The sequence below is a fragment of the Podarcis raffonei genome, chromosome 2, assembly GCF_027172205.1.
Source record: "Podarcis raffonei isolate rPodRaf1 chromosome 2, rPodRaf1.pri, whole genome shotgun sequence".
NCBI classification, from domain to species: domain Eukaryota; kingdom Metazoa; phylum Chordata; class Lepidosauria; order Squamata; family Lacertidae; genus Podarcis; species Podarcis raffonei.
This window is the reverse complement of record NC_070603.1, coordinates 110,389,953-110,494,629: the sequence shown is the minus strand read 5'-3', so window position 1 is coordinate 110,494,629 and position 104,677 is coordinate 110,389,953. Positions and strand designations below refer to the sequence as shown.

General features: G+C 45.8%; 5 protein-coding genes and 1 pseudogene across 10 annotated transcripts; 2 read left to right on the top strand and 4 right to left on the bottom strand.

Annotated features, from left to right (window-relative positions):
• Positions 1 to 4,401: 4,401 nt before the first annotated feature.
• Positions 4,402 to 16,922, bottom strand: LOC128408634 (neurofilament medium polypeptide-like). Its single transcript, XM_053378607.1, has 2 exons — positions 16,646 to 16,922; positions 4,402 to 5,811 (listed from the first exon to the last, which is right to left on the bottom strand). The coding sequence occupies exons 1-2, from the start codon at positions 16,719 to 16,721 to the stop codon at positions 4,928 to 4,930; spliced, it is 960 nt and encodes a 319-aa protein (XP_053234582.1). The 5' UTR covers positions 16,722 to 16,922; the 3' UTR covers positions 4,402 to 4,927.
• A 10,153-nt stretch (positions 16,923 to 27,075) lies between these two features.
• On the top strand, positions 27,076 to 54,994 carry LOC128408628 (inactive serine/threonine-protein kinase TEX14-like). 4 transcript variants are annotated; one of them, XM_053378589.1, is made up of 20 exons: positions 27,076 to 27,218; positions 30,373 to 30,515; positions 30,851 to 30,965; positions 32,529 to 32,694; positions 34,070 to 34,212; positions 35,240 to 35,300; positions 35,387 to 35,517; positions 38,694 to 38,810; positions 38,919 to 39,042; positions 39,121 to 39,293; positions 39,377 to 39,522; positions 41,895 to 42,085; positions 43,106 to 43,220; positions 44,422 to 44,516; positions 45,630 to 45,779; positions 48,125 to 48,332; positions 49,770 to 49,849; positions 49,958 to 50,031; positions 51,828 to 51,895; positions 54,721 to 54,994. In XM_053378589.1, exons 1-20 carry the CDS (start codon positions 27,175 to 27,177, stop codon positions 54,828 to 54,830), a joined length of 2,454 nt encoding a protein of 817 aa, XP_053234564.1. In that variant the 5' UTR covers positions 27,076 to 27,174; the 3' UTR covers positions 54,831 to 54,994. The 4 variants fall into 4 exon arrangements, with proteins under 4 accessions (XP_053234564.1, XP_053234563.1, XP_053234566.1 ...); XM_053378588.1 differs by having other exon boundaries at positions 39,374 to 39,522; XM_053378591.1 differs by having other exon boundaries at positions 27,173 to 27,244; positions 39,374 to 39,522.
• Positions 52,873 to 54,383, bottom strand: LOC128409625 (trafficking protein particle complex subunit 2-like protein; annotated as a pseudogene).
• Positions 54,995 to 57,516: 2,522 nt separating the features above from the next.
• On the bottom strand, positions 57,517 to 87,090 carry LOC128408637 (cuticle collagen 2-like). 2 transcript variants are annotated; one of them, XR_008329137.1, is made up of 2 exons: positions 86,365 to 87,090; positions 57,517 to 59,488 (listed from the first exon to the last, which is right to left on the bottom strand). XR_008329137.1 is itself a non-coding variant. In XM_053378611.1 (2 exons), exons 1-2 carry the CDS (start codon positions 65,213 to 65,215, stop codon positions 58,812 to 58,814), a joined length of 762 nt encoding a protein of 253 aa, XP_053234586.1. In that variant the 5' UTR covers positions 65,216 to 65,489; the 3' UTR covers positions 57,517 to 58,811. The 2 variants fall into 2 exon arrangements, 1 of the variants encoding a protein (XP_053234586.1); XM_053378611.1 differs by lacking the exon at positions 86,365 to 87,090 and adding an exon at positions 65,131 to 65,489.
• On the top strand, positions 86,956 to 92,115 carry LOC128408636 (nurim-like). 2 transcript variants are annotated; one of them, XM_053378609.1, is made up of 4 exons: positions 86,956 to 87,180; positions 88,273 to 88,475; positions 89,013 to 89,189; positions 90,167 to 92,115. In XM_053378609.1, exons 1-4 carry the CDS (start codon positions 87,036 to 87,038, stop codon positions 90,482 to 90,484), a joined length of 843 nt encoding a protein of 280 aa, XP_053234584.1. In that variant the 5' UTR covers positions 86,956 to 87,035; the 3' UTR covers positions 90,485 to 92,115. The 2 variants fall into 2 exon arrangements, with proteins under 2 accessions (XP_053234584.1, XP_053234585.1); XM_053378610.1 differs by lacking the exon at positions 86,956 to 87,180 and adding an exon at positions 87,255 to 87,392.
• Positions 92,116 to 92,710: 595 nt separating this feature from the next.
• LOC128408749 (gastrula zinc finger protein XlCGF57.1-like) lies at positions 92,711 to 103,554 on the bottom strand. The gene is made up of 4 exons (XM_053378770.1): positions 103,102 to 103,554; positions 100,302 to 100,464; positions 97,229 to 98,452; positions 92,711 to 92,853 (listed from the first exon to the last, which is right to left on the bottom strand). The coding sequence occupies exons 2-4, from the start codon at positions 100,399 to 100,401 to the stop codon at positions 92,711 to 92,713; spliced, it is 1,467 nt and encodes a 488-aa protein (XP_053234745.1). The 5' UTR covers positions 100,402 to 100,464; positions 103,102 to 103,554.
• Between the last annotated feature and the right edge of the window lie 1,123 nt (positions 103,555 to 104,677).

Below are 104,677 nucleotides of genomic sequence, written 5' to 3'. Positions count from 1 at the left end.
TGAAGTATTAGAGATTAATGGACTTGTGTAATCCCGCCTTGTACCTATGTTAACCAATAAGGAACTAGCCTCTTTGTTTGTATTTTAACCAATCAGCCACTAGCATACCAGTGGCCATGCTTGGTAACATTCAATAAAAAGAGAGACGCGTGGGTTTCAGGGAGACACTCTGAAACTCTCTGAGAACTCTGAAGACGCTCTCAAAAGACACCATCCACTTGTCTGTCTTTATTCCAACGTATTCCAACATCAGAGAGCATCAGTAGAGGCTTTTGTCTAGCAGGCAGAGGGCTAAAAGGGCAGTACTGAGAAAATACAACAGTATGAGTTGCAGTGGTAACTGGTACCTATTAGGACCGGTATAGTGAAAGGCAGGGAGCCCCCCCACACACACACCTTTTAACATATGTGGTGGACCTTTAAGGCAATACAAACTTATTGGGAGATAAATTTTAAAAAATAAAAAATTGTCCAGTAACACCTTTTCTTGTTGTTTAGTTGTTTAGTCGTGTCCGACTCTTCGTGACCCCATGGACCAGAGCACACCAGGCACTCCTGTCTTCCACTGCCTCTCGCAGTTTAGTCAAACTCATGCTGGTAGCTTCAAGAACACTATCCAACCATCTCATCCTCTGTCGTCCCCTTCTCCTTGTGCCCTCCATCTTTCCCAGCATCAGGGTCTTTTCCAGGGAGTCTTCTCTTCTCATGAGCTGGCCAAAGTATTGGAGCCTCAGCTTCAGGATCTGTCCTTCCAGTGAGCACTCAGGGCTGATTTCCTTAAGAATGGATAAGCTTAATCTTCGTGCAGTCCATGGGACTCTCAAGTGTCTCCTCCAGCACCATAATTCAAAAGCATCAATTCTTCGGCGATCAGCCTTCTTGGTCTCTAAATTGCTACTGGACAATTTTTTAATTTATTTTGACTGTGTCAGACCAATATGGCTACCTACTTGAATACTGGGAGATGATATATAATGAGCTTTTAAAAATGTTCAAAATACTTTTGTTAAGAAGCCAGAATCCATTTTTATTAGGAATTTTAGGTGCTGAGGTACCAAGGGAGTACAAAAGACTATTAATGTATGCGACGATGGCCAGGATGCTCTTAGCCCAAAGATGGAAGGAAGACACAACACCTACAAGAGAAGATTGGACAGCAAAATTGATGGACTATGCTGAGATGGCCAAAATGACTGGAAAAATCAGGAATCACGACGATAAAAACTTTAATAAGGATTGGGGGAAATCTGTAATATATTTGACAGAGCACTGTGAACAGTTAAAAACATTGGCAGCATTGAAATAACACTTGCAATGTGAAAATGACTATAGGAGAAAATAGAGTTTTATGGATAAATGGAGGATAACATGATATGCAGTGAAAATGGTTATTAGTGGACTCCGCAAGTAGGGAGGATGGAAGTCCGAGAATTCAGAGAATTCTATATCTTTTGATTTATTTTTTTCTGTGAATGTAAAACCAAATTGTAAAACCAATAAAAATTATTATTTTTAAAAAGACAGGGAGCCCCCAGTAGGGGGAGCCAGAGCCCAGGACAGGCAGAGTTTGATGCCCATCTTCTTCCCTGCAGAATTCTGCAAGGGCAACACTGAGACTTAAGGAGGATAAGGAAGCAGATAGGCCATGCCAGGAAGGCAGGCCAGTGGGAGGTACCGTATTTTTCGCTCTATTGGACGCACCGGACCATAGGACGCACCGGACCATAGGAGGGGGAGAATAGGGGGGAATTTTATTGTTCTCCCCCTCAAAAACAAGGTGCGTTCAAGGTGCGTTTAAGAGCAGGACAGGGAACAGCGCAAAGGCTGCGCGCAGCCTTGCCACTGTTCCCCGAGCTTGTGGGGCTGGCGGTGGGGGGAAGCGCTGCTTTCCCCCACCGCCAGCCTCAAAGATCCCTGAAGCCTTTGGAGTGCAGCTGCACCCCAAAGGCTTGAGGCTTCAGGGGCATCCTTTGTAGCCTCCGTAGGGCGGCAGGGTGCCTTCACCCCGCCGCCCTGTGGAGGCTATGCGCAGCCATCCCGAAGCTGGAACAGCGAGACGGAGGGCTGCGCAGCGCCCCGTCTCGCTGTTTTGGCTTCAGGGACAGCAGGCTGCTATCTGCAAGCCTTGGGAGCCCGGTGGGAATTCCCGCCGGGCTCCGCAGGCTTGCGGAGAGCTGCCCGAAGCCTGGGGTGCACAGCGCCACGCTTCCCGGGCTTCGGGCTGCAGGCAGCTATCCGCAAGCCTGCAGAGCCCAGCGGGAGTTCCCGCCGGGATCCGCAGGGTTGCGGATAGCTTCCTTAAGCCTGGAACGCGAGAGGGGTTGGTGCGCACTGACCCAACCTCGCTCTCCAGGCTTCAGCGAAAGCCTGCATTCGCTCCATAGGACGCACACACTTTTCCTCTTCATTTTTGGAGGGGGAAAAGTGCGTCCTATAGAGCGAAAAATATGGTACATGAAGGCAGACAGAGGTTGATGGGGGCAGGGCCCCATTCGCTCCAGTGGACCAGCCTCCATTGTCAAAATACCACCATTTATGCCACCACTAATTTAGCCAGCTAGCCCTGCTGATCATCTAATGTTTATTGGATGGATTTTCCCCCAAAATTGATTTTTGATTCTGAATTTATTGTTATTCACGTTTTATACTGTATTTTATGCTGTTTTTTGTTGCATCAAGTAAGTGTTTTAAATTTGTTGTTAGCCGCTCTGAGCCCGGTTTTCTGAATCAGGAAGGGTGGGGTATAAATAAAAAAAATTGTTGTTGTTGTTGTTGTTGTTGTGTACTTAAGTTTTTCAAGCAGGTTATGGTTTCTACACATAAGCAAAATGCATTCCACAACTAGGTGCTGCTTACGTCATATATATATATATATATGTAATGTTCTGATAATCTTAAATTTAACTGGAAGCTTTGCTCGAGAAATGGGTGTGTTTTATCATGAGGAGAAAAGGAAAACTGCAAGCACTCCCTTACTGAACCAAGATCTAGCTTCTGTGGTAACATCCACCTCCCTTACTTACCGTACTTCTTGCTGCAAGCCAATTCCTCTTGAAACTCGTCCCACTCTCTCCACACACACACACCCAACACCTCCTAAACCTTGCATAGCACTCCAGAGGCTCATCGTCTGGTACCAATAAGAACCACCTGATTCCTTAAACAATCGTTGACGTCTTCAGAGGAGACCCCTGTTAGTGGTACCCGACGGCTCAGACATTCATGGCTTGTATCCACCAAGAGCCATGTCTGTGTTCAATATTCTGTGGAATTTCCCTCCCAGTTGAAGACAGACTTGGTGAACTTCCAGCACTTGGGGAAGATTTTTTAAATTTTCATTTCAGCAGTCATTTTCCTTAAGGTGTCCCCCCCCCCCGATTTCCTGATTATATTTTAACTGATTTTATTATTATATTGCATCCCTATTGTGCACTGTTTTATACAGTAATATAAGGTATGCTAGTGACTAAAATTGTGGAAACCTTTTGGGAAAAGTGTATTTCTGAGGTTTGATGGCTCATAACACCACTTTTTTGGGAGTAATACCATACACACACACACACATATATATATCTCGATGTAATGCCATATATATATATATATATATATATATATATATATATGCATGCAAAGATAATTTAATGAAGAATTTAATGCAATAAAGTTTGTTCCATTATCTGTATTCTATCAAAAGATATAGCCAAATAACCAGAAAAAGGAAGCACAACTTCCTTAGGTTGATATGTAATAGCTTTCCTTCATTTGAATGTAGCCAATGAGGATGGGCGTTTAGAGAGCCAATCAGGTGTTATGAGCCATCAAACCTCGGAAATACACTTGTTCCAAAAGGTTTCCACAATTTTGGCCACTAGTGTATATAAAATAAATAAATAAAATAGTGAGGTCATGACCAAGGTGAGATTTGAATCTGGGACATTTCTCCCACAAACACACACACACATACCCTGCAACTTTTCTCCAATGTAAATAGGGATGTCTTCTTGTTGCTGCTGCTGTTATATTACTACTTATACCCCGCCCATCTGACTGGGTTCCTCCAGCCTCTCTATAAAGGGCTGCCTTCGGATGGCTTGGGAGTCAGATAACTCTACACCCTCCAACATTTCTCCAATGAAAATAGGGACATCCTATGGAAAAGCGGGACATTCTGGGATCAAATCAGAAACTGGGACGGCTTCTGTAAATCTGAAACTGTCCCTGGAAAACAGGGAAACCTGGAGGGTCTGCACACACACATGACAAAAGAACCTATGATGTTGTCTCTCTTATTCTCCTCGCCATTTATTTTGCCCTCTATTCTACCACAGTACCCCCAAATCCCAGTGGTGGTTGTTCTTGTCTCTTGAACCTTGACTACAGATTCAGGCTCCACACAGGTAGTAGTAACCAAACAGGTTTATTAAGCAAGGTGATATACAGCTTTTTGGCAGTGCTCTTTATACAAGCCTGCAGCAGATTCCTAGCTTAATGAAGATGGGGGGAAATCTGGAGGCTGGGCTGTACTTAAGGAAACAAAGCAGAGTTGATTCACTATGCCCAAATACAGTTAGGGATAGATAAGTCTGCCCACTAAGATAAGGCAGCGTTTCTGTTCACGCGTAGATTTGGGATGTGCGAATTGGCAGGCTCCAATTCAAATGGAAACCAAATTGAATTTCTCCTCCGATCCCTAAGTACGACACACCTTTGTGTAGCTCTTGGGTAGATGCAGTATTAAATTGCCAAATGAAAAACAGTGTGTTTTTAAAAGCATATATTGTGCTTACTTTTTATATCTTGTCAGTAATAAGAAATAGAGGTGATCTCAAGGAGAAATAGGAGGTTGGGGGAATGAGACTCCCGACCAGCCTTCCTTTTTCGTTTTCCTCATTCTCCAAAAAGGTGAGGACTGCTTGGCTGTGCCTGCTTAATAAAATCTCTCTTCTGAGTCTGGGACTTCTGGGAGAGAAGGCTGGCTTGTCTGAGGAGGTTCAGGTATGGTTGGTTGGGCAGTAGAGGCTGACACTTCTGGCAGAGATGGGGAGGAAAGGACTTCAGATCCAGTGGGCTGGGGAGAGGCGGGGGATATTTGTAGGGCTGGCTGTGGAGAAGTAGGCAGATAAGATCTCCTGCCAGCTGGCTTGGGATCCTCCAGCAGTTTCTTCAGGTCAGGAAACCAAGAAAAGAAGTCATCCGGTGAGGGAGCCTCAGAATTTTCTGGCGTGCTAGAAAACGCTTTCAGCAAGGGCCCCAAGATTTTGGGCAGGTCGGTAAACAAAAAGGAATCCTCGTCAACTGGCTTCCCTTCTTCAGCTGCCTCCTCCTCTTCAGCGGCTCTCTTGGCAACCAGCCTAATGAAGTTAAGAGCATCGTCGTCACTCGACATCATTTCCTCCACCTCTTCCTCTTCCAGCTCCTCACCAGCTCTCTTGGCAATGAGACTGATAAAGTTAAGGGCATCATCGAGGTCAGTTGGGTCTACCCCTTCCAAAATGTTGGTTTCCGCTCGCCTGTTCTCCTTTGGGGACACTTCCACGTTACTCGCTCCCTCCTCGTTGGCGTCTTCTTTCATGGTGTCTTTTGGGGACTCGGTTGCGCCTACTTTGTCAAGTGAAACGGTCCCATCGTATTCCAGGGAGTCGTCATCACGGTCGGCCTCATCATAATCCATTTTAGGCTCATTGGCATCGATCTCGTTTTCATCCAGGGCCTCCTCCTTCTCAAGGGTACCGGCCACCGATGGATTAGCCACGCTGAGGGATACAGGAGCGCTTGTTGCAGCAGTGCTTCGAAGGCTCATACATGTCACACCTGGGAAGGGACCACAAAGAGGAGAGATTGTGAAATGGTAGGCCTATAAACTGAGACACCCATGCCACATGCCCAAGCCCAATTTGTACATTACGGAGGTTTTTTAGGGACATATGAGGAAACACCATTAGCCAAAGAACAAACAAGCAGTATACTCCCAGAGATCTGCTCTGTACCACGTGATTTCTCTGAATATGCAGGTTCCTTTCCTCTTGCTTCATCTAAGGTGTTGCTCCTGTTGCTGCCTCAGGCAGCCGCCCACACACCAATGACTCCCAAGGGATTGAGAGTTTAAGTGCAGGCCTCACCCTATTTGTATGGCAAAGGACAGGTGACAATGTTTCCTTATCCATCTATCTCCATATCAGTCCTATGATCAGGTGTTGTTCCCATTTAACTCCTAAACAGACACCTGTGTTGCAATATAGACAAGCTGAACAAAATAACGCAACACGATGGCCAATAACAATGGCACTAAACACTATTTATAGACTAATACAAATGATCAGAAAATGCAACCAAAGTCTCTAAATCTTCTTCACCAACTGGAATAATTCAAAATTAAAATAAATACATAATCTGTCACCAAATATCACCGGAACAGAGTTCACGGATAACCAATCTGTTTTGTTCAATGCTTCATCAGCCAATCTTGATCAATTCTTCACCAGCCAGACTTGTAACTACAGTATCATATGACCACTGATCCAGAGCGTATTTTCTACAGTGTTTATATTTACTTACATGTAAGATTGGCTTGTTAAGAAATTGAACTGCATCCTTCTCATATTAATTCTTACAAGTCTGGCTGATGAAGAATTGATCAAGACTGGCTGAAGAAGATTTAGAGACTTTGGTTGCAATTTCTGATCATTTGTATTAGCCTATAAATAGTGTTTAGTGCCATTGTTATTGGCCATCGTGTTGTGATATTTCGTTCAGTTCCCATTTAACTGGCTGGACCACATACCAAGTCAGGCCACTGGTCCATCTCAGGTGTTCTGATATGGGGCTTTCGTGGTCCTACCTGGAGATGCTAAGGGATGAAGCTGGGACCGTCTGCATGCAAAGCAGATGTTCTACACTGAGCTATAGTCCTTCCAAAACAAAACAGACCTGCAAGTCTTACATGCCCGTTCAGTAAATCTATAGCAGAGCTGGATTTCAATTGTGCTGTCTCTAAGTCCAAGCACAGTTATACTGTGCATGAGTCTTTCTCATTGGCTGATTTCTACATCCAGGAATATTTCAGGCTGTTTAGGAAAATAAACAGGGTTAAAAAGAACTTCCCAGTATGCGAAATCAAGTTGCCATTGGCATTGTTTCCTCTGAGTAACAGCACTGCATAATCCCAGTGAAGTGGCTCTTAAGTGTTTCGCAGGTAGAAAATCAACAGGTACAGTTGCACCTCCTTGCTGGGAAAACTACATCTCCTCGATATCTGCCTAAAATGTGGATACTAAAGGCACAGGAGCGCTACTAGCAAAATCAGGCAGAAATTCAACCAGCTGAGAATTTCCCTATTACTCTCTCAGTGGTGAAGTTGAAGCTTAACCTGTTGGATTGGCCTGGCCCCAAGAGATTAAATGCACAGAAGCCCCTCCCAAAAATCAAGGTGACTTCTGACTTATCTTGAAATGGTAAATGAGTTATTTGTTCATTTAAATATTTCACGTACCACACTTTCCTAATAATACCACACCATATAAAACTACAGTACAATAATAACAAAATCATCAATAAATACTGGTTGGTAATACAAAAGACCTGACTGAACAATACCAATTGTTGTTTATTAAAGCTTTTTTATTCGTAGCTTTATAATAAAAGACAAAACCAGTGAAACAGAACAAACCAAAATCCACAACTAAGAAATAGCAGTACTGTATAAATGAGCTTCTTCACATTAAGATAAGTCTGCCATATGTCCGGGTTCTCCCAGACACGTACGGGATTTTCACTGAATTGGTAAAATGCCCGGGGAAACCCCTGACGTAGGACAAGTAGGGCAGTATACTTTTAAGAGCCATGTAAACAGAGGCAAGAATAATTTCTGCCAAACATCTACTGTCAAGGAGTTACGCAGGGCAGCAGAGCTCGCCCCGGCAAAGACGCAGTCCCCAAACCTCTTATTTATTCAGATCTTAATAGAAGGAAGCACAGCCGTCAATAATTTTAATTGTATGTCTCAAAACGATCCAGCTCTGCCCTGAAACCAATTAAATTGTTTGTCACCTTCAGCACACCTTTGCTGGAATGCAGAATTCATAGCTGAGGGATGAAAGCTGTTATTGCTTCATATAGAAGGAATGGGGGGACCTGGGGTCCTTCAGGTGTGGTTAGACTCCAACTCCCATCAGCCCTAGAGCCAGCATGGCCAATGGTTAGCGATGATGAGAGTTTACTTTTTTTGTCCACTGAAATATATATATATATATATATATATATATATATATATATATATATATATATATGTGTGTGTGTGGGATGAGGAGGGTTTGAAAGCAACAGCACCTAGAGGTTCTCTGCTCATGAACTACAAGATATGCATGAAAATAAGATGATTCAGAATGGGAGGCTTGCTTTATTATTATTTAAAGAAAACTCCCCATTTTTTTAATTCTTTAAAAAGATAATTTTGAAATGCTTATTGAATAAATTTATACCCCATCTTCCCTCGCAAAGGAGCCCAAGGCAGAAAACAGATGGTTAAGGAACCTAAATCCTGCCTTGCATTATACAACCTTCTCATCCAAGCAAAAATTAGCATATATTGAACCAGGTTGCAAGGGTTTAGGGAGCATGTGAGAATCAAGTTGCCCCAGAGACCCCTCTGCAATAACGATAGATTGATCAGCCTGCTTCAAGTCTGTGTCTGCTTCACGCGTGTTTCTTCAAAAGTCTGCTCCAATCAATTCCCACTGTAATCTCAAATTTTAAAATCTCCACAAAAATGCATTTTTAAAGATGTAATCAAAATTGTATGTTGATGCATATTTATTCGCAATACATGCATTTTTAAAAATATTTTTATCCCGAACTACCCATTTTAATGAGTTCCCATGCATTGCTTGAGCTGAGAACTGAACTGTGATATTCAGAGAACGGAAAAATCCAAAGGATAAGTACATACATTCCTATCCGTGCACGAGTTCCTGGAAGCGCAGGTCAAGTTTCTCAAGCCCCCTACCTTGAAATCACTCTCACAGAGTTCAAGCCGTACGTGCCTATTTCTTGCAAGGGTCAAGCTCTGACAACGAGAGTTCTGCAGCTCTGCAGAAACAGCCAAAATTCCACACAGTGTGGAATGACCAGCACTCTGCGATGTCATCCGAAAACGTCCCCTCCAATCCCTGGGGCCATTTTGAACTTGAAAGTACCTAAATCACTTTGGAGAGAATCTTTGTTCCAACCCCAGGCCTATACAGCGGTACCTCAGGTTAAGTACTTAATTCATTCCGGAGGTCCGTTCTTAACCTGAAACTGTTCTTAACCTGAAGCACCACTTTAGCTAATGGGGCCTCCTGCTGCCGCTGCGCCACCGGAGCATGAGTTCTGTTCTCATCCTGAAGCAAAGTTCTTAAACCAAGGTACTATTTCTGGGTTAGCGGAGTCTGTAACCTGAAGCGTATGTAACCTGAAGCGTATGTAACCCGAGGTACCACTGTATGTGAATCAAAGGTTACTCTGCTTAAACTAAGCTTTGATGTGCATCCCCCTACCTTTCAACATTGGGCCCAGGATGCCTTAAGGACAGCCCTCATTGGGCAAAAGATTCTTGCTTTGCAGGGGGTTGGACTAGATGGCCCCCGTGGTCCCTTCCAACTCTACAATTCTAGGGCTAGGTCTATGCCTTTCCTACAAATGTCCTAAAGCGATGAGTTAGATCATCATTGGGGAACACTACTGCTGGTCTTCCATGGACCAGAAGCACAACTCACGCAATAGGCCCAACTTTCTGGAACTCCTTCCCAAGAAAAATCAGACAGGCGCCGTCCCTGCTAAGTTTCCGGCCTGGCTAGGTTAAACAGACTTTGTTTCAGGAGGCCTCTGCGCTACGAGCATTGTTCTAATGTTTTCTATTTTCTGATGTTTTAAATTTTGTCTCTTTTATGTTTTTTTTGCGGGGGTTGTAAGGGATATAGCTTTCTTAAATAAATACATCAGTGGGCTGTTGTACTCTGCACACGCTTGACAAACCCTCACCGTGATCAACTCCTGGCCGGAAACCTATGTCCCCATTGTGGAAGGACGTGTGGATCCAGAATTGGCCTCCACAGTCACTTACGGACTCACTCTTAAGACCGTGTTTATGAAAGACAATCTTACTCGGCTACGAGTGATCGCCAAAGAAGAAGACACTCTCTGCAACAAGGGTTGTCATATTGTTGTTGTCGTCGTGTTCCTTTCTTAAGAAAATAATTAAATATATATATATATATATTCCTTTTGGGGGGGAAATGATGAATAAGTGGATAAATTGGTGGAGATTTCTTCTTATGCTTTGAAAGGAAGCATTTTTAACAAAATGGAGGAGAGGCAAGGCTGAGCTAGTATTCATTTGCAAGTAGGCATGCTTGTCATTTCAGGTGTTCACCCTGTGGCTGAGGGCTGTGATGTGAGCTTTCTTCTGACGTTGCAAATCAGCCAGAAATAATGACATTCAAGGCAGGCACTCCTAAATCCCCATCAACTTCAAAGGAAAGGCTGCATATACATTCTTCGCTCTTTTAGCAAAGTTGTTTTTTTTATTTGGCTGGTTTCTGTCTTAGTCTAGATAGAAATTATAACCAGTCATTTTGGCATGTGATGGCTTAGCAAAGCAGATTGATTTTTATATAAGGATTATGGGTTGTATCCAACGTTAGCCATACTCCAGGCTTGATTATTGTAACTCACTCAACGTGGGGCTGCCCTTGAGACTGACCCAGAAACTCCAGCCTCCCCATGGAGGACCGTATGATCTTCAAATAAAAACATCTTGGAGATCCCGGGCCGCAGGAGGTTAGGCTGGCCTCAACCAGAGCTAGGGCTTTTTCGGCTGTGGCCCTGATCTGGTGGAAGGCTCTGCCACAAGAGACTAGAGCCCTGTGGGACTTGACATCTTTCCGCAGGGCCTGCAAGACAGAGCTGTTCCACCAGGCCTTTGGCCAAGGCACAATCTTGTTGTGGTCCCAGAATGCTAGAATTGCCACAACACAGAACTGTGGGAAGGATGGGTGAATGCCTTGCCAACCTGTCATCTCTCATCCAGGAGGACTGTCCCTCTCGCCCACATCACTGTTTAAATTCAAATTAAGGGCTTCTGATCATAACAGCAGCAGAAGAAACTGAACCGAGTTCAGTAAAACCATGGGCCAACGCTTACTTGGAATGCGTCAGAACCAGGGAGGCAGGAGCACTTCATTCTTCAGGAATCTTGATGTGAATGAACTTGATCTGCAACTCCCAGAGTAACGTCAACATTGGAGCACAGACACGATTTGGACTTTTCCCTTCTCTGCATTTTGCAGCACAGTTCTGGGCTTTTAGAATTGTGTACTGGCTGAGAAAATGCTTTCAAAAATACAGTGGAACCTCGGTTTTCGAACATAATCCGTTCCGGAAGACCGTTCAACTTTCGAAATGTTTGAAAACCGAGGGTCAATGGGCAACTGGCAAAATCCATTGGGGAAAGAATGGAAAAACATACAGTGGAAGCCGTTCTACAGTGGTACCTCGGGTTAAGTACTTAATTCGTTCCAGAGGTCCGTTCTTAACCTGAAACTGTTCTTAACCTGAAGCACCACTTTAGCTAATGGGGCCTCCCGCTGCTGCCGCGCTGCCGGAGCACAATTTCTGTTCTCAACCTGAAGCAAACTTCTTAACCCAAGGTATTATTTCTGGGTTTGCGGAGTCTGTAACCTGAAGCGTATGTAACCTGAGGTACCACTGTACTTCTGAGGTGCGTTCGAAAATGGAAGCAATTATTTCCGGGTTTACAGCATTCAGGTTCCAAATCGTTCAGCTTCCGAGACACTAAAAAACCAAGGTTCCACTGTAGATATTTAAAATTCAATTTTTCAGACTGTAAAGGTAAAGGTAAAGGGACCCCTGACCATTAGGTCCAGTTGTGTCCAACTCTGCGGTTGCAGTGCTCATCTCGCTTTATTGGCCGAGGGAGCCAGCGTACAGCTTCCGGGTCATGTAGCCAGCATAACTAAGCCGCTTCTGGCGAACCAGAGCAGCATACGGAAACGCCGTTTACCTTCCCACTGAAGCGGTACCTATTTATCTACTTGCACTTTGACGTGCTTTCGAACTGCTAGGTTGGCAGGAGCAGGGACCGAACAACGGGAGCGCACCCCGTCACGGGGATTGGAACCGCCGACCTTCTGACCGGCAAGTCCTAGGCTCTGTGGTTTAACCCACAGCGCTACCCGCGTCCCTTCCAGACAGACTGTAGATTAATGCAAAAAGGGAAAGGGGTCCGAATGGACTAATGAATGAACACATATCCAACTAACACAGACAGGAAACAGAATGATCCGTTGATCCTTATTGCATTTTTGTGAGTTTCCCACAAGCATCTGGTTGGTCACTGTGAGAACAGGATGCTGGCCTGACCTAGCTCTTATCCTTGATCACAACATAGGCTGAATGCCAGCGTCTGCGCATCCCACAGAGTGTTGCTTGAATGGCAGCACCCATGTACCAAATTTGTAGTGCTCGTAAAGACCCATAGCGAATGGTTCTTGATGGAGGATAGCGTTTGAACATGGGTTACTAACATCTTGGCAGGCATTAAACTCGTTAAATGTCTTCAGCTTGGCCACTCTCTTTCAAACTCGCCAACTTCAAAGGGGTAATTATGGGTTAGAACTAGAGATGGATGATACCTTGGGCACACTCGAGAAGCAATCTAGTTTCACCAGTCTAACAAACTCGGCTAGTACTTCTCCTCTTTTTGGGGGACAGAAACTCTGCAGGCCCAGAGCCATGCATGATATGCCAGCTCAGACACAGGTAGATGTGGCCCCACAGCACTGGCCACATGATGCAACTTCTTTGCTGAAGCTAAGAAGGTTGGGGTTAGGACAGTGTCTGAGTAGGAGACCACTTGGGACTTCTTTATGTACCCTCCAACACAACTTTAACAAAAATCAGGATGCATGTCTTTTGGTGTGGCGCTCTTGTAGGAGCCAGCACCACCTCATCCCTATAATAATACAGTGGTACCTCGGGTTAAGAACTTAATTCGTTCTGGAGGTCCGTTCTTAACCTGAAACTGTTCTTAACCTGAAGCACCACTTTAGCTAATGGGGCTTCCTGCTGCCACAGCACCACCGCTGCACGATTTTTGTTCTCATCCTGAAGCATTTCTTAACCTGAGGTACTATTTCTGGGTTAGCAGAGTCTGTAACCTGAAGCGTCTGTAACCCGAGGTACCACTGTAATTTTATTATTTATACCCTGCCTATCTGGCTGGGTTTCCGCAGCCACTCTGGGCAGCTCCCAGCAGAACAGTAAAAACACAATAAAAAATCAGACATGAAAAACTTCCCTAAACAGGGCTGCCTTCAGATGTCTTCTAAAAGTCAGATAGTTGTTTATTTCCTTGACATCTGACGGGAGCGGGTTCCACAAGGAGGGCGCCACTACTGAAAAGGACATACCGGGATCAAATTAGAAATTGGGATGGCTTCTGTAATTCCACGAATGTCCTGAGCAAATGGGGACAGTTTGAGGGTATGGGTGCCATGGAAGAAAGATATAAATAAGCAATGGCAACCATGTTGACCAGCTGATTTGACAACAGCAGACGGGAAGCAGACAGCGGCCATGGAGGTTTGGCACCTGCACACGTCCTCCTTGGGAGAGATGCTTCCTGGTTGCTCAGCAGACTCTAGAAGGTCTGCCTGAGATCTTCTTCTGAATTCCATTCCTCACCCCCCAACATCAACCTCAGGGGAAACCTTTTCCACAGCACTTCCTAGAACTGTAGAGTTGGAAGGTACCACAAGGGTCATTTAGTCCAACTATAACCAACATTCTTTACAATCGGTATCGGCTCATCTCTAGATTCGGAGAAGTCTTGGGCAAGATGTATTAGGTGGGCCCACTTTAATATTGCCTGTTTTTGCTTTCCTGCTCCCACTGGGAACAAGAGGCTGGTGCTCAATGTCCTCATTCTTGCCACTGCTTGCATGCGAGGAGCGGGCAGGTGAAGAGGCATTGAAGAGGAGCACATCCAAGAGACTTCAGGAGTTGGTAGAAGGCCCTGTGCAGAGAAGTGGCCCTACCAAATGCCCAATAATACCGATGCTTGATGCAATCATTGTTTGCAATTCTTACAAATTTAATTCTTACGACAACCTTCTAGGTTAGGTCGGGGGAGGCTGTCCAGTGAGCATCATAATTGAACTTGGATATTAACCTCCCCTCCCTCCCTGTGCAGACGGAAGCAGCAACCCCCTGAACAGATGCAGCGACTGGCCAAAGATCACCCAGTGAGCCTCATGGCTGAGTGGAGATTTGAACCCTGGTCTTCCAGGTCTGGTGCTCTAACCACTACACCACACAACTGCATGACCTAGATCAGGGGCGGCCAACTCCCAAGAGACTGCGATCTACTCACAGAGTTAAAAACTGGCAGTGATCTACCCCCTTTTGGGGGTTCAGGTCAAAGTTGTTGAGTTTTTTCAGGGAGAAGGTAAAATGTTGAGCTTTTTTAAGGGGAGCCACAGTTGTTCAGCTTCTTTGGGGGAAGCCAGTGATCTACCAGTGATCTACCGCAGACATCCAGTCATCTACCAGTAGATCACGATCTACCTGTTGAACATGCCTGACCTAGATGAAGTCAAGTACTTCTAACCCTCACTGATTTACATCTAAAGGTTAATAAGCATCTCTCTCTCTCTCTCTCTCACACACACACACACACACACACACACATTTACATTGTTAAAATCCTTTTTCACCCATCTGGAATAGCTATGGATGAGTTACGTAAATCTATTTTACACATTTGCTTCTTTAAAATAAAACATTTCTCTGACAAACAGGTATGCTGATTGCTTACCCGGCCTCATGAAATATTGGCTACAATTCCTTCAGCATCTCTCCACACTGGGGGCCTAAGCTGTGGCTCTCAGAGGTGCTGCTGAACTACAATTCCCCTTTACCCCTGACCATTGGGCCAGGCTGGCTGGAGCTGATGGGAATTGGGAGTCCAAAAAGATTTAGGGGGCACAGTTTAGACCCACCCCCTTGTTCTAAATTTGCAGGCAGTGGGGAATGAAGAACAGCATCAGCGTTTGAATCAACTCAGCATTCCCTCCAGCATCCTAACCTGCCGGGACACAGGACCATTTTTTCCTAACATAGTTCTTAAGCATTGTCGTGTCTAGTCCTATATTTCAAACCAGCTACTAGGGTAACTCATAGACAGGCTCCATTTTTTTCCCAGCCTAATCAAAGTAAATCCTACTTCTTTCCAGAAGACAAAGCCATTGCAGGGCCTGACTTTGGTAATATGGCACTCTGAGCAAGAACAACATTTGCATCTCTGCCCCCCCCCCAAAAAAATATATTTCTTCTTTTCACAATAATTGCTTTGGGTACTGTTGCTTTTTATGGAGATTCTCAGTAGATACCCATATAAATACAGTGGTACCTCGGGTTACAGGTGCTTCAGGTTACATACACTTCAGGTTACAGACTCCGCTAACCCAGAAATAGTACCTCGAGTTAAGAACTTTGCTTCAGGATGAGAACAGAAATCGCTCATGGCGGCGTGGCGGCAGCAGGAGGCCCCATTAGCTAAAGTGGTACCTCAGGTTAAGAACCGTTTCAGGTTAAGAACGGACCTCCAGAACGAATTAAGTTCTTAACCTGAGGTACCACTGTATAGGATGATGATGATGATGATGATGATGATGATGATGATGATATACCCCCTCCGTTCAGTGCCTTGTATGGGGGAAATCTCTGCACTGCCCAAAATCCACCACTGGCCATTGTTACAGTATTGGGAGGCTGGTGGCAGGAGGAACCACGGAACTGCTCAACACTGTTTCCTTGTGACATTACTGGCTGTAGCACCATCTTTTGCGTGACTTAAAGGGCCTTTTTCTCCCCCATCCCACCCCCAACCTGGCTGGATCCCACATCATCCTGGGAAGCAAAACAGACCAGAGAAACAGCCTTTGTTGCTGGGAGCTAAAAGCAGTCAGAAAGCAGCTCTACTTTCTTCCATAATCTGTTACAGCAAAACCAAGAAAGGGTCTTAAAGGTAAAGGTAAAGGGACCCCTGACCATTAGGTCCAGTCGTGATCAACTCTGGGGTTGCGGCGCTCATCTCGCTCTATAGACCGAGGGAGCCGGCATACAGCTTCCGGGTCATGTGGCCAGCATGACTAAGCCGCTTCTGGCAAACTAGAGCAGCGCATGGAAACGCTGTTTACCTTCCCACCGGAGCGGTACCTATTTATCTACTTGCACTTTGATGTGCTTTCGAACTGCTAGGTTGGCAGGAGCAGGGACCGAGCAACGGGAGCTCACCCCGTCGCGGGGATTTGAGTCCTAGGCTCTGTGGTTTAACCCACAGCGCACCTGCGTCCTGGCAAGAAAGGGTCTTACGGCTCCTTAAAAGACTAACAACACGATCCTAACTGTGGAAATACTACTGAATCTTGGGTAAGTGGAGCTAGAATTGCAGCCCATTAGATTTCACAAGCTCCTACACACTGCAATGAATGTGCTAATGTTTAAGGAGCCACAAAACTCTTCATAGTCCTGTTTTATTATGTTCCTTCCCACCCCACCCCCTGGGACCACCCTGTCAGTCACCTACCTTGAAGAAGAAGAACCACTGCCAAGACGAAGGCAGATTTCACCCCCAGGGGCATCCTGCCCGAACTGAGCTTCATCTTTTCTGTTTTGGCAAGTTCAGGACCCCGCTTCGTAAGTCAGGACCGGCTCCGCGCAGAGAAAATTGCTCCAGACGTTCTCAAAAAGTGGGGGTGCCGCTTATATCCTTGCTAATGGGATGAAGGGCTGGGTTTCCCAGACTGCCAGGGCGTGGTGTGTTCCTATCACCTGCAAGGAAGCGCCTTCCCTGATGTTTCAACAGAGCAGACGCAATGTTTGGAGAGCATCCTCCTAAAGGGAATTTGGCAAGAGGCGACAGGAATGACGAAAGGAGCCCTGCCAATGGAATTGTTTGGGAATGGAATTATTGTAGCATGCATTGGCAAGAACGTTAAGGAGAGCTCAGCCGTGTCGAGCCCAGCCCTGGTTGGTCCAGCATCAAGTTCTCCAGGTGGCCAATCAGATGCCCATCGTAAGTCCACAAGCAGAGGCGGATTTAGGGGAGCCCAACCAGTTTGGTTGGGATGCGGGTGGCGCTGTGGGTTAAACCACAGAGCCTAGGACTTGCTGATCAGAAGGTCAGCAGTTCAAATCCCCGCGACGGGAGCTCTTGCTTGGTCCCCGCTCCTGCCAACCTAGCAGTTCGAAAGCACGTCAAAGTGCAAGTAGATAAATAGGTACTGCTTCGGCAGGAAGGTAAACGGTGTTTCCGTGCACTGCTCTGGTTCACCAGAAGCGGCTTAGTCATGCTCGCCACAAGACCCAGAAGCTGTACACCGGCTCCCTCGACCAATAAAGCAAGATGAGCGCTGCAACCCCAGAGTCGGTCACGACTGGACCTAATGGTCAGGGGTCCCTTTACCTTTACTAACCAGTTTGGTCACTGGGGTGCCACAACTATTATGTAGAATGGAAGACAAGAGGCGAGGGGGGACCCAAATTTTGCTATCGCATAGGGCGCCACTGAAATTTGAGGGGCCCCCCCCAAAAAATCCACTAGTATGACCCAGGTACAACAGTATTCTCTCCACTTGTGGTTCTCAGCAACTGGCTTGAGAGGAATACTTGAGAGGGAGAACACAGGCATCATGGCTATTGGCCATCAATAGTTTTAGCCTTCATAAATTGGCTCAACGCTTCAATCTGCAGAACCTGAAATTCTGTGAGTAACTCACAATGTCTGTTCTGCATTTGGTCATGCCTTTTGTGCGGGAGCATCTGCACTTTGGAACTCCCTGCCTAGTGACATTCATTAGGAAGGTGTCATCTTTGTATTCTTTTAGACACCAGCTGAAAAGCTTTCTATTTAGGTGGGCCCATCCAGACTATTGTGTTGTGTTGTGTTATTTTTTAAAAAGCATGCTTTATTATTGCACGTCTTACAGCATTATTTTTGTTTTTAGATATTCTTAACGGTTCCCGAAATGTTTTAAAATTGCATTTGTACTGCAGTTGTGTTTGCTGCCCTGGGCTTCATTGGCAAGAAGGGTGATATAGACATTTAACAAACAAACAAACAAACAAACAAACGAAAACAGCCCTCTTTTAAAGCGGCAGTGAATTACATAGCTTAACTATGGGTGTGGTCGTAATCCTGTTTACCGCGCACTCCCTGCATTCTCCTGGTGTGTACACCAAAATGGAAACAACTCTGACACTATTGAAGCTGTGCTGATGTGAACAGTGAGCGATGAAAACCTGTGAAACACAGTGGGGGGGAGGTGGAACCTCACTGCCCCCTAAGGCAGCAATGTGAACACAGCCTTTGTGCTCTGCATTAACAAGTGCTTTCTTTTGTCTATCTTGAATCTTCCAAAATTCAGCTTAATTGGATGACACTGAGTTCTGGTATCATCATCTTCATCATAAAACCTTTATTGGCATCACATACAAACATTCAGAATAAATAAGCCAGTGCGATCTCATCACCATTTCAACAATACAGTCATTTGCCAAAGGGAAGAAGAGGCGAGCAATCTATTTCATCTCTGTGGGTCTCCAGCAAGGGCAGGATCCTGTAGCGTACTTCAGCGACAAAAAATCAAATAGAGGAACTTAGCTACTGTCTTGTTGAGCTCCTGGTTTCTCCCCTGTAATAAGAAGCGTATAACCTCTGTCTCTGGTACATAGATGGTCTAGAAATTGTTGGCGGAGATCATCATACATTTTACATTTAAGGGCCATGTGAGCTAGAGTTTCCACCAGGTGGGCATCGCATAGGCAGATCCTATCTCCTTCTACCATACCTGCAAACCTACACCAAAGGAAGTATTATGAGAGAAGTAGAAAAAACTTTTCTCTTTCTACTTTTTCCACACCTTGTATACATTTAAACACCTCTGACATGTCTCCTCTTCCTCGCCTCTTCTGTGTAACTTTTCCTCATAAACAAGCAACTGCCACACACCTTCCAAAATCCTGCCACAAGTTACATTTCCCCTGCTCCTCCCCTTCTTCCCAAAGCTGAGATGGACAAAGTGCAGCTGCTTTCATATTGGACTTTTAAATTGCAGAGCTGTGAAATAATGTAAGGAGCTTTCATTTCCCACAGGTGGGTGACTCTTCGATGACCAACCGTGATTTCCCATTGCCTCAGCCCAGAGGATGCCAGAATAGTTGCAGCCCCAGAGTTCCCAGTTGAAAGTGTTGTCATGCTCACGGTGGACAGGCAAATTTTAATATTGGTGCTTTCCCTCCTCTGTGCAAGAAGGCATAAAGCAAGTGGCAGTATCGGGAAAAGTTTCACAAACCTAGTGTTGCCACACGTCCACAATTTCCTGGAGATATACAGAATACTGTTGTCGGCAACAGTGTCTGGGCGGAAATCACCATAGTGTCTGGGAACATGGCAGCTCATATTGGCCGTATTGTTTATAGCTCAATTTTTTTGCCTAACATACACAAATTTGCATTTTCCCCATGTATTTTTGAATGCTTCTTTGTTTTTATTTATGTTTGTATTTTATTTATTTTTATTTTATCCATCTAACCTAGTTTGCCTGATCTAAGCCACAGTTTCACTAGGGAAGAAACAAAATGGCTGCCCAAAGCATCCTCCAGGCACTCGGTGCAGTTTGCACCCTCTAATATTACTAATCAGGTGGTGAGCCCTTAGGCAGAGCTGTGTTGTTTTAATCTGTATCAGGTACCTAGCTTGCTCTTAGGCCACTTAACAAACACAACAACTTGTTGTGGTTGTGGCAGCAGCAGCAGCAGCAAAGGAAAAATAGCGCTGAGCTAATCTTTCCATGTCAGCTTCTCTCACTTTCTCATTTTTCCAGTTTTCACTTCACCATATTTCCACATTTGTTTGCTTTTGTTTGTTAGTTTGCTAGTCAACACAAAAACCTACCAGCATTTTGGAATGTAACAGCCGCGCTGGATCAAGCCAAAAGCCCACCTAATCCAGCATTATGCCCTCGCCATGCCCAAAACATTTTGTATGTTATTTTCACCAATAACTAAGAAATAGTGCCTGTGTTTGCTCCCTACCCTCCTTGCTCCCAAACCCCTTTCCTTTTGTGTCATGTGTTTTCGACTTGTCGGCCCGAGTGCAGGGACTTATAACAGTCGCTGGTAAGACGCTTTGGGAGAACTGCATCACATCCCTCAGAGAAGTGCCAATTTCAAAGGATAGCCTGGATTTCAATTTGTGTATTGTTTTGAGAAATGCAAATTAAAATAGGTTCACACACTGGCATGCCGGGGGGGGGGCGAAAATCTCCCTCATCCTTGGTAATCTAAACTTCATTGGATGCTAATATTTCTGCTCACAATGCATAATTTCATACACCTCTATCATGTTCTGCTTTGTGTACTTTTTTCCTGAACTAAAAAGCCAGCAACCTTTTGTCGTATGGGGATTGCTCCAGTTCCTTGATCATTTTTGGCGCCCTCCCCCTTTCGGTGAGGCACTTTTCCAGCTCTACCATATCCCTTCTGAGGTACAGAACTGCACACGGTGTTCCACAACTATCACAGCCACACCATTGATTTGTATGCAAAAGGTATTTGGCTATGGCAGTTTTGTTTTCCATCCCTTCCCTCTTGTGGAATTTGCTTCATTTGCATCTGCTCGTCGTGGAAGAAAGTGTTGCGTGGTCCTTTATAATATGGATTAAGTTGTGTCTTCCCTTCCTGCTCTTTGCCATGCGGGCTCACAAACCTGGTCCTTACTAGGGAAGGGCCGTAGCTAAGTATTGACGCATATGTTTTGCATGCGCAAGGACTCAGGTGGACCATCCCTGGCATTTCCCCTTCAAGGAGGCATCTCGAATCCACAAAAAACTGGTCCCAGCCACAATCATGGGCTATACAGGACTGCAGGTAAGACCAATTGCAGAAGGTAGGGGCTGGACCCTATGGATAACTATGTGCCAAATATGTTGAACTGGTGGGCCTTGGTCTGCTCCACAGCACTTTGGATCACTCCACAATGGATCGCTTCACTGCATACTTTGGATCCCTTAATGTAGATTAGTTACACCTTCACTGTGAAGTATGCACTGGAAATTGAGGTTTGTGGATTAATGGCAACAGGTTAAGCACAACAAACACACGTGCACACACACGTGACTTTTTGCTGTTAGGAAAGTGATGAGGAAATGCACTAAAAAGTACAGTATGGGGTAATGACCAGTTGAGGAGCATATAAGCTCCATGCAAACAGATAGAGGTGAAAGCTCATTATCAATAATTGTGGAGATTGCCAAAGAGGATTCAGATAATAGAACTTCCCAGAACATCTAACGAGAGGAATGCGGAAAGTACAGGAGAGTTATTATATGTTTCGGCATGCTAACAAATTATTTGAGCTTGCTTCTAACAAGCAGTCCCTTGGCTGTGTACATATTATATTTTTAAAGCACATTCAGAGTATGTCCCCCCCCCCCAAAGAATTATGGGCACTGTAGTTTAGCCCTGACAGAGTTACAATTTCCAGCAACCCTTAACCAACTACCGTGCCCAGAATTCTTTGAGGGAAAGAATGTGCTTTAAATGTATGGTGTATGCGCACAGCCCTGGTATCATAAATTAGCAGACGGGGAACATGAGGAAATATTGGAAGTAACTTTTCACCCTGAGAGTGTCCACAATAGGTGAGGAACTTCAAAGGTCCCCATGTTGGAAATGGGGTATTGAGAAAGACATTTTAGAGATCCAAAATGCTGTATAAATTGCTGTGGAATCCGATAGGTCACTCATTTGAATTAACCAGGATGCAGACCTTTGGACAAACACTATGGTAAAAAGATTAGGACACAGCTCGTAGGCAGGTTGCAGATTCTGCACGGATAATTTTAAACGCCATTTATATTTGCAACAAAACAAGGAATCCATTACCATATTATAGCCCTTGATGCCGCCAAAGCTTTTGATTATGTGGAACGAGACTCGCTGCAAGATTTATGTTAAAGCTGCCTGCTGGAGTTACGTAAACGTGTTATGACTCCAGAATCCAACAGTGATCAGCGAGCTCTGATCAGAGGTTCTGAATGTCTAATATCAGTTAACTACTACCTTAGTTGGAAAGAGAAGGCTGAACGAGAGCAGCGGGAATTTGCAAATAACTTTGAGGTCAGGGAAGGCTGGAGTCAGGATGGAATTTGAAAGGAAAGGGGGTGGCCATAGCTCAGTGATAGGATTGTGCTTTGTATGCATAAGGTTCTAGGTTTTAATTCCTCTCAACTGAGGCTGGTAGGGCCTCTACATGACAGCCTGAAGAACCATTGCTTATCAGGGTACTGGGCCCTTTGACAACCAGACTGTGGAATTCCCTCGCCTGGGAAGGGATTGTCCCCATTCTTTATTGGCATTCTGGCATGCCATGGGGAGATGGGGGGGCATTTTTGTTCCACTGTGCTATGTGTGTGCCTTTAGTTCTTATCTCCGATTTGATCTATTATGACTCAGATTTGCAGACTGTTTTCATTTTGGGAGATTGAACCAAAGGCTTCTTAGAAACAGGGGATTTCAAAAACATATGTGTGAATCCAGCAAGCATAATGGTTTCACCTACGCAAGTGCAAACAAACGTTTCTCTGTTCCTTCTCTTTCCCAGTTTGTGAGTACAGGGACTGTCCTCTCTTGCTTGTCTTTTTGCATAATGAAGCTCTTTCGACATTGCATAAGTGTACAATAGCATAACTGGCGTAACTAAAGGTGGATCCCAGGAGGCTGTCACATCCAAACTCAATCCCTGTATCCTGGAGAAAAAAAACCCTTGGCATCTTCCTAATTAGGCATATGGACAGAAGGCACCACCATGAAGATTGTTCAAGTGGATGCATATAATAATGGCCAACTTCTAGAAAAGCCACACTGGATTTTGCATTGTATATTTGCCACCACTATGAGTGTAGCAACAAAAAAAATGATATATATATATATTTATCACAGTGTTTTCACATGTTTCCAACAGTCTTTTCACATGTTTAAAACCCAGTCCTAAACACTTTTGTGAGAGTTTCATTGTACCATTGCTAGTGGCAATCTCGTAAAGGGCCTTCTCTGTGCTGGCACTTCTCCTTCTGAAGCCCTCAAAAGGTCTTAGGAAATATCCCTTCAAAAATGCACCATTGTTTGCTCTTCCTCCTCATTTGCCATAAGCACTGCATCAGTCCCTCACGTGTTGAACATGCCTCCTCAGATATCGCACATTTCATTGGGTGCCAGGATTGGACACCTATCCTTCCATCTTGTTCTGAACAAAGAAGAGGTACAGGGAGCTCTTCCCTCTGAGCAAGGATGATGGTGGCTGGAGTACGTGCCTTTATTCCCATTGCACCATGCCATACATTTTGTGTAAAGCTGTTATGTACTGAGTTGGATAGGATCCAAACTGCAGCAGTCTGATTGGTCCTAGAAAAATAGGATCCAAAAGGCAGCAGTCTGATTGGTCCTAGAACAATAGGATTCAGAATGCAGCAGTCTGATTGGTCCTAGAACAATGCAGCAGTATGATTGGTTGGCAGGAACCACCCAATCATGGTCCAGATAGAAGGGAATCCACAACCTGATTGGCTTACAGTAGAATTCCGGAATTAGCCAATCATGTGCAGCCCATTGTGTAAATAATGTATATAAAGCAGATACTTTGAGGGGACTGGCATTCATTCCTCCTCACCACTATGAGCTGAATAAAGAGCATGAAATCACTTCGCGACTCTGAGTATATTTCAAAAGCTATGCCCCTCAAGCAGCCATCTTGTTTTATAGCATGCTCCTATGGCCAGTATTTTGTTACTGACACTAAAAACTGCTTTGGTGGTCATTTCCTCTCCTCATAAATCCTGGGAACTGGAAAGTTGGGGGGAAGCAATCTTAGCCATATTTCCAGGACATAAAAACGCCAAAAACGCGATTTTTTGATTTCCAGTTGTTTAACCATGATTTTCCCCCTCTTCAGATTTACATCACAGCAGAGAGTGTGGTGACTCATAGGCTAAAAGCAGTCAAAAGATGCTAAAGTAACTGACTCTGCTGGTTAAACTGGTTATGGGAAAAGTGGAGAAAAGCCAAGCAATGGGATTATAATCCACCCCCGCAGCCAGGTATCACGTTGTATGTTGATAGTCACCTGTGCCTTTGGGGATAGTAAAGTAATATATTTTTAGAAGCACCCAAGATTCATAAAGTGGCATGTAGGCTTTCGAGTTATATCAGGATGACAATGTGCTAAAAAGCTTTCTTCCCACACTGTGGGTCTATGACAGGGGTCAGCAACCTTTTTCAGCCGTGGGCCAGTCCACTGTCCCTCAGACCATGTGGGGGGCCAGACTATAACCCAGAGATGCATTTTAAATAAAAGCACACATTCTACTCATGTAAAAACACGCTGATTCCTGGACCGTCCCCGGGCCAGATTGAGAAGGCAATTGGGCCACATCCGGCCCCCAGGCTTTAGGTTGCCTACCCCTGGTCTATGATTTCATCCTGGTATAGAAGACTCCTATTTTTATCTAGATAGATGGTTGATTTTTTAAAAAATCACAGCTTCCATTCCTCAGTCACATGGGTTTTCTGAACCCTCCTAAACTTTGTGAAACTTGAACAGCAAGCAGCATGGTATACCTGTGAGCAGTTGGGAGGCCTCACCATCCTGAACATTTCTAGGCTCAGTGGTTTAGACCACAGCGCCACCCGCATCCCGTCCCAATTATAGGAGCCTCATTAAAATAAATTAAATTGAAAGGATTATAGATGTCAATGGCAGCCATAGCCATAGGAGCCTTTTACTTGGGAGATAATAATCGAGATCCTAATCAGAAGCTGGGAACAACATTCAAGAATTTCAACTCTGACCAATCCTATTCTTACCCACTTTGCTACATTTCCTTTACACAGATGGCAGCTCTTTTAAGGGAAGGCAGAGATTATTAGGTAGCCTCTGTGCCGTGTACGAGTGCAGTGCCCACAAACTGGACCTGCCTTTCATACTTGGCTCTACGCAAGTATTCTGCTCTGGTCAGACCTCACCTGGAGTACTGTGTCCAGTTCTGGGCACCACAGTTCAAGAAGGACACTGACAAACTGGAACGTATCCAGAGGAGGGCAATCAAAATGGTCAAAGGCCTGGAAACGATGCCTTATGAGGAACGGCTAAGGGAGCTGGGCATGTTTAGCCTGGAGAAGAGGAGGTTAAGGGGTGATATGATAGCCATGTTCAAATATATAAAAGGATGTCATATAGAGGAGGGAGAAAGGTTGTTTTCTGCTGCTCCAGAGAAGCGGACACGGAGCAATGGATCCAAACTACAAGAAAGAAGATTCCACCTAAACATTAGGAAGAACTTCCTGGCAGTAAGAGCTGTTCGACAGTGGAATTTGCTGCCAAGGAGTGTGGTGGAGTCTCCTTCTTTGGAGGTCTTTAAGCAGAGGCTTGACAACCATATGTCAGGAGTGCTCTGATGGTGTTTCCTGCTTGGCAGGGGGTTGGACTCGATGGCCCTTGTGGTCTCTTCCAACTCTATGATTCTATGATTCAATGGACAGGAGTGATCAGGATTGATCACTTAATCCTCTGTATTTACTTATGCATCTAACTAGATTTCTCTTCTAACATGCTGGCTGGCACAACTACACACAGAAAACATTGCTCCAAATGTAGGGCGAGCACAAGGTTGTTTTGCCAACCAGATTCCAGAGATATTCTAAACTGGGCTTTGGGGCGTTGAGGCAAATGTAAACAAACATATTGCCATGTGCCACCCCAATCTCCAAGCGATGTGAGATACCAGAGGTTCCAGGCTAGGGTTCAGTTTCCTTGGAATGAGGGATGGCAGACATGTCTTTATGATGTATGGTTTACTTACACATAAATGCAACCTGAGCCTAACATACTCTCAGCATTAACACGCCAAAAACATCTTGCTTCTCCCATCGTTAGTGCCTTGGAATCACACAGAAATACTAACTGTACTTAGGGCCATTAACTTACCAAGAATCTTGCCTGGCTAGTTCAACAGTGGCAGGGACGAACTTTGGTAATCTTTGGTAATATAGCAAGGACAAAATTGCTTCCCCTTCCCCTTGATCTTGCTCAATTATTCTCAATTTTGCACCCCCTCCGCTTACTGCCCTGTGTGGGGCAACCATCCACACCACCTTAAATCCGGTGCTGACAGTGGGATCCACCATTAGATTTTAACCCTTTCTGGACTCAAGACCCCAGGAGTTAGAAGAGACATAAGCATCAATGTCCGGCCCGTGTGGAAAGCTAACTGCCCAGGTAGGAGATGTGATCGACATTTTCCAACATTACACCATTGAGCTGTATTTGTGACACTGCAGAGAGGTTGTTTTGTGCTTGTTGGTGCAGCACTTTGGTTTTTTGGATGTTGAGCGATAGGCCAAGCTTTTCGTAAGCTTCTGCGAAGCTATTTAGGATGGTTTGGAGGTCAACCTCTGAGCGTGCACACACTACGTTGTCATCAGCATACCGAAGCTCTATGATGGAAGTTACGGTAACCTTACTCTTTGCTTTCAGCCTGCTCAGATTAAAGAGCTTTCCATCTGTTCGATAAATGATTTTTACTCCGGTGGGGAGTTTCCCTTCAACCAAGTGTAGGATCATGGCAATGAGCATAATGAATGGAGTTGGGGATAACACAACCCTGTTTAGCAACTGATCCCGCTGTAAATGGATCCACTCTGCTCACCCCGAAAAGGGGAAAGGGCTAGAAAAGGTATCCTAAACATAGTCTGCTCAGGAATCATACAGACCCACACTGTCAACCTCCCCACCCCCTAAATCACAACACTGTATTTCATTTCTTCTGTGCGTTTGCGTGTGCCCATCACGTCTGAAGGCACCTTAGGAGGGGGCGTTGCAACATCGAGGGAGCGTTATAACGGGAGAAGTGTTTCATCACAAACGTGTTCTATATGGAGCGTTCTGACATCCAAGCGTTCTCTGCAACTCGGAGACAGCGTTGCTCTCCGCAGAGGCGCGCACACGCCACGTCTCTCTCTGCACGACTCTCATCTCCATCCTTCCTCCATCCCGCCACCATGAATTTGAAGCACCTGCCTGGAAATTCCTATCTTCAGCAAAGGTCTAGATTGGCTGCTTGTCTTACAGGTTGCAAATCCCCCCTCCCCCAAAGGCATCCTTTGAATCCCACCACCAGGAGCGAGTCAAGCGCAAGTCCCTTTTGAGTGGCATCTGGGAAACTTCAGCGTGTTGCAACCTGTTGCAACCGGGCGGGAGACGGGGCTGCGGACTATTTCCCAGTGCTTTCCCAGTGGAAATCCCCGCGTTGCCCTTTTAACATGCTCCGAGGTGGTCAGCGACCGTCCAAGCGCCTCGGCTTTCTGCGACCGACTAACTGGAGCAGCGCGGCCTTAAGAGGCGCTGTTTGGCTCCTAGCGTGCCTCTGTCTGCGCCTGCGCTGCCCAGTCCGTGTTTTTGTGAATTCCTGCTCTCCTCACTTGGCGGTTTCCTCCCAAGCACCGCGGCCGTTAAAAATAACAAACCGCGCGTCCGCACATTACGCATCCTCGCCAGCCAATCCGGAGAGAGAGCGGCTTTTAAGGCCGCCGTCTCCTAGGCGGCGCTTGAGTCGTTCTCAGCCTATTCTGAGTCTCTTGTCTCTTTCGCACCCCCGCGCGCGCACAATTTAACTTTGAGCCCTAGGGGTGGAAAAGGCATTTATTTTTAACCGCATCAGCTCAGTATTAAAGCTTTATTATTTTCTTCCCCGCCCCTTGTAGGGGATGCTTGAGTCAGAATAATTGAAACAAGGGCTGAACTTGCACGTTTATTCAAAATTACCATTTTAGTGGTTTTATTGCAGTGAAGAGTTGGCATGGATGTTTTTCTCTACGTGCTGAGTTGTTTTGGAAGTTCACAACTTCCCTGTAATTTTGACATAAATGGTTCATAATTAGAACCAAGGTGCACCCACCCCTGCCTGGGATTTAGGAATTAGGAATTAAGAATCAACGAAAGGACCTCTGAACATAGGCAGAGTGCGCTCCCCATATCCATGAGCATTTGCAGCTGGGATTTCCAGGTAGGCTTGAATTTGCATTAGAAATATAAGGCTGGATGCATTTGCACTCGTTCCCTGGGTCTGTGAAGAAAGCAAGGAGACCTATTTATACAACAGTTGCTCATGCAGTTGGCTGCTGAACCTGATGGAACCAGTCGACACATCCAGGGGCGCAATTGAGCCATAGAATTGTAGAGTTGGAAAGGGACCATGAGGGTCATCTAGCCTAACCCCCTGCAATGCAGGGATTGTTTTAACATTGCAGCATTTAATTTAGCAGGAGAAGGCACTTCCAGACTCACTCTTCCGCAAATGGGGTTCAGCGCGTAACAGCAAATTCTGGTTGCTCAAATAAAGTTTGTTTGGAAGCCTTACGCATCAAACCCTCTTCCCCTCCCAAACTGGACTTCTTGCAATAAGGGAAGTGATGGGGATACGCATTGGGAAAGTGTGGGGTGAAAGCTGCCTGATGTTGGTGCCATGTAATCTTCCTGCAAACCGAATGAATGGTCAATAAATAGCTGGTGAACAAATGGTTTCATTGTGAGCAGACCTCTCGCAGAAAGAAAACCTTACAGAATTCCCTTCTGATTCTGCCTGCCAGCTGCTCTCTCCTATAGATGTTCCTGTCCTGTCTCCACATTTGGTAGCAACACTGGGTCCATTTACCTGAGAGTAAGGCCCCTTTAACCCAATGGGGCTTGCACGGAGCAATGGATACAAACTACAAGAAAGAAGATTCCACCTAAACATTAGGAAGAACTTCCTGACAGTAAGAGCTGTTCGACAGTGGAATTTGCTGCCAAGGAGTGTGGTGGAGTCTCCTTCTTTGGAGGTCTTTAAGCAGAGGCTTGACAACCATATGTCAGGAGTGCTCTGATGGTGTTTCCTGCTTGGCAGGGGGTTGGACTCGATGGCCCTTGTGGTCTCTTCCAACTCTATGATTCTATGATTCTATGATTTTGGTAAGATATGTATTGTATTGTACTGCTTGTCCAGTATAAGAAAATAATTTTGCCCTTTGCATCCAAGTGGTAGTTCAAAAAACTAAAATCCTGTCTCTGATCCTTTCTTTATTGAGATCTCCTATACCTCTCCCCAATCTCTTCACAGGTGGCCAAGCCAGGTTCAGTTTCAATTCCACTTTCTCTGGAAATCCACATACAAAAGAATACCAGATATTCCTTATTTTGAAGGAATGCAGTTTGTTCCAAAAGATCTCAGAGAATTATGTACGCCCCTTATTTCAGAATGTTGCTGTTACCTTCGCACACTGCAGCACAGAATTTGCAGTTCCAAATGGCACTTCTCTGGATTGTTAGGAGCCAAAAATCCAACCTCATATTATTTGACTTGTATGCATAATAATAATAATAATAATTCATTTATACCCAGCCCATCTGGCTGGGTTACCCCAGCCACTCTGGGCGGCTCCCAACAGAATATTAAAAACACGATAAAACTTAGAACAAACAATAGCCTCATTTACTATTCCTTTCATCAGAGCCTGACGAAACAATGGGAAGGGAGGCATTTTAATAATTTGAGGTGTGAGGATGCTTGTATGTGCAATCTTTAGCACATTTACCACACTTGTTCAATTGAAATCAATGAGACATGCCTCTGTGAAAACATGTTCAGGATTGTCCTGTAAAAAGATTAAGCCCTACCCACAACCGTTGGCCAGAACAGAAAAGCTTACTAAATACACACACTGAAAAATATTTTTGGGGCTTCGGGGTTTAATAACTTGATAACATGAATTGATTACATACCCTTATAAATTAAAAAGATCGGCACAATTGGTGTAGCATGGTTTAAATTCTGATAAAAAGCAAATAATGAAAAAACTAGTCTTGAACTTTTGGTTGCAGAACATCAGCTAAATATTGCAGCACGAATACAGTGCTGCAATATTTAGCTGATGTTCTGCAACCAAAAGTTCGAGACTAGTTGTTTCTAAAGTGGCATAATGGCTTGCTAATGTTGCAAAAACAAAACAGGCTTCTTCACACTTTTTCTTTTGGCATTTGCAAATACAATTGCTGAATCATTTAAAGATAGTGCTTGATCTACTAATATTTCTTTAATCCAGTGATAGTCATAATAGTTTTTCCAAGCACACCTGAGAATTGAGTTCTTTTTCAATTATGGCTTCCTACCTTTACTTCTCTCTTAGCTCTTTTTAAACCATGAACACTTTGTCTCTCTCTAGTGTGATGCCACAGTCCCCAGTGCTTCCACCAAGCTGTCCCGTGAGCCTAGGCTACATTACAGACCCTGAATCTCTGGAGGGGCAATTACTCAGGCATGCTATTGAGGGCAAAGTCAAGAAAGCCAAGATACTGCTGAAGAGAGGTAAAGCCAATCTGTTTCAAACTCCGTGCAGGTACGGTAATTTCCCTCTGGTAAACAGTCCTGACAGAATATGAGGACTGCATGGGTCTGCTTGGGTTACAAAATGAGGGGAAGTCAGATATGCTTCTGTATGGGTATGCTACTTAGGGCATGGGACAAGACTTGGTTTTGCTATTTGAAATTGAAACAGTGCATTCTGGTACCATAGACTCATAGAATGGTAGAGGGACTACTAGGGTTGTCTGGTCCAATCCCCCACAATGCAGGTAGTATTTATCTCTTCTACATAACCTCTTGCCGTTATTCACGAACAGTGTTTGTGTCTCCTTCTTCAGGTGTGGATGTGGACTGCCACAATGCATCTGGGCAGACAAGTTTGTATCTTGCTGCCCTACTGAGACACGTCCCGGTAGTCCGGCTATTTCTGCACTTCGGCGCCAACCCCAACCAGTGAGTGATAACAACAACAACAACAACTTTTATTTATACCCCGCCCTCCCCAGCCAAGGCTGGGCTCAGAGCGGCTTACAAGCAATAATAAAAACAAGTTGAATGATTACAACTTAAAAACAAAATTAAAATACAACATTAAAATATTGAAACACTAAAATATTAAAATGTAGCCTCATCGCAGGAGGAGAAAGGAAAAGAAAAAAGAAAGAGGGGGAGGGAATCAAATTGGCTCCAAGCCAAAGGCCAGGCGGAACAACTCTGTCTTACAGGCCCTGCAGAAAGAAATCAGATCCTGCAGGGCCCTGGTCTCATGAGGCAGAGCGTTCCACCAGGCCGGAGCCAGTGTTGAAAAGGCCCTGGCTCTGGTTGAAGCCAATTTAACTTCCTTAGGGCCCAGGACCACTAGGGTGTTGCTATTTATGGACCTTGAGGCTCTCCGTGGGGCATACCAGGAGAGGCGGTCCTGTAGGTACGAGGGTCCTAGGCCGTGAAGAGCTTTAAAGGTCAAAAGCAGTACCTTTAATCTGACCCTGTACTCCACCAGGAGCCAGTGCAGCTGGAAAAGCACTGAGTGAATATGCTCCCATGGCAGAGACCCCGTGAGGAGCCTCGCTGCAGCATTCTGCACCTGCTGGAGTTTCTGGGACAGCTTCAAGGGCAGCCCCGCGTAGAGCGACTTACAGTAGTCAAGCCTGGAGGTAACCGTCGCATGGATCACTGTGGCCAGGTCAGGGCGGGAAAGGTAAGGGACCAACTGCTTGATGCGGCGAAGATGGAAAAATATCGCCTTGGCTGTTGCTGTAACCTGCGCCTCCATGGAAAGGGAGGCGTCAAGGATTACACCCTAACTCTTAATGGAGGGCAATGGCACTAATTGGGCCCCCACAAGAGAAGGGAGTTGGTCCCTCATCCCCATGCCATCCCGATAACAAAATTCTTAGAGACAGTGTCTGGAAAACTAGCTATTCTTGAGAAGGCCTGTCTCCATTTGAGTCCGGTCCCTCTTAAAACATAAAACTTTCTGTCTTTTCTCAACATATATTTCCCCTCAGGCTTAGGTATATGTATGTTTATTTAGGAGAGATGGCAAAAGTTTCCTTCACAGTGTTTTTTGGGGGGTGTTGCTCACCGCTAAGGAGCACCTCTTTTTCCCCTGCAGCCATTAGCTAACATTTTGTGCTGACACCCATAGCAGTGTTTCCAAATATATGATACCAGCGCCTCATATTTACCCCAAAGAGTGTTGGCTACCATTGGCTGTATAAACCTTAAGTTTCAGATTGGTAAACATTGATGCCTCTTATGGGGAAAAGACCTTAAAACATTTTATTGTCAGGCTCTGAATCAATTCTTCTCTAAAGGGCTTGTCTTTCAAAGCATAAATCATGTTATTTGGTTAACAGGGAATACAACTGAGTAACCCCCATCTGAGCAGAGATGTGTGCATTAACTCTTTCAGCTAAAATGGCATTTCTGATTACAAAAACTGGCAGAACTTTACTTGTCCCCTGTTCTTTGCACCCTAACACCTCTTTCTCCTTCTCTCCCCTCACCCCAAAGCCGTTGTTATGATGGTAGCACCCCAGTCCATGCAGCTGCTATCTCAGGCCACCAGAAACTTCTGGGCCACATCCTGAAAGCCGGAGGTGACCTAAGATTCCACGATCAAAAGGGGCAGACCCCTAAAGACTGGGCCCAGCTAGCTGGGAGTGAGCAGAATGCCGAGGTATTTACAACTTGACGTTGGCATGTCTTAGAGCAGTCATGGAAATAAACCATAAAGGTTACGTGGGGGGGGGGGAATTGCTTCCTTGTTGGAGGCTGGCGAAGCAGGGCTGGAGAGGGCTGCCCCTCCTCTGACAGCCCTCTTTAGTATCTATGCAAGGTTGAAAGTAAGGACCAAAATTTTGCTCCCCCTTTCCTCCAGCAGCCCACCCATTAGCCTTCATGCAGGGGGCTTTTGAAGTTTGTTGTGGAATGTTCTCCACAGTGAGGTTTGGCTGTTGCCTTCACTAACATCCTTTCGGTGCCAGGTGAAAACTTACCTTTTTGACAGATTGGGGATGATTTTGATGTCTTTTTTCGATGGTGTGGTTCTACTGCTGTTTCGTTGGGTTTGCTTTATAGGCTATTGTGTGGCTTTTATTGTAACACATTGCGTTTTCCTCTGATTCTGTGGCACGCTTTATGCTTTTAAGGAGTTGCAAGTCGCTTGGAGACTCTTTATGCGCCAAGCACCATAATAATAATGATAATAGACTCGAGGTCAGGGCACAACCCATGACAACACAAATCTGCATAATATTTGCACTTGCTCATTCATATAGAGAGGTGCCCTTGGGCAATTAGGATTGTGGGTTTAAAACAAAAGGTTGAGCTAAGGGCATCCTGGTGTGAGAATCCCAGGGCGTGGATCCCCTGGGCCGCCCCATAACCCTGCTGTTGCCAGTGTGCGATTTCTTGTTGTCTATGGCTACCAGGCAGCTGCACAGAACCATAGAATTGTAGAGTTGGAAGGGACCCCAAGTGTCAGGGACTGTGCTGAGGAGGTCTACAGTGAGGAGGCATGGTGGGAGCCACCTCCTCCCCCCGACCCTGAATCTTCCCAGAAGCAGGAGGACAGTATAGATTTAGAACAGTGGTTTGCAAAGGGGCGTAGTGCAGAAGGCAGAAGCTGGGAAATACTGGATGGGGAACAGCTAGGAGAAAAAACACTGGAAGAGAGAGAGGGTTAACAGATTCACTCTCTCTGGAAAGCATCCATCCGTTCTCCCCAAGGTCAAGGAGAGCTGAGAAAGTGGCAGAACAGAAAGCACAGAGGGTACGAGCTCAGGTTACAAGATTTAGGAGTGACATAGATTAATAGGGACGGAAGGGGAGTAAGCCTTAGTTGGGAGCACCACCATTCTAGGAGAGATGCATTCTGTTGTCTCTTGCTGTGGTTATTAAAGATTCTAACTGGTAAGAAGCCTCCTTTTCTTTTCTTTTGTTCTACTTATCTATGGCCAAGGGGGGAGGAAGCCAAATCTCTGAAGCCTGACACCTATTCCCACCCCCCGCAATGCAGAAATCTCTAGCGCCTCTCTTTCCGTTACCTCAAGGTCCTGGATTTCATCCAGCGGTGCTTTGGCCAGATGTCTATGCTGGTGCAGCACGGGGACCTGTTGATGTATTCCAAAGCTCTAGCAGCATCACCACGCAGCCTGCGCTCCTCGCTCTCCTCACTCTTATCTGCCACTTCCTGGTAAGGGTCCACCTGCTGCCTGTCTTCTCTAACGCTTCAGGAGCCTTAGCCTAGTCTCTGTTTGGACCCAGCCCTCCACTGAGACAGACAACTGAATGGTGGTAGTGATAATGATGATAAAACATCTTGGCATGAGCAGTTTGGGGAATTACAGTAATTGTCCCCATTGAACATGTGGGGTTGGGATACAGACTTTGTCGAGTTCCATTCACACTTGAGGAAGGAGAAAGCGGTTAGGGAGGTGATTTTCACTGACTCCTTCTGCCTCAAGGCCCCCTGAAAAGCTGCTCCAGCAAGTTTTTCCTGAACAGTGTCGGGTGGTGCTTAGAGCCGAAGGGGGAACCTGTAGAATTCTCCTCCTTCCTCTAAGGGGATAAAAATCCATTAAAATGTCACACATTAAAAACTTCCCTAAACAGCGCTGCCTTCAGATGTCTTCTAGTTCTTTATTTCCTTGACAAGATGGGAGGGCGTTTGACAGGGCAGGCGCCACTACCGAGAAAGCCCTCTGCCTGGTTCCCTTTTTGTTGTTGTTGCAACACTTGGTGAAACAATATTTATAGTATTGCTTTCTTCTACTGAAACTGTGGGGATGGGTTTAAAGAGGCAGGAGAGGATATATTAATTGCAATCTATCCCTCCAGGCCCCCACGTGTGTGGGTTGAACAGAGTTTTAAAATCCCACCCTGGGCAACAACAAAAATTAAAAGCATAGGAATTAGACCGTAAAGCCTTGTTTGAGCAAGTCCGGCGATGAAGTAGGCAGGATTCTGCCTGCTCACCCCACTTAACAGAGAATCGAGCAACAAGTTGTAAAGCAAGTTGAAAAATAAGACTTAAAATCATGCAGTAGTTCACAGCAACAGTAGCGGTAGAACGTTTGCAGGCAAAATACGGTCTTTTGTGCTTCGACTGCATTTCCGGACCACTTATTCTCCCATAGAAATCACTGGGGTTGCCTAACGCCTGTTCTCCCGATACTTAAATGTGTTTCACAAGGCTTTGTTTTCAACCCCTCCTGTTGCAGGCATTTGGATGGCTCCAATAGGTTGGGAAGCAGCAAGGAGACAGCTATTGGATACAGGCAAGTAAGTAAACTTCTCTGGAAGGGTGTGGTTCAGTGTAGTAGAGAGGCCATAGTTTCTAGGCTCATAACTCCTCCCTTCTCTTTCAGCTGTGCCCAGGCAAGTGCCAGCAGCCTGGGATTGCTGCCTTCACGTTCATTGCAGACGACAGCGAGCTGCTCCGAGGTCACGGAGAACCAGACTGGAGCTACCAGAACGGACCGCACACACTCATGAAGAAGTAAAGCTATCAGCATTATCTATTAGCCCTGTCTGTTCTCACCTCCCATCTAGGATAAAAAAAACAATAGCGACAATAGGTTCTCTTCTTGCAAGACCCAGTTCTAGGGAGACACCTGATCGCAGGGAAGCAGACTGATCACAGTGAAATGAATCGGGGAGGGACACAGCTCAGTAGTACAGGATGTGCTTGGCACCAGAAGGCCCCATGTTCAGGTAGGGCTGGGCGGGACTCCTGTCTGAAACCGTGGAGAGCCGCTGCCAATCTGTGCGGTTCATGCTCTGGTTATCTCGCGCTTGGACTACTGCAATGCGTTCTATGTGAAGGTGACCCGGAAACTTCAACTAACCCAGAATGTGGCAGCTAGACTGGTGACTGGGAGTGGCCACCAAGACCACATAACGCCGGTCTTGAAAGACCTACATTGGCTCCCAGTACGTTTCCAAGCACAATTCAAAGTGTTGGTGTTGACCTTTAAAGCCCTAAATGGCCTCGGTCCAATATACCTGAAGGAGCATCTGCACCCCCATCGTTCTGCCTGGACACTGAGGTCCAGCGGCGAGGGCCTTCTGGCGGTTCCCTTACTGCGAGAAGCCAAGTTACAGGGAACCAGGCAGAGGGCCTTCTCGGTGGTGGCACCCGCCCTGTGGAACACCCTCCCACGAGATGTCAAAGAGAGCAACAACTACCAGACTTTTAGAAGACATCTAAAGGCAGCCCTGTTTAGGGAAGCTTTTAATGTTTGATGTATTACTGTATTTTAATATTTAGTTGAAAGCCGCCCAGAGTGGCTGGGGAAGCCTAGCCAGATGGGCGGGGTATAAATAATAAATTATTATATTATTATTATTATATGTGTAGACAGTACTGAGCTGGGTGGACCAAAGGCATAAGGCAGCATCCTATATCTCTGTGGTCTCGTATAACCCGGCACCCTAAGACTTGTAGTGTACCTTAATCCTCAAGCAGAGACCTTGTAAGATATTGGTTAATAACGTACTTATTATGCAGTCACATAACCTCTGCTCACCTGGAGCTCCAGGGGAGCGGTGTTTGCCGTGCCATGTGGCCCCAGCCCTGTCCGGGGGGGGCGCTTTCTTCCCATGCAGCTGCGGGGTGACGCTTGGCGCCCCCTCCTCCAGCTGCAATTTTATTTATTTATTTATTTATTTATACACACATACATACATACCCCGCCCATCTGGCTGGGTTTCCCCAGCCACTCTAGGCAGCTCCCAACAGAATATTTAAAATGCAATGAAACATCAAACATTAAAAACTTCCCTAAAAAGGGCTACTTTCAGATGTCTTCTAAAAGTCAGATACAGTTGTACCTTGTTTTGTGACCGGGATCCGTTCCAGAGCCCTGGTTGCTAGCCGAAAAGGACGCAGGGCAAAGTGCCGCGTCTATGCACGCATGCGGAGTGGTTTGTGCTTCTGCGCATGCGCAAGCAGCAAACCCGGAAGTAACCTGTTCCGGTACTTCCGGGTTTGCTGCAGACATTCGCCAGAATGCGGAGGTATTACTGTAGTTGTTTATATCCTTGACATCTGATGGGAGGGTGTTCCACAGGGCGGGCGCCACCACTGAGAAGGCCCTCTGCCTGGTCCCCTGTAACCTCACTTCTCACCAGAAGGCCCTCGGTGGTGGGACCTTGTTGGTGGCGGGAAGGCCAGTTTCAACAGGCCAATCAGGTCACGGGTGGAGGGGGCTGAACCAGGTCTGCCCCTGCTGCATTTAAGAGGGCGTCCTCCGGTAGCCCACCCTCTTGGGCGATCGCTGCGGTCATGCATTTTCCTTTCACCAGCTACGTACATTTCAATTTTCTGATGTCCTGTTTTCCTTTCTCCATCCTCAAAAATACATTCACCCAATTTATTCATTCAAACATTTCCTATCAGTGCCCTGCTGCTAACAGGTTTTTAAATTAATCTGTTTTTATCCAAGGAGTTCACAGCGGCGTGGGTTTTTAACATTCCATAGTGCTGTAAAATATGGCTGGGCTGTAGTTTCGCCATCCCGCATCTGCAGACGTCATACCTATCACTTGTAGGAATCCATACATTTTCCCCCTCCCTCACATGTTCCTTTCATCCATTGCCACATAACCCCCAGCAATCTTCTCCTGAATTTTTCCTTTCATTCATTTGCTCCATCCTCACAAGCCCAGACACAAGTCCTCCTATGCCTCTCATTAATCCAACATGCTACACATTCTACTGAACCATAAAGAAGTCCTCATTCATTGATAAGGGGAAAGGCTTGTTGTGAAGACCAGTGCCAAGAGGTGAAATTGGGCAGATCGTATTAGAATTTGGTAGCTGATCTTTGTCGAACAAAAGCCACAGAGTAAGAAGTTACATTTCCCGAAGAGAAGAAGAAGAGTTTGGATTTGGTATCCCGCTTTATCACTACTCGAAGGAGTCTCAAAGCGGCTAACATGCTCCTTTCCCTTCCTCCCCCACAACAAACATTCTGTGAGGTGAGTGAGGCTGAGAGGAGTGTGACTAGCCCAAGGTCACCCAGCAGCTGCATGTGGAGGAGCAGGGAAGCGAACCCAGTTCCCCAGATTACGAGACTACTGCTCTTAACCACTACACCACACTGGCTCTCAGTGTGACATACACATGAGTAATAAGTCAGTCTTTGGACTAATTGGCATTTTACGTGCCCCCTACAAGCTTTCAAGTTACACAGAAGTTTAAAATAAGCCATGGAAGAACAGGATATAACGCTTGGGGAAATTTGCTGCCAGAGTGGGATGTGTAGGTTAAGAAACATGTTGGTTTGAACACATGAGCGGTGGTGGAGATTTGGAGGAGCTGTAGGCCTAGTGAACCAAAGAAATATGACGTGTGTTAGTTATAACTTCTCATTTCGCAGAAGAGAGTAGCCCTGGTTCTGACACACTGAGCCAGTGTGGTGTAGTGGTTAAGAGCGGTAGACTCGTAATCTGGGGAACCGGGTTCGCTTCCCCACTCCTCCACATGCAGCTGCTGGGTGACCTTGGGCCAGTCACACTTCTCTGAAGTCTCTCAGCCTCACAGAGTGTTTGTTGTGGGGGAGGAAGGGAAAGGAGAATGTTAGCCTCTTTGAGACTCCTTAAAGGGAGTGAAAGGCGGGATATCAAATCGAAAAAAACTCTTCTTCTGACACTTTTTTGCCTTGCTTCCAGCTTGCTGTGGAATGGGCAGTTTGTCACGGTGCGAAGCTTAAAGCCCGAGGCCCATCCCCAGTGCAGTAAAATGCGTGGTGCCCTGGACTTGCTCCTCGCTGAACAAAAATACTGCAGGTAATTCCAGCTGGCGGGCTTCAGGACTCAGATCATGGAGGGATAAGCCCTGTTGTTACGTGGGCACTCACTGCCGTTTGTTCAGCATGGCTTCCGTGTTTCCTTCAGCCAGCTCCACCACCCCCACCTTCTGCTTCTCTTGGCCGTGAGCCCATCTCTGGACCTGCAAAACCTCCAGCTTGTCTTTGAGAGGGTGGGCATGTGTTCCCTCTACTACGCCTTGCACTGTGAGGTAAGTGAGAGGGTCGGGGAAGCTTGGCTCCTTTCCTCGCTTCCGAAGCTTATCCCTCTCCCTCTTCCCCCACTGCAGAAGGCTAGCTCCCCAGCTCCCTCGGCGACACTGCGTTTGCTTCTGCAAGTCTCCGAAGCGCTCTTGTTCCTGCACTCTCGGGGTTATATTCACCGGGCTGTGACCTCCCATGCAGTTCAGCTGGTGAGACCTGGACTTGCCAAGCTCAGCAACCTCGAGCACATGCAGCAGAGGTTGGTTGGCGCAAGTGCGGTCTTTGGGAGACCCCAGTAGGATTACTCGGGACATTTGACTGGTTTCAGTTCTGTTTCAGCAGGGCGGAGAAAAACAGGTTAGCCCAGCCTATTCCTCCAGCCCCTGCTCTCTACAACTGGCTGCCCTTGGAAGTCATCAGAGAGCGCCCAGCTTCCGTGAACTCTGACCTCTTCAGCTTCTGTACGGTGATCCAGGAGATCTTTACAGGTTGGTTTCTGGCCAGGGTGGGAAGTGGCAGGCAAGACTGGCATGTCTCAAGAAGCCCATCAGCTGACCATAAGTTCTCAGGGAAATTCCAGTTGCCAGAAAGGTTTGCCTTGGCCTATAACTGTATTAGCAGAAGAGAAGCAAGCAAGCACTTTAAAATGGCGCCACAGTCGTACCTTGGTTTTCGAACAGCTGAGTTCTCAAATGTTTTGGCTCCCGAACGCCACAAACCCGGAAGTGAGTGTTCCAGTTTGCGAACTAATTTTGGAAGCCAAACGTCCGACAGGGCTTCCGATTGGCTGCAGGAGCTTCCTGCAGCCAATCAGAAGCCGTGCTCTGGTTTCCGAACGTTTTGGAAGTCAAACGGACTTCCGGAATGGATTCCGTTCGACTTCCGAGGTACAACTGTATTTTTAGAATTAACATTTTTAGGTTTCAGCGTCAAGCTCCAAGACCTGCATTATTTGAATATATTTTTTCCCCTTAAGCGTGCAAAGCTAATCTACAAGGATGGCTTGAGGGTAGGAAGAATAAGTTTACAGAGAATTCCATCTTTTAGAGGATCTGAGAGGTGATTTGGCAATAGACCGTTGGTGAGAAGGAGAATTGGGTAAGGGGCTCTTTTAACAGAGGGAGGTATCTAATACATAGCATAGGTTGACCATATGCAATTACTTAAAATACTAATGCAAAGGTGCAGAAATGGGCTACTAGATGGTGAAAGAACTGGAGCTCCTTCCACATGAGGAATGGCTGAAATGTCTGGCATTCTTTGGCTTAGAAGAAAGGGAGCTGGGGGTATATGAGGCATGGTGTGGGCAGTGGTGCTAGATTGCTCTTTTTCTTCCATTCTCATAAAACTAGAACTGGGGGAAATTGGTTGAACGAAGGAAGGAAGGAAGGAATTTATATACCACCCTATACCCGGAGGTCTCAGGGCAAGTTCACAGAACAAAATCAAAATATAAAACCACAAAATATATAATCAAAATAAAAACAACAACCCAAAAACCCTCCCCCCCCCAAAAAACCCCCCACATTTTAAAGGGGCGTTTTAAGTTGATTAACAGTAGATTCAGCACAGACAAAAGGAAGTATAAACAGGGTACAATTAACTTTTGGAATTTGATGCCGCACAATGTGAGCTTGGAGGGCTTCAAAATGGGATTGGATGGAATTGTGTGGGTTTTAATTGTGGAAGTTAAGCAGGTCCTCTTGGGTTCTGAGTTGTTGTTCTTCTGGATCCCAGTTCCTTGTTCCCTTGTCCTCTCAGCTGACTTCTCACCTGGTTTGCCTCCCTTGGAAACTGAATGCTGGGCCGGACACACCCTTGTTCTGATCCAGAAGGGCTCTCACTTAGGTTCTTACTTCCTTCTCCCCATGAAGGAACCTCCCTTCAGCTCTGAGGCAACTGTTTTGGTTACAGATTTAATATGATTGCTGTGGGCTGAGGGGATTAAGTTGTTGTTCACTTCCCTCAGCCAACGCAACTCAGTCACCCCAATCCAAAATCCAGTAGTGCCTGCTCCCTGACCTCTGGGAAAGAGGGAAGTATGGAAGCATAGACTAATAGTATCATAGAGCCATTTGGGATCCCTAGGATAATCTAGTCCAGCTCCTGCAAAGCGGGAATATGTAGCTGTCCCACATGAGGATCGAACCTACAACCTTGGTGTTATCAGTAAAGGGATGCAGGTGGCACTGTGGTCTAAACCACTGAGCCTGTTGGGCATGCCGATCGGGGTGACCACGACAGGGTGAGTTCCCGTGGCTCTGTCCCAGCTTCTGCCAACCTAGCAGTTCAAAAGCACGCCAGTGCAAGTAGATAAATAGGTACCATTGCAGCGGGAAGGTAAACAGCGTTTCTGTGCGCTCTTTCTGTCACAGTGTCCTGTTGCACCAGAAGCAATTTAGTCATGCTGGCCACATGACCCGGAAAGCTGTCTGTGGACAAACACTGGCTCCCTCGGCCTGAAAGCGAGATGAGCGCCGCAACCCCATAGTCACCTTTGACTGGACTTAACCGTCCAGGGGTCCTTTACCTTTATATATATCAGCACCATGCAGTAACCTACCTATGGCAGGAGCTAGTTTGGAGAAGAAGTGTGGGGGGGTGCCATTTCAAACATCCCTGCCCAATATTTTTCGTGGCAGTCCTTTTTTTTTTTTTTGTAAAATAAATAAATAAATGAAGTACTCATAGCTTGATAAAAAATATATACTGCGGGGACCAGCACAGAACAGTTGAAATGGGGTGCCAAAAATGAGGCAAGTGCCATCACAAAGAAAGTGCTGACTCTTCTAGACTTATAGTGGGTCTGCCTAACTTTGTGTTTTATGACCCTGCAAGTCAAGCAACCTGTATTTTTCAGGGGAAGTTCCTTGGGGTGGTTTGGATGGCCTCGCTGTGAAGGAGAAGATGGAGGCAGGGCAGTCTCTCTCGGCTGATGCCCGTGTGCCCCAGCCTCTCTATGAGGTGGTCAAAGGTGGCACAGCCTTGAAGGAACGCGATCGGAAGGGTACTTTCCCCGACTTACGCTATGTTTTGCGGGCAGCCCAGCAGGTGAGGAGTTAATGGGTGTTTCTTTAGTTTGCCTCCATGTTGTTGTTTAAATTATAATAACCAGATTTATTTATTTTTTCAGTTTGGAAAGAGATTGACAAGTGTGAGACGGACAAATTTGTTTTAAATGGTTTTTTATTGTCATTTTTGATGCTCTAACCCGCCCCGGGGCATTAAGGTGAAGGGCAGGCAACAAATAAACCATTATTAACAATAAATAAGTAAATAAATAAAATTAACAATGGGGAGATATTTAAAAAACCCGTCAACAAAATGAGATGAATGGCAGGTGAAAGCTTGCTGTCATATAAACTCCCCGCAAACAAATTATTATTATTATTTTATTTATTGAATTTATATGCCGTCCTATACCCAGGGGTCTCAGGGCGGTTCACAGAATAAAATAAAGATATAAAACCGCAAAATACATAATAAAAAATAAAAACAACAACCCCATAGCTCCCCCCCAAAAAAATATTTTTTTAAGGGCATAAGTTATAAATCAGATCAGCCCAAGGCCTGGTTAAAAAGGAACGTTTTTGCCTGGTGCCTAAAGCTGTGTAATGAAGGCACCAGGCAAACTTCCCTGGGGAGGGCATTCCACAGACGGGGAGCCACTGCAGAGAAGGCCCTGTTCTCATGTTGCCACCCTCCGGACCTCTCAAGGAGGAGGCACATGAAGGAGGGCCTCAGAAGATGATCTCAGGGTCCGGGTAGGTTCATATGGAAAGAGGCGGTCCTTGAGGTATTGCCCAATAGCTGCTTAATAAAGACCATATGTAAGCTTTGTCCAGGTAACTTGGGGTGAGTGCTGGATAAGCCAGTCTTCTGAAGGAGCCTATCTTCTCTATCTTACCTGAAGGAAAACATGAGACAAGCATGAGTTGAGCTCAGGTTTCACCTGGCTTACTGAACATTCAGCACCTCGACCTTTCTCTGGGAATAAGCAAGCTGCCTCCATAGCCCTTCTTGTAATTATCGTGATCAGAAGCATACTGTGTGTCGTTTTTCTCTTCCTAGGATGCCTCAGGGGGCATCCCTCTCGTTTCATCAGCAGCATCGACTCCCAAGAAGCTCTGTCTGTGGGCAGGGCAGGCTGAGTCAGACGAATCATCACTTCCAATAATTCCTGAAGGTCAGTTTGATCCCAAACAGTAGGAACCGGCCAGGGTGCGCAATGGGGCATTGCTTCATGGGTTCAGGAAAAAGGACATGGGGAGGAGGAAGTCAATGTAGCACTGAATCAAAGTCCTTTAGTGGTGTCCTAGTTGCACTAGTGGAATGGACTTGTGCAAGAGAAGGTTCTGGAAGCCAGCATGGTTCTTGTGGCTGGGTGTGCAACAGGTTGCTGTGGCCTTGATCTTGTTCTCGATCTTGATCTTGTTGTACGAGCTTCCACTAGTGCAACCATTGCACTGGATTTCATATTGTGCTACCATTCTTGCCCTTATGCTGTGTGGGCAGAGAACAGTGAACCTAGGCCCAAAATCCTGAGGACAAGTGACCAGAATGGATTTGAAAATTCAGGTACTCTCTTGGTTAGTGCTTTTTTTCCCTTAAAAAACATTTAGAGGTACTCTCATTTTGACTCAGGGAAATCACCATTTCATAGTTCAAAACGGGGGAAATAAATACAGTAACTGGACAACAGTACAAAGAACATGCGTTACCTCATATTACACAGCTGACAGCTCACGGTAACTTCCATGTTGGCATGAGGTTGTGTGTGTAACATCTTCCCGACTTTCATCAGTAAAACACCACACATCCACTTTCCACAGTGCTTCACACATGAAACGCTCGCTTTTGTCTGAGACACAGGAAACACCGTGACAGGAAATGAGGCCGCCATTGGAGGTGGTAACAACGAAACTGACCAGTCACCGCACTAGATTCCAACTCCTACTTCACACATTAAACGCTCGATTCCATCTGACACACAGGAAACACTGACAGGAAATGAGGCCGTCATTGGGGGTAGCAATGGAACTGACTATTCATAGAGAATAAACTATTTTTTTTAATAAACAAAACAGTTTCTTCTCCTGTTAGATTCACAAAATGTTTAGGGGTACACTTACCCCTGCATCCCCCCAGAACAAAGCACTGCTCTTGGCTACGAATCTGATGCTTTGTTAGGCAAGACGTTCTCTCTCATAGGTTTGCGTGAGGCGGGAATTGCAAATTTTGTAGACTTAAGAAGCGTGTGGGTAATAATGACTAATAAAAATAACAACTGAATAAAGAAGAAGGGGGGGGAATGGAGGCTTGGGAAGGAGCTAAAAATGCTCGTAGTTCTATATGCTCTCGTCTTTGTCTATATTCTTGTCCTCTAGAGCCGCCATACTTTGAGGTGGAAACTCTCAGCCGGAGTGCAGAACAAAGCACTCCCAATGCCCAGCCTGAAAGTGAGACAACCAGACATGCACAGGTAACAGATGACCAAGGCAGAATAATGGTGCTGCATTCTTGAAGCTTCAGGAACTTTTTCCTTTCTTCTCCTGTAGAGGACCATATTCTGGCACAAGCTGCTCCCACCATGTGATTCCATAGGTTGGGCTGTCATAGCATAGGCTAAGAGGGACCCTGACCCAAAGGCGGAGCTAGCTGCTCCAGCACCTGGAGTGGTCCGAGGGGGTGGGGCTAGCCGCCCGCGGGGGTGCACCAGCAGAGCATCCCAGGGGGTGCAGTGGCGGGCGTCCTGGGGGGAGGTGCCAGTGGTGGGGAGAGTCCCAGGGGGGCGCCGCCCACAGCAATGTCACCCCCCCCTCAGGGATGACACCCTGGGTGGGCCGCCCCCACCTTTCTCCACCTCTGCTCTGACCTCTAACCTCCACCGTTAGTTTGCGTTCATAGTGGATAAATCTGATAGGGTCGCCATATTTCAAAAAGTGAAAATCTGGACACAAAAGTTGTTGGACTTCCCCCCCCACACACACACACTTTTTTGCCGATTTTCGGAAATTCCGCCCAGTCACTATTTCCGCATGTATGGCAGCTCCAATTCTGACAAAGCAGGAGTGGAAATTGCCAGTGCTCGCTTACTTGTCTCACGTCTGGAACAGGAGTCAGTCCAATGAATATGGTCAACATTCACTGCTGCCGCTTTCAGTCCCCGCAAGAAGTGTAATTGATTGCATAAGTTTGCATTGGCTTCCCTTTGCCCTGAAATGAACAGGATGGAATAATATAATGATAATACAGTTTGTGCAATTAATTACACAAATTACGTAAGCTACGTAATTTCGTCACAGCGGACAGCAAGGCGAATAACGTCGGTTTTGGCAGAAGATGAACTGCAGCAGAATGGCAACAGGGCTGCGTGTGCTGAGTATGGGGTGGGATGGAAAATGATGCCTCCTGGAAGCCTTAAGTCTACTTTTCTCAACTACATCATGTCCAATTATTGAAGAGGAGGGACTCTTCCCACTAACAGGGCCTCTGGTAAAGTTTATTTGCATAGCGCCGCCTAAGAAACAAGGGGAGGAATAATGCACGCCTGGTTAGACTCCACCCCTGTGGGTTCAATGTTGCTTTCTTGCAGAAGGAAAATGATCAGCAGGGAAATATCCCTTGCAAATCCTCTCTGGGAGAGCACAAGAGATCAAACTCTGAGAGCACCTGTGAACCAGCGAGCAGCGGTGAAGAGGACACAGCCGAGTCAGATAACAGGAGCCTGGTTTCTGCAGATGTGGTGAGATTCTGTTGTGCTTCACTTAAGCTCCGTCAGCCCTGATCTGCAGGCCCCTGAAACCAGATCACAGGAAACGCTGGCTGCTAAATCCAATATATCCTCATGTTGTTTTAACCAACTTCCCACAGGTGTGACACCCCACACACAAAGAAAACCCCAACCAGTTGTCCTTTCACTTTCCCATTATTGTCGTTTAGTCGGGTCTGACTCTTCGTGACCCCATGGACCAGAGCACGCCAGGCATTCCTGTCTTCCACTGCCTCCCGCAGTTTGGTAGTTTTGAGAACACTATCCAACCATCTCGTCCTCTGTCGTCCCCTTCTTCTTGTGCCCTCCTTCTTTCCCAACATCAGGGTCTTTTCCATTATTAGGACTCTCTTAATAGGCAACTCAGCTCACTAGTGATTATAAGACTCCCTAACCTCTAGTTAGGGAGAGACATCACCTTTCAGAGACATCACCTTGCCAACAAAGGTCCGTATTGTTAAAGCTATGGTTTTCCCCGTAGTGATTTATGGAAGTGAGAGCTGGACCATAAAGAAGGCTGGTCGCTGAAGAATAGATGCTTTTGAATTATGGTGCTGGAGGAGACTCTTGAGAGTCCCATGGACTGCAAGAAGATCAAATGCATCCATTCTTAAGGAAATTAGCCCTGAGTGCTCACTGGAAGAACAGATCCTGAAGCTGAGGCTCCAATACTTTGGCCACCTCATGAGAGACTCCCTGGAAAAGACCCTGATGTTGAGAAAGATGGAGGGCACAAGGAGAAGGGGACGACAGAGGACGAGATGGTTGGATAGTGTTCTCGAAGCTACCAGCATGAGTCTGACCAAACTGCAGGAGGCAGTGGAAGACAGGAGTGCCTGGCGTGCTCTGGTCCATTGGGTCAGGAAGAGTTGGACATGACTAAACGACTAAACAACAACAAACCTCTAGTATTTGCCCTGTTATGCATATCTCTTGTTTCCCACCCCAGAGCTATGTCTTGTCCTCTTCTGTTTCTGTGCTTTTCCCATCTGTTCCTAACCATTTCCGCACTTCCAACCCTCATCCCTTCCAACCTGCACCCATAGAGGCCTATATATTTGCAACCATGCTGGAATGATTCATGTTTGATATGCAATTGACACGTGATCGCCTTCTCCTTTTGGAAGACAGAGGCAGAACAGGGGCAGGGCGGAAATTGCAGGCCGTGCTTATTAGCACTCCACTGACACGCAAGGGGGGCGAGAACAGAAACCCCACACGAAATGGGGTTATACACCTGGTATAAGACTCAATGCTGCCACTTCATTCTTATAAAAAGGCTTTTTTCCACTGATGAAAGGAGTTTTCACTGAGTGTTTATAGAACTGCATCGTTGAAACCGTAGTTTTGAAGAAATAACTTTGTATTTGGATGGTGCATCTATAAGTCTCAGCCAGATCTTATTAGAAGTGACCTTCCCTCCAAGGTGAACGAAGGGGGAATGGTTCTTCGAAAATCGTACCTGCCAGCTCCAGCTTTATGTGAACATAATTACATTTTTTGCCTGATTGTGAATGCCTTTCTAGGTGACTAAAACGTTTTTTAGTCTACTGAGTTCATTGATTAAAGTTCCCTTAATGAGATCAAGATCTTGCTCAAAGCTCCCTCATTCTTGGCCTGCACCCCTCAGTTAGCTCTCTCGCACCCAGGGCTTTTTTCCCCCCTCAGCCGCAACTCAGTTCCAGCATCTCTCAGGTGGCCGCCATGGCCCCCAGTGGGGAGTCTTATTCACAGTGAGTTCCGGCACCTCTTTTTCTAGAAAAATAGCACTGTTGTTGTTGTTGTTGTTGCTTAGTTGTTTAGTCGTGTCCGACTCTTCGTGACCCCATGGACCAGAGCACGCCAGGCACTCCTGTCTTCCACCGCCTCCCACAGTTTGGTCAGACTCATGCTGGTAGCTTCAAGAACACTATCCAACCATCTCGTCCTCTGTCGTCCCCTTCTCCTTGTGCCCTCCATCTTTCCCCACATCAGGGTCTTTTCCAGGGAGTCTTCTCTTCTCATGAGGTGGCCAAAGTATTGGAGCCTCAGCTTCAGGATCTGTCCTTCCAGTGAGCACTCAGGGCTGATTTCCTTAAGAATGGATACGTTTGATCTTCTTGCAGTCCATGGGACTCTCAAGAGTCTCCTCCAACACCATAATTCAAAAGCATCAATTCTTCAGCGATCAGCCTTCTTTATGGTCCAGCTCTCACTTCCATACATCACTACTGGGAAAACCATAGCTTTAACTATACGGACCTTTCCTCTCATCCTAGCATATCCTTCTCCCTGCTTCCCAAAATTTGCTCTCCTCACAGTTCTGTTATCTCCTTTAGGGAGATTCCGTTGACAAGCAGGAGTCGGCGTTTGTGAGCAGTCTGCAGGATTCGGCCTGTCTCTTGGCAGAGGCCCAGGCCTCGTTGGAGAATCTTGAGAAACGCTTTGCTTCGGGCATCCACATGCTAGAATCGTTAGTCGGCCAGCAGGGGGCACCGGGCCGAAGCTGCCACAGCGATGGAGCCTTACCTAAGCAAGTAGCACTGGGTGAGCTTGAATCGTGGAATCGTACAGTTGGAAAAGACCCTGAGGATCATCTAGTCCAACCCCCTGCAGTGGATTCCTCCAGCTGTAGATCCTTAACCTTAAAACATTTGAGATGGGCTGTCCAAATTATATTTTGTGGTTTAAAAGGGTCAGGTTTCAGCAAACTAAACAAAGCATGGAAATATTTACTGTTAAGGTTACAATCTAAGTAGGAATTATTGAGGGACGAGGCAAAATCCAAATCATTTTGAGGGTCTTTTACACAATCAAGTGGTGTATAATTTTTGTGAAATAAATTATTTGCATAGATAGATGGTTAGATAAATAAAAGCTATCTATCTATCTATCTATCTATCTATCTATCCATTTATCTATAATATAGAAATGTCTATACCCCACAGTGGCAAATTGGAAGTAATATAGAGTTGAACTGATACACTCTAACAAACTGAACCTCTCTATGGTTTTAGAGAGAGGTCTTTCCTAACAGGGCCACATGAGATATCTTAGCAAGGGATTTTGTGAACTGTCTGGAAAGCTTTTTCGTGCATACAGAGTATGCATCGTACCTTTAAACTACAGCGTATCTGCCACAAAATCTCGATCCAATGGAATTAGCCTTTTGTTTATTGAGCTGTGCCATCAATTTACAAAACATTGCTGTTTCCCAGCCTCAGTTTTGAACCTGCTAGGTCAGGGGGTCAGCAAAATTTTTCAGCAGGGGGCCTGGTCCACTGTCCCTCAGACCTTGTGGGGGGCCAGACTATATTTTTGGGGGAAATGATGAACCAATTCCTATGCCTCACAAATAACCCAGAGATGCATTTTAAATAAAAGGACACATTAAAGCTAAAGGGACCCCTGACCATTAGGTCCAGTCGTGGCCGACTCTGGGATTGCGGCGCTCATCTCACTTTATTGGCCGAGGGAGTCGGCGTACAACTTCCAGGTCATGTGGCCAGCATAACTAAGCCGCTTCTGGCGAACCAGAGCAGCACACGGAAATGCTGTTTACCTTCCCGCCAGAGTGATACCTATTTATCTACTTGCACTTTGACGTGCTTTCGAACTGCTAGGTTGGCAGGAGCAGGGACCGAGCAATGGAAGCTCACCCCGTCATGGAGATTTGAACCGCCGACCTTCTGATCAGCAAGCCCTAGGCTCTGTGGTTTAACCCACAGCGCCACCTGCAGCCCTAAAGGATACATTACACTCATGTAAAAACACACTGATTCCCAGACCATCTGCAGGCCGGATTTAGAAGGCGATTGAGCCGGATCCAGCTCCTGGGCTTTAGTTTGCCTACCCATGGGCTAGATTCCATATCCAAGCAGTCAAATGATGTTGCTCATGGCCTACATTATGCCATACCGAATTCTTGCCTCCCTGTCCCCATTTACATTCTTAAGATTAATGTGCACCTGTCTCCACCTGCAGAAAAGTGTAAGGATCACACTCAAAACCGCTCCCTGCAGACCCTCATTGATTTGTCAGCCAAGGCTAGGAAAAAGAAACAGGTAGAATTTTATTTTATTTTATTTTGTAAGGAGAAAGCTGCCAGCTCCCTGTGTCATTCCCTTATGGAATCCTAACCATTCCCTAATGGTTATAATTTTCCTCCGCAGCGAAATCCTGTCTCTGCAGAGATTTGCCATAGGAAAGAGAGCACCCCTGAAGGGCCACCTTGCTGCTTGCAAACGTACGTGGATTGAACATTTTCACACAGGATTGAGCTTTCAGCGCATGTTACCTGATAGATCTGATAAGCAATGTGCCTTCTTATTTCAGAGGCATTTTCACAACTTCCCTAAAGTCCGTGGCTCAGTTGATCTTCCAGTTGGTATGTTCTTGCTGGATTTCGATCCTATGCAAGTGAATCTCAGTGGATTCAATGGGACTTTCTCCCAAGGAAGAAGGCACAGGGTTGCTGCACCCTTTAGGGGCGTGAAATATACTTGGAGTCGAGAGTGGATTTCATGCTCTTTATTCAGCTCATAGTAGTGAGGAGGAAAGGAAGTTCCCCCAGAATGTCTGCCTTATATACATTATTTACACAATGGGCCCCACGTGATTGGCTAATTCCGGGATTCTCCTGTAGGCCAATCAGGTTGCGGATTCCCTTCCACCTGGAGCTGGATTGGGTGGCTCCTGTGGACCAATCAGACTGCTGCATTCTGGATCCTATTCAACTCTGTACATAACAGGGCAGTATCTTGCTAAACTCAGTTCTGCCACTGCAAGAACTTCTGGCTGCACAACAGAACTTCCCCTCCCTCTCCTCTTTCCACGATCAGTTCCAGAGGATTTAGGATTTAATGTTCAAATCTTTATCCCATAAACATTCCCCCCCTCCCCCCGCGTTTAAAATTTTAGGAGGTCTTGGCTTTGCGCTGAACTCTCAGCAGTATAGGGACAAATGTGTTTCTTTTCGTTTTAATATTTTAAATCAGGGGTGAGGAACCTGGGGCCCTCCAAATCTCGTTGGGCCACAGTGCCCCCATCTTTCCTGGTCACTGGCCTGATGGCTGGGGCTGACGTGGGTTGGAATCCAACATCATCTAGAGGACCACAGTTTCTCCAGGCCCTGTTTCAAATCAAATTAAGAGACAGACAAGTGGCTTCGTCAGACCCAGGTCTTCTCAAGTAGATGGGGTCAGGGTGGCAAAGACACAGGCTCTCACAGGGGAAAGAGCAGCAAGTGTCAGAGTAAGTCCCTCTTTGACAGCAGACAAAGAGAGACAAGGGGGAGGGAATGATAAATTACTGAGTGAAGGGGAAGAAGCAGTTGGCCACAGGAATATGAACTTTGTACACACCGAGACGCAGGGAGAAAGAACACAGAGGCTAAGCTCAGAGAGGGATACAGGGAGTGCCATCTCTCAAATCTTGTAGGATCACGAGATTTTCACGCCGAGAAGCGTGAAATTAACAGGAAAAGAAAGTGGGGCTTTTCCTGTTGGGGGAGAAGGGGGCGGAGCTTAGTTCCGGCATCGCTTATGTCGGAGGAAGACTGAATTAGCTGAGCTGTGATTGGGGCTCTGTGATTTACCAATAAATCAGAAATAATTAACTACTGGAGCCGTCTCATGGGGGGGACGACCCCTGCCTGACAGCAGGATATCCTGGTTACTCACAAGCAAGGCTGACCTGGAATGCTTTATAGGAAGCAGGGTGTGTTATCACATGGCCGGCCCTGTTTTGTAGGGACAGGAAGTTGCACCACCTTGATGCTAGCACTAAAACCCAGGGGTATTCTCCCCCCGCACCATTGCCTAGAAAGATTTTGCAGCATTAAAATAAAAAATAAAAGCGCTACAAGGCCCAACAGTATTGCTTCCTCCTACTTACATGTGTTGGTAATTACTCTTCGGAACTCATTAAACCAGGCATGTACATTCTGGAAGTTACTTCTGCCTTACGTTTCTCTCATTTCTAAAAAAATCAAAACACCACATGGAACTGTGTTTCAAATACATCTTGCACATCCCTCCACAGGTTGGACCTCCTTCAGGAAATCATCCAGGAGCTGCAAGGGAAAGGCGATTCTCCCACTGTGAGCCAAAGTAGGTGGAGCAGTCTGTGTACATACGTACTTTTAAAGCACATTTATAGCGCCGGCTCCCCCCAAACTTCAGTTTGCCCCTCGCAACTACAGTTCCCAGCATCCTTAACCAACCACAGTTCACATGTACTTTCAATGTATGGCGTGTATGACTGAAGGACGAAGCACATATATATCCACTGTTCTAAATATGTGGCAGAGTAGTGAAATAAGTTATTTGTTTATGTATCGAAACAGTTGTACAGTGGTACCTCAGGTTAAGTATTTAATTCATTCCGGAGGTCTGTTCTTAACCTGAAACTGTTCTTAACCTGAAGCACCACTTTAGCTAATGGGGCCTCCCACTGCCACCGGAGCACGATTTCTGTTCTCATCCTGAAGCAAAGTTCTTAAACCAAGGTACTATTTCTGGGTTAGCGGAGTCTGTAACCTGAAGCGTATGTAACCCAAGGTCCCACTATATATATATATATATATATATATATATATATATATATATAAAACACCTCTTTGCTATCTTGCACCTTCATTCACGCTTGCAACACCACATCATACTCCAAGCTGGCCGGTTGCCTTTATGTTCATTTTTTAAAGCACCACTTTTGCATTTCTAATATTAGAAGTTCATGCTCATTAGGCCCTTATTTTATTTTTTTAAATCATGGTAATTAAGTTGGAGGGCTATGAGTACTCAGAACACGAGAGTGGTCAGGGAGATGAGCTGCTCAGTTCTGTGCTGAGCTAACCTGCCACCTACCTGCCCATAACTTGAATGGCTTCCCTTCAACTTGGAGAGGAATAGGTATACGTCTGGCCAGAAGGTGGCAGGTGATGCCTGCTCTTTAAAAAACAAAACTTAGTTAATGAGTTTATTATACAGTGTGGGATTTTGGAAGGCAGAATATACACAACAAACCAATTCTGTACAGGGGTGAGTTGTCTCAGGTAATAAAGCAGCTGGAAGAAGAGGCAGAAGTTTCAACAAACTTGCACCATCATGGATGTCACCATGTTGTCAAAGGCCCTAGGTTACATCCGGTCCGTAGGATTATAAAAGGGGTTTCACACGACATCTGTGAAGGAATTATGCAGCTTCCTGAACATACTGTGGATTTTGTGTTGGAAGAACCTACCACCATCACAAACTCCACCTTAGAATTGGTCACGTAGCCTTTGTAGTCTTCAGTTGGGGAGAGCAACCCCAGGCAGAGCTCTCTCTGGTCCACAAGAGCTTTTGCCATAGAGCAGGGATTTCCTCATCCATGACACCAAAGACGTATTGAGTGTGTAGTGGAACTTCAGTTCATTTTCTGTCAGGATGCTTGTGATGTATACACAACAATAGGATACACAACAATACGGCCATCTTGGGTACTGGAGGGTTTGCTTCCCATGGCTGCTCTTTTTGTGCGTGTTGTATACATACCCAAAGTACGGAGGCAACCTTTTTAGGCTTTGTGGGGGAACACTTCAGCAGCAAGCCTAGAGTGGTCAGCTCCCTTCAAGAGGTGTGTGGAGTTGAATGAGGAGGAAACAGGGAAGTCAACTGAAGGTTTATCCACAACTTAACTTCTGCCCCTCTCTTTCCAAGCAGAGGTCTGCATTTTAAAACTGTGTCTGAGTGTGTGTGTTTTTGCCCAGAATTATCCCTGTGAAAACCCACTCTATGATTCTATGACTCCTTAAAGCTGATTCAGAGCAAACATCGATTTGAGTTTTCCAAGGATAGACGTTTACTCGGATTCAGCTTTAAAGAGTGGATTCTGACATTGAAATCTGCAGAGCAAAAAAAGGGGGGGACGCATGGATGCGGAGATTTAAATCACAGACCGTGCCTGGAAAGAGCAGAGGAAAGGTCAGTGTGGATAAGCCCTCAGACAGGGCATGGGTTCGGAAAATGAAATAGGAGCATATATGAACATATTTTTGCATAATAAAATTTGGCTTGCAGGCCAGAGGATGCAGGAAACTATTCACACTGCCTTGAGCCCTGCCTCTGAACCCTTGAAGTCTCTAGTCAGCTCCCTTCTCTATCTTCTGAGATTTCAGTGGTCTTCCCCACATGCTGTCCAAACTACCATATTTTTCCGTGTATAAGATGCTCCTATGTATAAGATGGCCCCTATTTTTTTTAACCCAAAATTAAGAAATTAAATTGTTTAGCTTTTGGGGGTGGGGGGTCACTTCCGCCAATCGCTCACCTGCCTTCCCACCACTGCCAATCGCTTGCCACAGTCACTGCCGATCGCACACCTCACTGCAGCTGCCAGTTGCCTGCCGCAGCCAATCGCAAGCAGGCCTTGCCGCTGCCACCAATCACCTGCCCAATCGCCGCTGCCAATCTCCTGCTTGCTGCTGCCATTAATCACACGTCCCCCCTCTGCATTCATTAACCATGTGAAAGACGACACCCAATTTTTGCCTTCTTTTTTTTTTTAAGCAAGAAGCACCGTCTTATACACAGAAAAATACGGTATCTTTACCCTCATTCTCTTGGAGAGCAGATCCATAAGCAACAGCTGAGATTCTTAGGACACTGGGATGCTCAGTGTCCAATTCCTCCCTTGTGCAAAATCTCTGCCTGTATTCTAGAGATGAACCGGGAAGTACCATCTGTACCCAAAATAGGAGAGGGAACATAGCTTAACAATAAAGCATGAGTTTTGCATGCAGGAGATACGAGGTTCAGCCTCTGGCATCCCCAATTAAAGGATCAGGACTCCACAGGTGATGTGGAGAGCCATTGTCAGAGTAAGTGTGGAATCTTAACTGACTCGTTGCAGCATAGCACTGTGTCTCATAAAACCCCACCCCTCACTTCCTTAGGGCAGCAAGCAAGGAATGGAAAAGGACAGGCTCCTGTCTCAGGGCAAAAGAAAACAACTCCAGTCCCCGCTGCAGGTCAAGGGGCGGTTGCTAGCTTGAAGAACCAGTGAGTGATCCTTACCATAACCGTTCCACTGGACTGGACTGGACCAGAGCTCCTATTCTGAAATAAAAGCAATCTGCATCCTCGTTCCTTTATCAACCCGTATGGACCTTGAGAATCTACTGCCCCGCATACACAACTTCTGACGCGCTAATTAAATTGTTCAAATGATTCCTGTACTTCTGTGCAAGTTCTGTTTCTAATTTATGTTACCAGCATCGACCAAAATAATTTGCAGAGGACTCTGGGCGGGGGGGGGGGGGGCTACAGGTCAGATTTGTGCGGAGGCTTTCAACCCTGTCAAAGGCTGGCCATGAGTCCAGAAGGGGTCAGGGTTCTTTCTAACCAGTTCCCTCAGGTGCACATTGTTTAACTCGCTTACATTTGTCTTTTGTGCTAGTAAAAGGTAAAGGGACCCCTGACCATTAGGTCCAGTACTGGCCGACTCTGGGGTTGTGGCGCTCATCTCGCTCTATAGGCCGAGGGAGCCGCCGTACAGCTTCCGGGTCATGTGGCCAGCATGACTAAGCCGCTTGTGGCGAAACCAGAGCAGCGCACGGAAACGCCGTTTACCTTCCCACTGGAGCGATACCTATTTATCTACTTGCACTTTGACATGCTTTCGAACTGCTAGGTTGGCAGATGCCCAAATGTAGGCATATTGACACTTGTGTGTGTGTGTGTGTGTGTGTGTGTGTGTGTGTGTGTGTTTATACAGAAAAGATTAGTCCCGTGTTTTCAAAACAAATAACATGAAAGCGATTGGGGTGTACCATTCTAGAAATGTAACTTGCCACCATTGGGACGAGGAGGGGCAATGAACAGGATTGAGATTGCAGTAGCTACTGAGCAGAGTGAGGGTGGGGTTAACCCTTTCCTCTTACCCTGCAATCCTGATTAACACACACACCCCACCTCTAATCTACTTTTAGCCTCCAGAAGAAAGGCTCCATTGATCCTGATTATATTGGATTGCAACCTGAGGGGGAAAGGGTTAGGCCTCACTGCCGACTGAGAGCTTCCAGTTCTTTTTGGGGAGCCCACAGACCTCCGTAAACTGTCCTCTAAGGTCCTAACAAAGAAAGGCACGATAGTTTGCTTATCCTCGTTTAATCTGAGAACTACGAAATGGCTTCCTCACCTGGGTCCTTTTAACCAGCCTGGAGCAGGCTTAGATTTCATAACGCAGCAGCATCGTTTGTCCCTCAGACCATTCAGTGCGGCCAGATAGCAGGGCTATAGCGGCATCGCAGTAAAATTTGGGGTTCTGTTTTCAGTCCGGTTTTACGTCGCTTATCTTCTCTGCAAGATGAAGGGAGTACAGCTTTGGGGATTTGTTTTGGTTTTTAAAAGGGCGCCTTACACACAAACAGCTGGACTCTAAGACCCACATAGGAGCTTTTTGAGCAGGGTGCTAGCACTCTTCTGACCTAACAGGTGCCTCCATTTGCAATTCTACAATCTAATGCAAAGTTAAACGTGCAGGTGTTCTTCGCCACCCAGTCTCTGTCTCTCTCTGCATTTCCTTATGGAACAAGTGAAATATCATAATTGTCATAATTCTTAATGTAGTGGGGAAGGATGCTTTGAGACATCGGTTGCTGGGATTTGGGCAGGCAGTGAGTCAACAAAAGCAGGGTTATGCAGTATCCTGTCTCCCATCAGAAACCAGAAATAATGGGGTAAATAATTTGCTGCTGTTCGCTTCCACCCTCCAGCAGTCTGAGGTTAGGAAACGCTCTGAGCTTCAGCTGACATTTCCTAACTGTATTGGTTAATAGCTGTTGATTATATGATCCTCTCTTAGCCTTTTATTTATTGTGGTCAGGCTACTAGCTTTTAAGAGCTCCTCAGTGCAGTAAGCCAAAGCGGGTGAAGGATGGTTGTGTCCCAAATGTGGAAGCCTCCAAACAGGCCGTAGCAATTAAGGTTCCTTTCATTAGCTGGAAACAGATGAGGTGGGATGCCCACCCAGGCCGCTGTAGTCAATTCTCTTCGTAGCTTCACTGCGACTTGGTACATAGGCAACCCCACACTTGTATATAGGCATGGTATATAGGCAACCCACATTTGTAGGTTGGCCAGATCTTACAGATCGTATCCTTTATTTCTTGGAAAACTGAACCACGGGAATTGAGGGCCATCCGTCAGAAGAGGATAATTTAAAAGAGTGACAGCCCCACCACAGCAATCCCATAACCCACCAAGCATTGTATGATGGAGTGAGTTTAACAGCAAAGCCCTATTTGGATGCTGCTATCAACCCCTGACTAAAAACTTTAGAGAGAAACTGGAAATGTGTGTTGTTCCTGTTGAACACTTAGTTTTGGGCAGGGATGGGGCAATCCAGAGAAAAGCTGGGAGACTTTCGGTTATTTGGGAAACGAGAGTTCTTCTTTCAGCGTAGCTATATGGCCTCCCTTCTCTGTGCCGTTCCCTATAGATGTCTGTTGCACCACAATATTAGGAATGAATGGGGAAAGCTCTGATTTGTATTATTGATTTCCACCTCAGATTGGGAAGGCGACTTAGTTCAAAACTCCAGATCTGCTGAATGCTGTTAAACTCCTTTCCAGCATTGCGGTTTCGTTCCCATTCTTTTCTACCCCTCTCCCCAAACTAGCAAGATGGCCCCAGAGGGGGGTGTGCTCAGAGGCCCAGGATCTGTTCCAAAAGAAGACCATTAGATGGCATTACAGTACATAGGATTTTAATACAAGCATTTTGGCCCGACTACAAAAAAAAGGGCTTTGCTTCCAAGTGACATAATGGTACATAACAAAAGCAGGTGACAAGAGGTGGCAGAGGTTCTTCAAATACATTCTGCTTCAAAAAGAGAGAGAGATGCACAAAACAATCAGGCCGACATCACAAGCAACTATAAAACAATTTTGATACAAACAGCCCCTTTGATTTTGCCATCTCAGGCAAGTTTAACTCCCCTCAGGGCTGCACTACGCTATGCAGGCTTGATCCAAGATGGCCGTCGGCTTCACTTATGTTGGCACAGACAAAGCCTGCCCAACTGGGTCATGTAAACTGGTTCTTAATCAAGCGATGAGCTAGCAACTATTGCTTGAGCAAAGGATTTTGGCGCCTGACTGGACAAGTCGATCCATATGACATACTTTAACCTACTAAGCCACTGTTTCTGACATGGGGGGGGGTGGGACAGACCTGTGACACCAGCAAGCTGAGAACAAGTGATTTTGCATTGGGATCTGGGCTACCAAGGGGGTTGAGAAGAGAGGGTTTCCTAATGGAAGAAGCAAGGGGGCATTGATTGGGAAACAGCTGCCCTAAAAATTTGAACCTGGGTGGCCATGGGAGGGCAACCAAGATGGTCAAGGGTCTGGGAACCAAGCCTTATGAGGAACGGTTGAGGGAGCTGGGTATGTTTAGCCAGGAAAAGAGGAGACTGAGAGGAGATATGATAGCCATCTTCAAATCATCTGAAGGGCTGTCCCATGGACGATGGAGCAAGCTTATTTCTCCTGCTCTGGAGGGTAAGACCCGAACCAACGGATTCAAGTTTACAAGAAAGGAGATTCCGACCAAACGTCAGGAAGAGCTTTCTGACAGTAAGAGCTGTTTGACAGTGGAACAGACTCCCTTGAGAGGAGATGGACTCTCCTTCCTTGGAGGTTATTAAGCAGAGGCTGGACAGCCATCTGCCATGGATGCTTTGGTTGAGATTCCTGCCTTGGGCTAGATGACTGTTGGGGTCCCATCTCTGATTCCTCCAGAAAACTCTTGTAGTTCTATGGCAGTTTGGAGCATATTTGTTACGCAAAAGTTCTGAAAACTCCTTGGTCAGGAGGACTCATAACCGTGTCTTTTGAATGTGTTTTATTTATTTTTTAAGGGTAGGGGTCCTAAAGTTTGGGGGGGAAACACAGCCTAAGAACACATACTCCTCTCAGAAGAGTTGAGCTGACATTCCACCCACCCTGCCTCAAGTTCCCAGGATGTGGACCAGCCTGTCACCCTAACAGTTTGATGTGCAAGGGTTTCCTTTATCCCCACTGTCTCGCTGTCCGCCTGGCTGCACACTTGCAGGGACGGGCCCATAGCTGCCGTCATACGTGCCCCTCGGCCCGTATGCTACGGACCCGCCACTATAAGTCGATCCCCCTGCCACTGCTCCACCGCCGCCGTACGGATATAGCCTAGGTGGCTCGTTTCGTATTGGGATGTAGCCTCCACCCCGCTCCTCAGCAGTCGGTATGTAAGGGAACCCAGGTCTCTTCCACACTGGGCGGGGGAAACCCTGGCTGTTATAACCAGGGCCATAGCCATATGACCCAACGCCAGCCCCATAACCTGGCATGCCAGGCTTCACATTTGGTGCCCATAACGGAGGAGGGAGCGTCCCTCCAAATATAGACCCCAACAGCCCAGGCCGGCTTGGCTTGCCAGATTGGAAGGGGCTCGCCCCTGGTGAACTGGGGCCAGTTGTAGAAGACCCCCCTGCCTGTCCCCCAAAGGTCGCAGGGCTGCCACCCACTATGCGGGTGTCTCCTCCATCAGGGATGCAATCTCTTCGCCCCATTGACGAGACGTCGGGCTGCATGAGGCCGCTGGGTAGAGAGTTCCGCTGGACCCCAGGAGGCAAGGGCTGCAGGTCTTCCGCGGACGACCCTTCGATGCATCTGGAGGCTGAGCCTAGAACGAGACAAAGTGGCCGGTTACAGGAATAGTACCATGGCATTCTGGGACTTGCCACGACTACCTGTCCTGTTGCCTTTAGTCTGCCAGTGAAGTCAAAGGTGTGGAGGCTCAGGGGGCACTGACACAGAATGGAGACAATGGCAAGAGAGAAGAGGGGCAGAGCCAGGCCCAACCCACTCCGTGGTTTTGTGGTAGAGCCCCTGCCCAGCTGCTCAGTCTTCAATAACTTCTGGTGAACAAACTCAGATAGCAAGTCCCCTGTTTAAATCCTGGAGTCTGTTAGAGCAGGCATGTTCAACAGGTAGATTGAGATAGATCTACTGGTAGATCACTGGATGTCTGTGGTGGATCACTGGATCACTGGTAGATCAGTGGCTCCCCCCAAAGAAGTGAAACAACTTTGGCTCCCCTAAAAAAAGCATTGCTTTTTTTTTTTTAGGGCTTTCCTCTTCCCTAAAAAAAAGCTCAACAACTTTGACCTGAACCCCAAAAAAGGGGGTAGATCACTGCCAGTTTTTAACTCTGTGAGTAGATCGCAGCAGTCTCTTGGGAGTTGGCCACCCCTGTGTATACAGCGATGGGAAGCTAGGTGGACCAAGGATCTCCCTTCGCACCAAACATTTAAAGCACTGAGATACCACTTTAAGCAGTCATGGCTTCCCTCAAAGAATTCTGGGAGCTGTAGTTTGTTAAGGGAGCTGAGACGCTCCATTACCCTCGCAGGTTCCCCAAGCGGTTTAACAATAAATCTCTCTTCACGTGGGAACTCTAGAGATGGTAGCTCTGCGAGGGAAATACTGTAGGGGTTTTTCTAATAACTCTCAGCACCCTTGACAGCAGCTCCCAGAATTCGTTTCACTCATGTGTGCAAATATTATGCAGATTTAATTGGGTCAGTTAAACGATTGCTTGCTTTTGCTTTTTTTAAAGGTGCACTTGTTTACGGTGGTAGCTGGTCCATTACGGCAAAAGGGTATATTGCTCCACCATTGTCTGTGTGCCAGCTCCCATTTGACAGCCTTCTAACTTACAACCGGTCCATACCTGTCAGTTTCCTCCTCCTAAGTTAGTGTTGCCCTTGTAAACTCAGAAGGGAGAAAGAGTGGGACAAGACTTGCCTCTCATTGGCTCTGGCTCCCCCTATTGTTGACCTCCCTGCCTTCCATCCAATCAGGTCCACCAGGCACTGCTGTTTTCGTTTGGTTTTTAAAATTTAAAAGAAGGCTAGGCTGCCCCTCAGTTCAGCAATCGGGATGCAGTAAAATTGACTCAACACAAAATCGCTTTAACTGAATGACAGCTCTCGTTTTTTACATCTTAATGGAGTTGAAAGGAAGGCACTCAGGAATGCTGTCAAGCACCTTAATTACCAGGCTCACATTGGAGAATCATTCTTTCCACAGCAAGTCACGAGGATCTTTAAAATCTGTTTCAGCTTGTGCTGAGTGAGGCCTCTGATGGATGACGAGATTCTTGGAAGCACAAGGAGGGAAGGCAGGAGAGCAGTTTGCTAAGATGGGAGGAGCAGGCTGGGTACCATAACCCGTGGGTGGCAGTCTAGGGGTGTGGAGAACACAGACTGCCGCTCACAACAACCAAAGCAAACAAAGGCTTATTGAGGACGCTTGCTTTCAGTTCACACGCTCTGTATCAGGGAGGGGCAACTGGGAAAGGGGTGGAGTGGGCCCTTCTGTGGGAATGTTGACATGAGCAAATCTCTCAGGGACAAGGGCACCATGCTTTCCATTAAAGAGGAATCAGGACGCCTAGCTCCTTCCTCGCAGATCTGTGCCTCTCCTCCAAAGGTTGAGCTCCCAATTCCCATCTGTCCCAATCAGCATATGGTCAGGGATGATGGGAGTTGTATTCCAGGAATATCTGGAGCCGTGCTATTTTTTCTAGGTGCCGGAACTCTCCATGAATGCCTCCCTTGTTCTCTTTTCATGGCAATGGTGCCCACCTGAGAGGTGCTGGAACTGAGTTTGGGTGAGTTCCAGCTGGGGGGGGGAGCCCTAATCTGGAGGGATGTTGCTCATCCCTCCTCTAAAACCTCCTGTGTCTCACCTGGCAGCAAACAAATTATTGGAACAAAAGGGGAGTTGGTGCATTCTGGGTTTGCTAAGTTGGAGTAACCTAAGAGCTCATGAGAACCTAGTTGCAATTGGGCGGGTAGGTGAGAATGATTCCAAGAGTGTTGGAGTATAGCTGGTTGATTGTGATTTATGCCCACCCACATTTTACCCTTTTGTCCAAATGTGGACATGCACATCAGTGGCTTTAAATGCAGCAAGATCATTTGGCCCCGCTCCGTTTCAAGTTGCAATGGCACATTGCTGAACACACCTGGGGAGAGAGGCTGGGGGTGTCTTTTTCCAATGCACAATTACCCCTCTGGTTTTCCCACCACTGTAACCCCAGATGAAGCTGTCATCTGCCCACCTGCAATGGCTCAAACGTACACACCACCGTTTAACTGCGAAGTAAATGTGCCCTAAGTTTTCCTTTTTGGGCTGAGGCTGGTTTGAGGAAAAATGCATCAAATGGTGGTATTTGTCGAGAAACCACAAGGTATATCTGCGTAATGGGTAATGGGTGTATGCAAATTCAAAAGCCAGCAGTGGGAGTGCACCGGAGCCAGAGTAAATGGTAATGTGTACGCAGCCTCGGATAATGCAAAGTGAGAAGAGGCAGTGGGAGTTATCTGAGACATTTGCTCCGTTAGTGTATATAGTACAGTGGTACCTCGGGTTAAGAACTTAATTCATTCCAGAGGTCCATTCTTAACCTGCATTTATGGCAATTGACTCAATAAGTGTCTGCTGGATCAGGCCAATCGCCCATCTAATTCAACATCCTGTTCTCACAGTGGCCAACCGGGTGCCTGTGGGAAACTCATAAATAGGATAAAAGCACAAGAGCATTCTTGCAGTTTCCAGCAACTATGCATCTGCTCCCGTGGCTGGTTTTGGAAGCCATTAGCCACCATCTAGATCCATCCTGTCCTTTCTTATGAAAAGCTGCGTTGGACGCATTTCCCCTGCACAAACCAGCCTTGATCTGAATTAAGAATAATTCACGCCTTATCCTCCAGTGTCGCAACTGCTAATCACAGCACCAGGCACGCCCACAAATTTGATACCCGATACTGCCTCTCATTCCCAAGCGCTGAGTGCATTTGGAACATTACCCAGGAATTCTGGCTCCCAGCCACAAAACATTTTCCTAATCTATAAGTAATAAAACAAAAGCATGGCTTTCATCACTAGGGACGGACTCATCTCTCCTATAGGACATTCGCCCCAGGCAATGGGCAGGCCAAGAGCATCATGTTAACATGATCCAGGTCAAGTGCTGGCAATAATTGCAATAGAGGCAAACATGGGAGAAGGGGGGGAGAACAAGACTAGGAAAAATGAAAAGGGAAGAAAAGCAGTATGTTATTCCCATCATCCACTCTCAGGATTCTAGTCTCTCTCCACCTGCATTTACATCTCATCTCCCATTTCATTCTGTCTGCTCTAGGTATGCAAGTTGATTCTTGTTTGTTTGATTACTAGCATATGATTTTATGCTGTTAACCACATTGTAAACCACCATTAAATGGTGGTATACGTTCTATAAACAGTGGGCAAATAAATCAACGAATATTGGATCTTTGTCTTCTTACTCCTGCTTTAAGGCACAGTGCCATGCCATTCCCTAGGGCTGGGCCAGCTCTCGTTTTTTGCAATTGGAGCAGTGCTGCAAATTTCCTTCCACATTCCCCTGCTATCATTCCCCATCCATTAGCGAGAAAAGAAATTGCATTCAAAAATTATCAAAGAGGAGGGGGGAAATTGAGTCAAATTCTCGTGTGCGGGGTATGATATGAGCTTTTTGTTGTGGTGACCTTACTTCTGAAGTGGAGGAGAGGTTTGTGAACGTCCCTTTTTTACCATTCTGCAAATCCTCTTTCCAGGGGTCTACACTCTGTAGCTTCACTGGGCGCTTGTGTTTTCTGAAAACGACCTGACACCGTCAGCTGGGCTTCCTTGTAAGTACAGGAGGCGAGGGAGACTTTCTACCAATGCTACTGACACCTGTTTATTGTTGTTTTTAAGTGAAGCCTTTTTGCTTTTAAAGAAATCAGCATGGGTTGTTTTTTTTTAAAAAAAACAACAGTATTTTTCTTGAACAAAATAATCAAGCACACCAGTCTGAGACACTTCCTGGCTTTCTGTGCTTCAGTTAAAGCCCAAAAGAATAATAGAATCATAGAATCGTAAATTTGGAAGTCTAGTCAAACCCCCTGCAATGCAGGAATATGCAGCTGCCCCAAACGGGGATCGAACCTGCAACCTTGGTGTTACCGGCACTATGCTCCAAGCAACTAAGCCATCGTGAGAAGGGTTGTTGCTCAGTGGCAGAACTCATGCCTTGAATGCAAAAAGTCCTGGGTTCAATCTCAAGCATCTCCAGGGCCAAGTTGACAGATGGGCAGAACCACTCTCCTGCTAATCACCTGGTGTCAGTTGACACTTTTATACACACATAACATACTGGTGTCTATAGCAGACAGTCTCCCTGGCTTCCTGTACTTACAGGGGAGCCTGACAACCAAGGATTGACAGAGCCTGAAAATCCTCTTTTGGCTGAGCCAAAAGCTCATTGCCTGCCTCACCCCCAACGCCCAAAATGCCTTGGCAACTTAGCAAATCTAAAACATGGGCACCCCAAATAGCAAAGAGTCAGGTTAAGAACCTAAGAAGACCCTGCAGGACCATCGTATCCAACATCCTGTTGGCATAATGGCCGCCCAGATGCCCGTGGGAAACCGCCAAGCTGGACCTGCACAAGAGCCCACTTTCCTCCTGTGCTTTCCAGCAACTGGTGCTCAGAAGATAGATTGAGGGACTATAAGGGATTTACATACCCTCCAACATTTCTCCGCTGGAAATAGGGACCTCCAGTGCTATTTTTATAGAAAAAGAGGTGCCGGAACTCACCACGAAAGCCTCCCTTGTTCTCTCATAATGGCAATGGCGCCCACCTGAAAAGTACTGGAACTAAGTTCTGGCTGGGGGGGGGGAGCCCTGGGGATTTCCTATTCCATACCCTCCAACATTTCTCCAATGAAAATAGGGACATCCTAAGGATAAGGACGCAGGTGGCGCTGTGGGTTAAACCACAGAGCCTAGGGCTTGCCGATCAGAAGGTCGGCAGTTCGAATCCCCACGACAGGGTGAGCTCCCGTTGCTCGGTCCCAGCTCCTGCCAACCTAGCAGTACTAAAGCACGTCAAAGTGCAAGTAGATAAATAGGTACTGCTCCGGCGGGAAGGTAAATGGCGTTTCCATGCGCTGTTCTGGTTCGCCAGAAGCAGCTTAGTCATGCTGGCCACGTGACCCGGAAGCTGTACACCGGCTCCCTCGGCCAATAAAGCGAGATGAGCACCACAACCCCAGAGTCGGCCACAACTGGACCTAATGGTCAGGGGTCCCTTTACCTTTAAGGAAAAGCGGGGCATTCCCTGATCAAATCAGAAACCGGGACGGCTTCTTTAATTCCGGGACTGTCCCTGGAAAATAGGGACACCTGGAGGGTTTGCATCGATGATGTCTGAATGATGATAAGCCCTTGAGCCCCACCAAACCATACCTTGCAGGTGGAGACACAGAACCAGGAGGATGGCCGCAGAAGTCATGCCACAGAAGGGCCATCGCCCAGGACTTCCACAGTTCATCTTGAGAGGCCTCTGAGAGGAGGAAGAGGAGAAGAAGTTCTGCTTCCCTCTGCTGACTCTGCCTTGGAGTGACAGAAGTATCCTGCTCCCTCCCTCTGTGCTCTGGGACTTATATCACCAGAGCCCAGCCCCGCCCAGCCTTGAAAACAGCATCCCGAGATGGGATCAGGATGCTGCATTCCACCTGCTGTATCACTGTGGTTGGCCACACCTCTCAGCCCTGCCATTAACCTGATGGTGCTTTCGGGGCAGCAAGGTGATTGGGTGGGGAAATGGGAGGAGCCTGTGATGTAGCAAGTGAAACCTGGAGGGGATGAGGATGGGTTTTAGGGAGGTAAATATGGAGAAAAATGGACCATGGATTAAGCGGGGTTACTTAGCCTCTCCAAAGAGGAAGAATGGTTACGAGAAAGTGTTAAGGGGCACCAAACATTTATCCAGGCTAGGCTGCCATGGTTTTCGTTATCAGCTGCATGTCTGAGAGGAATACATTCAGCAGGATAAGGGTTTCATAGAAGCATGGAATTGTAGAGCGGGAAGGGACCGAAAATGTCATCTAATCCAACCCCCCTGCAATTCAGGAATCTCAATTTATCACAGGCATTACCTGTCCAGGGACAGGGCTCCTTATGTGTACTGAGGGGGCATTCTATGCTTCTTTTTTAAAATCAATTTTTATTAAAAGTTTTCAACATAAAAGACAATAAAAACCACACTAATGTTAAAAAGAAAAATAGAAAAAAGGAAGAGTAAGGGAGGAGGAGGAGGAGAGAAGAAGACGAAGAAGACGAAGAAGAAGAAGAAGAAGGAGGAGGAGGAGGAGGAGGAGGAGGAAATTACAAATTTCTCTATACTCTCAGGGGGCTGTCTCTGCTTCTGACCTGGCTCCACTGCCTAAAGAATAATTTGCTACACAAAACGACCTCTTCAAAAAGACACTTCCTCTGTACAGAAGTTGGTACCATCCTACAGTAAAGGTTATACAATTAAAAGCACATGTGTTCGGACACCCATTTTTTGCCTTCTGAACAAAAACCCTGGAATTTCCCCCACCGCATTCCTGGGATAGCTCAGTCAGTAGAGCATGGAAATTTTAATCTATGGGCCAAGCTTCCTCAAACTCGGCCCTCCAGATATTTTGAGACTACAGTTCCCATCATGCCTGACCACCGGTCCTGCTAGCTAGGGATCATGGGAGTTGTAGGCCAAAAACATCTGGAGGGCTGAGTTTGAGGAAGCCTGCTCTGGGCTGTGGGTTCGAGCCTCACCTTGGGTGAAAAATTTCTGCATTGCAAGGGGTTGGACTAGATGACCCACGTGGTCTCTTTCAATTCTACAATTCTATGATTCCAGTGATAGCTTCATTTCCCTTCATCTCCATGCTAAGCCGAGTTTGGCCTGCTGGAGTTTCTGGTTGTCCCCTTGGTGCCACTGGGCTGGGACCAGCTAAGTCATGGGTAGGCAAACTAAGGCCCGGGGGCCGGATCTGACCCAATCGCCTTCTACATCCAGCCCGCGGATGGTCCGGGAATCAGTGTGTTTTTACACGAGTAACAGGTGTCCTTTTATTTAAAATGCATCTCTGGGTTATTTGTGGGACCTGCCTGGTGTTTTTACATGAGTAGAATATGTGCTTTTATTTAAATTACATCTCTGGGTTATTTGTGGGGCATAAGAATTTGTTCTTTCCCCCCCCCAAAAAAAATATAGTCCGGCCCACCACAAGGTCTGAGGGACGGTGGACTGCTGAAAAAGTTTGCTGTGTGAGGCAAACAATTTCCGCTCGTGCAATGGAACTTCCCATCCCTTTTCCTTCCACATGTGCCCACTACATCACCTCCCAATCTGCTCCAGATGGTTGCGGGGAAATCCAGATCAGATGTTGAAGAAGTTTAGGGGAAGAGCAGAGGGAAGAGCAGTCCTGCTGTACTCGTGGGAGTCTTTCTGCTTCCACAGTGACAAAGGCTGTTGTGCAGCTCTGCAACCGGTGTCCTTCCGCCACTGGTTTCGGAAGCAATGTACACACCGCCTAATCCACAATTCGTATCTATCCTGCACCTATCCTTTTGTTTTCTTACGGAATGCTGTGTTTCAGTGTGCTTTCCCCCAAACTGGCTTTGATCCAAACTGAGAAAAACGATGGTCTTGCTTGTGCTGTGAACTGACAATGTGTACACTGCCTTTGTTGAATACACCCAGTGCCGGATTTACATATAAGCTAAACAAGCTATAGCTTAGGGCCCCACTCTCTTAGGGGCCCCCAAAAAATTAAAGGAACAAAGAAGATGTACATTTCCAAAATATAAGATAAAAAACAAATAAAATAAAACCTACATACAGCAACAGTGTTTTGTGTTGTGTAGGCTCCTATGAATTACCATATAGCATATATTCAACACAAAATACAGCAATAATTTGTTGTTGACAAAGGACAGCTGGACATAGAAAGGGCCCCATTACCTTCAGTAGCTCAGGGCCTCATCAAACCTAAATCCGGCCCCGCGGATTCAGACATTGTGCGGAGGGCATGTTCATCTTTGCTTTAGTACTGTGGTGAGCGCATCCCTTCTTTGGTGTCCGGTCATTACAATGCCATTCTTGGCCATATTCAGCACCGCAGTGATTCATGCTGAAGAAATCATTACAAAGCACTTTAACATTCCCTTCCTTTCATATTAGGTACCACGGTGATTAATGCTTCATTACGCAACAATTTGATTACGGGCAATTTCGTTGCCTTCCTTTCATATCTGGTACTTTGTATAACTGAGCCACTGAAGTTTTATATTTTGCATTCTATCTACCTAATTTTGTTCGATAAAGACTTCCTGTGAAGAGGGTTGAAATAACATTGTGAAACAGTTTGCATAACCGTCTGTGATAAAAATAAAAATTAAATTACTGTATTTTTCTGTGTATAGGACTATATTTTTTCCTAAATTTTTGAAGTTTAAAATAAGGGGTCGTCTTATACACAGATAGTGCATAGTGCATTTTCTTAATTTTGAGTCCCCTTAAAAAGGGTGCGTCATATACACGGGGGCGTGTTATACACGGAAAAATACGGTAAATAACAGCAGCAAGACACATGAACAATGTTTGAGCAATTAGTTCTTCTTCATTCAACCATTGTGAAATTCGCTGACTTGATAAGTACTTCACCACTCGGCTACTTTGATCAGATGATATGTCTTTGAACAAACAGTGCTTTATTTAGGCTCTTTCCACCTGAAACGCAGAACTGGCCAATATATACAGCAGTGAAGAAAACTAAAGTGGTCTATAAAACAAAGAACAGCTGATACAAACTTGTTGAATTCCCATTCACCCATGAGGTTCAGATATATAACTTTTATCCCTTGCTAACCTAGATCACAGCAGTGATGGCTCCCACCAAAGACTCCCGTAGTTTGTTAAGGCAGAACCACAATTCCCAGTGCCCTTAACAAACTACAGTTCCCAGGATTCTTCAGTGGAAGCCATTGCTACCAAGATGGTACAAGAATGCTTTAAAAGTATGATGTGGGCGTGACCCTAGTCTCTTTTTCTTCTCTACTTCCTTGACCACCATCAAAGCTGTAACCAGTGCTTTCTTTTCCTAAAAAAATGTTTAGGGGTACTCTCATTTTCCTACTCATATTGAAATACTGCCCCTCAATGAGGCCAAACTTAGATTCACAAAATGATGATGATGGTGGTGATAATGGCTGGATTTCCCCAGCCACTCTGGGCGGCTTCCAAGAAGAGATTAAAAATACATTAAAACATCAGTCATTGAAAACTTCCCTAAACAGGCCTGCCTTCAGATGTCTTCTAAACGTCAGGTAGTTGTTTATTTCTTTGACATCTGATGGGACGGTGTTCCACAGGGCAGGTGCCACTACCAAGAAGACCCTCTGCCTGGTCCCTGTTACCTCACTTTTTTCGCAGTGAGGGAACCACCAGAAGGCCCTCGGAGCTGGACCTCAGTGTCTGGGTAGAAGGATGGGGGTGGAGACGATCCTTCAGGTATACTGGGCCGAGGCCGTTAGGGCTTTAATGATCAGCACCAACACTTTGAATTGTGCCTGGAAACGTATTGGGTATGTTTAGGGGTATGCATACCCCTGCATCCCCCCAGAAGGAAAAGCAAATGCGTTTAAGCTAGTTGGAAAAATAAAGTAACGTAACAAGAACGGCTGGAAGTCAAGTCACTTGGTGGGTGTCCGTGTGGGGTAGGTGTGTAGGCATGTTGATATGTACAGTACAGTGGTACCTCAGGTTACATATGCTTCAGGTTACATACGCTTCAGGTTACAGACTCTGCTAACCCAGAAATAGTGCTTCAGGTTAAGAACTTTGCTTCAGGATGAGAACAGAAATCGTGCGCGGCAGCAGCAAGAGGCTGCTAAAGTGGTGCTTCAGGTTAAGAACAGTTTCAGGTTAAGAACGGACCTCCGGAACGAATTAAGTACTTAACCCGAGGTACCACTGTCTAAGTAGGTATTATATAGAGTAATGTAGGTATGTTTTATGTTATGAAAATAAGGTAGTGTTTTATGTATGTGTATTGTGTAAATGTCTATGTATGTATGTTAATAATAATAAAGAAGAATAAAAGAGAAAAGAAAGAAAAGAACTTGCTATAACTGTTTTTAGTTCATGTTTACCTGCAGGGCACTGTGTACCTGAATCGGTGCTCTATAAGAATATATGACGCGCCTGCCCATCTGGTCCAGCACCCTGTTTTCACAGCGGCCAGACAGATGCTTGTGGGAAACCCGCCAGCAGGATCTGAGCTCTCTCCCCTCCTGCACTTTACAGCCACTGGCTTTCAGAAGCAATCCTGCCTCCAGCTGTGGAAGCAGAGCCTGGTAGCCCTTGTGCCTGGTAGCCCTTGAGAGCCTCACTGCCTCCTGTGGGAGTGAGTTCCGCAGTTTAAATAAATCATCAGCATTACAGCTAACCACAGCCAGTGGACTGAACATGCAGCTAGGGTGGATCCTGATCTTATCCCGTGTTTGCCTTTCTGGATACCCATCTGCATTGCAAAGCGAGGTCAGCTCAGCAAAGAATAGAGGTGGCTCAGGGCTGGCAATCCATTGCTACATTGCCTCTCGTGTTAAGCAAGAACCCGTCCTGTCGGAACCTAGTTGGCAGGGATCAAGTATCTATTTCAACACTCGAATAGAATAGGGAAAGTATTTAGGTCAGGAAATGTGGGAAGGTGAATATAATTAATATAATATTATAATATAATATAATATAATATAATAATATAATATAAACAATTTATTTATACCCTGCCCATCTGGAAAAGGTAGAGAGAATGGGGATTTCTCTCTGGTGCCCAGGAGGACATGGCACAACCGAAGTTGTGAGTCCTGGATTCCATCCATCTCCTCTTTGGGAGGAAAAGAATGAGGACGAGCGATGGGTTTTGCAGAGGAATAGGCAAACTCGGCCCTCCAGATGTTTGGGGACTGCAATTCCCATCATCCCTGACCACTGGAGAGCCAGTGTGGTGTAGTGGTTAAGAGCGGTAGTCTCGTAATCTGGGGAACCGGGTTCGCGTCTCCGCTCCTCCACATGCAGCTGCTGGGTGACCTTGGGCCAGTCACACTTCTTTGAAGTCTCTCAGCCCCACTCACCTCACAGAGTGTTTGTTGTGGGGGAGGAAGGGAAAGGAGAATGTTAGCCGCTTTGAGACTCCTGAAGGGGAGTGAAAGGCGGGATATCAAATCCAAACTCTTCTTCTTCTTCTTCTTCTTCTTCTTCTTCTTCACTGGTCCTGTTAGCTAGGGATGATGGGAGTTGTAGTCCCAAAACATCTGGAGGGCCGAGTTTGCCTATGCCTGGTTTTGCATGAGCCTGAGAACAGGAAAGTATTGACTGGGAAATGTCACCCCAATGACCACTGCAAGTTAGGAGGGCAGGTCTTTCAGGCTGTTTATAAGCACCAGCTGCTATTCACTATTACATCAAGAGACCTGCTTGCCACTCCAGCAGGACCTTGGCATGGCTAGACTGGCACCCACTCACCCACATAATTCTGGGTGGGCAGAAGTAAAGTGCAGGTGGAGCACATTGGTCAAAGTGCACAGGCTAAGGGAGGCGCCCGAGCATCCTTAGGCAAAGGCCCTGTGCCCAGGAATCAAGAGGGGTTGTGCCTATAAAGAAGGTAAAGGTAAAAGGTAAAGGAACGCTGAATGGTTAAGTCCAAAGGCGACTATGGAGGTGCAGCGCCCATCTCGCTTTCAGGTCGAGGGAGCCAGTGTTTGTCCACAGACAGTTGGGGATTTGAACCACCGACCTTCCAATCAGCAAGCCCAAGAGGCTCAGTGGTTTAGACCACAGCGCCACCTGCATCCCTTCTATATTTGAATGCTCTGTCCCATTTAAAGAAGACTTAGCCAATTAAATGAATGAATGGATTCACAACATGCATAGCTTAGCAAAGGACCAGGAGGGGACAAAGCCTGTGTTTTGCATATTTGAATTACTTTGAAGTGGGTGGGTGTTATTATTTCATCAAGGCAAATGTGTTTTTATGTGCTCTTTTTTTTTGTACAATATTTTTATTAATTTTCACAAAAACATTACATATTTTTTTAAAAAGCATACAATAAAACATTTAAAACAACTATATACACTATCAGTATTGAAGCCACAGTATGGGAATTACTTGAATCCCCTCCTCCCTTGGTTCCTTTATAATATTTTCATTCACGCATGTCAATAAAGCCTTTTTCTCGGATTACTTCCAATTTTTGTACATTGTCTATAATATTACAAGTGTTTTTGGCAAGATGACAATAAATATAAAAAAGAATGGTAAATGTCTATTGCATATTTACAAAAGCAATGTACACAAGTTAATACATTAGCAGGGTTTTTAGATGGGCCATTTAAAACATCACTCCAGTTTCCCAAAATACCCAGATATTACCTACAGTAGATAACAGAAGTGTTTTCCTGCCTATTTTGAGTTGAAAGCAGTATCTGAGAAATGTGCTGTTTCACATTGCTGTGAGTTTTGGACTCTGGGGTAGGCTGCATACCTAAGTTTCTTCTAATTCTTAGACTCAACAAGGATCCAATTGCTGGAGTAGCCAGACATGGTCTGTCTCGGGAGACAATGGAGGGGTGAGCCTTTGGGTGTGATGTCAAACGGTTGGAAGGGTTGTAGCAATTAAATAGTCCCGAGATGGTATGTGTGATGTTGTTGGGGCCAGTAATGGTGTTGTCCGGGTGTATGTGGCAGCAAAGTTGGCATCTGGGTTTATTGCAGGCTCTGGTGCCAGTGTCCGTGTTACGTATGGTTGTAGTATTATTGTGGGTTAGGAGTTGTTTAAGATTGGGTGGCCACTATTTAATTGCTCATCGTCTAACATTGTGTATGCCATCAAATGCCAACAGTGTCCTTCAGCTCTCTATATTGGACAAACAGGCCAAACCTTACGCCAAAGAATAAACGGACATAAATCGGATATCAAGAATCACAAGACAGAGAAACCAGTAGGAGAACACTTCAATCTCCCAGGACATTCTATACAAGATCTCAAAGTAGCTGTTTTACTACAAAGGAATTTCAGAAATAGACTGGAAAGAGAAGCTGCTGAATTGCAACTCATTACCAAACTTAAAACCATGGAGAGACCTGGTCTGAACAAAGACATTGGATTCTTATCTCATTATACATGACAAAGCCATTTTTCACCTTCTCACCCCTTGCTTTTTCCTGTAAGACCTATTGCAGTCGTTAAGAGTCGTCAACAGGCTCATCACAGCTATCTGCCAATCACCCATTCCCACCACCCTTCTGAGTAATACCCCTCCCCACCTTCTCACTATATAGAAGGATCTGGCAACTTCTGTTTCAGTGTATCTGAAGAAGTGTGCATGCACACAAAAGCTCATACCAAGAACTAACTTAGTTGGTATTTAAGGTGCTACTGGAAGGAAAAAAAATTTTTGTTTTGACTATGGCAGACCAACATGGCTACCTATCTGTAACTGGAACTATGTATTACAAATGAGCAGTTTATGCCACCTATTATTTAAGTGATAGAATGCCAGATACCATTTAATGAATATATTTAAGTGCTCTCTTAGAGAAGACTTAGCTGATTAAATGAATGAATGGATTCACAACATGCATAGCTTTGCAAACATCTGCATAAAAGAATAGGAAATACAAGCACACTTTTGTTTACACAGAATGATAAAGTTGGGAGGGACGCTGAGGAGCATCTAAGTCCAACCTCCTTACGGGGATCAAACCTGCAACCTTGGCGTTACCAGCAACGTACTCTAACCAACTGAGCTATCCTGCTGAGCTGATAATAATTTGCATATGCAGTACATAAACATGTTCCCAATACCTCACAGTAATATTACTAACATATTCTTCAACATCAACTTCATTGGTCATGTTGTGCGGATGCCTGATTATCATCTTCCAAAGCAACTATTTTATTCCGAACTTAAAAATGGAAAGCATAATGCCGGTGGTCAACAAAAGAGGTTTAAAGACTCTCTCAAGTCAAATCTTTAAAATGTAGTATAAACACCAACAACTGGGAAACACTTGCCTGAGTGCACTCCAATTGGAGAACAGCCTTTACCAAAGGTTTCATGGGCTTTGAAGATCTTCGAACTCAGGACGCAAGGGAGAAATGTGCTAAGAGGAAGGCACGCTTGGCAAACCCTCACAGTGATCAACTCCCACCGGGAACCAATGTCTCCACTGTGGAAGGATGTGTGGATCCAGAATTGGCCGCCACAGCCACTTACGGACCCATTGTTAAAACCTAGTTTATGGAAGATAATCTTACTCAGTTATGAGTGATTGCCAAAGAAAGAAGAAACTTGATAAAATGGAGTTATGCAAGGGCAGGATACTGCAGGATAGCACATGTGTTTGGACTCTGGTGTGATGATCATAGAGTCATAGACATGTACCATCTTAGAAAAGGCATTCCCTTCTGTGAGGGAAATAAATGAGAAACCTTTAGTATGCAAAAGCCACAGTAGTCGACCGTATTCCTTCTGGTCCTTTTTCCAGCTGGCAAATGGCAAATGGAGCTCTGGAACATGTGACCGGGAAGGCTTTGGCTTCCTGGACTTGCTGCCACCTCAAATTGCTTCCTCTTTACTCACGAGCTCCATTTAAGGATTATTTTAATTGGCTAAAGACTGAGCAATGCCGTTCCTCAGATAAAAAGAACCATGCAACAGGTTGTTACTGCTACTGACAACAGGATCAGAGTCACTGCTTAATACCTGGTTATCCCTCTGTTACTTTGATCCTCAATTGTCTATTGTGGTCATGGCAAGGATTGCAGTATCATTGGACGCAGGCTAGCCATAAAACTCCTAAGTAATAAACAACAATGATCAAGGCTGACAGCATGCCTGTTACAAACTCTGATTTGTATTGTTAGAAGGCACCTAAAAGTGTGGGGGAGTTATTGTTTTGTGTTTTTATTATATATTTTTCTGTTTTTCACTTGTATTTTTATGCTGTGAGCCGCCCTGAGATATACAGATATACAGATATACAGATATACAGATATACAGATATACAGATGAATAAATAAAATGCATACATACATAAAAGGTTATCTACTCCAGTGGTCCCCAAACTTTTTTCCCTATGGGCTACTTGAGAATTGCTGGTGGTCTTGGTGGACCATGCAATGACTTTTCTGCCTGTCATAAAGGTAAAGGTAAAGGTACCCCTGCCCGTACAGGCCAGTCTTGACAGACTCTAGGGTTGTGCGCTCATCTCACTCTAGAGGCTGGGAGCCAGCGCTGTCCGCAGACACTTCCGGGTCACGTGGCCAGCGTGACAAGCTGCATCTGGCGAGCCAGCGCAGCACACGGAACGCCGTTTACCTTCCCGCTAGTAAGCGGTCCCTATTTATCTACTTGCACCCGCGGGTGCTTTCGAACTGCTAGGTTGGCAGGCGCTGGGACCAAGCGGCAGGAGCGCACCCCGCCGCGGGGATTCAAACCGCCGACCTTTCGATCGGCAAGTCCTAGGTGCTGAGGCTTTAGCCCACAGCGCCACCCTCGTCCCCCTCTGCCTGTCATAGTGTTACACAAATTTTAAGGTACACACATAGCAGGGACACGCTCAGTGCCAGATTTACGTATAAGCTAAGCAAGCAATAGCTTAGGGCACCACTCTCTTGGGGGCCCCAAAAAAATTGAAAGGAAGAAAAAGATGTACATTTCCAAAATATAAGATAAAAACAAATAAAATAAAACCTACATACAGCAACAGTGTTTTGTGTTGTGTAGGCTCCTATGAATTACCATATAGCATATATTCAACACAAAAAACAGTAACAATTTGTTGTTGACAAAGAACAGCTGGACATATAAAGGGCCCCATCACATTCAGTAGCTTAGGCAGGCATAGACAAACTTGGCCATCCAGATGTTTTTGGCCTACAACTCCCATGATCCCTAGCTAGCAGGACCAGTGGTCAGGGATGATGGGAATTGTAGTCCCAAAACATCTGGAGGACTGTTTGCCTATGCCTGTCTTAGGGCCTCATCAAACATAAATCCGGCCCTGGACACACTCCACAGAAAACCAATCCTTCACCCTTCAAATAACAGGAAACACTCCCCACAAGAAATAAATGCTTTATCTGAGTTCCCAAAGCAATCCCGAAGCCATCCCAAATATTTTCTCCGCAGCAGAAGGAAGTACCTTGACAAAAAAATTCATTCCCAAGTTATTTTCACTTGCAAAATCCTTCAAATCCTGTAAAGAGATAAACTTCTCACACGGTCTGTGACAAAAGATTCAAGGACTTGGGTATCTACCATTTCAAAAGAATGACCCAGACTAGCCAAGATAAGGCAGTCAGCAAGAATAATCAGTTATCTTGACTGGACAGGAGACAACAAGCCACACTCTCATATTTCTGCACCTCTTTCTGTGATGCTGGTATGATACTTGTAGGCGGTCTTCGGCTAAGGGGTTGGGCAATTTCTAAAGTCTTTAAAAATTGTATGCGACGACAGCTGCGGGGATGCTGTTAGCTCAGAGATGAAAAGAAGACAAAGTCCCTACCAGAGAAGAATGGCAAATGAGGCTATTGGATTATGCCAAAACAGCAAAACTGACCAGAAAACTCAGGAACCAGGAAGACCAAAACTTTAATAAGGAATGGGGGGAAATTACAATTTACCTTAAAGACCACTGTAAGCAGCTGAAAACATTAGCAGGACCGCAATAACACTATGGATACAATGGAGTTATAAAAAAAACTTGGATTATTTTTAAAAAGATGCAGCAGAAAAGGTTTACTAACAGAACCCCCTAGAAGGAAAGGTGGGAAGTCTAGAGATTTGGGAGAATCTTGTATTTTCGGATGTGTTGTGGTATGATTGTAAACTTAAATATGTAAAACCAAATAAAAATTATATAAATAAAATAAAGTTGTTACGCACTTCTGTTCTGGGTCTTCACCTCCTTGCAAGAATACGGTGGGCGGACTCTGATGCAACAGAAGATAAAGATCTGGTTCCTGCCTCCATTCTTCTCTCACCAATCATGGAGGATACCGAACCCTTTATTGGTTTGGAATTTGGGCTGTAAACGCCAAGCCCAATTTTTTTCTTATAACAATAGCAACTGCAACGCACTGTGCAAGCTATGGTATGGTTTTCAACCACAGACCACTTGAATTAAGTTTTTTTTTTTAAAAATGGAAATTTTATTTACAACATAACATAAACCCCCACCCCCCAATACAGAAATCCACCCTCATTAAACATGAACATAACATACACTAAGCATAACATACAACAATACAAACAACCAAATAAAAGACTGCCTTTATCCTGTATCTGGCCTCCTTATTTACTTCTTATAAGCTGTTTCCTTTAAGAATAATTATCAAGATTTTTCTAATTATAACTTAAATATCCACAAAGTCTCCTGCAGACATTAATCAAAACAAGTCCAGGTATGTATTTTAGGGCACTGTTTTGTGAAGTATTCTCTGCATTTTCCCCATGCTTTTTGAAACTCTTGTCTAGTGTGATCTCTAATCGCCTCTGTTAATCTAGCAAGTTCAATATACCCTAACCATTCATTTTTTGTTGGCACAATTTCTTTTTTCCAATTTTTAGCAATTAGGATCCTTGCTGCTCCTGTGGCATAGAGGAATATTTTCTGATCTTCTCTTGCTGTACCTGTGTCCGTTATCCCTAGTAGAAAAGCTTCTGTATTTTTCATAAAGTTATACTTAAACATTTTTTTAAGCTTGTCATATACTGTGTTCCAGAAGCTTTTGGTTTTTTCACAGGTCCACCAAACATGTATAAGTGTCCCCTCTGTTTTACCACACCTCCAGCACAGATTTGTTTTTGTCTTATACATTTTAGCTATTTTGGCAGGACTTGAATTAAGTTTGTATACCACTGGTGGGAACCCTGATCTCGTCCAAAGAGGATTACACAACTTAATGGGGGATAAGCCTATCAACAGACACAGTGGCTATGTTCTACTTCCCCTGGTGAAAGTATGCCTCTGAATGTCAGTTGCTGGAGACTCATGTTGTAGGATAACCAGTCTCATATAACCAACATGCTGAAGTTAAATAATGCAGGATGAGGTGGTTAAAAGCATAGAGTAAGCTGTCCTGACAGGTTAGCTCACCTTGGGAGGGACTAGGTAATCAAGGCTTTGTTCCCCCTTAGTCTACCAGAGAAGCTCAGCCTCAGTGAAGAGGCTAGGCTGGTTGCTGCAACTTATCCACATAGCTCTTACAAGCTATTCTTGTCTTCCTATACCCATAATTTAGGAACTTTCACCACTGTAAGTAAGCCAAGTTTTACTGCCTGTGCAACTTTTTCTGACTGCTGTATGGAAAAGCACATGAATATGACCTTTGTAGAGTTTGTAAGTAAATCATTTTTAACTTACCAAATGTGTGGTCTCTTTCTATGTTTACGCAAGTGGGGGATTTTGGAACTTAGTACGGTATATATTAAAGATCTATATTTCTATGCTTTGCTTTACTGCATGTTTTGTGATTTTAGATCTCTGCTGGGGTTCCCTCACCAAAGAGTACTTGCACCCCAAACTTGGATCCTGGCATCCAGGAATTATCCTCGTTTTTTTTAAGCCTATTTTTCCCCTTTGCAACTAACAATTCATTGCTATAGCATCCCCCAGAGGTGGCCACTTAGCCTCTTCATGAACACTTCCAATGCAGGAGCATCCATCACTTTCTGGGACAGCCAGTTCCAATGCTGCACAGCTCGTATAATCAGCAAGCTCTTCTTAATGTTCCATCAAAATCCTCTGTCTTGTAATTTGAACCCGTTGACTAAGGTCCCAAACTAACTTGCTCCCTCGTCTATGTGTCAGAACTTAAAAACAAAAGCCTATCACCTCTTAATTGTCTTTTCTCCAAACACCCAACTCCACACTGAGAGCCCGTGTGGTGTAGTGGTAAAGAGTGGTAGTCTTGTAAACTGGTGAACCACGTTTGCATCTCTGCTCCTCCACATGCAGCTGCTGGGTGACCTTGGGCCAGTCACACTTCTTTGAAGTCTCTCAGCCTCACTCACCTCACAGAGTGTTTGTTGTGGGGGAGGAAGGGAAAGGAGAATGTTAGCCGCTTTGAGACTCCTTCGGGTAGTGATAAAGCGGGATATCAAATCCAAACTCTTCTTCTCCTTCAGCCTCCCTCAGAGAACTTTGCCTGCTTACACACCAAACACTTAAAGCACCCCCCAAAAAAAATTTAATTCTGAAGGCTTACCCCTCTCAGAGCTACAATTGCCAGCACTCTGAAACTATAGTTCCCATGCTTCTTTGGAGTGTGTGCATTAAATGTATAGTATGTATACATTTGGACCACTGACAGTCTTTTTCACTCTCCTCTGGATCTATTTCAGCTTGTCAACACCCTCCCTCAAACTCTTGGCGATGAGCGAGAGAAGGAATTGAGGGGAGCTTCCAGACCATCTCTTTACTGAGCATTCATTCTGATTTATGCACACAGAGATTAGACCAGGGGTAGGCAACCTAAGGCCCATGGGCCAGAAGCGGCCCACAGAGGCCATTTAACCGGCCCCCGAGCCACCCCCAAACCAAGCCACCCGCTCGCCGAGTCCTCGCGCGCTGCGCTAAACTGACACAGCTCAATGCAGGGAGTCTTTTCCGCGGTTCTGGAAATCACTTCTGTGCATGTGCAGATGCTGGAAATCGCGTCTGTGCATGTCTACGGCGCCAGAAATCACTTCTGTGCATGCTCAGACGTCGGAAATTACTTCTGCGCAGGCACAATTTTCAGCATCTGGGCATGCGCAGAAGCGATTTCTGGCACCGGGGACATGCACAGACGCGATTTCAGGCATCGCGCTGCGCCGACCCGGCCCACGGAGGATCTCTGCAGGAGTGATCCAGCCCATTTCCGGTAAGCCTTGCCAACCCCTGGATTAGACATTGTTGGGGGGGAAGAAGATTTGTTGCACGAGGGCTCCAAATCCACGCACAGCCTGAAATTGATGGCATGTGGCTGAATCCCACCTACAAATAGCTATGATCTGGAAGCATTCAAACATAAAATTCTGCTAAATGTCACTGCCTGGGCAAGGCTGCCATACGTCAGGGAATCGGGCCGCTAAAATGGCATCCGATCGGATTTTTGCTGAATCGGCAAAATGTCCTGGAAAACCCAGGTGTATGGCAAGTTGGGCGATGTTTTCAAAAAATGCATTGCATTAGAACGTCAGCAATCCTGAATTCAAAGATTTCTGAGTTTGGCTTTGGCGAGTCACAATATCCACAATAGCCTACCTCAAAGAGTTGTTGGGATGTTAGAATGGCATTGTTGGGGAAAGGGCAGGACTCAGATGTAACAAATAATAACAGCTATGAACTAGCCAGACATTTAGGACATCTAAGGCTACAGTCCTTACCTGGCGGTCAGTCTCAGTGCATGCAGTAGATATATTACGTATTGAGTAAGCATGCAAACAATTGAAGTACACAGATGCAAAGCTCAGCACCCTTGGAAGAAAACTGTGTTGAAATCAGTGAGAGTTAGGCCTCATTCATACAATTGTTTATTCTGTTTCCCTGTTAATTTCTATATCATCTTTGAGATTTGAGCCACTTTTGAAATCAAGTGAAATCTAGTGGATGTTTAGTGATCATGTAATGGTTAACCTTAAGGAAATCAGCCCTGAGTGCTCACTGGAAGGACAGATCGTGAAGCTGAGGCTCCAATACTTTGGCCACCTCATGAGAAGAGAAGACTCCCTGGAAAAGACCCTGATGCTGGGAAAGATGGAGGGCACAAGGAGAAGGGGACGACAGAGGACGAGATGGTGGGACAGTGTTCTCGAAGCTACCAGCATGAGTCTGACTAAACTGCGTGAGGCAGTGGAAGACAGGAGTGCCTGACAGGAGTGCCAGACACGACTAAACGACTAAACAGCAACAAACAAAGGGTTAACCGTGATCCCTTCCAATTCTACAATTCTATGGTTCTAATTTTTATTTTTGCAGTAAAGGATTACTTTCCTTATCACAAGCTGAAGCAAACAACTGCTGAAAGTTAAAACCCCACGATTCCAAGGACAGATAATTGCGATTCAAAGCCTCCCACATTAGAACAGATTAGTTGCATTTTTAGAGTGATGTTCCTTGATGAGCTCAATTAGCCAACCAACACGTACAATATTCATCAGATAGATTATTATCTGTTTAATGGATAAGGAAGTGCATTCCTTATCCCAAAGGAATGCAAGCTCTGAAACATCAGAGCACTTATATGGATACTTGTGAGTAAAGATTCACAAATGGTGCCTCCCATTTGATTCATGGGCAGAGTTGCAAATCTTCCTCATGCATGCAAGCGTCCACCAGAAACAGCCTATAATAAATTCAGGCTGAAAAGAAGTTAACTTCGCCACCAGAATCCTTTGCCTCTGCCTTCTGCACTTCGTTCTGAATTTGTATAATTTCAGCCCATTTATTTCAATGGGAGAGATTTGGGCATCAATGAAACTTGAAACGTGCTTCCTTTTGTCTGGATGGTGGCCTCTGACATGTCTTGAAGGACCAAAAGAGTATCTGATCTTAACAGGGCAGGTGCCAGACATCAGAGGAACGCCCCCCCCACACACACCCCAGCACAGTCTAGCCTATAGGTCCAGCTGAGGATGTTTCACCCCTCCCATTGCAAGAATCTGCTGACAATGTTTCAGAAAGGAGGGGGCAGATTTTGCTCATCGCTTCTTCGACTCCAGCCTGACTTCAAAAGGAGTCTGAGTGTTATCTGTATATAGATAAGGTTGCTGCTCAAGTAGCTGTAACACTCATGCAGTCCAGCGTCTCCAATTAGTCTTTAGTTTATGCAGTAGCTGTAGAGAATAAAATAACTTATACTTCAGAGCTGTCGTTCATGTGGTTCATGCTCTGCTGTGCTCCGCTGACTTTTGGAACTGAGTTTGGTGCTCACAGCTCTGAGTTGTGAATCCACAGCACTTAGACCTGCTCCCTGCAGTCTCTGCGAGTGCTTTCCCAGCTCGCCTGGCCCAGTCGGGGCTGAAGAGGTTGAGCCCAGCCGTTGGCACTGGCTCAAAGGCGAAGCTGACACCAGCCACCACCAGGGATGTAAGACGGCAGCAAATTCTGCTGCAACCTATAATCATCGCAATCAGTGCTGTTTCTGTTCCGCTGCAGTTTGGTTTATTAGTATTATTAACTACAAGGTCCCAGGGCGGGATACAACAATTAAAATATAATATTTAAAACAACATACAAACACAGAAACAAGGAGGGTCCTAAAAACACACACCTCAGTAAGGATAGCTCAGTTGGCAGAGCACGACAGAGCATTAATCTCAGAGTTGTGGGTTCGAGCCCCACATTGGGCAAAAGATTCCTGCATTGCAGTGGGTTGAGCAAGATGACCTTTGGGTTCCCTCCCAGCTCTAGAATTCAGGTGTCAAAATTTAGGATGAAGAGCCGCATATTCAGCATTAGCCAAAAGCTGTACAATGAAGGTGCCAGGCACAACTTGGGGGCTCCCACAGAAGGGCATGTGACGCTCTTTGGCATGCGCTTTTAAACCTTGCTTCACCCTCATTCCCTATGAATGAATGAGACACCTCAATAAATATCCGGCATTCAGGACAGAGGAGTGACAGGTCAGTATGTGTGAACCATGGCACACACACCCTTTCTCTGTCTTTACAATTTGATCACTAATCACAGTTGCAATAACTTAAAGGTAAAGGGACCCCTGACCATTAGGTCCAGTCGTGACCAACTCTGGGGTTGCGGCGCTCATCTCGCTTTATTGGCTGAGGAAGCCGGCGTACAGCTTCCGGGTCATGTGGCCAGCATGACTAAGCCGCTTCTGGCGAATCAGAGCAGCGCACGGAAACGCCGTTTACCTTCCTGCCAGAGCGGTACCTATTTATCTACTTGCACTTTGACGTGCTTTCGAACTGCTAGGTTGGCAGGAGCAGGGACCGAGCAACGGGAGCTCACCCTGTTGCAGGGATTCGAACCGCCGATCTTCTGATTGGCAAGTCCTAGGCTCTGTGGTTTAACCCACAGCGCCACCCGCGTCCCTGCAATAACTTAGGGTTTGCCTTTGCCTTTTTGGTTTGTTTGATTTTTTACTTGCAAAATCCTGACCCACGAAACACCAAGACCAACCATAAAAATGTGCTAATAAAAGCTTCCTGGCTGATATTGAATGAGCCATGCAAAATAAAGCATTTGTTGGGAAATGTTAAATTAAGTCAAAGAAAAACAACTTTATATAACTGTGTAAATAATAGTTTAATTGTAAATCAGTACAATGGGTGTAGCTGGAAGTTCCTTTTCTTTGCTGATTCGCATATCAGATATAATTATGTTCTTTTTCTATTCACACTTTTATTTCTCTTTCTTGTTTCTTTCGTCTGTTCTTTTTTCTGTCTATACTCTTTACAATCTCTACAATCTAGTGAATGTTTGTATGTCGCTATTGTATGTATTTTAAGGTTTTTCTCGTTCAATAACAATTTTTTTTAAAAAAAATGTGCTAATGGCAGCTTTGGCATGTGGTGCACCTGTGGAATTAACTGTTCCTCTGAAGCATGAGCCATGATAGGTTCACCAGATGATTCAGTCTCCAGGGACTGACTGAAGCAATGGATAGGCATTGAGGATCCACTTATTGGCCTCACCAGAACAGGAAGTGCAAGGAAAGCAAAAATGTTTTCCTCCATGGGGACTTAAGAACTGCCACCTGGTGGCAAGAGCATCCTTTATGCATCTAGCTGGGATGAAGCCAGAGTAGACCACTGCTTTTCAACTAGTGGGTTCGTCACCTGATCCAAGGTGGGTTGCAACAGGAGCACTACCACTGTGCAAATTTGTGGTCAAAGGTTAAGAAATGGGTCCCCCAGTGTAAGTTTGCGTTAAAAATGGTTCCTGGGTCTGTAAAGATACCTGGTGTAAACAATACTGACCCAGGTACAGTAGTACCTCGGGTTAAGTACTTAATTCGTTCCGGAGGTCCGTACTTAACCTGAAACTGTTCTTATCCTGAAGCACCACTTTAGCTAATGGGGCCTCCCGCTGCCGCCCTGCCGCTGTCACGCGATTTCTGTTTTCATCCTGAAGCAAAGTTCTTAACCTGAAGCACTATTTCTGGGTTAGCAGAGTCTGCAACCTGAAGCATATGTAACCCGAGGTACCACTGTATTCTTCTCCTTCTCCTCTAATATTGGCCATTGACACTGCAAGCCAAAGTTCCCAAATTCCCTATAATTCCCAAAAGAATTATAGGGACAGAACTGCCTAAATTATGTAGAAATTTATTTATGTATGCAACTACAGCAGCGAGAATGCTACTGGCCCCAAAATGGAAAGAAGCAGAAGTTTTTGGATACAAAAATTTACGGAATATGCAGAAATGGTGAAACTTACCGGAAGAATAAGAAATCAGGATGACAAACTTTTTATAAAAGAATGGAAATGGTTGATTGAATATTTACAGATAAACTGCAAACAGATAAAAACATTGGCATTGTAATAACCTGCACTTTCATAAGAGTATATATTTAAAGTAGATAATTAAAGGAGAAAATTAAATGTATTTGGATATGCAGAAAATATTAAAAAATAAATTTATTTAACCACAGAAAGAGGGGGAAAGAAGTCAAACTTCCAAATGTTTTAATGAATGTTAGAAGAATGTAGGAATGAAGTTATATGGCTTTAGTAGAAATGTTATAAGGAATTAAGTATAAATAGATTATTAAAGGAAAAAATAAGGTTAGTTTGTGTTAAGATAATTATAGAATAGAAAACAGAAGAAGATGGAAAGGAATTGCTGAAATAATTAATAGAAGTGGAATACAAAAAGGGAGGTGTGAGGAGGTCGTTGAAATATGTGAATGAAAGATAAGATATTGAAATTGTTTTTGATGTGTTTTAAATTGTTTTTGTTTTGTCTTGTTAGTCTATTGTTTTAGTGTTATGTAGTGTTTTTGTATTGTATTGCATTGTTTTCTTTGTTCTTTTTTTGTAGTGTTTAAATGGTTGTAAAAGTAATAAATATTATTTTTAAAAAAACCTTCCAAATGTTAAAATGATTGTAAAATTAATGAAATGTATAAATTTGAAAAGTATATTAAAAAAAAAATAAAAAGACAATGCAAGGCAAACGCGAGGTGGGTGGGTGTTGAGGCTTCCTTCCTTCCCTAAGTCTGCTTTAATCTACAGCAGGGTTGGGGAACCTTTTCTGCCCAGGAGTCTTCATCCTTTTCTTCCCTGTTCCTGCAGGGTCAAACTTGACAGGTGGGCAGTTTCTCTCTTTTCGCCTGAGGGCTGCAGGGCTGATTTGGAAGAACTTGATCAAAAATCCAAACTTGCACACAGGCCTAAAAATCTTGCTGAGCCCTGTTAAAAGCAGATTCAAAGCCCTTGGGTATGTCAGGCTGCACCAGGAGCAAGCCTCCTGGACCAACGCAATAGGATTTACTCCTGAGTAGACATGTGTAATAAGATTGCAGTGCCATTTACCAGCCCTACAGTCGCACATCTTCCTCCTGACACAGTAGGCTATGGTTTTTATATTTTGGATGAATTAATCAGCTGTCACGCTCTTTAAGAATCGTCCTCAGGAGTTCACCAGACCTTCTCCTCTGCTTATTTATAGCTATGGGGGGGGGACTTGATTCCCCCCCCTTAATCCCAGCTTTTAATAAATGGAATACATGATGGCAATGTTTTATTGCTGCTACTTGACATTTTAAGGGTTTAGGATTTTAACTTATGGCATTTGATGTTTAATGTGTGGACACTGTAAAGGTAAAGGGACCCCTAACCTGGGTTGCGGTGCTCATCTCGCTTTACTGGCCGAGGGAGCAAGGGTGCTCATCTCGCTTTACTGGCCGAGGGAGCAAGCGTTTGTCCGCAGACAGCTTCCGGGTCATGTGGCCAGCAAGACTAAGACGCTTCTGGCAAAACCAGAGCAGCGCACGGAAATGCCGTTTACCTTCCCGCCAGAGCAGTACCTATTTATCTACTTGCACTTGACATGTTTTTGGCAGGAGCAGGGACCGAGCAGAAGCTCACCCCGTCATGGGGATTCGAACCGCCAACCTTCTGATCGGCAAGCCCTAGGCTCTATGGTTTAGACCACAGCACCACCGTTTAATTACTTTGTTCTGTTGTATTTATGACCACTGGTGGAGGAAGAAGAGTGGGGGGGAGCGCACCGCCCCCAGCAGTGCGATCCCAGTGGGGTGCCATCGCGGCTCACCACCACCACCATAGGTGGCGTGTCATGCCCCCAGGACGCGCGCCAGCCCCGTCCCCGCTTGCTCTCCCCATGCGCGCGCGCACACACACACACACACACACCCGCTGGAGCATGAAGCTCCACCACTGTTTATGATTTATAACCTGTTTTATGAATTATGTTTGGATTGAAAAAGGAAGGCGACCCCAAAATGTCACACCCGTACCTTCGGGTTATCAGCATGTCGGGCGGGGGGGGGCGGCGTTTGTTTCATTGTGCACTCCTATACATGCCTACTCAGAAGTAAGACCCCCCGAGTTAGATGCTACTTACCCTAAGGTAGTGAGGCTGGGATCCTAGCCACCTACGCAGGCTTACCTGAGAGCGGATTCCATTGCGCTCACTTCTGAGCAGGCAAGGTGAGAATGGTGGCATTCTTAGCCCCTCCTCCGCGGTGCTGCGCTTAGAATCCGCTTTCTGCTTTCTTCGTTGCGGTTTGCCGTCGTTCCTGGTCCGGATCAAAGAATCACAAAGTTATCAGGGACCACCAGGGTCATCTAGTCCAACCCCCTGCAGTGCAGGAATCTTTTGCCCAACTTGGGGATGGAAGAATGAGAGCTGCGTCGAGGCCCCTGGATGAAAAGAGCAGACGCTGATTCCTTAGAAGACTCGAGGGAGCTGGGGGTTTTTTGGGGGGGCAACCCTTACTTGTTCCTCTGCCACGGGGAGGAATATTTCGGCAGGCGGGGAGGTTCTGCGCCCGAGATCCTGTATGACGTCAAAGCCCCCCCAAGAGTTCTTCGTGATGTCACGACGTGAAAGGGGAATCCCTAGACAAGAGCCCCCTTCCCAGCGTGTGATGTCACTCGGCCATGGGAATGCTAGGGGAAGACCCCCTTCTCCCTCCCGCTCCTGATAGGGAGGAATCCCCCCCCCGCTCCTCATTACGCGCTTGTGACGTCACGGGAGGGCGTGGGGATTCCGGAGGGAGCCCCTCCCCTCCGCAGGGCGGTTCCTCCAGGCGTCGGGAGAAGCGCAATTTGCCCGCCATGGCTGCTCTTCAGCTCCTGATGATGGTCCCGGCGCTGGGCAGCTTCCTGTTCACCTTCGGGACCGGCGTGGAGCTCATCCGCTTCGTCTCCTTCCGCGCTCTGTTCCTGCAGCCAGGGACGGGGGCTGCCCAGCACAGAACCGGTGGGGAGGCGTAGGGGCGGGAGAGAAATGGAGGGGTCTTGCGGGGGAGGGAATGAGAGCTTGGGGTTGCAAAGGGGTGCGAGGTGCGCGGTCTTTGGGCGGAGGAGCAGGGATCCGGCGGCCCCCCAGGTGTGGGGCTCTGTATCGGGTCCAGGGCAGCATGGGCAGTGCTGAGGGATGACGGGAGTTGTAGTTCAGCAGCATGCCAAGAGGTATGAAAAATTGCCCGTTCATCCCTTCCTTTTATTTTTGGTTTGGATCCTGAAGACGCCCAGGCGAGTGGCAGGAGGCTGAAACTCTAAAGCAGCCACTTTGAAACTGAGAAAGTCAAATGACAGGAATTCCTAGATCTTAGATAAGATGCTTTTAACACTGTGACTTTATGTTGCAATGGTTCCTGTTGGAAGTTTGCGTCTTGCCCTGGGCGTTTTCCAACAAGCAGAAATAAATGTGGCGCCTTGTTGTCAAAGGCAAGCAGGGCGAAGGATGTGGTCTGGCTCCCCCCCCCCGCCCCCCGCCGATGCTACTAGTATGTGAACAATATGGTTTGGTAATAATATCCCATGATGTCGTTAAAGATGATTGGATAAAAATGTCTGTATGTTCTACTTCCTGCTCTGTATGTTAAGGCCATTCAATCCAGAAGCTTCACAATACTTTAAGAGAGCCTTCCCCAACCTGCTATCATCCATAACTTTTGAAGTACGACTCTCACCATCCCTGCTGGCCGGGACTGATGGGTGTTGGAGTCCAACATGTCATAAATAACAGGATCTGAGATTACAGAATTATAGATTTGGAAGGGACCCTGAGAATCATTTGGTCCAATCCCCCTGCAATGCAGGAATATGCAGCTGTCCCTTACGGGGATTGAACCTGCAACCTTAGCACCATCGGCACCACACTCTAACCAACTGAGCTATCCAGAGAACACCAGCTTGTGGAAGGATTGTTTTAAGATGATGAGAGAGAGAAGGAGAGAGAGAACAATTTGTCTCTGGGATCTGTTTTTGGGCTACTATCTGAGATCCTCTGCCAGCCCCCTGCTGGATGCACTAGGCCTCACCTTGAGCGAACCTCTTTTCTTTGCAGATGCTGCTCCTAATCTTCAATGGGAAGCTGCCCTGAGGGATCCCAAGATTCTGCGGCCACTAATGGTGGACGTGGGCTTAATTGTCCTCTTCATCCTGCAGCACAGCCTCATGGCCACTCAGCAAGTCAAACACTGGACCAGAAGTTGCTTTGGAGTTCTACAGAGATCTTTCTATGTCTTCTGCACAGCACTGACTCTCCAGGTAGGGGTATCAATTTGCGGCACCAAAATGGGGGGAGAGGACTGAAGGGGAGGAAGAAGTCCCACAGGCAAGATAACAGAGCAACTCAGAGTGAATTCTTGCCCAAGTCAGAAAAGCTAAACTCAAAATGCAGAATAAATCTTCCTGGCATGATGCCGTTCAGATTTCATACTCTGCACTTTCATGGAAGCAATATTTCCAAAGCAAATCCCCCAATTTCAGCATTAAGTCTTTGCTCCTTGGTACAAATTATTTTGATAACGGACCTCCCAAACTCACACCGTTAACTCAGCATAGCCTTCATTATGGTGCGAAGCAAAATGCATCATTGTAATGATGAACACTAGAATCTTGCACAATTTAAAAACAACAACAACCCAGTATGGATATGATTTGTATGATTTGGCTAATGCATGCAGGTCCAGCGGATTTTCTACAATGTGATCGCAGTTTAGGAGTCCCAAAATGCAGCCATATGAGATGTGTGCCTGCAGGACAATCTACTTTTATCTAATGCGCCTTTTCCTTCCCACCTAGCTGCTGATGAGGTACTGGCAGCCTGTGCAGGATGCTCCTGTGCTCTGGAATACGAGCAGGGAGCCGTGGGTCACTTGGGTCCCTCTCATGTGCTTCATCCTCCACGTCATTGCTTGGCTGGTCATCTTTAGCATCCTCCTCATCTTTGACTACGCAGAGCTGATGGGGGTCAAACAGGTACCGCGCAGCTTCCCTTTTCCCATCTAGAGAGGCCACCGTCCGGTATTTGGCGGCTAAGCTCAGCGAGGCCCAATGACCCAACCCATGAGGGTGATATAAGATATTTCCTCATGCTGTAAAATATTTCTATAACAATACAACCATCCACATTTGGAGATTCCTCAGAATCTCTGGACTTCCCACCTTCCCCTCCGTGGGTCCTATTATTAAACCTTTTCTACTGCATCTCTTTCAATAGTCCATATTTTATATCGGTCCATAGTACTTGCTACGAGTGTTATTGCAATCCTGCTAATGTTTTCATCTGTTTACAGTGGTCTCCAAGATAAATTATAAATTTCCCCCATCCTTTCCTAAAGTTATGGTTTTCTTGGTCAGTTTTGCCATTTCGGCATAGTCCAGCAGTTTAATTTGCCATTCCTCTCTGGTAGGGACATTATCTTCTATCCATCTCTGGAATTCTGAGGGATTTTTGGTCAAGGCAGGAACCGCAGAAGCACTTAGTGTTGCCTCAGCAGTCCAGACAACAAAACAAAAACAAATCTCACATTCCCCCTTTGTGAATATGAAGAGGCCCAATGTGTATAAAGGTAAAGGGACCCCTGACCGTTAGGTCCAGTCGTGACTGTCTCTGGGGTTGCGGCACTCATCTCGCTTTATTGGCTGAAGGAGCCGGCGTACATCTTCCGGGTCATGTGGCCAGCATGACTAAGCCACTTCTGGCGAACCAGAGCAGCACACGGAAATGCCGTTTACCTTCCCACTGGAGCGGTACCTATTGATCTACTTGCACTTTGTGCTTTCGAACTGCTAGGTTGGCAGGAGCAGGGGCCAAGCATCGGGAGCTCACCCCGTCACAGGGATTCGAACCACCGACCTTCTGATCGGCAAGTCCTAGGGTTTAAAATGGTGTCTTGTTTCCCCAAAAGATTTGGGCATCTGCGGTGCAAATGGGTGTTTCTCTCATTCCGTAGGTTTACTACCACTGCCTGGGCATGGGGGACCCTTTGGCCGTGAAGTCCACAAGTGCCATCCGCCTCTTCTCCCACCTGCGTCACCCTGTGTACCTGGAGTTTCTCCTCATCCTGTGGGCCGTTCCCTGCCTTTCTCTTGACCGCCTGCTCCTCGCATTGCTCTTCACAGCCTACATCACCTGCGCCCACAACCTTGACCAGCAAGACTACCTCTACCTGCGAGCTCAGCTGGACAAGAAGTTCCAGATCTTCTCCCGTGAGGAGGCAGCCTATGGGGATCTGCTGGCTCAGAATGGCCCCTCCGTCCTTAAGAACTGAACCGGTGTGGCCCCAATTTTATATGCGGGTGCTGGTGTCCTAGTATATTGGGGCCTGAGAGCCTGGTACCTTGCACTCTCCCATGCTAAGCACTGAACGATGAAATGTGCCTTCTATCTCCTTTTGCTTTTACGCACTCGGGACTTGAGTGGTCTATAAATGGGACCTAAGAGTTCTGGCTTCCAGCAGGCCTACTTTGCTACAACTCTTAGAACACATATAAGGAGCTCTACATGGTGATCCCAGGTTGAGCCACATGGTCCAGTAGGTTGGAATCCTTGAGGAAAGAGGTGGAACTCCAAAGATGGCAGAATTCAACCCCAAGTTCCTTGGAGGGAAGTCTCTAGAGCAGGGGTGGGGAAAGCCTATGGCCCTCCAGAAGTTGGTGGACTTCAGCTGCCATCAACCTCTGGAGGGCTGTGGGTGCCCCATACCTGCTGTATAGGCTTAAAGGGATATATTGGGCCCAAAAAGAGTCGTCGTCCCCACTAGTGCTAAGAAGAACAATGAGTCACTGATAACCGACTGGAATTTAGGTGAGGTGGTCAGGTTGTTGCTGTTTGTGGGAGGCTTTTTTACGATTTACAACTACAGACAGCAGGCAGGTAGGTCAACAGACAAAATGTTCCCCATCTCTGGCAAAGCTGGGCCCTGTGGAATCAGTGGGGCACTGCCCTAGTAACCTCAGTCTGCCCCCATCCATTCCCCACCTGCTAGCGGGCTTTACTTCCAACCAGTCAGGGGGTGGCTCTGTCTGTCATGGACTCTGCTGCTGGCCTTCCTGCCCTAGAGGGCACCAGGCACACCTGACTGGGATTCTGCAGCTGCTAAAAAGCACAGAAGATGCCTCAGTTGAAATTCATTATAATAACAAAGCATTAGAACTGGGTTTTTCAATTCATTTTCTGCTACAGAACTTCTGCCCAAGTGATTTTTAAAGTATAGGATTTTTAACTTTGATTCACAAGCAAGAACTATTTTAAAGAGGTAGCAGCCTAGATAATTTGTGAAGTGGGCTGTGAGGTCTTTTTGCTTTTTGCAAATATACCTCTTCAGCACAGTGTCTTCCAAATACATTTCTGTTCCAAGCAAGCCATCAGAATTCATTGCCCATCCTCTTGCTTCTGTCGCGTCAATTCAGTTCCAAAGCATTCTTAATTCCAAGGCCTACCTGGGTTGAAGAAGACAAGGCCTTGAGAAAGATTCTGGTCACCCTGGCCGTCCAGCAGTGGACCACCTGCCTCTCAAACCCAAATATATCTCCATGCGGTGGGTGACTTTTAACTCGCCCCGCCCATCAGAATTAATGACAAAAAATATAATTTATGTGATCTTTGAATCAAGTACATTTACAGGCAAAAGCGGGCTGGGGGGGCAGGGGTTGATTCTAGGATTATGTCTCCAGGCTCTACCTAGCAATGGTTGATCTTTGCCTTCATTTGTAACTCAATGCCTTGAACATCCACTAGCATTTCTTTTTAAATGCTGATAATGCTTTTATTGTAGCTTTTTTATTATTATTTCTGTACCCCCTTGCTAACCAAGTATTTTTATACATATGAAAAGCAAATCTTGGATTGAGAAGATAATGGTTTGTAAAGTAAAAAAACGGGTGTGTGTTTTTAAAAAAAGTTTGGTTTGTCTCTGTTCTGAAATTTGGTTTTAATGTAAAGTGTTTCAATATATTTGGGTTTGTTTATAAAGCAGAAGTGACCAGCTGCTCCCAGAAGCTAAAAATGAGCTCTGTATCAACAAAAGTTTTACCTATACAGTGGTTACACACTCCGCTTACCCAGAAATAGTACCTCGGGTTAAGAACTTTGCTTCAGGATGAGAACAGAAATCGTGCTCTGGCAGCGTGGCAGCAGCAGGAGGCCCCATTAGCTAATGTGGTGCTTCAGGTTAAGAACAGTTTCAGGTTAAGAATGGACCTCTGGAACGAATTAAGTACTTAACCTGAGGTACCACTGTAATTATTCATGATGACAAGTTGTAAGAATCATGAGATATTCCACCCCTGAGCTTTTGAAATACAACTCCCATCAACCTTGGCCGTACGGGCTGAAGCTTATAAGCATTGTTAGTGGAGTTTGTAACCTGAAGTGTTTGTCACCCGAGGTGTTTTTATCCTAACTTACTACTGTATAGAATATACTGTCAAAGCAATGTAACAGAAAACTAAAATATTACCTTAAAAGATTTCAAAGTAAAACATTACAAAGGAGGTCAACTACAGAATACAAATTTAACATAGTAGAGCTGGGTGAGTCTGGGTCCTGCCCCCAAGGCCAGGTGGGAAAGGCCTTGCAGGGAGTGGCCTTCATGCCTCTCAGCCGGGCGATGTTCCTCCGGCCTCATGAGAATCCTCTCTAATGGGACCCAAGTGTGTTTAAGGTTGCAATTAACTTAATCTTCCCTAGATCTGCTTTTAGCAGAAGCATGTGACACTCCCACTGCCCATCTTCAAAGTCAGAGTAGCAACCACATGTATCCTATAGTCATGTTTGGCTCTTTCTGTTTGGCATCGCTAAGGCTCTCCTCCCCCCACCCCCCCTCACGAAACAACGGCCTCCTTTTAAGCATCCCAACAGTTATTTACCGCCCCCCCATTCGTCTCACGGCACATGTGTGATACACACGCTTCGCCCTAATGGCCCCTGAAGCATCTTAGGCTACGAGACGAAGGAATGCTCTCCTGCTAAATGCACACTCACTGATTACAGGCGCATACTTGGGAGAAACAAGAACTAGCCTTGCGTGGAAAAAGAAGCATCCCCTCTACTTCTCTTCCCTTCTCCCCTCGCCCCCACCCAAGGGCCAGGCCCATGCTTGCTCCCCTAAACCAAGACCTAACCAGGGACCCAGCTGAGGAAAGCAGCACTGAGGCGCATTCGTGGGAGGCTCCCCCTGAATCTTCCCAGGAGCAGGAGGACTGTATAGATTTGGAACAGTGGTTTGCAGAGGAACATAGTTCATAGTAATAATAATAATAATAATAATAATAATAATAATAATAATAATAATTTTTATTTATACCCTGCCCTCCCCAGCCAAGGCCGGGCTCCACGTGGCTGACAAGCAATAATAAAAACAAGTTGAATGAATACAACTTAAAAACAAGATTAAAATACAACATTAAAATATTCAAACATTAAGATATTAAAACGCAGCCTCATCACAGGAGAAAAGAAAAGAAAGAGGGGGAGGGAATCAAATTGGCTCCAAGCCAAAGGCCAGGCAGAACAACTCTGTCTTACAGGCCCTGCGGAAAGAAATCAGATCCTGCAGGGCCCTGGTCTTATGAGACAGAGCTTTCCATCAGGCCAGAGCCAGTGTTGAAAAGGCCCTGGCTCTGCTTGAAGCTAATCTAACTTCCTTAAGGCCCAGGACCACTAGGGTGTTGCTATTTATGGACCTTAAGGTCCTCCGTGGGGCATACCGGGAGAGGCGGTCCCGTAGGTACAAGGTGGGTACAAGGGTCCTAGGCTGTGAAGGGCTTTAAAGGTCAAAAGCAGCACCTTAAATCTGACCCTGTGCTCCACCGGGAGCCAGTGCAGCTGGAAAAGCACTGAGTGAATATGCTCTCATGGCAGAGACCCCGTGAGGAGCCTCACTGTAGCATTCTGCACCCGCTGGAGTTTCTGGGACAGCTTCAAGGGCAGCCCCACATAGAGCGAATTACAGTAGTCAAGCCTGGAGGTGACCGTTGCATGGATCACTGTGGCCAGGTTGGGGCGGGAAAGGTAAGGGGCCAACTGCTTGATGTGGCGAAGGTGGAAAAATGTCGCCTTGGCTGTTGCTGTAACCTGCACCTCCATGGAAACTCTTAACGGAAGGCAATGGCACTAATTGGGCCCCCTCAAGAGAAGGGAGTTGGTCCCTCATTCCCATGCCATCCCGACCCAGCCATAGGACCTCTGTCTTCAAAGGATTTAGTGTCAACTGGCTCCCATGAAACCATCCAGCCACAGCTTCCAAGCATCTGGTCAGTGTGTCCGGGGCCAAGTCGGTGTGGCCATCCATCAGCAGATAGAGCTGAGTGTCATCAGCATATTGGTGACAGCCCAGCCCAAAGCTCCGGATAATCTGGGCAAGGGGGTGCATAAAGATGTTAAGAAGCATTGGGGCAAGGATTGCGCCCTGCGGCACTCCACACACCAAGGAGTGGCGTGACGACATCTCCCTCCCTAGCGCCACCCTATGTCCCCGACCAGAGATTAAAGAGCACAGCCATTTACGGGCTATGCCCTGTATCCCCATGTCAGCAAGGCGGTGGTCCAGAAGATCATGATCGACCATGTCAAAGGCTGCTGACAAATCTAAAAGAATCAGCAGTCCTGACCCGCCTCGATCCAATTGTCTACGGAGATCATCTGTTAGGGCAACCAGAGCAATCTCGGTCCCGAAACCAGGACGGAACCCAGACTGAAATGGATCTAAATCCAATGTTTCCTCCAAAAACCTACGAAGCTGTTCAGCAACCGCTCTCTCAATTACCTTACCCAGATATGGAAGATTTTAAACTGGGCGGTAATTGGATAGGTCTAAAGGATCTAGTGACGTTTTCTTTAAGATCGGACACACCACTGCTTCCTTCAGTTCCCCTGGGAATGTCCCCGTGCCAAGGGACAAATTGATAATTTCAAACGGGGAGTCCACGTGACATCTGGACACGCCCTAATCAGCCAAGATGGGCACGGATCGAGGAGGCAGGTGGTGGGCCTACCAGCTTGGAGGAATCTATCCACATCAGCAGGGAGTATCCGATCAAAATGGTCCAACACTGGACCCGAAAACAGTTGAGGGGCCTCCAGTTCAGTCAATGTATCTAAATTGGCAGGGAGGTCACGGCGGAGCAACAGGACTTTCTCCACAAAAAAGCTCGTGAATGCCTCACAGCTATGGGTCGAATTTGTGCTTAAATTTGGTTGTCCTCCTTAAGGACGTTATCGACCTCATTATTCTAAAAAGTTGTGCCAGGCGAGAGCTAGCAGATGCAATGGAAACTGCGAAGTAAGATTTCTTAGCAGCTTTCACAGCCATCTCATAGGCTTTCATAAGTGTCCTATAAGATGTTCTTGAAACTCCGTCACAAGTCTGTCGCCATACTTGCTCTAGCCGTCTGAGATCCCGCTTCATTTTCTGGAGCTCTTCAGTAAACCAAGGGGCCCGGTTTCGATGGGGTCGCAGAGGGTGCTTAGACGACCTCATCGATGGCTGCCAATAGCCGGTTATTCCAGTCCTCGACAAGGTCATCTAATGAGTCGCCAGGAGAAGCAGGGTCCCGCAAGGCCTGATGGAATCTATCAGGATCCATCAGCCTTCATGGGCAAGCCCAAATAGGCTCGCCACCCGAGCAGGGGAAGAGCGGGAAGTCAATCAGAAGGCAAAAGCTGGGAAATACTGGATGGGGAACAGCTTGGAGAAGAAACTCGGGGGGGGGAGAGATAACAGATTCACTGTCTCTGGAAAGCATCCATCCGCTTTCCCCAAGGTCAAGGAGAGTTGCAAAAGTGGCAGGACAGAAAGCACAGAGTGTACGAGCTCAGATTACGAGATGCAGAAGTGACTAGGGATGTGAGGGGGTGGACCTCTTCATTGGGAGCACCGCCATTCCTAGAAGACGGGTTCTTTGTTCTCTCGCTGGGATCATTAAAGTTTCTAACGGGTAAGAAGACTCCTTTCCCTTTGTTCTGCTTATCTACGGCCAAGGGGGAAGGAAGCCAATTCCCTGAAACCTGACAGATGCTGATCCACAAGACAAGGGCAGCCCATCACTTTGGCATTGAAGGGCGGAGGTCAAAACTCAACAGATTCATCACACACCTTGAACATTCCAGATTCACACTCTCCCCCTTTTTATCTAGCAACAACTAGCAAGTTATTTTGTACATTTACTATATGTGACTTGTCAGCATCACCCTTGAGCCACCAACTGGACTCATCCACTTCAGCCCCGACTGGGCTAGGCGAGCTGGGTAGCACTTCCAGAGACCACCTTCTATACAGGAACAGGTCAAAGTGCTGTGGACTCACAGCTTAGAGTTGTGAGCACCGGATTCACTCCAACAAGAAGACAGTCGTCGCACAGCAGAGTATAGCAGAGCATAAACGACTCGGAGAGCAGCTCTGTAGAATATCTTCTTTATTCTATCTACAACTATAATACACAACTATATACAGAGCTAAATGAGGTCTAAATGAAAAATGCTGAACTGCACTGAGTGTCTGCAGCTGCTCTTAGCAGCAACCTTATCTCGCTCTCTCTAAAACTCAGTCTCTCTCTCTTTGATGTGAGGTTGGAGCGAAATAAGTAGAGAGCAGAAACCGCCCCTCCTCTCTAGAGAATCAGCAGAGAACATCAGCAGATTCTTGGATATGGGAGGGGTGAAATCTCCTCATTACTTTAACAAATATATGTATGTATACAAATTTCAATACAAACACCAGAACATCACACAGGTTCCATGCATTTAAAATTGATTTCTGCCTTTATGAGTTTCTTTATATGAAGCAAAGAGTGAAAACTGAGTGGAACACTGCATACATTTATATGGCTTTTCATCTGTGTGAATTTGCTTGTGAATATTAAGGTCTCCACTGCATCTGCAGCTCTTTCTGCATTCCCTACATCTGTGGTTTCCCCCCTGTGTGAGTTAGCTGATGTTTCCTAAGGTGTCTACTTTGACTGAAGTTCTTTCCACACTCCCTACATTTAAACAATTTCCCCCCCCCCCATGTGAGTTCGTTGATGTCTTCTAAGGTTTCCACTAAGACTGAAGCTCTTTCCACATTCAATACATGTAAATGGTTTCAGCCCCGTGTGAGTTTGTTGATGTATTCTAAGTGTTCCACTACGACTGAAGCTCTTTCCACATTCAATACATTTAAATGGTTTCTGCCCTGTGTGAGTTCGTTGATGTATTCTAAGTGTTCCACTACGACTGAAGCTCTTTCCACATTCAATACATTTGAATGGTTTCTCCCCTGTGTGAGTTTGTTGATGTATTCTAAGGTGACCACTATGCCTGAAGCTGTTTCCACATTCTATACAGTTAAATGGTTTCTCCCCTGTGTGAGTTCGTTGATGTATTCTAAGGTTTCCACTTTGACTGAAGCCCCTTCCACATTCTATACAGTTAAATGGTTTCTCCCCTGTGTGAGTTCGTTGATGTATTCTAAGGTTTCCACTAAGACTGAAGCTCTTTCCACATTCAATACATGTAAATGGTTTCAGCCCCGTGTGAGTTTGTTGATGTATTCTAAGTGTTCCACTACGACTGAAGCTCTTTCCACATTCAATACATTTAAATGGTTTCTCCCCCATGTGAGTTTGTTGATGCATTCTAAGGTCTCCACTTTGACTGAAGTTCTTTCCACATTCAATACATGTAAATGGTTTCAGCCCCGTGTGAGTTTGTTGATGTCTTCTAAGGTTTCCACTACGACTGAAGCTCTTTCCACATTCAATACATTTAAATGGTTTCTCCCCCATGTGAGTTTGTTGATGCATTCTAAGGTCTCCACTTTGACTGAAGTTCTTTCCACATTCTATACAGTTAAATGGTTTCTCCCCTGTGTGAGTTCGTTGATGTATTCTAAGTGTTCCACTATGACTGAAGCTCTTTCCACATTCTATACAGTTAAATGGTTTCTCCCCTGTGTGAGTTCGTTGATGTATTCTAAGTGTTCCACTATGACTGAAGCTCTTTCCACATTCAATACATTTAAATGGTTTCTGCCCCGTGTGAGTTCGTTGATGTATTCTAAATGTTCCACTTTTATGGAAGCTCTTTCCGCACTCCATGCATTCAAATGGTTTCTCCCCCATGTGAGTTCCTTGGTGTATCCTCATTCTTCCACAGTGACTAAAGCACATTCCACATTCCCTGCACTTAAACTGTTTCTTTGTTCTTCCCAATGAATTCACAGATGGCTCCGTAGAATTCTGACCATCGTCTTCCTCACCTGTTTGGGAGTGGGGGGGGGGGGGAGAGAATCCTGTTAGACTTTTAAAAAAGACAAGAAAGGAACTGAACACATGTGAATTCCCAAGTGCACCTTCTCTTATTTTCACTCCATTGTCCACTCCATTGTCTCCATGTTCCAAATTTTTAGGAATAAAGATGAGATAATGGCAAGAGCAACCCATGATCATGTCAGAAATCAAGCCTTTATCAGGAGAAACTGTCAACACTCCCAGGCACCCGGCTTGGTCTCCTGTTGACCTCCCTGTCTGCATTCCTCAGCAAGATCCAGGCAGAGGTCGCAATAGGCGATCCTTCTCAGCGTGAGAAGAACACCCCCCCTCTTTGTTGCCCCCCCCCCGGCAGGGGAAAGAGATAGACAGAAACGTATTTACATGCCTTTATTTCTGTCTTTGCAGCGTTACAAAAAACATGACTGCTCTCTTCAAACTCCAGCAGTTGAGAGACAAACACTTCCTGTACAGCTCATATTACACTCTGAGCTAATTCCGGTGCCCTCTGTTTCCCACGAACAGTCCCAACATCATGTGATGTTTTCAAGCTAGCAGCTCGCAGCTGCATTGCTTCTATATCGTAACAGATCACTCCATTCACACTTAAGAAAGCGCCATCATTTTATAATAGATATCTACGGTGGAACTGGCTTATAAGACACATCTGTCTTTTTCTTTTTCAAGTGAGGAAATGATCTCAGGCTCCAACAGCAGTCTCTCCTATGAGTAAGAAGTAAAACTGAAATGTTCTTATGCCACATGTAAGTGTAAAAATATTGCAATATGTTAGACCCTAAACAGAGCCTACTGGATTGGGAAATGGCCCACCTAGTCCAGCACCCTGTTTTCACAGTGGCCAAGCAGAAGCCTGTAGGAAACCAGCAAGCAAGATTTCAGCCCAAGAGCCCACTGCCCTCCTGTGCTTTCCAGAAACTAGTATTAAGAAGTATTATTGCCTAGGACCACAAGGGCAGAGCACAGACATCAGTCTAATCATTTTTTTCAAGCTACCCTAGTTGCTGGCAGTCACTGTCTCCTGTGCTTCTGTTTATTCATCTTTTGCAGGCCTAAAAGGCTCATAAAGGTATTATGACCTAAGCTTTTGTGGGCCGCAGTCTGACAAAGGGGACTCTTGATTAGGAAAGCTGGTGCCACTATAAACCTGTGAGTCCCTTTGTTGGTTTTGTGCACTTATTTTGAAATTTGTACCAAGGTTGTACCACTGTAGCTCCATGTAAGCTTATGGAGGGACAGAATTACAGGGGCGCTATAAATTATTATCCCACTCACTCACTCTCACACACAATCCGTCTGTAAGAATGGCAAGTTTACACTATTTGGTTATAATAATGGCCACCCTCGGTCTTCATATGCCCAATCCTATGTGAACAGGCTCCAGCCAGAGGAACTGTGTATCATGATAACAGGTCCTTTGTCTCGAAAGCCCACGAAACTGGGGAGGTGCATGCATCTACTGTATTTGGATGCTGGTGGAATGTATCACTCTGACCCAGTCTTTAAAAAAATAAAAGTAACATAAACTATTTAAATATATGAAATATAATTAATGACAGGAAGCATTTCCATAGCCCCCTTCACCCATTTTTCTGGATTGGTGTACAACATCATTATCGTCACTTAATCCTGCAGTGGAAATAACACCAGAGATTCCAAACACAAAGAGCTGCTTTGGAGAAGGCCTCACCCCTCCCTCCCTCCCTCCCTTCCTTCTTCCTGCCTGGCCCTTCCTGCCTTTGGTCTCCTCTCCATCTTTTCCTCTTTCTCCCTCCACCATCCAGCCACCCATGTTCCCATCTCCTCTCCCCTGAAACTCACCAGATTTCTCCGAGGGTCCCAGGAGGGGATGCTCAAAGGTTGCAGGGAGGGATGCAGGAGACAGCTTGACCAGGTCAACTGTCCATCTTCCTCCGTCCATCCTGACCAGGTTTGCAGGTTCAACTTCTTCAGGAGCACAGAAGTCAGGGCAAGTTGTAGCTTCCTGGGAGGAAGGAAGAAGTCAAGGGAGTTTCAGAGCCCCTGCAGGGATTTTGCCCAAAACATTCTGTTGCCCCTGTAGAAGCCCCTAATGGGCACCCGCTTCCCAAGAGCCTCCACCCATTTTCAAACACCTTTGGCAATTCCTTCCTTCCGTCTGCCTGTCCCTTCTCCCTTCCTAAGGCTGGCATGGTATGGGCAGTAGTGGCCTTGTGGCAGTTGCCCAAAGAGCCACAATAAATGTGATAATGTTTACCCCTGTAAATCCTTGAGTGTGCATGTGTATTATAATAAAATGAGGCTCAGGAACGTGAAAATCCAAAGGGACTTTTTTAAGGAGGCAGGGGAAGCAAGAAAAATTTAGATTCTTTTGGCAACAATAAACATTAAAACAAGGAACTGCTGGTTAAAATATGTAAGAGGTTTTTTAAATCACACCATTAGGAAATCATTATACGAAGTTTGGAATAGATACAAAACACTGGTTGAACGTAAAACCCTGTGGTGGCTTTCTCCATTGGAAGCCTTTGCAGTAAAAAAGAAAAACATGGGAAGTGAACGGGCAACATACAAAGACCTGTTAATGGAAGTGGATAAGAAATTAAAGGTAAAGCCATTTGAAGAACTGAGAGAAAAATTAACTGATTGATTGCAGTATCACCAATTGCAGGATGTATTCGGAGAAGATAGCAAGAGAACTGGGTTTGGTAGCATCAAATAAAAACTAGAGACTGAATTGTTGAGTAGTAAAAGGAAAACACTGTCGAAAATGTACACGCTATTATTGGAGTGGCACACAAAGGATGACGAGGTAAAAAGTGTTATGATCAAATGGGCCCAGGATTTGGGGCATAATATTGATTTTGAAGAATGGAAAATATTATGGACCAAAACCATTAAATTCACAGCATGTATGTCACTCAAAGAAAATCAAATGAAGATGATGTATTGATGGTACATGAGACCGGCCAAACTTGCAAGAATGTATAGAAATCAGGATAAAAACTGTTGGAAATGTAAGGAAAAGGAGGGGAATTTCCTCCATATGTGGTGGACGTGTACTAGGGTGAAAACTTATTGGGGTACAATTTACAATGAAATAAAAAAGATCTTTAAATACAATTTCAGTAAAAAACCAGTTATTTTTGTTAGGTCTAATTGGAGATGAAATTTTTAAAAAAGATGTGAATCTATTTATGTGTGCCACAACGGCCGCAAGGATTCTTCTGGTTCAGAAATGGAAATTACAGGAGATTCCAACATTGGAAGAATGGCGGAGTAAGATGGTGGAATACGGAGAGTTAGCAAAGCTGACGGGGAAGATCCGGAATCAGCGCGACAAACTGTTTCAAAAAGACTGGAGCAAATTTATATTATATATGAAAGAATATTGTAAACATCTGAAAAGGTTTGTAGCTTTGGGTTGAAATGTTTCGTAATGACAATATAAGGAACTGATTTGCATTTAATAAGAGGAAATATAAAAATAAGAGAGAAGGTAAAAAAGTGTCTATAGAAATGCTAAGTATAAGGTAAATATGTACGAAAGTCAGAATGAGGGGCGAGAGGAGGTCGATGCTCGGATAGAGCGATGTTTCAGTTCTTGATTTATGTATGGATATTGTGATTACAAAAAACTGAAAATGTAATAAAAATTATTTAAAAAACAACAAGGAACTGCTGAGCAAAAAGAGAACAGGAGCATGCGCAGAAGTGGTTGCGGAGAGGGGAGGAGCCTTCAAGGGTCCAATAACTGACCCAAAACAACACAGAAGACTACCTGTCGATTGTGGTCGACCACTTGGACATCTCTGATGTACTGTACTGTATACGATTGGTGGAAATTCAAATGCTTTGTTTGGCATTACATATATAAATATCACTGCCTGGAACACCAGGCAGGGTTGCAGTTTTGTGGAACGATCGAACTGTAACCTATTGCTTTGCAATAAACAATGTTAGACTCCTAACTCCTCCTGTTTCTGAGTTTTATTGGTGTAAACTGAAGAGATAAGTGATTTTCTGGCTTACAACAGCCTGAGAGTAGATTCCATGGAACATACAGGAGCTTTTGCCATTAGTAAACAACTTAGATGGCAAGTTCTCAAGAGAAGCACTTTGGAGCACTGCTTGCTTGCTCATGCTATGTGTGTTTGCACCTCGAGGACAACATGCATATTTACACCACATGATTTCTTAAAGAGGGCATTTCTTTAAAATCGAAGGCCATTTCTACAAAAGCCTTCAATGTTTGGTTGCTTTGGCTGTTTTTTATTTTGTTGCAAGCTGCTCAGAGTGGCTGGGGAAACCCAGACAATAGGCATGGTATTATTATTATTATTTTATTGCGAGCCTTGCCAGCAATGCCCAACCCTCTCCCCTTTCCCACCTCCTTCCATGCAACTCCCTTTGCACCAGATCTGGGCAGGAGGAAGCTTCTCTCTTTCCACAGCGGAAACCCCTCCCCTCCCCCCCCACCACCTTCAAGGCTCCATTAAAAAGAGCAGCTCCCTTTCCTCCCTTCTCTTCTTCTCCCCGCCTGGAACTTGTGCAGGCCGCCTCTCCCCGTCCTGGGGCTTCTCATCCTGGACCCCCTTGCCAAGCCCCTTCCCTCCCTCCCCACCGCTGGCTTTGCACTCACCCAAAATCCTGATGGCGGCGGCAGATGCAGCGACCCTGGGCAGCGGGGGTGGGAATGGGAGCCCCCGCCTGGGAGGCAGGGAGTGACCCGGCTAAATTAGGAGGCTTAATTAGGAGGATTAATTAGGATCCCCTTCATGGATCACTGCCTTGCCGTGGCGAAGGGGCTTGAAGAACTCAGAGAAGCTATGAACTACGCCGAGTAGGGCACCCAAGATGAACAGGTCATTGTGGAGAGTTTTGACCAAACGTGATCCACCTGGAGGAGGAACCGGCAAGCCACTCCAGTATCCTTGCCAAGAAAACTCCATGGACAAAGACAACAGGCATATAAAAGTTATGACGCTGGAAGATGAGCCCCTCAGGTCGGAAGGCGTCCAACATGCTACTGGGGAAGAGCGGAGGGCAAGTACAAGTAGATCCAGAGCTGATGAAGCGGCTGGGCCAAAGCCGAAAGGACGCGAAAGGAAAGTCCAGTGCTACAAAGAAAAATATATGAACCTGGAATATAAGATCCATGAACCATGGTAAGCTGGATGTGGTAAAAAATGAGATGGCAAGAATAAATATTGACATCCTGGGCATCAGTGAACTAAAATGGACGGGAACGGGCGAATTCAGCTCGGGTGACCATCACATCTACTACTGTGGGCAAGAAACCCGTAAAAGAAATGGAGTGGCCCTCATAGCCAACAAAAGAGTGGCGAAAGCTGTACTGGGATGCAATCTCAAAAATGATAGAATGATCTCGATACGAATCCAAGGCAGACCTTTTAACATCACAGTAATCCAAGTTTATGCACCAACTACTGGTGCTGAAGAAACTGAAATTGACCAATTCTATGAAGACTTACAACACCTTATAGAAGTGACACCAAAGAAGGATGTTCTTCTCATTATAGGGGATTGGAACGCTAAAGCAGGGAGTCAAGAGATAAAAGGAACAACTGGCAAGTTTGGCCTTGGAGATCAAAACGAAGCAGGGCAAAGGCTAATAGAGTTCTGTCAAGAGAACAAGCTGGTCATCACAAACACGCTTTTCCAACAACACAAGAGACGACTCTACACATGGACATCACCAGATGGGCAGCATCGAAATCAGATTGATTATATTCTCTGCAGCCAAAGATGGAGAAGCTCTATACAGTCAGCAAAAACAGGACCTCGAGCTGACTGTGGCTCAGATCATCAGCTTCTTAGAGCAAAATTCAAGCTTAAACAGAAGAAAGTAGGGAAAACCACTGGTCCAGTAAGATACAATCTACGGTAAATCAAATCCCTTGTGAATACACAGTGGAAGAGAGGATTTAGATTTGGTGGACAGAGTGCCTGAAGAACTATGGATGGAGGCTCGGAACATCATACAGGAGGCAGCAATGAAAAGCATCACAATGAAAAGGAAATGCAAGAAAGCAAAGTGGTTGTCCAATGAAGCCTTGCAAACCGCGGGAGACAGAAGGCAAGCAAAATGCAAGGGAGATAGTTAAAGATACAGAAAACTGAATGCAGACTTCCAACGAATAGCAAGGAGAGACAAGAGGGACTTCTTAAACGAGCAGTGCAAAGAAATAGAGAGA

Coding starts and splice junctions, on each gene's coding strand:
- LOC128408749 (XM_053378770.1), bottom strand. CDS start 100,401: ATGGACGGAGGAAGATGGACAGTTGACCTGGTCAAGCTGTCTCCTGCA. Junction 98,453..100,301: donor GGGACCCTCGGAGAAATCTG/GTGAGTTTCAGG, acceptor ACTCCCAAACAG/GTGAGGAAGACGATGGTCAG. Junction 92,854..97,228: donor CCTTAGAAGACATCAACGAA/CTCACATGGGGG, acceptor GGGTCCCATTAG/AGAGGATTCTCATGAGGCCG.
- LOC128408634 (XM_053378607.1), bottom strand. CDS start 16,721: ATGAAGCTCAGTTCGGGCAGGATGCCCCTGGGGGTGAAATCTGCCTTC. Junction 5,812..16,645: donor AGTGGTTCTTCTTCTTCAAG/GTAGGTGACTGA, acceptor GTCCCTTCCCAG/GTGTGACATGTATGAGCCTT.
- LOC128408628 (XM_053378588.1), top strand. CDS start 27,175: ATGAATTTGAAGCACCTGCCTGGAAATTCCTATCTTCAGCAAAG. Junction 30,966..32,528: donor TTCGGCGCCAACCCCAACCA/GTGAGTGATAAC, acceptor CTCACCCCAAAG/CCGTTGTTATGATGGTAGCA. Junction 43,221..44,421: donor ACTTCCAATAATTCCTGAAG/GTCAGTTTGATC, acceptor CTTGTCCTCTAG/AGCCGCCATACTTTGAGGTG.
- LOC128408636 (XM_053378609.1), top strand. CDS start 87,036: ATGGCTGCTCTTCAGCTCCTGATGATGGTCCCGGCGCTGGGCAGCTTC. Junction 87,181..88,272: donor GGCTGCCCAGCACAGAACCG/GTGGGGAGGCGT, acceptor TTTTCTTTGCAG/ATGCTGCTCCTAATCTTCAA. Junction 88,476..89,012: donor GCACAGCACTGACTCTCCAG/GTAGGGGTATCA, acceptor CTTCCCACCTAG/CTGCTGATGAGGTACTGGCA.
- LOC128408637 (XM_053378611.1), bottom strand. CDS start 65,215: ATGAACTGTGGAAGTCCTGGGCGATGGCCCTTCTGTGGCATGACTTCT. Junction 59,489..65,130: donor TCTGTGTCTCCACCTGCAAG/GTATGGTTTGGT, acceptor GTCTCGTTCTAG/GCTCAGCCTCCAGATGCATC.